The 144179-nt window shown below is 44.0% G+C and overlaps 1 protein-coding gene across 4 annotated transcripts; it reads right to left on the bottom strand.

The window, feature by feature from the left end:
• Nucleotides 1–28047: 28047 nt before the first annotated feature.
• fbxo38 (F-box protein 38) lies at nucleotides 28048–113596 on the bottom strand. 4 transcript variants are annotated; one of them, XM_085995297.1, is made up of 22 exons: nucleotides 113491–113596; nucleotides 108060–108228; nucleotides 105028–105161; nucleotides 101393–101556; nucleotides 98927–99092; nucleotides 98672–98809; nucleotides 98331–98468; nucleotides 97149–97242; nucleotides 91083–91213; nucleotides 89871–90041; nucleotides 86392–86534; nucleotides 84413–84599; nucleotides 83464–83574; nucleotides 69150–69332; nucleotides 67124–67879; nucleotides 50739–50839; nucleotides 49908–50010; nucleotides 45747–45913; nucleotides 43507–43652; nucleotides 38928–39031; nucleotides 31251–31364; nucleotides 28048–30140 (listed from the first exon to the last, which is right to left on the bottom strand). In XM_085995297.1, exons 2-22 carry the CDS (start codon nucleotides 108185–108187, stop codon nucleotides 29962–29964), a joined length of 3558 nt encoding a protein of 1185 aa, XP_085851423.1. In that variant the 5' UTR covers nucleotides 108188–108228; nucleotides 113491–113596; the 3' UTR covers nucleotides 28048–29961. The 4 variants fall into 4 exon arrangements, with proteins under 4 accessions (XP_085851423.1, XP_085851424.1, XP_085851422.1 ...); XM_085995298.1 differs by having other exon boundaries at nucleotides 31251–31358; nucleotides 112615–113578; XM_085995296.1 differs by having other exon boundaries at nucleotides 112615–113577.
• Between the last annotated feature and the right edge of the window lie 30583 nt (nucleotides 113597–144179).

Raw genomic sequence — 144179 nt, 5'->3', positions numbered from 1 at the left:
GTGATGAAAGTCAGATCAGTAAACCTTGCTGTTAACAGTGGCCAAAGTATCAAAATAACTTTTGGCTCCAATATTTTCCACTTTTTATCCCATTTTTTTCCTTGAGTATGGTTCCATGGGTGCCAGTAGTTTCCAGTAACTTCCATGGCTATTTTTGATGTTTAAGCCCAGTAAGCAAGATGGCTTCTCAAATTGTGGAAGGCCATCACAATTGTGCCTTACCTGAAGTCCACACAAGGGCACTTTAGAAACATAGAAGCATAGAAGATAGGAGCAGGAGTAGGCCATTCGGCCTCTTGAGCCTGTTCCCCATTTAATGAGATCATGGCTGATCATCCAAATTCAGTACCCTGTCCCTGCTTTCTCCCCATAACCCTTGATCCCTTTAGCCTTAAGAAATATATCCAACTCCTTCTTGAATATATTTAATAAGTTGGCCTCAACTGCCTTCTGTGGTAGAGAATTCCACAGGTTCACCACTCTCTGGGTGAAGAAATTCCTCCTCATCTCAGTCCTAAATGGCTTACCCCTTATCCTTAGACTATGACCCCTGGTTCTGGACTCCCCCGCCATCGGGAACATCCTTCCTGCATCTAGTCTGTCTAGTCCTGTTAGAATTTTCTAAGTTTCAATGAGATCCCCTCTCATTCTTCTAAACTCTAGTGAATATAAGCCTAATCGACCCAATCTCTCTTTATACGTCATTCCTGCCATCCCAGGTACGTCTGGTGAATCTTCGCTGCAGTCTCTCCATGGCAAGAACATCCTTCCTTAGATAAGGCAACCAAAACTGCACACAATACTCAAGGTGTGGTCTCACCAAGGCCCTGTACAACTGCAGCAAGCCATCCTTGCTCCTGTACTCGAATCCTCCCGCTATGAAGGCCAACATACCATTTGCCTTCTTAACCGCCTGCTGCACCTATATGCTTATGGAATTGGTAGCTGGAACCCTGGTCAGTTTTTCCCCTCCCTAACCTGGAGCTCCCCAAGCCAATTATAGCATTTGCACTGTTGAGATCAGTTGCTGTGACTCAGCACAGATTAGGAATTGAACTCAGGGTGGTTGTGACGTGTACAATTCAATATGACACATAGCATTTACTAACTGAGTCATCAGGGGAGTTCAGGATCAATTTTTGAAAGTAATAAAGTAGAAGATTTTTTAGAGGGTTTTTCTTCTTGAAAATAAACTTTTTCCTCAACTGCAATCTTATAAAGGCCCTCCGATTTTAATGAACCCATTCGGCGAGAACAGGTAGTTTTGGGTCAGATGCCTGATTTACACTCTGCCTGATTTTACACCCCATTGAGTTCAATGGAGGGTAAAATCAGGCAGGGTGTAAATAGGCTTCTGACCTGAAATCGCTCAGTTCTTGCTGGGTGGGTTAGGTTAAAATCAGGCCTATAATCGCTGGCGTGAATTAAAGCATATTAAAACTGGTACAAGTCTTGTAATGGATATAAAAATGTTGCCAGCAGCAAGTTATAAAATCTTTATCTGCAACTGAGAAGGTTAAGGCATGGCTTGATAGGTCTTTAAGATTATGATAAGGCAGATAGTGATAAATGGTTTCACTGGTCGGCAACACCAATGAGGAGGCATAAAATAAAGGGAAGATTAGAAAAAATGTTATTTAAACAGAGGCTGGTTAGAATGCAGAATTCTCTGCCACAAAGTTTTGTTGAAGAGGATTCCATAAATTATTTTAAAAGTTGCTTGATAAATAGGAATATTAAAGGATATGGGGAGTGAGCAGGACAGTGGAATTAGATTGATACATCAGACTGGATGGGCCTAATGGCTGGTTTCTGTGTTGCAACGTTTTATGTTATTTCTCCATAGCTTCAATGATATTTTGGATAATGCGATTGATTTTGAACTGACAAATGTTAAAAATGGCAGGCAGATATGGTTCATAAGTTTTGGTTCATATAGAATGCAGGTTATCCTTGGAAACTGGTCCTGTGTTTGATTGGGGTTACAAAGATATTTCTAGATTTTTGATTCTGAGCTCAGTAAGTTTTATTACGAGTTTAAAAACAAGTCCCGATGGTGGGAATAATTTGAATCGATCTATTCCTGCATCATTTGCAGATTGAGCAATTTAACATGCGTCAGCCTGAACACTGTGCAATACAGGGTTTCAGTTAATTTCTAAAATACATTTTTTAATGTCATTTGAGTTAGCCTGACTATGTGAAACATAGAGTTTTGTTTTAACATGATTTTGTGAAACATACTTTAATTTTTCCCCACCAAACTGGACTGCAGAAAATACAATCTAAGGGTATTTTTGTAAAGGATACACAAAGTGTGTTAACGTCAGCATGACTTTTGAATATTTTCTGCAAAATAAACGGTGCTGCCTTTAACTTGTGAACAGGCTGTTACTTATTTTACAGGAGGTGAGTTGTGAACTGACATCGAAAACCTTGATATTATAGTTGAGGATTTTGCAGACTTCAACAATACAACAGCACTGGTTTAGAGTCGACACATCACATGATTATCATTAACAGACCTTTCAAATTAAACAGTTAGAATTCTGTGACTACTAATGTTTGTCTGAAAACTATTGCATTATTTACATTAAAATAATGTTACCTGTTTCTTCTGAAAATGTTTAATTCCTAAAATCAATTATTACACCAGTTAAAAAGAAATTGTGAAAACTAGTCTACTGACTAACATACAGACTATATTTGGAATTAGAGATGTTCAGAGACGTGATCCAAACTTCAGTGCAATAAACTCGAGTATCACATTTCATTTTCCCCATCTCTCCCTTAGAACTGTGCAACTAAGTCAACCCAAATGGACAAATAAACATGGAACATTCCAGAAAAGTTTGTTAAAAATCAAAACCAAAAATAGAGATGTCTACCAGCAGTTAGACATAACTATCCAGGCATTGTTTATATAAATTGAACATTATATTGTTTATAGTGTAACTAATTAAGAATAGTATCTGCCCTTTTTCTTAAACGTCTACACCAATAACCATTTCATAAGTATTTCCAGTTTGCTTTTTGCTGCCATCTTGTGTTAGTCTTTTTCACTGGCACTGCAAGATCTGTGAGTTAAATGGGATATTCAAGAGAATTAGAGCAGAACATTTGTAATTTGTGCCAAATGTTTGTTGACAAAAATCATCAGTTTGGGATTATCTTATTTTATGTAAGACACAGCCCTATTTGAATAGTATTTAAATGTGATATAACAATGTTCCAAATTAATGTGTTCTATAGTAATTAATATTTTATTAAGAGCTGGCCACATTAACATGCATGCAAGTTTCATAATATCAGTTGCAGTTATACAATATATTTTGTACATATCATGACCTCTTGCACCCAGAGTGCATGCATGGTGTCATGCCTGAGAGGCATCACACATAATTTGTTCAAATAATAACAACCTGCTAAGTTAAACATGCTAATTGGCTCAGATATCCCAATTTAATGAATACAAACTCATAATATTAATATTATAATAAAAAGTAAAATCACCAGTCAAAAACCAACTATCACAAAACCATTCACAAAGCAGCAAAGACCAGAAAACAAACTAATCAACTCGCATAATGTTGTAAACCTTTCTGAGTGGCCATGACAATGAGAAATACCTAACCAACAAAATAACAAAACACATAAAAACTTAAATATTTCACAACTTACACATTGAATTTCATACGATAAATTTTGCCCTCAGGGAACTAGGTTCTCTCAAGGGCCAAAGGCTGGCATTTTGCTTCTTTCCTAGTGCTTGCTTTGTACGCCAGATCTTCCCACCTGATATTTTTTGAAGCAACTACCCTCCACCCACCCACCGCGTGCACCCTCCCCTGCCCCTGAGATGGTGTAACAACATTTTAATAATGCTCACATTCTAAAAACATCTTTCATCATAATTTTATCTCTTCACAGCCTCTTCAGTTGCACCTTGTGTGGTGCTTCTCATCCACTCCCTGTCAATGCGCTCTTTGCTTCCAGTCTCCTTCTAGCACCTCAGTACATAGAGGATCCATTTCTCATTTCTGCTCTTAGACCTTGTCCATCCCCTCAGTACTCCCACACCCTACCACTGCTTCACAACTCTAGCTCCCAACCCCCTCTCTGACTACCGACTGTCCCCAGGACCATCCAATTTTCCCAGATCTCCAATCTCTTGAGGCCCTCCACTTTTCAGATTCCCTTCATATTAAGTCCTCCCATATGACTTCACCCTCCTCCAGTACCTTCAGGTACCAGTTCCTAATACTTCAAGCTTCACACACTTAGCTCCTGTAAGATTCGCAAAGTTTCTGCATTTCCCCGAAGGTTATTATCGATAAAGGGGACCCTGCGTGGACATTTCTTTAGAAATTAAAAAGGGCACCCAAGATGGCATCCGTGCCTCGTGGCAGAAAGCCTGCGGGTCTCCAAAATGGATTCCGCAGCCCAGGCTGTTTGAGGTAAATCGAAACTAAGGCTGCAGGTTTCCTGTGAAAAGAACTTTGTGATTTGGGACCCAGACAGAATGTGAATTATGTATTAGGCCGAATTAGAGGCAGATCTGAATTCAATGAGGCCTACAGTTAAAGCCATCAAACAGTCTGCATACATAATCGGAAACAGATTAAACACATCCATCAAGGCTGGACAAGCCCATCAAGGACTTTCAGGATAGTACAAGCCAATTATCGGGCCGGTAGATGCAATTACCGGCCATCTAAAAACCCGTCAGTATAGATTGCTACCATTATTTTAACTAGCCCGCCAAAAATAAAACAAAGAACTAACCTGATTTGGTGGGCAGATAAGGTTTTTCGACGAAGGTATAATTGAAGGCCCCCAGGTAGCAATCGGGGTGGTGGGGGGAGTCGTTGGAAGAAGAAGAAGACTGCTGCTCGGCTGCTGTTGGTATTGCCGCTCCCCGGTTCTTCGGCCCCTTACCCTTGTGGCTGCTGCTCTTTCCCCCGCTTACCCCCTGGCCTTTGCCCGTGCCCTCTCCAACTCCATCTGGACTCGCCCCGACACTGGGTCGGGCGAACACGGGCAATTCAGGCCAGGCGAAGCGGGACGCGACGAGAGGAGGAAGATGACCAACCGGGGAAGGCCAACTGAGGGTAGGCTTCGAATTATCGGGCCTTCAGCCTCAGCCGACCTGCGACTACCTTCATGCAAACTCAAGCTGTCGGCGAAGAATCATCCCTGCAAGGTAAAGTACCCAAGCAGAGACTGTAACTTTGGGGTACTCGAACCTGGACAACACCCTTGCAGCACCCGGAGCCCACGTGACGACGGCAGGCTCCAGAGAGCACCAAGAGCGAACCCTGAACCCAACCGTTGTTTTGAGTCTAACAAACCCTTTTATTGGTGAGCATGAATTCTGACCCCTCATAGATTAACCTAGTTAGGTATAGGGGGTGGGTTAAGGACAAGGGGATTGTTAAGATAGTTGTTTTCCCTCGATGTGCCGTGTGTTCCCCATTCCCTGTATAAGTATAGTATTATTATGACTCTCTTGTAATTTTTGCCTGTAGAAGTGTATGCTAATAATTTTCCATAAGATTGTATCAAGTTTTCCCTCTTCAATAAAATCTTGGTTTTGTTTGCACGTCTACTCGAGTTTTCTCTGTATTGCTGCCTGTATCTAAGTCCAGTGTCCAGAACCCAGGGGGCGAGCGATTCGAACCGCTCAAGGAAGGTAGTCAGAGGCAAAGCTGACTGACCCGAACACGCCTGTACAAAAAAATCCTACAGAAATGGCGACTGCGGCAGGACACCGGCATCAAGGATGCGATATGGTAGCCAGTGGTTCAGATGAGCGAACCGTGATGGAGGAAAGGATTTCTGATGATGTTTTTAGCAAGGTGAATATCACTAAGAAGTGGATCACCACTCTGTTAAAGGCTGGGCATCTGGTAGATGCAGCAGCCAAGTGGACAGAGGGAAAGGAACACAAGAAGTCCTTAGAGAAAGCAGTTTGGCTGATGTGCTTTAAAAAGCAGATCCAGCTTCTGGACGGGCTCGTTGCCGCACAGGCAATCGAGTTAAGGGAGTCAGCCCTGGAGATCCAGGATAAGGCTCTCGTGGGGGAAAAGTTGTTAGCAGCTCTGCAGGCTTTGAACCAAGAAAAAGTACATCTAGTAAGGGAACACAAGGCCCAGATGGAATACCTAAGGTGTCAAGTCACCGAGGCCAAGGGAAATGAGTCAAGGTTGCGGGAGAAAAATGCCCGCATGGCAAGGCAGGTTAGGGAACAGGAAGAGAAAGTACAGGAGGTAAAAGCCGCTTACAAGCTAGCTAATGAACAGGGGTTTGAGGAGGCAGACCATGGCCCTGCCAAGAGAAGATAGAAAATCTGAGCCGGGCCCTCCGGAAGGCAAAAGGCATGGTTTGCCTCATAAGCCTAAAGGCAGGTCTGGCAGATTTTATGGGGAATGAGGGGAGAACAGTTCCAGTGTCACCGGTAGTGTCTAGGGATGACCCGGTTGAGAGAGAGGAGGCCTCACGACCACCACCCATAGCGCCAAGTTTCAGTGAGGTTTGGCAGCAAGGTGGGGTGGAGCCCAGGGTGGAGGCGGAGGTAGAGCAATCCCCACCCGAAAAGTCGGAACCGGAGCCAATGTGCCCAGCACGGCATCGGAGGTTCGGCCCACCTGCCAATGGCGAAGATGAGGGACCCCTCCAAAACCAGTTTGTATTGCCCTTTAACATCCAACAGCTTAGGGTTATGGTCAATCATATCGCAAAGCTTTCCGCCAAGGGAGACCCCTCGATCCACTTCAGGGAAATAGAGCAGGCCGCCAGCATCAACGACTGCGATGACGCTGAAAAGGCCAAGATGCTGCTATTCTCCCTGGAGAGTAATCTCCTCCAATCCCTCTCTGAAGAGTGTAAGAGGGGACAGAGCGGGTACGAGGAGCTTAGAGACGCGGTTCTGGAGGCCATGGGGATGGATGAGGGAAGTCCTTTCTCCCGTGTGGAGAAGACGGTACAGCTCTAAGGGGAGACCCCGCAGGCTTTTGCGGACCGGTTGTGGCTGGTATACCGGAAAGCCTGTCCGGGGACGCGGGACCGGGGATTCCTGAATGGGGATTCTCTGACGCAATGGCTCCGTTATCTAGTGGCGAACAGCTTGCCACAGATCCGGGCCAAGGCAGAAGCCTGGTTCGACCCCAAAGACCCCCAGACCACAGAGATCACGGTAATTAGACAGCTCACTCTGGCCTATAAAAACGGTAGGGGAGCCGATGCACACCCACCCAAGGGTAAGTTGCATGAGGTAAAACCCAGACCGGGTAGGAAAGAGTGGCACCAGGAAGGGAGTAACCCCCCCAACACAAAGACCAATTGTTATGGATGTGGGAAGGATGGTCACTGGCAGAAGGAGTGTAAGAACCCTTGGAAGGATAACACGGGAAAGCATCCCACAGCCCCAGCCCAAAGGGCGGGGGTAGGGGCCCCTTCCGCAGAGGTTGAGTCGCTTTTGGATGCCATGAGGTCCTTACTGACTGGCCAGGGGAGAGTAGCAGCCGCCACCGGTGCTATCACCCCATCAGCCCCATCCCACCCACAACAGTGACTAGAGCCGGCGCAGCCTGTGTATCTGTGCTCGCTCCGATATGATGAGTGGAGGAGACCCATGAAAAGGTAGCGGGGACCTATCTGTTGGACACGGGGGCATCACGCACCGTGATCTACGCAGCTAACCCCACCACCTCACCTCTCTCTAGCGGGGTCCCATACAATCTATCGGGGTTCACGGGCAAGGAACAGGCTGGCTCGGTTTCCATCCCGCTCGCCATTCGGATAGGACCGCTCCGCTCCACGTGGACGTGCGTCCTGATGAATTGGGAAGTGGAGGGTGGAAGAGGGGTCCTGGGGGCCAATTTTGTCGTCGGTCACAGGGTCCTGGTGGATTTAAGGAATCACTGCCTCTGGGGGGCAGGAAAGGTAAAGAACGGTGAGATCATAGTTATCCCGGGTAAGGAAGGGAAGGGGACCCTCTGCACCATGAAGCCCAAAGAGGATTATAACCTCGGGCTCATGGTCAGCAACACCCCACCAGGGTTCCAGGCATTTGTGCAGGCCCACCTAGCCGCATTTGCCACTCACAAACACGACTGCGGGAGGGTCACAGGGTTTGAGGTCAGAGTAGACGGGGACCCCATGGCCCGACCACAGAAACAGTATAACTTCCCCAGGGAAGCAGAGCCAGACATGGAAGCAGCCATGTCCTCGTTAGTACGGCAGGGAGTTCTGAGGCCAATAGCCACCCATGTGAACTCTCCGTTGTGGCCGGTTAGAAAACCGGACAATTCCTGGAGGGCCACAGTGGACTATCGGGTGCTCAATAGTAACATCCCAGCCTGTGCACCCACAGTGGCAGCTGTTGCCGACTTGATCGGGAGTATTCCAGCATCCGCGACCACTTTCACGGTGCTGGATATTTCCAATGGGTTTTGGTCCATCCCCGTAAGGAGGGAAGATCAGTACAAGTTTGCCTTTACGTTTAAAGGGCAACAGTACACGTGGAACTGTTTGCCTCAGGGCTTCCATAATAGCCCCAGCATCTTCCATCAGTGTATGGCAGACAGTTTGAAGGACTTTAGCCAGCCCGGACAGTTGTTACAATATGTGGATGACCTGCTCCTGTTCACTGATTCGAAAGAGGAGCATGGCCCACTATTGGCCGAACTGCTGGAGCTGTTAGAACAGAAGGGTTTCAAGGTGAATCCCAAGAAGGCGCAGAGCGGCCAGCAGGAGGTGAAATTCCTCGGTATGACCGCACGCGCTGGAGAAAGGGCCATAGATAGGGCTGGGGAAAGAGAATCCCGAGACCCCTATCGGGCAGGCCCAGAAGCCGCAGTCCGGGACAAGGGAGGTACACGGGGGGGGGTAGTTTTGGCCCTGGACCCGAAGCGGGTCCGGATCCGAGATCCCGTCTGCAAGACCGTCCCGGTGAGAAAAGAGAAAAGACAGCCCCTAGAATGTCCGCTCGGGGCAGTGAGCGAGCCCTCAACACAGGTTCTAAAACAGGCTGCTGGTTATATCAACCAGTGCAAACTGTTTCAGCCTGAAAGGGGAAAACAGCCAGTCGGGGTAAGGTCTGAGGATAAAGATCCTCAGCCTGCAGCACGAGCGAGTTCACAGACCACACAGGGAGGCACTGTGGCTTGCTTGAAGGGAGGGGCCATCCAGCCCATCGATTGGGACACGCCCCCACTCTTCTGGGATCCAGACGAGAGGAAGGGACTTGAGGGCGAAAACCCTGCCCCTAACCCAGGTGTAGAGAGGGAGGGACCTGAGGTCGAAAACCCCGCCCCGGACCCAGCCATGGGACCTGGGGGTGGAGACTCTCAGCTCGCAGCAGCAGGCTGCGAAAAGGTACCTACCCCCAGCCCAGGTTCAGGAGGGGTCAAGCCTGGGGGAGCAGCGGTTCGGGTAAAAGGCCCAGCAGCCAAGAAAGCCCCACCCGCCAAAGCCCCCAGAAAGTCCCTGCGGACGCCCCAGCCGAGAAAGCCATGGTCACCAGTCCTCCAGTTCCCAAGGGCCGCCCCTCGAGCCAGGGAGAGGTCCAAGGACAGAGGTCCTCAGCCAGCAGCCTCGGGCTGCAAGGGACCAACTGTGAAGGACGGTGCGGTCACGCTGGGCGTAGCGGCGAGCCGCAGTCCGACCAGGGATTAGCCTGGCCGCCTGGAGATGGGCGGCGGATGTATATAGTATAGTGTAAGTTTAAGTTTAAGTAGGTGTAATTATTGAACTTAAGTTGGGTGTTTAGCTTAGGTTAAATAAGGTGATGGGTTGTTTGAATAAGAAATCTGCCAAGAGTGTGTATATTTGGGTCGAGGTCGCGGGACCCGACCATGCCTCACCAAGCCAGAGAATCTCTTTGGGACCTGGCTGCATGTTTTTACATCTTTTTGCAGAAAGATGTTCGGGATGGACTGGAACGTGGTCCTATTCGCCCTGATCGGGATGAGCGAGGAGAGGAGGGGAGACGTCCAAGACTCCCACATCTATGGGTGTTCGGGAGACAAGGCGCCCCTGGCGATCGATGGGAGTGGTGAACGGGATGTGGAGGAGACCGCTGTCTACTTCCACGAGGGAAGGTGGCCAGGATGGTTGGGGCCCAATTTGTCTCAGTGCTGCAGCCAAACCGGATTCACGTACGGGGAAGCCTTCCTCCTGTGCCCCCGAGTGCGAGTCGTTTCCATGAGGGTCAGCATCACCGTTGGAAAGCGAATATGTTTAACATGCAAAGGACACATTCCACTGGACCGATGGTGGTGGCTCCGAAAGTTGAGCAAGGACATAAGGAACCCCGAAGTCGAATGGGAGCACCTGGGGAATAACACCCATCAGGCAATTACCGGGACTCATGGAGGACTGAGTGTGTGTTGGGACAACTGGTGGGGCCCGGACCAAGGGTTTTACATCTGTATGTGGGGGTCAGAGACGGTCTGCCCCGCAGGCATATCCATTATGTTCCACCGGCAGCGGCACGACACCAGGAAGGGGATAAGGTGCGATGCCAGCCTGAAGGTGTGTGCGGTCCCATACACCCAGATCCCAGTCACCGCCACTGAACTTGTGCCCCGCCCACGGCGCAGGCGGCGAGGTTATCCAGGGAAGATTGCCCCACCACCACCACCAAGGGACCAGGGAATGGATTGGTACTAGTCCCCACTGATCAGATGCTGTACCAGGGGGTACACTACGCGGTAGCCTCCGTGATTTTAATTCTCACCAAGGTACATTTGCCAGAGTGGTGCCCCAAAGAAACAGAGCAGTTATACCAGGCCCTATTAAAAGACATGTTCCAAAAGTTTTACAAGTTCGATTTGGCCCACGTGGACAAGGCTGAACTCTACACCACACGCTGGGAATTTTTGGGTAACCCAGGGAGACAAAGAAGGGGTGTATGGAATGATGTTTTTACTGCGTTCAACACTGGGTCCTCTGTCATCAACAGCTTGGATGACATAGAGCTGCAGACCCAGATAAACGGTTTAAAAACAGTTAAAAGGGATATTGCTGGATGAAAACAAGGTAGTGGACTCGGAGTTGCATGAGGACCAGGCCATGACGGTCCATTTAAAAGAGATTATAGCCGAGTTGGAAAAGCACGCAAAGACGGTAAATGCTCTCATAAGGGAGGACAGAAATGTTTCTGACCAAGCTGCGCAGAATGAGGTGTGTGTGTTATACGGGGCGTGGTTACTGGGTGAGGGCCACAGTAACCTGGAGGATTTAAAACAAGGTTTGGTCCCCTCCTGGATTAGCAACAAGCACCTAGCAGCCCTCCACCCTTTTGAGAACACATTGAGCCCGTGCCAACTCCGGCTAGCCTCTGAAGCCTATCCAGTCCCCGTAGATTGTGGGCGGTCCAACCACACAATCATGGGAGTAGTAGTTAGGATGCCGGTTATGGGTAGGACAACCCGACCTGCCCCGGTATACAGGGTAGAGAACATTGGAGTCATTCAGGGGGTGCACACATTCGGTTCACAGTGGTCCCACCTTACGTCATTAAGTGGGAGCACGCTATGACAGGTATTGACCTCTCAGGGTGCCGGAGCCGGGGAACACACATAATCCTGTGCCCCCAGCACTTGAATGCCTTCTCAAGACCGCAGTGTGGGTTCAGAGCTGCTGACTCGAAGCCTATAAATTGCACCATGGAGGCAATGGCACAAGGCCATGTTCCCCCGCAGGTAGCATATATAGGGGGTGGGACATATTGTGTCACCACCGGTGCATCCCACTACCAGCACAGACAGCACAGCTGGTGCCCGGTTAGTGACAGCAGTTTCTGTTTTAAACCCAAGGCAGAAGTTCGAGTGGCCCAGGAGCGAATTGTCCCCATCCCTGAACCCTCCACTGTTCACCTTACTGTGAAGGAGAATTTTACGAACTTGCAGAAGTATGTAGCACACTTTGGCTACGAAATTCCTCCTCTCCCTGAACATTTGACCAAAATTCTAAAAGCCGTTATAGTTTCACAGAAATATTTCTACACTCTCGAGCAGAAAACAGTAGAGATAGGGACTAAGATATTGGATATTGTGACTCCACCCTGGTGGAACCTTTTCAATAATATAGATGTCCCTTCGTGGGTCAGACTGGCTTCTCACATTCTCGTGGTTTGCCAGTTAGGTATAGTGCTGTATTTAGTTTGCATCCAGTGTAAGGGAAAAGGTCGGTGGTCAGAATTCCGAAACCAGAGCTTTTGGAAAGAACATTATGTAAAGGTGGAGGAAGATACGCTGGTTTAATTTTTCCCGTGTTTCAATTGAAGAATTGTTGTTTTCTTGTGTTTTTTCAATTAAAGGTTTTTCTTTTGTTGTTTTCTTTTGCGACGCGGTTTAATAAAGATATGTGTACCAAGTGGGGCAGGGGTGTAGGACCCCCTCCATGCTTGGACGTGTGTGTAAAGCCTGTAATTTTACTCTTTGTATGCTGATGTACACTACATTTTCATGGAATGGGAAGTGCATGTGTCGTGGATATATTAGATAGATAATTACAGGGGAATGCTGACTATGGAGGGTCACAAAAATTTTGCTCACCTTGGAAAAGTATGATACTTCAAGCAAGTTTTAGTATCACAGGGCGGAATGTAAGATTCACAAAATTTGTGCATTTCACCAAAGGTTATTATCGATAAAAGGGACCCTGCGTGGACATTTCTTTTGAAATTAAAAAGGGTACCCAAGATGGCGTCCGTGCCTCGTGGCAGAAAGGCTGCGGGTCTCCAAAATGGATTCCGCAGCCCAGGCTGTTTGAGGTAAATCAAAACTAAGGCTGCAGGTTTCCTGTGAAAAGAACTTTGTGATTTGGGACCCAGACAGAATGTGAATTATGTATTAGGCCGAATTAGAGGCAGATCTGAATTCAATGAGGCCTACAGTTAAAGCCATCAAATAGTCTGCATACATAATCGGAAACAGATTAAACACATCCATCTAGGCTGGACAAGCCCAGCAAGGACTTTCAGGACAGTACGAGCCAATTATTGGGCCGGTAGATGCAATTACCAGCCATTTAAAAACCCGTTAGTATAGATTGCTACCCTTATTTTAACTAGCCCGCCAAAAATAAAACAAAGGACTAACCTGATTTGGCGGGCAGATAAGGTTTTTCGACGAAGGTATAATTGAAGGCCCCCAGGTAGCAATCGGGGTGGTGGGGGGAGTCGTTGGAAGAAGAAGAAGACTGCTGCTCGGCTGCTGTCGGTATTGCCGCTCCCCGGTCCTTCGGCCCCTTGCCCTCGTGGCTGCCGCTCTTTCCCCCGCTTACCCCCTGGCCTTTGCCCGTGCCCTCTCCAACTCCATCTGGACTCACCCCGACACCGGGTCGGGCAAACACAGGCAATTCAGGCCAGGTGAAGCGGGACGTGACGAGGGGATGAGGAAGACCACCCGGGGAAGGCCAACTGAGGGTAGGCATCGAATTATCAGGCCTTCAGCCTCAGCCGACCTGCGAGTATCTTCATGCAAACTCAAGTGGTCAGCGAAGAATCATCCCTGCAAGGTAAAGTACCCAAGCAGAGACTGTAACTTTGGGGTACTCGAACCTGGACAACACCCTTGCAGCACCCGGAGCCCACATGACGACGGCAGGCTCCAGAGAGCACCAAGAACGAACCCCGAACCCAACCGCTGTTTTGAGTCTAACAAACCCTTTTATTGGTGAGCATGAATTCTGACCCCTCATAGATTAACCTAGTTAGGTATAGGGGGTAGGTTAAGGACAAGGGGATTGTTAAGATAGTTGTTTTCCCTCGATGTGTCGTGTGTTCCCCATTCCCTGTATAAGTATAGTATTATGACTCTCTTATAATTTTTGCCTGTAGAAGTGTACGCTAATAATTTTCCATAAGATTGTATCAAGTTTTTCCTCTTCAATAAAATTTTGGTTTTGTTTGCATCCAACACCTGTCTACTCGAGTTTTCTCTGTATCGCTGCCTGTACCTAAGTCCGGTGTCCAGAACCCAGGAGGCGAGCGATTCGAACCGCTCAAGGAAGGTAGTCAGAGGCAAAGCTGACTGACCCGAACACGCCTGTGCAAAAAACCCCTACACTCCTGCATAAGTGCTCCCACAACCCAGTTACTCTCAAAGACCTTCCAAGCCCAATATCACAACCACAGTCCCCAAGGTCCAACATTACTCCCAAGCAACACACCCCTTTACATGTTTCCTGCCAGTCCGCAGCCCGCTCTGCACACTCCATCATACCAATCATGACACCCTTTCTTCCTTATTGTGCAGACATCATCTACCATTACAGACCCTCCCCGTGTCCCCTGTCTTATACACACACCTTTCCAGTCCACATGGGCATTCAGATCACTGCTAAATTAGTTTTTATAGGTGGCCCTAGTGGTCTCATTTCAATATTGAAATGAGACTCCTAAGCCCATTTCTGACCTGGATGCCTAAATGTATTGATACTAGTTGGAACGTGTGCTTCGCAAGCTCCAACCAATATTTCCAGCTTTTGAGCTAACCAGTGGTGGTTAAAGAGGGCGCTCAAAAAACGGCCTTAAAATTTCCTGAAAAGTCATTTTTGTAGAGTCGGAAAGAGCAGGACAACTACATAATGGCAGGCTGCTGCCGGACTTCCCTCAACATCCTCCCATTCACCTCCCCCTCCCCAGACTTACCTGTGGGTTTCAGTGATGGCCGATTGATGCCTATAGCTCGTCTGAATTATGATGAGACCCGAGGACGAATTTAAGATGCTCCTCAGGTCTCCCCGTTATTCTGCTCGGTTTCAGGTGCTGTGCAATTTCTACCGAAGAGTGTTTTGATGATTAAAATTAGTGATGTTATATTAATGCTAAAGATACTGCACACAATCTGAAATACATGACCTGCTGGTAGTAATACCTGCTTCAAAATGTTTTTCTATAATATGGTTTCAGATCAATTTACTTGTTCACAAGGGTTGCAAAAGACTTAATATTTTTACAATAACTTGCATTTATATAGCGCCTTTAATGTGGTAAAATGTCCCAAGGCGCTTCACAGGAGTGTAATCGGACAAAGATTTACAATGTACGAAAGAATGGGACATTAGGACAGGTGACCAAGCTTACACAAAGAGCTAGGTTTTAAGGAGGGTCTTAAAGGAGGAGAGAGGGGAGGAGAGGCAGAAAGGTTTAGGGAGGAAATTGCAGCGCTTAAGGCCTAGATGGCTGAAGGCACAGCCACCAATGGTGGGATAAGTGAAGTGGGGGATGGAGGAGAGGCCAGAATTGGAGGAACGCAGAGCTCTCAGCGGGTTGTAGGGCTGGAGAAGGTTAGAGAGATAGGGAGGGGTGAGGCCATGGAGCGATTTGAGCATGAGAATTTTAAAATCAAGGCGTTCAATGTAGGTCAGCAAGCAGGTGTGATGGGTGAATGGGATGGTGTGAGTTAGGATACAGGCAGCAAAGTTTTGGATGAGTTTAAGTTTATGAAGGGTGGAAGATGCGAGGCTGGCTAGGAAAGCATTGGAATAGACAAATCTGGAGGTAACAAAAGCATGGATGAGGATTTTAGCAGTAAATGGGCTATGGCAGGGGTGGAGAAGGGCGATATTATGAAGGTGGAAGTAGGCGGTTTTGATGATGGAGTGGATATGAGGTTGGTAACTCAGCTCAGGTTGAAATAGGACATTGTGATATGAACAGTCTGGTTTTGCCTGAGACAGTGGCCAAGAAGGGGGATTGAATTAGTGGTTTGTGTGTTGGAGGAGGGGCCGGTGAAGACATTGGCCTTGGTTTTCCCAATGTTTAATTGGAGGAAATTTCAGCTCATCTAGGACTAGATATTGGACAAGCAGTCTAACAACATAGAGGCAGTGGAGCAGTTGAGAGATGTGGTGGTGAGGTAGAGCTGGGTGTCATCAGCGTACATGTGGAACCTGATGTCATGCTTTTGGATGATGTCATTGAGGGGCAACATGTAAATGAGAAATAGGAGGTGACCAAGAATAGATCTTAGGGGGACTCCAGAAGTAAGGTGCGGGGACTGGAAAATAAGCCATTGCAGGTGATTCTCTGGTTATGGCTGGACAGCTGAGAGTGGAACCAGGTAAGGGCAGTGGAAAACAGAGGAGAGATGATGGAAGATAGCGATAGAGATGATGGCGGAGGATGGTGTGGTCATCCATGTCAAAGGCTGCAGACAGGTCAAGAAGGATGAGGAGGCACAGTGCACCATGGTCCCAATCACGTAAGGTGTCATTTGTGACTTTGATTAGGGCCATTTTAGTGATGTGGCAGGGACAGAAACCTAATTGCAGATATTCAAACATGGAGTTGCGGGAAAGATGGGCATGGATTTTGGAGGAGACAACAGTACAAGGGAGGTTAGAATGGAGATGTCAAGGACAGAGGAGTCAAGGGTGTTTTTTTTTTTAAGGAGTGGGGTGATGACAGCAGATTTGAAAGGGAGGGGGAATAGAACCTGAGGAGAGGGAATATTATCTAGTATGGGGACCAGGAAGGTAAGTTATGCCGTCAGCAGTTCAGTGGGAATAGGGTTGAAAGAGTAGAAGGTTGGTCTCCTGGACAAGATGAGCTTGGAGAGAGTTCAGGGCTAGGACAGGTTTATTAATAAGTACAGGTATAATTAAACCCAATCAATTGAAATCTTGATAAATCAATGCCTAACATTGCCCATTCTGATAAGGGTGTACATTTTCCTTTTGTTATTTCTGTGGGTTTGTTATGGGTTGGCAATCTGTACTTCAGGTCAGACTGCTGTCGCAAACCAGAGGAAGTAGCAAATATTTTGGAGATTATTTTTTTTAAAAAGCATGGAAAATGCAGCTCATAAATGAAATAGCAGCACAATATTTTAATTAATAGAAAATTAATTTGTACTGTGTTGCTGATTTATTTCATCTTTAACTGAAAATACCTCATCAATGCAACAATACTCCCTTTAACTGAGCAGATAAACAATGAATGGTTCACCATTGAAAAGGGATTCAGCCAGCCTTAGAATTAAGCTAAAGCATTTGATACTAAGAAACTGTCAACTTAAACTTGAATGTTTTTCTCCACCCTAACCCTGCTGACTTTAAAGATGAAGTTTATCAAGCTAAATTGCCCAAATCAAAATTCTGTATCTGCAGTGATTTATAGCATGAATCTTCATTTTTGTTCCTATGTAAATTGATGCAAACTCCAATATTTTTGTCAAAATTAGATTAGTCAGTCCTGGAAAGTTTAGCTTATGTGGAATTGTTGTGTTCCAACCTAAAGTGCAGTTTCATTGTAACTGAAACTTAATTACACCCCTTCGACTACTTTATTCATTAAGAACTGATCAGCCTGATTGAGGAAAGTAACTATGACATTGATAGTCTTGATACTGGAATGTAGACTGCTAGTGCAAAGGAGGGAACTAAATAAAAGCACATTCATTAAAATTTAAATGTAAAAGTGTAACGTATGATTGAATACCAGCTGTGGGTCAGTTGGTAGCACACTCATCTCTGAGTCAGAAGGTTGTGGGTTCAAGTCCCACTCCAGGGACTTGAGCACATAAAGCTAGGCTGACACTCCAGTGTAGTGCTGAGGGAATGCTGCACTATCAGAAGTGCCGTCTTTCAGTTGAGATGATAAACCGAGGCCCCGTCTGCTCTCTCAGGTGGACGTAAAAGATCCCATGGCACTATTTCAAAGAAGAGCAGGGGAGTTATCCTTGCTGTCCTGCCAATATTTATCCTTCAACCAACATAACTTAAACAGATTATCTGGTCATTATCACATTGCTGTTTGTGGAACCTTGCTGTGTGCAAATTGACTGTCGTGTTTCCCACATCACAAATTGACTCCACTTCAAGAGTACTTCATTGGTTGTAAAGCGCTTTGAGACGTTCGGTGGTCATGAAAGACGCTATATAAATGCAAGTCTTTCTTTTACTACTAACTCTTGTTGAACTGAAGTCAGACTTCAGGCTCATTTATCATTCAGCTAGCTTATCTCTAATTAAACAAGAAACTTGCACATTGTTAGTCCTGTGCTTTCGAAATAAATAAATACATGCAAGTGCTTAATAATAGAACTGCAGTTAATATCCCCTCATGGTAATTGATGAATTTGCAGAAATGTCTCTGGCCATTCTGCTTTGAAGTATTTTTTGTAGTAAGTCTGCAGTGTACCACAAGAAGCAAGAACTGTAGATTAGTGGTAACTAGTCCACATAGAATATTTGACAGGAAACACTCTAGACACTACATAACTGTGATCCCACACTGACTAAAGAGTGAACAGAACAACAGAACACAGTGGCAGCAGTTTTTGCTGCAAAGAAGTCGGCTAAACTTTCATCTTTGGCCAGGGTGACATAACTTTCTATTCCTGTGAATGGACATCTGCAGAATGGAGCCTTGGAAACCAAACATAAAATTTAAATCAACAACAGAAAATGCTGGAAACACTCAGGTGGTCAGGCAGCATCCGAGGCGAGAGAAACCGAGTTAACGCTTCAGGTCGATGACCCTTCGTCAGAACTGATGAAGGGTCATCGACCTGAAACGTTAACTCTGTTCCTCTCTCTCTCCTCGATGCTGCCTGACCTGCTGAGTGTGTCCAGCATTTTCCGTTGTTTCAGATTTCCAGCATCCGCAGTATTTTGCTATTGTATAAAATTTAAATCAATGCTCTCATTAATTTGCACATATGTCAAGTTGCTGATAGTAATAGATTTTGGTATTCTGATTGTGGATTTATCCCCCAGTGAGGATCCCTTTCCTAGCCTGTAGACCCTTGGAATTTCAAACAGGGCAAACCAGCAGGTATGAAATACAACTGCATGACTGAGTTGCCTGGGCTTTGTGGACTGGATTCCCATGACCATAGTTTGGACATCCCTGATCAATGGATACCATGGGGTGGATTTTAACAGAGCAGAATTCCAGCAGGAAATCGTCCGGCAAATTAATTTCCCATCCGATAGAGGCAGCAAGAGGTCACGGTGATTTTAACTACTGGCCCACTTTCTGCCCAGAATGGGCGGGAAAAAGATGCAGAGTGGCTGCAGGCAGGGGAGGATCAGGTGGCCCTTGGCCCAAGCAAGTGAGATGGGGTTTCAGGAGGATTTTGAGGGGAAATCTTGCGCAGGAAAGGCCACAACTTTCCCTGTGGGGCCCAGAGGTGCACTCCTGCTCCGGCTGACCCCACAAAGGAAATGTTTTGACTTAGCTGGAGGGCCTCATTGTCCTGCTCACCAGATACTGACACGCTTCAGCCTGGCAGGAAAGCTCAAGCCACAGTTTAATGAATTAATGAGGCACCCGCCTGCAGGTTTTTATTGGAGATGGTCGGAAAGGAGTGAGTTCTGAGCAAGTAAGTAACCTGCTCAATTTTTTAATTGCCCACCCAGTTTTTGCTAATTGGGTAGGGTTGCATCTGCTATTGCAGTGTTACTGCTATGTTTCAAGATTGGTTGCATTTGTTAAATTGCTATTTTAAGTGATTGATTAATTACCAGTTCAGGTTTCCTTCATTTTTCAAATGATATTCATTTTTCTATACATAGGAGTAATGCTTAGTTTAATAGATTCTGGAAAACTGTCTGGTGAGCAGGCATATGAAAATGGGCAAGAACTTGCCAATTAGTAGTGTCACAACATTGCTAGAGTCATAAATGGTGGCCAAGCCTATAGGGAATTGTACAGGGTCCAAGGACCTGCACCATTGTACTAGTTCATTTTGACCTGAAGCTGAACTGAAGCCAGCCACTCGTTTAACATTAACTCATCCAAAACCATACTGCAGCAAGTGGGTAGGTGGGATTGTAGTGTGTGAGATAAATTTATATTATTTAAAGTCTTGTATATAGTGCATTATACATTAAAGGTGGAAAATTAAATATGCCCGCGACAGAAAAAAATGGTGTCACACTTCTCAGTTTGGTTTAATTAAGCAAAGTAACTGCTATTTGAACCAATCGTGTAGCTCAACTTCCCCCCCAAAAAAAAATGGTTCCAGCTGCCATGTTGATTATTGACCCAATTCAATATGTAGCCATGTAAATAAAACCATAAAAAAATTAAACAATTCACGTTAAATTGCTCACATTGCTAAAACCAAAAGCAAATAAGAGAAAACCAGAAAAAAAGTGACTTTGAAAATGGTTTTGAGCAGCTTCCCAAGGCTCTACTTTAATACAAGAAAATAATTTATGTTGCAGAAATTTGAGGGTGATTTGAAGTAATGAACAGTGGATTCAGCACTTTTACATTATAAATAGATTAATTAGATATACAAGCTGATCTCCTGAGGCATTGATCACAAGTTGCCTGGAGACTGCAGCACGGTTGTGATGTTTTACATGATCTTTTTCTGAGTTGGGGAGAGGCTAGGGACTGGCATCATTACAGGGAGAGAATACCTATGTGATCATTCTATAAGCCTAAGTCTATACTTTTTAAACATAGTCTTGAGCTAAACGATTAAGGGTTTCGATATCTTTGCAATCTGTTCTCCCGCAGGCCTTCACAAGTGAGTGCCAACAACAGCTTTGCCACGAAATCTTGTGGGGACTTGAAATAAAGCAGATCGTAGTTCTACTTTAAGATCGACCGTCAAAAGCATACAATTGAAGAAATCTAACACTCTGTATAATATCCACCAGAAAAAGTATGGTTGGCCCTCACGGGAACCTAGGATGTTCCGACAACAGGCTGAACATGCACGACCTGCATCTTATTCCTTATATTACATATGCACTTGAAGTACACACTCCTGCTACACAGTTAATCTCCTAAATTCCTTCCCATATTTTTAAACTTGTATCACTGAAGAATCCATGAGAGGGAAAGTAACAAGGGCTTTCTTTGTGCTCACTGGAAATCTGCCCACTTCGGCTGCTAAGCAAAACTGGTTCAAATTTTTCCAAACAAGTTTATAGCAGATTACAATGCTAGTCCTGAAAGGTTTAGAATTTAATCATGCCCTGTACTGAGGTTAGTAGCAATGCTACTTGGGCATGAAAACCCAGATTTACCTAGGAGAATTGAATAAAAAGCAGAATGCAATATTTCCTCTTCCCAAGTCATACCTTGACAGAGGAAGGTCGCAAATGGTTTTGTGCAAAGACCATGAACTCGGATTGTGCCTGTGGAAGCAGAAGGTGATAAAATGTGATTCAGAAGGGGAGGTTGAGGGACAGGCAGGAAGGAAAAAGGAAGGGGAGGTGGTGATGGGTGGAAGTCAGTGGCCATGAGGTGGGACATTGAAGGTGTAGGGAGGTTAGGTGGCAGGCAGGAAGGAAAGAACAAGGCAAGGGGTTGAATGGAAAAACAGTGAGAAAGGGAGGGGATATAATTAGTATTTTCCAGTGGGAGGGAACATTTAGGGAACAGTGATCACAGTATCATAAGGTTTAGACTAGCTATGGAAAAGGACAGGGAGCAATCTAGAGTAAAAATACTTAATTGGAAGAAAACTGATTTCAGAGGGTTAAGAATGGATCTGGCCCAGGTAAATTGGAATCAAAGTTTGGCAGGCAAAACTGTAATCGAACAATGGGCTGCCTTTGAAGAGGAGATGGTTCGGGTGCAGTTGAGGTACATTCCCACGAGGGGGAAAGATAGGGCAACCAAAGCCAGAGCTCCCTGGATGATGAAAGAGATAGAGAGTAAGATGAAGCAGGAAAAGGGGGTGCGTGGCAGATGTCAGGTTGAGAATACAAGTGAGAACCTAGCTGAATATAGAAAGTTCAGAGGGGAAATTAAAAAGGAAATGAGAGGCAAAGAGAAAGTATGAGAATAGATTGGCAGCTAACATAAAAGGGAATCCAAAAGTCAGGCATATAAATAGTAAGCAAGTAGTATGAGGAGGGGTGGGGCTAATTAGGGACCAAAATGGAGAACTATGCATGGAGGCAGAGGTACTAAATGAGTATTTTGCATGTCTTTCCCAAGGAAGATGATGATGCCAAAGTCAGTGAAAGAGGAGGTAGTTGAGATACTGGATGGGATAAAAATTGATGAGGAGGTACTAGAAAGAAAGGATGGCTGTAAAGTAGGTAAGTCACCAGGACCGGATGGGATGCATCCTAGGATGCTGAGGGAAATAAAAGGTGGAAATTGCAGAGGTACTGACCATAATTTTCCAATGCTGCTTGGATATGGGGCTGGTGCCAGAGGACTGGAGAATTGCAAATGTTACACCCTTGTTCAAAAAAGGATGCAAGGATAAACCCAGCAAATACAGGCCAGTTAGTTTAACCTCGGTAGTGGGGTCCAGAGAGAAACTGTTCCCATTGGCAGAAGGATCGAGAACCAGAGGACACAGATTTATGGTGTGATGGGCCTTCAATAACCACAAAACTAGAAATTATAGACTTGAACAAGTTGGCTTTTAATCACTAAGATCAGAGCTAACATCTCAACACGCCGACTGGTTCGCAGGAATGAGTCATACAGATCCTGGGATCTTTATGTAAGAGAAGTCAGGGGCGGAGCCAAGAGCCAAGACCTGGAACCTCCCAGGTTAGTCGGGAAAGAGGAAGTGAAACTATACACAGTGGGGGAGGGTAATATACATGAGTGCAAAACGAATACAGGATCAAGACAGATTTCATTACAAGGTGATTGGCAGAACAACCAAAGGCAACACGAGGAAAAACATTTTTATGCAGGGAGTGGTTAGGATCTGGAATGCACTGCCCGAAAGGGTGATGGAGGCAGATTCAATCGTGGCATTCAAAAGGGAATTGGATAAGTACCTGAAGGAAAAAAAATTGCAGAGCTACGGGGAAAGGGCAGAGGAGTGGGACTAGCTGAAGTGTGCGATGGGCCGAATGGCCTCCTTCTATGCTGTAACCATTCTATGATTCTATCTTGCGGTAGGAATAAGTGAAGCTATCAATACACACCGTTATGAAGGACTAAATTGAACAGCAACTTCTGCAGTTAAACACAGAAAATCAGGAGTTGCTGTCCGATTTGTCCTCTCCTCCAGAAGCTTCGCTACACCGGTAGACTCGGCCTTAAAACACATGAAAAGCGCAAGGATGCGATACTTACCCGCTAGATAACCAGTAAACACACCAGAAAAAGTTAGGGCTCGTCCATTCAAGTGTAAGTAAATTTTTAATGTCGTGATAAGTCTTAATTATTACTAAACAACCTCTCTGGCACTGAAAATGTACTTTTACAGGTATGGAGTCTCATTCCTTCAGATTTCAATTGTTGGAGAATTTTAAATTAAAAAATAAAATATTTTTTACTTTTTCTGTTTCATCTCTTAATCCTATCTTTCTTTTCCTCTTTATTTTGCTTTCTGCATATGATTTTACATTGAATTAAATATTCTAATACACTTCCTGGTTTAGACTCTGCATGCATCATTAAGGATTCTTCATTCGGATTGTTTGAAGACACTGTTGCTTGCCCTGCTCTCAGGTCCCAGATCCCCTGTAGAGGGCGCTACGCGGAAGTGGCTCTCTAATTACCACAAGTTGCCACGCAAAAGCCCACTAAAAGTCTGTGGACAGCTTTAGCATAATGAACGGCGAGTGCTGTTTGTTCACCGCTGATCGCAATATCCAAAGTGCTTAGGGTTCGAAAGCAATTATGCTAGAAGCACTTTCAAAAATAAATTGCCAGTTTAGTGCTAGGAAATTGGTAGAGGAAGGAAAGGCATCAGGCTGTTGAGGTATGCTAGCAAGTGGAAACATTCTATTAAATTAGAGTGGAGTGGGGATAGGGGATAAAGAGTGGGTGGATCAGCACAGGATGCAGGTAGCTAAGCAGCCGAGAGTGAGAGCAAGATAGCCAATGTGGGAGGACAGAGGTTCAGAGTAGCTCTGGACATTAAAAAAGAACCAAAATGACGGGTCTCTCCAGCAGATAAATTTAGCTATAAACTCAATAAATTACATAATGGCCCGTATTTTCCGATGCCCGTAGGGACATCGGAAATGCCGGTTTCAGGCATGCGAAGCGCATGCACTGAAAAACGGCATTTCCGATCCGTCAAGAATGCGCTTGACGGATCGGACGCCTGCCCTAGAGAAGGGCCTCTGTGGGTGGAGTTCCGCTTTCTGGAGAATCTCCGCCCGCTGAAATCACTTAATCTTACGCCTGGTAAAAGCAGCAGAAGGCCTGCTTTTACCAGGATAAGAGTTGAAAAAAAAGTTTAAAAAAAATGTTCACTCATTTAAAAAAGGATGAGTTTATTTTTAGTCCCGTGGAAAAACTTTTTTTCAAAGTTAAATTTTAAACAAATTTAATTTTATGTAATTTTAACTCATTTTAAAATCGGTGATTTTTAAAAAAAACGTATTTAATGTTAGTGCTTTTTTGGGGTGATCGCCATTCATATATTTGACAGGTCAATCTGTCAAAAGTGTGAAGGGAGATTCCCTTCTATTGGCTGGGCTGGCCTGGTCCACGTGATCCCAGGGATGCTTGCGAACCGCATGCGCCCCGAGGGTATGTGAGCCCTGCGCATTTCGACTGTGGAGAGGCCCAGGAGCAGAAGTGTCCGGACCTCGGGAGCCCTCGGGTAAGTTTGTGGATTTTTTTCCCCCGATAGGAGGCATCCACACGCAGGAAGCCTCCTATTGGAAATTACGGGCCATTGTTTTTTCATATTATACATATAGAGAAGCAAGGAACTATTTTATACAGAAAATACTCCTTATATTTCCTCCTTTAACTCTAATAGCTCCTAACAGATAAATATTGGAGCTCTGTGCTGTTTAAAGTCTTGATATTGAAGCTTTTAATGTATAAACTGAATAGCACTGAATTGCTGCAACCTTTTCACTCATGCTTTTGCTAGTGCTAGTTAAGCTAATACAAGTCTTCAAAAGAGAGCTGCAAAGATCCTAACAACTGTGTATGGCTACCTGTACTGTAACTGAGGAATTTTGAAGCTGGCATTGTTTCAATGCCTGCTAATACTGAAGTTTATCAGCAGCTTGAGATTCATAGGGAAGATGGAAGAGTTCTTTCTGGCTATACGGTAGATTACCTCGACTAGTCCCGTCCAATGAATTACTACAATTGGATAAATACCTGGTGTTTTTGTGCATCATTTGAGACTTCAGGTCTGATTATAAAGACATTCCATATGTGTGGTATGTCGAGCAAAGCCATCCTATCTTCAATGATAATTTTCCTGCACTTTAGTACCTTTTAAATGCATTTCAGATGAAAATTGTCTTTATACTCAAATTGTGGGTCAAAAGATGGTGACAAAAATGGTTTCTTGGAAACCTACCCATTTAACATAGAATTTGAAGTCTAGCGAGAGAATGCAGAGATGCTATATTTAGCACAAATCGAGTTTTCAATTAAAATCCCACAAATTTAACAATACTGTTGGTGAGGGCACAACACAGTGTTTTGGTAGGTTCTATTGATTCTTTGGAAAACTACTAAAAAACTTGGACCCGAGCATTTAATGAAAAATGTGGGATCGCTATACTACCTAAAGCAAGCTGGCATCTCTAGCACATGTATCACGCAAATTTGCACTTTGAAAGAAAAGCTGAGAATTTACACAATCTTCTTTAAGACATCATAAACTAAGCTGTGAAGCCATGAATATAGAACATATGAATCAGGAGCAGGCCACTCGAGCCCACTCCGCCATTCAATAAAATCATGGCTGATCCGATTACTCCACATTCCCGCCTACCCCTGATAACTTTCCACCCCTTGCTTACCAAGAATCTATCTACCTCTGCCTTCAAAACATTCAAAGACTCTGCTTCCACCGCCGTCTGAGGAAGAGAGTTCCAAAGACTCACGACCCTCCGAGAAAAAATTTCTCATGTCTTAAATGGGCGACCCCTTATTTTTTAAACAGTGACCCCTAGTTCTAGATTTTCCCACAAGAGGAAACATCCTCTCCACATCCACCCTATCCAGACCCCTCAGGATCTTGTTTCAATCAAGTCACCTCTCACTCTTCTAAACTCCAGCAGATACAAGCCCAGCCTGTCCAACCTTTCCTCATAAGACAACCCACCCATTCCAGGTATTAGTCTAGTAAACCTTCTCTGAACTGCTTCCAATGCATTTACATCCCTCCTTAAATAAGGAGACCAATACTGTACACAGTACTCAGATGTGGTCTCACCAATGCCCTATACAACTGAAGCATAACCTCCCTACTTTTGTATTCAATTCCCCTCGCAATAAACAATAATTCTATTAGCTTTCCTAATTACTTGCTGTACCTGCGTAGTAACCTTTTGCAATTCATTCACTAGGACACCCAGACCCTTCTGCATCTCAGAGCTCTGCAATCTCTCACCATTTAGATAATCTGCTTCTTTTTTATTCTTCCTGCCAAAATGGACTTCTTCACATTTTCCCACATTATACTCCATTTGCCAGATTTTTGCCCACTCACTTAACCTATCTATATCCCTTTGTAGCCTCCTGATGTCGTCTTCACAATTTACATTCCTATCTGTGTCATCAGCAAATTTAGCAACCATACCTTTGGCCCCTTCATTCAAGTCATTTATATAAATTGTAAAAAGTTGAGGCCCCAACACTGATCCCTGTGGCACACCACTCGTTACATCTTGCCAATCAGAAAATGACCCATTTATGCCTACTCTGTTTCCTGTTAGCTAGCCAATCTTCTATCCATGCCAATATGTTACCCCCTACTTTTATTTTCTGCAATAACCTTTGATGTGGCACTTTATCAAATGCCTTCTGGAAATCTAAGTACAAGTACATCCACCGGTTCCTCTTTATCCACAGCACGTTACTTCCTCACAGAACTCCAATTAATTGGTTAAACATGATTTCCCTTGCACAAAACCATGTTGACTCTGCCTGATTACGTTGAACTTTTCTAAATGTCCTGCTATAACGTCTTTAATAGCTTCTAACATCTTCCCTATGTCAGATGTTAAGCTAACTGGCCTGTAGTTTCCTGCTTTCTGTCTCCCTCCCTTTTTGAATAAAGGAGTTACTTTCGCTATTTTCCAATCTAATGGAACCTTCCCCGAATCTAGGGAATTTTGGAAAATTAAAACCAACGCATCAACTATCTCACTAGCCACTTCTTTTAAGACCCTAGGATGAAGTCCATCAGGACCTGGGAACTTGTCAGCCCGCAGCTCCAACAATTTGCTCAGTACTACTTCCCTGGTGATTATAATTTTCTTGAGTTCCTCCCTCCCATTTCCTGATTTACAGCTATTTCTGGGATGTTACTTGTATCCTCGATAGTGAAGACAGACGCAAAATACCTGTTTAGTTCAACTGCCATCTCATCTTCCATTACTAATTCCCCAGATTCACTTTTTATAGGACCAACGCTCACTTTGTTAACTTTTTTAAATATCTGAAACAATCCACAGGGTTAGAAGACCTTCTACTCAGGGAGCAGCAGTGAAATACAGTCAATGACAAGGGTAAAAGAACAGAGAGCCAGTATACAGTCACAGCTCTTGTATAGTAGCTTGCATTTATATAGCACTTTTAACGTAGTAACACATCCCAAGGCGCTTCACAGGAGTGTCATCAAATAAAATGACACCGAGCCACATAAGGGGATATTAGGACAGGTGTTAAAGAGGTAGGTTTTAAAGAGTGTCTTAAAGGAGGAAAGAGAGGTAAAGAGGCAGAGGGATTTAGGGAGTTCCAGAGTTTAGGGCCTAGGCAGCTGGAACGGTTGAAATCAGGGATGCTCAAGAGACTAGAATTGGGGGAGTGCAGAGATCTCGGGTGGGGGGGGGTGGGTGGCAGAGAGATAGGGAGGGGTGAGGCCATGGAGGGATCTGAAAACGAGGATGAAAATTTTAATTGTAAGAGATCATAAGATCTTTGAAGGAATATTTCTCCTCCTGCCAGCCCCATCCCCCAGCCTCCAATTATAGAATGGGCCCAAGCAAAATTTACATACAGAATAAAATTGATAACTTCTAAGCTCTGCAGCAGGACTACCTATAAATAAGCACAAGCCTGGAAGCTGTGTGGGGATGGGAAGAACACATGCAGGAGTAATTATTTTATATGCTAGTACTTACCATTCCTTGATCATGTCAAAAACGCAAACTTTCACATCAATTCTGACTTTTAATTTGCTAACATGTTGAAATAAATAAAAAACACATACAGACTGTGGCAAATATGGAAAGATCTACAGTTTGGGTACAGACAACTTAATTGGCATGAACTAAAATGGAGTTAACAGGAATGAATATAATGGTCATAGACAGAAAAAAGTTTGGGATTTCTAATTTGTATTCAAAATGGGTATCCACTGTCTTGGTCTGATTGCACAAGATTGCTGACAGCAATCCCCAAAGCCTTTCTACCATCTACAAGGCACAAGTCAGGAGTGTGATGGAATACTCTCCACTTGCCTGCATGAGTGCAGCTCCAACAACACTCAAGAAGCTCAACACCATCCAGGACAAAGCAGCCTGCTTGATTGGCACCCCCTCTACCACCTTAAACATCCACTCCCTCCACCACCGGCGTAGCATGGCTGCAGTGTGTGCCATCTACAAGATGCACTGCAGCAACTCACCACGGCTTCTTCGGCAGCACCTCCCAAACTCGCGACCTCTTCCTCTAGAAGGACAAGGGCAGCAGACGCATGGGAACACCACCACCTCCAAGTCACACACCATCCTGACTTGGAAGTATATCGCCGATCCTTCATCGCCACTGGGTCAAAATCCTGGAACTCCCTACCTAACAGCACCGTGGGAGTACCTTTACCACACGAACTGCAGCGGTTCAAGGCAGCGGCTCACCACCACCTTCTCAAGGGCAACTAGGGATGGGCAATAAATGCTGGCCTTGCCAGCAACGCCCACATCCCATAAAAATGAATAAAAAAAGTCAGCACTGGGGAACCCGACTCGCCTCAATCTCCCTGGCAACCACTATTACTCCAGGCTGAAACTATTGAGTTTGCAGCTCAAAGATTCATTCTAAACTGAATCTCTGGTAGTGAGTAGTGACAGGCTGGAGAAGGCAAGGATCAAAGGTTAAATTGAATTCAATCTGAATGCATTTCACTAAATATGAAAAGTTAGTCAAGGTATTTTAACAGGTATGGTCTAAAATAATTTAAAACAAGACTTTAATCTTTTAGGAGGCAGAAACTAATTCTTAGCTTCCCGTGTACTCTGCAGAAATTAGTGAGTGAAATTAAACCAGAGTTTGAACAATTTATTGGGAAAAGAATAAACCTAAAGAAATGTGTCTTCAGAAAATGCTTCTTATATTTAAATATTTTATTATAATACAATTTCCCTGCCACTTTGTTCCTTGGAAGCAGTGCACAACAAAATGCATGTCAATGTGTAATAAAACACTATTTTCTGTTACTGGTTTATTACTCCCATTCGGGGTTAACTGCCTTATAACAAGGCATCAATATAATGTTCAAATTAGATATATATGTATATATATATATATATATAAAAAAACACAAGACAAAGTTCCTGTTTTTCCTCAACTCTTCATCAACACACTCAAAAGTGTAATTTATGGGAAAAAGGCACATAGTACCAAAGAAAATTCATAGAGCTAAGTCACATCTTTACTGAGCTGTGAAGTATGCCAAAGAACATGGCCTTGATTTTTTTTTTTTTTTTTTTAAATTTTTTTTACATATTTTGTACCCAACAGTATTGTAACAAAATATCAGAAAATGCTCATCTTAGCAACTGTATAAGTTGGGGATATAAATAGCCTCTTTTTAAATCCTATTTATATTCCCTTTCAATAACATTTGAATGAATTCAATTGTATAAATATATGAAATGATACTGCTTCAGGAAGCTAATTCTTTTTAAGAGCATCTCTATACAGAAGTCATTTGTACACAAATATTTTATACACAATTATATAATTTGTTCCAAAAGTATTAGGGGCATAGTGCAGCTACACAGTGCTGATAATTCAAATCTTGCAGGCTGTAGTCTCTGGCCTTTGGACAGTCATAAGCAAGAAAGGCATAGTCAGATATAATCATCATGAACAGGCTCTCCACTGACGTCACAGTAATGTATGAAAATAGCTACAACTCGCTGAAATACACCACTCCTCATCTGCCGTCGCTCGGAGATCTCCTCACCAATTGTTTCCATACAAATGTCAGCTGACAACTGTCCTTTTCTCCGTGGAGCATAGATTGTAGCTGGAAAAGAAATCCCAAGACAATTACATATCAAAGGGTTCAAGACTATTTAGTTTGGTTACATTACCACAATTACATTTTTAGATCTTAAGTGTTCCTTTTCTAGGTTAATATACCATAATATTCACAACTAAACATGTGCACTTTCCACCAGCAATGCTTGGATAGTGAAAAGGAGCAGGAACCCTGGCTAATTTTCTCCTCACTGCAGAAGATGATTGAGGCAAATTTCTATAATATATTAAAGTCTTATGACTGCATGCATTTCCTGTGGCATGCTTTCTTATAATTATAGGAAGTTAAACTATTCATATTTGACATCATCATTTACCTTTTAGTTCTCCCCCAGACCTGGTGCCATTACTGTTCAAAATTAGTGCCACTCATGCCTATTCTTCCAGGCGATGCTGGAGGTTAAGATAAATTTTTGCTGCCTGTGCCATCCCTCCAACTCAAGTTTAAAAAAAACTTAATTTCTACAGAAGCCAGCTGGGGCTTAGATATAGTAAATCCTGAATATTACTTTAAAGTAAGGATAATAGGACTGCAGGTCATTAAGATAAACTGGTTAAAAAAAAATAGAAGATACCAAAAAAAAACTTTTGCATGCCAAGGGTGGCAAGTGTCTAGAATGTCTGCCAGGCAGTAAAGTAGAGATGCAGACTTTACAAGACACATTTTGGATGGTAGGCTGAGAGTTGAAGTACTAGACAGGTGAGCTTCAGTGGGCCACATGCCTTTTTCTGGACTCTCTTTACACAGACAAGGGAAGGCCCAAGTTTAATTCTCAGTCTGTTCTAAATTACCTGATCACAGCAGAGATGGCATTAGGGATGCCACAACGGGCTTCAGCATTTCCGGATTTTTTTTTGGGGGTGGGGGGAGAAGGGGGAAGAAAAGATACCTGCTAAGTTTCCTGCTGTTGATCAATCAATGCATCAGCATGAGTCACATCGCAATACTGGATGACAAAGAAAAGCACAGTGCTGCAATGAAGACATCGCGAGTCATTCCATAGACCCTCAAGGGGCTGCGGCTCCCTGGTTTAAAAACCATAACTTAAGCACTGACAAAAGTATAAAAACATTAGAATAGAGAGAGAATACTTACTTCTCTCATCATCTTCAAAGTCATATCTTGCATAGCTGTTCGGTTCTGCAGTACGCAGTGAACGAAGCCATGGGAAGTCAGTTATCATGAAGTAGGGAGCTCCATCTACTGTTCCTGTCAAAACAAAATCATGAGTAGAACATCTAACATAATTGAGAAAAAAAATTGCAATTTTCTCAAATGTAAATAACATTGTGAACAAACAAAATACTAAACCTCAATCTACATGTGGAATGACTAAATAATACCTTCACTGTATTTATAGTATAAATTTGAAAAATAACATGATGCACCCCGATGGGTTAGGGGCTAAAAACACTGCCTGGTGCAGCACCAGGCCATACAAACCAGAAGGTTCCGGGTGATTCTCAATCTGTGCTGAGTTAGCTGATCACAGCTGAGGTGCTATAATTGGGAAAAGTTAATTTACCCAAGGTTCCCGCTCTTGCTCACTATACAGTAACCCTTGCTGGGAAGTGTACCTGCACACATCAGGCGAGGACAACATTGGACTCAGGTGCAACGCACAACTGCATGTCCTACAACACTTACTGTCTGCACTCGCACATAGGAGAGATGCCAGAGTGTAGCACTTATGGAACCCTAACTTACAATGCCAACAAAGGAAGGGTGATCAATTGATAAATGAAGGGCTGCCAGTGCCTTCAACAGAGAGGGGCCATGTGGAGGGAGAGAGAGAGCACAAATTATATTAAATAAAAATAGCATGACTGTTAAGTCTGTGTGTTCCAGTTATATTGAAGGTCAATTACTGACACAGACTACAAGAATAACTTTTCAATAGGTCTTTACTATTCAGAGGTTAGGGCTGTACTACCCAGCAAAATACTACACAGCACTTGTGTGGTCACCACCGGTATTACCGTATACAGCAGCCAGAGAAAGTAGTACATCTCTTAAGGTGGAACAAGTTACATACACCACAATCCTCCCTTTTTAGCTTAACAGTTATATCCCCATTTAACATAACATAATAACATATATACATATACAACTTCATGTAGAAACAGTTCAAAGGATCAGTCTCTCAGGAGGCCTCCTGATTCGAGTTGGATAACGCCTTTCAGGGGTCTCTGATTCTTGTTGCTGAGGTGACTCCTCTAGTTGGTCTCTTATGTCTTGGACATCATCATCATCAGGTACATTCACTGCCGAGGTAGATGCTTCAGGTTCACTAACTTCTTCCACGGTTGTCTCTGTCGTAACCATGGGTTCGACCCTTGTTCTCGATTCTACCAGTTGGTCAGCATGACGCCGTATTACATTTTTACCAACATCTACCGTGTACATCAGGGGTCCTTGTCTGGCCCAAATTGTTCCGGATTGCCATTTCTCATTTCCATAGTCCCTGGCCAACACTGGTTGTCCTACCTCGAAACTCCGAGTGGTCTTGTTATTTATATGCTGGAACTGTTTGTTTTCAACTTCCCTCCGCACATTTGGTTTTAACAAGTCCAACCTGGACCGCAACCTCCTGTTATAAAACATCATGGCAGGACTTTGGTTTGTCACTGCATGAGCGGCGTTTCGATATGCCAGTAGAAACTTGTCCACCTTGTGTTGTAGTGGAATCTGATCTTCGCTCATGGCCTTTATTGCCTTTTTGAATGTTTGTACAAATCTCTCGGCCAACCCATTTGTAGCCGGATGATATGGGGCAGAGGTATAATGTTTCACCCCATTCTTCTTTAAGAATTTTTGGAATTCTTCCGACACGAACTGTGGTCCGTTGTCGGAACATTTTTGTTCTGGCAATCCGTTCCTTGCGAATATCGTTCTTAACACCACAATTCACAGAATCACAGAAACCCCACAGTGCAGATAGAGGCCACCTCGGCCCATCGAGCCTGCACCGACATACCCCACCCGATCCCCGCAACCCCTGCACCAACACATATCCCACCCTATCCCCGTAACCCCACGTATTTAATCCCCCTAACACTAAGGGTCAATTTATTATAGCCAATCAACCTAACCTGCACATCTTTGGACTGTGGGAGGAAACCGGAGCACCCGGAGGAAACCCACGCAAACACGGGGAGAATGTGCAAACTCCACACAGTCACCCGAGGCCAGATTCGAACCCGGGTCCCTGGCGCTGTGAGACAACAGTGCTAACCACTATGCCACCATGCAATTGTCTTTTCTGAAGTAGTGGTAGTCATCTTGATCACTTCTGGCCATTTAGAATGTGCGTCCACCGCAATTAGAAACATGGAGTCCATGAATGGACCAGCAAAGTCAATATGTACGCGTTGCCATGGGGCTGAAGGCCATTCCCATGGATGCAGCGGTGCAATCGGAGGTGCATTTTGCACTTTTTGGCACCCTGAGCAGCTTTTTGTCAGCTCCTCTATCTGTTGGTCATACCCGGCCACCACACATAAACCCTAGCAAGGCTTTTCATCTTGACTCCCCCCAGATGACCTTCATGCAGTTCCTTTAGAACTCTTTCCCTTAACTTAGGAGGAATAATCACTCTCGTTCCATACATCAATGTTCCTTGACAGACGGACAGCTGGTCTCGTCTTGCCGAAAATTCCGGTAACAGAGAATCACCATGTGCTGGCCATCCCTTCACCGTCACCTCGTAGACTCGGGACAGTGTCGGGTCGTTCCTGGTTTCTCTTTCAATACTTGCATTGGTGACTGGTAAACACTCGATGATGGCCGAGTGAAATAACTCAACAGGGTCAACCTTCGTTGTCTCCTCTTCTGCAGGTAGTGGCAGGCACGACAGCCCATCAGCATTACCATGCTGCTTTGTACCTTTGAATTCTATCTGATATTGATGTGCCCCTAGGAAAAGGGACCATCTCTGGAGTCTCTGTGCTGTCATCACCGACACACCCTTCTTAGGGTTAAAAATGGATACCAACGGCTGATGGTCTGTCAGAAGCGTAAACTTTTGGCCCTGCAGGTAATGATTAAACTTCTTTACTCCCCACACAAGGCTGAGAGCCTCCCGATCTATCTGAGCATAGTTGCGCTCAGCGGAGGTCAATGATCTGGATGCGAACGCGACTGGCCTCTCCGTGCCATTTGGCAACTTGTGTGAGAGTACTGCCCCAATACCATATGGAGAAGCATCACAAGCCAACCGAATAGGCAGTGTTGGGTTGAAGTGAGCCAACACTTCCTCTGAGGTTATCAATTCCTTGCTTTTGCGAAAGGCCTTCTTACAGTCCTCGCTCCACTCCCATGGTACTCCCTTCTGCAAAAGAGCGTTCAGCGGGTGCAGTACCGTGGATAAATTTGGCAGAAACTTATGGTAATAGTTAATCAATCCTAGGAACGACTTCAACTGAGATACATTAACCGGAGCGGGAGCCTTCACAACCGCTTCGATCTTGTCAGGAGACTTATGAAGTCCCTCCTGGTCAATGACATGGCCACAGTACGAGATCCGCTTCTGAAAGAACTCACATTTCTGCCGATTAACTCAAAGTCCATATTCTTTCAATCTGATGAGCACCAGTTCCAAATTTGCGAGGTGTTCCTCGTCACCATCTCCTGTAATCAGAATATCGTCCAGGTAACATTGTGTGCCTGGAATTCCCTGTAATACCTGCTCCATGGCCCTCTGCCAAATTGCTGGAGCCGATGCCACTCCAAAAACCAGTCTATTATACCGGTACAAGCCTCTATGCGTGTTGATCGTGAGGTACTGGCGTGACTCTTCCTCAACTTCCATCTGTAAGTACGCCTGCGCCAGGTCTATCTTGGTGAAGTGTTTCCCGCCCGACAATGAAGCGAAGATATCCTCAATCCGCGGAAGCGGATACTGCACCGTGTGAAGCACCGGATTAACAGTGATCTTGAAATCTCCACAGATGCGAACCTTCCCTGGTTCTCCCGGCTTGTTGCTCGAAGGACGTTTCATCACGGGAACAATGGGCGTAGCCCACTCACTCCAGTCTACCTTAGACAGTACTCCTGAACGTTCTAGCGCTTCCAGCTCCGCTTCCACAGCAGGTCGTATCGCATAGGGTACCGGTCTGGCTTTGAAAAATTTTGGTTGTGCATGTTCTTCAATCTTGATGTTTGCCGTAATTCCTCTCAGTGTTCCCAGTCCCTGCTGGAACACCTCTTTAGCATCGTCCAATATTCTGGACAATCGTTTAGGTTTGACATCTGTTTCCCTGGCATCTACCGTTAGTGCTTTTAAGGAATGCCAGTCCATATTCATTTTTCTAATCCACTCCCGTCCCAGTAGTGGTGGACCTCCTTCAGGTAGCACATAAGTCCATTCCTCGGCTTTCTTTGCCCTTGTGGACCACCTTTACCTCTATCTTTCCGATGGGGTATACTCTTTGCCCCGTGTATGTTTTCAATACAATCTCCGTATCCCGTAGGGGAATATGTTGGAATAACCTTTTGTAATCTTTCTTATTCATGACTGTCAATGCCGATCCAGTGTCCAATTCCATCTTCACTTGGACTCCTGCCATCTGAAGTGTGACCCAAATTGTCTGGAGGTCTGCTTCCTTACCAACGTTGTGTACTCTTAAGCTACCCAGTTCATTACTGCTGGCATCTGAATCTGACTTCTGTTCGTTCGAACTGTTCTCTGTCACCTTGTGTACCTTTCTGTACTTTCCCTGCGGTTACTTTTTGTTGCTGGTCTTCTCTCCTGACCGGCATACTTTAGCTATGTGACGAAGCCTGCCACATTTTCTGCATTCCTTATTTTTGAACCAGCACTGGTTCTGATCGTGCGTTGTCTTTCCACAACGAACATTTTACTGTACCCAAGACCATTTGATTTGTGTTGAGTTCCGGTGACCGTAGCTGCATTACCGCCGTGCCTCTCGCTGCGGCTTCGTGCGATGCTGCCATAGCGACAGCTTTATCAAGCGTCAGCTCATTCTCCTCAAGCAGTCGCTTTTGTGTCTCTTCTTTTAACAATCCACACACAAATTTATCTCTTAGCGCATCTGTTAGTCCTGTTCCAAATTGACAGTACTTTGCTAGCTTACGCAATTCAATTAAAAATTCAGCATTGCTTTCATCTTTCAGCTGCTTTCTGCTGTAAAATTTAAATCGTTCCGCTAGCATCAGCGGTGTGGGACTTAAATGATTTTTCAGGACGGTAACAATATCCGCGAAAGTCTTATCCGCCGGTTTCTCTGGTGATAGAAGGTGTTTCAATTGCCCGTATGTCTTCGCACCCATTAAGTTTAATAAGGTTAGTGCTTTCTCCCCATCTGGTATCTTATTTGCTCTACAATAAACTTCTATGCGTTCTACATACGTGGTCCAATCTTCGATGTCGCTATCAAAAGTATTAATGTTCCCATGTTTAGGCATCTTTGCATTTTTTTTTTCCAAAATGGCGGCTTCCCGCACTTGGCGGTCTTTCCCGCGCTCGTCTTCTTCACCCGCTGGCTGCAATGGCGATTGCTGTGCTGCTGCCGGTCTCGCCTCCCCAGTGGTTAACAACTCCCCCGACGCTGCTTCGACTCCACCGCGGTTCCCGTGGGCATTCGCGCTTCCCTGCCGTCGCGCCTCGCAGCCCTTCTTGCAGCCCGGTTATGTGCACCCGCTGCGTTCGAATTCACCGCGCCTTCAGCTGCCCCAGTCGCTGCGCCTTTCGGCCCGAATGCGGCCCGGCCCTTTTCACCGGCCGCGGTCGATTTCACTGCCCTCTTTCCTCCGTCTTCCCTCCCCTTCGCTACAGCCAACGCGGCCGACTTTCGCTGATTGGCTTACCCAGCACCGTGGTAGAAGGAAGATAGCTGTCTGCCGCTGATGGGGGCTTCGAGTTCAGAATTTCTCTTCTTCACTCCGGGTCCTCGATGCCTCCCGCGCGACGTGCTGTTCAGCAGGATGATGAGGGTGGATGCCTCTTCTCGACGCCCGTTCTGAGGACGAAGCTGCCGTGGATGTAAACTGCCGCAGGGTAAGATCGGACTCGTCGCCACTGTTAAGTCTGTGTGTTCCAGTTATATTTAAGGTCAATTACTGACACAGACTACAAGAATAACTTTTCAATAGGTCTTTACTATTCGGAGGTTAGGGCTGTACTACCCAGCAATTTACTACACAGCACTTATATACCGGTGTGGTCACCACCGGTATTACCATATACAGCAGCCAGAGAAAGTAGTACATCTCAAGGTGGAACAGGTTTAAGTTCTCTTAAGGTGGAACAAGTTACATACACCACAATGACCATAAACCACATGATCTCATTAACAGGTATTGTAATCATAATTCTTTGAATGAATATACACTCCACGTAACATTGCCAATCCCAAAGAGGAAGTTAAGAGTGAGGAAATAAATCAAAAATAGGCAACTTTAAAACAAAATTTAGAGGTGAAACAATAATTCCATAGAATTTTACAGCACAGAAACAGGCCATTCAGCCCAACAGGTCTACGCTAGTGTTTATGCTCCTCACAAGCCTCCTCTCACCTTACTTCATCTCACCCTATCAACATATCCTTCTATTCCTTTCTCCATATTGTACGTATCTAGCTTTCCCTCAAATGCATCTATGCTCTTCGGCTCAACTACTCCATATGGTAGCGAGTTCCACATTCTCAGAGTAAAGAAGTTTCTCATGAATTCTTTAGTATGTGTGTGTTATACATCAATCATGGTTTTGCTGAAAGGTTGAAACCCAAGGACAGATATCAGGGATCATGAGAAGAAACTACTGTGTCTAACATACTAAAGTCAGGGCAACACATTTAATGACCAACCCATAATAAGGAAAGCAAACAACTTTCCCTAAAGATTGAGAAAGAATTTAATAATGTAACCACTGAACATCTACAGAACAGGATGTCCTGGAACTACACTCGGTAGTTTAAAGGGATGAGCATCCACCCAATTTTCCCAATTGCATCTCTCATGTTAATCACCATACATGCAGCAAAAACAAAATGAATTCTTAGTAATGCCATGTGCCATTACCTGTGCTTATGAAATTACATCAGTAATTTTCAAACTTCATTGAGGACCCTCTGCAACTGTTGAGACACTATGGGCTCTCCTTGTTCTACCGTCAACAGAATGCTCAGGACACGAACAAATGATTAAACTTTGCACAGACCAGCTCCATACAAGCACTTCTAGAAAGATTTTTATGCACCCAATATGACAGAACACTTGTGCAAAATGCTGGGTTTCCTCTCATCTAGCAAGTCCACAGTCATGCCTTCCTCTGTAATTCTGCACTATATGAAACTGGGTTCTCCATCAGCAGGAGATTGAGGTATTCAGGCAGGGGGTCATGTTCTTTGGAGATATTTTTTCATAACACTGTAGTACATTGGAGAAAAGTATTAAAATACAATGAGGGACAGCAATAATAAACTAATGTAGGAGTGGACAGCAATGATTGGCAAATTGGAGACCATCAGAGCAAAAAGCACATCATGATAAAACTACCAGAGAATGTGCGCTGGGCCAAACATCATCGCACCCAGTCGCTGGACATTTGATGTTCTCCTTTGGAGATAATAACCTGCCTCTCACTACCATCCCATTGATTAAAGCTCAGAGTGGTCGTGAAGAATTAGGTAACTGGGTTTAGTGCATACATGCTATTTTTCAAAATACTAGTTGGTGCTGCTGACCTTGTAGCTCTCCAACAGTCTGCGAACCCCAGCTTGAAAACTACTACATTACAATACTTGCACCTACCTTCTAAAGTGTAAATATCCCTCCCCCATGGGTACTTCGGATACTTCTTTACATCTTCTTCAGTCCGAGTGGCTTCTGGGAAGAACTCGTACTTGATCAATTCCCTAAAAAATTTGCAACAAAGTTTAAAATCAGAAACCTTTGGTAAATATGTTCAAGTATCATTTACCCAACAAGTTCCAATTTACATGTCAAGTACTGTAAAATACAGAATACAATTCACCCCATTGTAGGTTTTCACAACATAGGAATAGGTCATTTAGCCCATGGAGCCTGTTCCATCATTCAATCAGATAGATTATGGTTGATCTGTACCTCAACTCTGTTTACCAGTTTTGAAGACTTCAATTAACTCAACATCCACAGCATTCTAGGGGTTCCAAAATTCCACTACCCTTTGGTAAAGTTTCCTGATTTCACTCCTAAATGGCCTAACTCTAATTTTAAGATCGTGCTACTTCTGGATTCATCCAGAAGAAATAGCTTCTCTATCGACCCTATTGAATCCATTTGTTATTTTAAACACCTCAACTAAATCACCCATGAACTGTTTAAACCCAAAGGAATACAAGCCAAGTTTATTCAAACTGTCCTCATAATTTAACCCTTTAAGCCACAATCTCAGTCTGGTGAATCTGCACAACCCCTCCAAGGCCAATATATCCTTTCCGAGATGTGGTGCTCAATATTAAACACGGTACTCCAGATGGCGTCTGACCAAGGCGCTGTACAACTTCCTCCCCTTTGTATTCCAGCTCCCGTGAAATAGCTTTGTGATTTGTGTACACATACCCAAATCCCTTTGCTCTTTCACAGTTCCTCATCTCTCACGATTAAGAAAATATTCTGATTTGTCTTTCCTGGAACCAAAGTGAATGATTTCACACTTCTCCACATTGAACTCCATCTGTCAGTGTTTTGCCCACTCAGTCAGTCTACATCCCTTTGCAACTTCCTGCTCCCATCTATGCAACTTACTGTGCCTCAATACTTGGTGTCATCTGCAAACTTGGAAAAATAACGCTAGTTCTGCTTCCAAGTCAGTAATATATATGGTGACAAGCCGAGGCCCCAGTGTGGATCCCCGGGGGACACCACTTGACACATCTCAACTAATAACTTTCCCTTTATCTCTACTATCTCCCACCTCCCAACCAATTACCAACCCATGTCACAAGGTTACTTCCAATTCTGTGTGCTCTATTGTTTGCTAATAATCTTGTTTGTGGAACCTGATCAAATGCCTTCTGGCGATCCATATAGAAAACACCCATTTTCACCATGTTAGTGCCCTCTTCAAAAAATTCAACTAGATTAGTCAGAATGATCTACTCATCACAAATCCATGACTCTCTTTGATCAGCTTATACTTGTCCAAGTGCTGAGTCATTATTTCCCCTGATGAGATTCCAGTAACTTCCTCACAATGGATGTTAAACTGACAGATCTGTAGTTTCTTAGTTTTTCTCTCCCTCTTTAAATAATGGAATGCAAATTTCCAATCCAAAGGCACAATTCCCAAATCTAGCAAGCTTCGGAAAATTATGACCAATGCATCTACAATATTCTCACCTATTTCTTTTAATACCAAGGTGGAAACCATCAGGTCCTAGAGATTTGACCATTTTAAAAATAAAAAACTCTAATTCAATAAGTTCCTCCCTACGACCTATTTTTGGTTCCCTTATACCACTGGTATTTTGTCCTCTTACTCTACTGTGAAAACAGATACAAAGTATTCATTTAACAAGTCTACCATTTCTTTATTATCCATTATAGTCTCACCTGCACCTATTTTTAATAAACCCACATTCCCCTCATCACTCATTTATCTTAATATATTTATAAAAAATGTTGCTGTTATCTTTGATATGCCTTGCAAGTTTTAAAAAATATTTCCTTTTTGCACTTTATTACTTTCTTTGTATCTCGTTTTTTTATAGCTCTCCCAGTCCGCTGGATTTCAATATTTCCTTGTGTTTGTGCAAGCCTTTTCTATTAGCTTGATACAGTCTCTTAGCTCATTTGTTGACCATGGTTGTTCAACAAGTGTAACTTTTGCCTTTTGGGGTATATACTGGTTTTGCATTGTACCAAATACTTCTTTGAAACGTCTCACTGTTTTTCTGTAGGTTTACCCATTGACAGTTTAGCCCAGTTTACTGTGGTCAATTTATTTCTCATCCTTTCAAAGTTTGCCACATTTATTTAAATACTTGGTTTGGCACTCTTGCTTCTCCCTCTCAAACCCAGTATCAAATTCAGTCATATTATGGTCGCTATTCGCAAAATGTTCACTTACCATCAGAATGTTAACTAATCCAGGTTCATTATTCATCACTAAACTGGGTCAGTTCTAAAATACACCGTTACAGAAAACTGTTACAAGTACATTCTAGAAGTTTGTTGCCTTTGCTACTTGATCTGTTCTGCTGCTCCCAGTCGATGCAAAAATTAAAATCTGCGATTATAATCACATTGTTTCTGCTACATGCTTCCCTGGTCTCTATTTATACATCCCCCCCACTACATCACTGCTGTCAGGAGGTCTGTAGATAACTCTCAAGAGTCTTACATTCTTTGCTATTCCTTAGCTGCACCCAGTGTTTCCACTGCCTGATTACCCTCACTGAAATCCTTTATTCTCTACTGCTGGAATTGTGCCTTTTACCAATATTGCTATTCCTCCTCCTTCCCCAATCCTTTCTAAAGATCCTACAGCCTGGAAAATGTAACCACACTCATACCCAGCTCTCTGCAATGGCTACATCATCAGATCCTTTAGGATGAATTTGTGCTTCTAACTCATGTGTTTTATTTCTAATGTATGTATATTTGTGTACTGAGCTCTTATTTGGTTAACTGCCCCCGCCCATATGTCCTGATTTTTCTCACTTTTTGACTGATCACAATTTTTGTTGCAGATGCTCTACGGGCTAGAGGCAATTAAAAAAATATATACTTCTCATTATTCTTGCTTTATTTTAACATGTATTTTATTATTACTTTCTATAACCTTTTCTGTTCTGAGTATGTTATTTTTATTACTTTTTGTACTCTGTTCTTTGCTCTTTTATTTGTGTTATTATTTCCACCCAGACCCTCCCCCACCATTACTGGCTCAAGCTCCTTTCTACAGTTATTCTTTACACTAGGGCCTTGGTCCCAGCCCAATTCAGATGCAACCTCTCCCAGTGCTACAGCTTTTTCCTGTGCCAGTGTCCCATGAAATTGAACTCCTTCCCACTCCACTTTCAATCATTTATTTTCTGGATCTGTTATCCCTATGCCAATTAGCACGCGGCTTTCGTAGCAATCCAGAGGTTAGCATCCCCAAGATTGTGCTTTTTAAATTTAGCTCCTAGCTCCGAACATTCCCTTAGCAGGACTTCCTCCATTCATTCCTATGTTGGTGGTTCTGACATGGATCGTAACAACTGGTTCTTCCTCCATGCCGGCCAGGTTCCTTTCCAGCCGCTTTGAGATATCCCTAACCCCAACACCAGGCAGCCAACACACCCTCATTCGCAACTGCAGAGGATACACTCTATCCCCGCTAATTATCGAATCCCCTGTAACTCTACAAGCCTCTCTATTCTGCTCTCCCTTCCCCCTCCCCCACGCCCCCCACCACCCCCAACTTACCCTCCAACTCAACGACTCGGAGCTGGAGTGACTTGATAGACATTTCCCAGAGGTATGATCCTCTGGGACGGTTTTACTGTCCACAGATTCCCACATTCTGCAGTACCGACATAGTGCCAGTGTTGTCATTATCTACTTTGTATATTTATTGATTGTACAGAAGTTATTTATTCATCAACTTCCAGTGCTAACAAATTCACCTTTAATACTAAATTATCAGTGGTTTCTTTTAGTTATTTGGATTGCTCAGTTTAGTTTATTTCATCTATTGTTTGTCTGTTTTTATTTAATTTTTGTTTACTTAAAGCTGCTAGTTAGGTTTTTGCCATCGCCTCTTATCTATTAATCCCTATCTAAGTTTAGTAGCTCCTTAATCAATCATGCAGTTAAGTATTAAAGTATGAATAAATAATTGAACACTTAGCATTTGTTCCTCGGTTAATTTATTTAGCACCTCCTTTCTCCTCTGCACTGATTTCCCAGCCTCACCAAATTCCCATTTTTGAAGTCTTCACTGTTACCAGCTCACTGCTGCATCAATGGCTCGAGCAGATGTACTCATGAGCATCACCTTTTATATACCTTTCAGACGCAAGCCAGTTTCAACTGGTCAATAAGCCTTCAACCACGCCGTTTCGAATTAACACCTGGCCAGTGACCTTACAGTTGACCGACAGTAAACTGCCAAATGATTTACAATTGTTTTAAATTAAAAAACCTTAAATTTCCACTGAAACACAATTTCTGTATTACTTACCCATTACCTACCCAGAGTTTCTCCCTCACCTCACCAAATTCCCGTTTAAGAAGTCCTCACTCTGTTCTCAGCTCAAGCAATGTGCAAACCAGTAATATACCAATGTTGTTTTTTAAAATTGTAAACACTATAATTTCATTCAAGTAATCTCAACTTTATATAACAGACCATACTTACTGATTAATATTTGCTATTGTGTCCATCCAACTACGAATGCGAACCTTGTTTCGCACATTTGGTGGGTTGCTAAACTCATGAATAATACAGATATGATAGGGGTATGGTCCACTAAATATCTTCCGTTCCAACTTTAAAGTATCAATCTGCAATGATAGATGAAAAGTAATTGAAATTTTATGTATTTTTAACACTTAATTTTCAATAACTTTAAAAAAGATCGATTTATAATCATCAGTATAGTCAACGTATGAAGTGGATTTAAAAAAGGAAATCTCCCTTTCTTGATATTTACACATATTTTCTACTAAGTTTATTACATCTTCGGATTTCTTGAGCACCTCCCATTAAAGGGACACTGAAAGGAAAGGGATGACACCTGATGTTGAAGCCAGGAGAAAGGGGAAAATTATTTTTTAAGCCCTCATTGTTAAAATTTACATGGCTTTCTTAATCTATAAAAATTAAAACATTTAATTTAAGCTGAAATATCTTCAATCCAACAAGAATTCAGCACTAAAAATTTAAATTTCTTGAAACACTCAGCAGCATCAAGCATATGCTACCTGATCTGCAGAATGCTTCCAGAATATTCTGTTTTTAGTTCCGATTTCCAACAGCTGCAGTATTTTGCTTTATCTTTTATTTATTTCATTGGATGTGGGTGTCCTTGGCAAGGCCAGCATTTATTGCCAATCCCTAATTGCCCTCGAGAAGGTGGTGGTGAGGAGTGCTGGAAGAAGCCTTAGCAAGTTGCTGCAGTGCATTTTGTAGATGGCACACACTGCAGCCACGTTGCACTGGTAGTGGGTGGTTTAAATGTTTAAGGTAGTGGATGGGGTGCTGATCAAGCGGGTTGCTTTGTCCTGGATAGTGTCAAGCTTCTTTAGTGTTGTTGGAGCTACACTCATCCAGGCAAGTGGAAAGTATTCCATCACACTCCTGACTTGTACCTTGTAGATGGTGGGAAGGCTTTGGGGAGTTAGGAGCAGAGTCAGTCGCCGCAGATTACCCAGTTTCTGACCTCTTGTAACCAGGGTATTTATGTGGCTGGTTTCTGGTCAACGGTGACCCCCAGGATTTTTTGCAATACAGCAGCTCTGTCTTTAAAAAGTTCAAATGCTTAAAAGATTTTATACAAAGGAATTAATTGATTCATAACCACTGCCTTGAAAAGTAAAAATGTGCAGGTCTATGGGGAAAGAGCAGGGCAGTGGAACTAATTGGTATAGCTCTTTTAAAGAGCTGGCACAGGCACAGTGGCCTCTTTCTGTGCTGTATGATTCTATGCTTGCAGCTTGTCTCAATATTGTAGCTCCAATGACAAAGCTTCTCAGCTGGAAGTGTGGCAACGAAACTAATGTAGCAAGTCCTCTTCAGTTCCCTGACTTCACCAATGTTGATATAGAGGACCCATCACGCCAGACAAGTTGCAAAGGGCATGTATGTACAGGCTCAAAATATCAGAGGGGGGGAGAGCTCTCATTCACAAACTTGCCATAGAGGGAGTGCAACGAAGGTTCACGAGATTGATTCCTAGGATGGCGGGACTGTCGTATGAGAAGAGATTGAGTAAACTAGGCCTGTATTCTCTTGAATTCAGAAGAATGAGAGGGGATCTCATTGAAGCATACAAAATTATTACAGGTCTTGATAGGGTGGGTGCTGGGAGAATGTTTCCCTTGGCTGGGGAGTCTAGAGCCAGGGGCCACAGCCTCAGGATAAAGGGCAGGCCATTCAGGACTGAGATGAGAAGACATTTCTTGAGGGTGGTGAATCTTTGGAATTCTCTACCCCAGAGGGCTGTGGAGGCTCAGTCATTGGGTATATTCAAAACAGAAGTCGATAAATTTCTGACTAGTAAGGGCGTCAAGGGATATGGCGATAGGGCCAGTGAATGGAGTTAAGGCAGAAGATCAGCCATGATCTCATTGAATGGCGGAGCAGGCTCGAAGGGCCGAACGGCCTACTCCTGCTCCTATTTCTTATGTTATGTTCTTAAATCTGTTTGAAACATTACCAGAAACAATGGTTTGCAATCTGTCCATATCGCCAAACAAAATCAAACACAATATACTCCAACATGAAAATCAGTGACACATTACCTTAGAGTGGGATAGACACAAGTTAATGCCACTATAAAATTAACTATTGATGTATTGAAATAGCATGGAAATTAAAGACAACTAGACTTTACACTGAAAGTTAACTGCATTTCAAAAGTAATTATGTTTATTCACCTGCTGCATTGGCCGGAGATAAATGATACGGTTCCTTTCGGGAGGCATTCGTAAAATCTGGTCAAGAACTTGTTCAATGTTGAGCTTCCGACACTGCACATAGTCAAATCGGTTCACAATTGGTGCATTCTCCACCTTTAGGTGTTTTAGTACCCTGCATCGAGTAGCTTAAAAAAACATACTAGCATTTACTTATCGAATCACGGCTGTCTAAAAGATATATGAAATAGATTGAAATAAATGAATTATTCAGACCAGCTTAATTCAGTGCACATTGCATTTTCAGTTCAGAGAACTTACCTGCAATGGAATGGGGCACTATTGATGTAACATTATTGCAAGAAACTTTGAGAGCAAGATACTTTTTCACTAGCAAAACAAAGTATACAGCTTGTTCACAAATCCAACTTTAGCAACAGCTATTTTTGAAACGTGTATTCTTTTAGCCATTTCAATCTACATTAACTTACATTTATACAGCACCTTTAAAAAAGACAAATATCCCCAAGGTGCTTCACTGAGGCCCAATGAGACAATAATGGGCACCAAGCTAAAGGAAGAGATATTAAGATATTAAGTGAGAGGTGGGTTTAATGATAGTCTTAAAGGAGAAAGGGAGTTGGAGAGACAGAGGGATCTAGGGAGGTAATACCCGAGTATGGGGCTACTTGGCCGAAGCCACAGCCACAGATTGTGGGCTGAAAATACACAAGAAGCCAGAATCGGGGAACGAAGAATTCAGGTGCCAGGTTGGCACCACTCCACACCAACACCATAAAGCATGCCTACAATGACCAAGCCATTCCTTTCACACTCATCTCCATTGCAGGGGGTATTGTTATGTCTTGCCATTCGCTGCAACTCACTAAGCCACTTCCAAAGGTGCACACAAATCTGTCAAGACCGGAAAGTGTTGAAAATAAAGATTTCAATGTTTGACAGCACATTAATAAACTTTACATAAACATTGGAAAGTACTCCCCAGTGGCTACCCTTGTGTGTTGTTAGTTGGTATGGTTGCACTAGGATGAAGGCGAGTGTGAGGGGTGGCTAGTGAGATGGGGAAGTGATAACTTAGATAGAGAGGGATGGGTGGAGGTGCAAGGTAAGTTGGTGTGAGTAAGGATGTGCAGGAGTAGGGTAGTGAAGGTAGAGTGATGGGGATGTGATGAGAGGCACAGCAGGATGAGGTTGAGTGTGGCTTTGTACTAACGTTTTGTTTACTGAGATCATGGAAAGCTTTGCGCCATTGCACCCAGGTCCTCCTGACCACTTCCCTGCTTGTGCCCTCCTCTGCAATGTGCAATCAGGCTGTTTAGGTCTCCTGGGGAGGTCTCTTCCGCCCATGGGAAGGGAAGAGGACCACCCTGAGTGCTGTGACTCCCTCAATAAGCATATGGAGGGAGTCATGGGAGAACCTGGGTGCTGTCCTGTGCCTTTGTGCAGTCAGTCAGTGTTTGCAGCACCTCAATGCTGTAGAACACTGACAGCACAAATGTCCCTTTAAGGAAACCGGCTGATGATGTGTCATGAATGAAGTCACCAGGCCCACTTCCTCTAATTGGCCCAGGAAACATACTGGGCGGGCTTAACAAGCCCCATCAACGGAAAGTCATTTCACAGCGCAGGATGGAGCCAGCAGTGGGGCCGTAACCCATCACCAAAATCACCTGCCATGGCAAGTAAAATTGCAACCTACATTTCAAAATAATTCATTGGCTGTAAAGCAAAGTCATGAAAGGTGCTAGATAATGTCAAGTTAGCCCCTTACTATTTCTTTTCTTCCAACGCATTATTGAAAAACACTAGCTTTCTGAGCAAGCACTTAGTGTTTTAGACCTCCACTGGCACTACTTGCACAGTGCAAGTTTACAATTCCTGTGGCTGTAAAAACTGCACTACTACAAGTTACGAGTTCTCTTTTCATATATGCAAAGATTGAGTTGCAATGTATTTTGAGGCAAATTCAGCAAATTGCTGGAAATAGCTGACTTGAGCTCCTTATGTGCAAGCACTACCCTTTGGAGCCAAAATCACTAACTGGTATACAGTGTTACCCCATCTGCCTTACCGATAATAAACACCTGATGTGTGAAATGGGCACATGATGCAAGTTGTAATGTACCATTAGGAAGCAAATAAGCTGTTTTGCCTGTTCTGACTTAAGTGCCACTTGCTGACCCTAGTGTTTCCTCTTTGGCTTGGATTGTAATAGTCACAGATGTAGGCTGGGGACAGAGAGAACCATGTCTTCCCAATATCTGTTTCTCCTTTACCGTTGGCTTGTGCTAACACTGCCAGTTTGTGTTAACTTCCATTTCTTAATCCTGCTTTATCAAGTCATTATACACAAGTTCCTTCCTCAACACCAGAGCAGGCATTCAGACACTAGGTAACAATGTCCATGTTTTAGAAGGAGCTCTGACTTTTGACCTCTGGTTACGAGTCCTGAAAAATGTCTCTCTCCGGATGTTAAAAGTCCAATCTGCTCACTGTCGAGGTGACCCTCCCTTCTGTTATAAAGTACACTTGTCTTGGAGCCAAAGGCTTCTACAACCATTTTCAAGCTGAGTCATAATCTGTAGCTCCCACTGTCAAAACCATTCCTGCATACCTAACCCAAGGAAGTTTAAATCAATTTCTGCACCATTTAAATATCTGACAGGTCAAGCTAATAAACGTAAGCATCGGCACAATGTGACCCAGGGAATAGAATATCGAAAGGGCACCATCACACACAACTGCAAAATGCAGTGCACATTAACATTTCAAGAGATAAGATCAAATCCTTAGTGAATGGTACAGGTATTTGCTTTACTGTACCAAAAAAACCTCATTTATATACTGTTGCACCATTCACCACCTCAGGACATCCCAAAGCGCTATCAATCAAGCACGTTTGAAGTGCAGTCACTTATGTACGCAAATACAGCAGACAATTTACACACAGAAATGGCCCACGATCATCAATGAGATAAATAACCAGATAATCTGTTTGTGTGGTGCTGGTTGAGGGGTAAATGTTGGCTAGGACACCAGGAAACTCCCCTGCTCTTTGAATAGTGCAATGAGATCGTTTACTTTCACCTGAGGGGGCAGACAGGACCTTGGTTTAACATCTCAGCCAAAAGACAGTGCAGCACTCTCAGTACTATACTGAAGTGTCAGCCTAGATTATGTGCTCAAGTCTCTAGAAGGGGACTTGACCAGACAGGTGACTCCATACATCGAGTTCTTGCAGCACAATATGTCAATGCACTTTCCCTGTCTAGTACATAATAGTTACATTTTTTACATTAAATTTAAATTTTCAAGATGAGAAGTGCAGTAGCACAACAAATTAGAACACCAACAATATTGTCTCATGGCTGTGGGTCTTATATGCTGCCTTAGTTCCCAAATTTGGTTGTGCTGTTGAGGACTACAGAGCAGAGACCAGGATCCTCCCCACGAGATTTTTTATCAAATCATTCTTGGGATGTGGACGTCGCTGGCGAGGCCAGATTGCCCATCAGTGTCTTTCCTCGAGAAGGTGCTGGTGGGTATTCTTGAACAGCTGCAATTCATGTGGTGCCATAAATATAAAATAGTCACTAATAAATCCAATAAGGAATTCAGGAGAAACTTCTTTACTCAGTGGTTAGAATGTGGAACTTGTCACATGGTACTCGAGGTGAATAGCATAGGTGCATTTAAGGAGAAGCTAGATAAGTACGAGGGAGAAAGGAATAGAAATATATGTTGATAGGGTGAGAGGAGGCTCGTGTGGAGCATAAACATTGGAATAGGTGTTTATAGGTTGAATGGCCTGTTTTTGTACTGTACATACTATAACACTATGAATGGTACCCCCACAATGCTGTTAGGTAGGAATTACCATCATATTGACCCAGTGATGATGATTTTACAGCCTTTATTTAATACTGTGCTCCACTTGTATGATGTTACCAGCCATTCTGAAGTTGCTTGCCAGTTTTTCTAAGTTATGTACATTGGCATGTATGTCAACTATGCCCTCAGTTGCTTTCTCATTTCTTGTTGGTGAACAATACCCTCATCAAGATGTTGGACTATATTAACCACTTTATATGTGCATGATATACAAACACTTTCCCAATGTGCTGATGTGGTGCACTTGCCAAAAATAATTCAAGTACTTACCATGGATGAACATCATTTTGGGACAATCTCTGAGTACCAAATCTGTAATTCCACAATTTGTAAGTGTAATCCCAACCAAATTTTTGGATTTCAGATTAAGAACCTGTAATACATAGTGCATGTTAATTATGTAGGAAGGCAGTAACAGAACAGAAATGTTGGTTTTTTTAAAATTTAAAAATGTAATTAAAAAAAAAAAGCAATTTAACATAGACTCTGGGAGGCTATGTGTACCATAGACTACAAAATAAAAAGATCAGTTTGGACAACATATAGCTTGTCCAACAGTTCAAGGAGTAGCTGAGCTATACAGCATAGGAAGATTCCAGGTCTGTGCTGAATCAGCTAATCTCATCCAAAGTGGCAGCATGAATGCTAAAATTGCTTTCATTGCCCCGGGTACAAGGAGAGAAAAGGGGAAAAAATTGGCTCTCATTCCTGATCATTATCCAGCATCTCCTTTTGGAAGTGTGCATGGAGACCGGTGAGGACTGTGATGCCCCATGTGATCACATAGCCTGCTGACACTCCGTTAAGGCTCACACATGAGAAATGGCCATGAAGCCAAGTTGCCAGAGGACACCCATAGAAACCCAGCAAGGAGATAATGCATGCAGATGAGCTGTGAAGAGGAAGAAAACAGGCATTAAAAAAAGTGAGCTCCTTTTGTAACTGCAGTTAAAAATGTTATGCCAATGAAAATTAATTTATTGAACTGAGCGTTTAATTTGGAAGAACTTGCAGTGAATGATTCCTCATATTTTAATCATTCCCACCACATTAATAGCAATGTTCAAAGAAAAATGTTGCTCTATTAATCTCATATTTCACCTGGACATGGTCATCCTCAATGACAGGATCACTAGTGCTTGTGGATTTATCTGCTGTCCGTTTCCGTTTGACAGATTGCCTGGGCTTGGGTTTAGAAATGTCTGGAAAAAAAATTAGTTCACAGGAGTAAGCAGGAATTGAAAACTGTTAAAACCAATCAAAAACATGTCGACAGGAATAATTTTAATGACACTGCATTTGGGAGAAACATCAAAAACAGGATCAGGGCTTGTGCTGTACAAATCAATATATCACTTCATCTGCATCCGGGTCAATCCAAATTTAAAATCATCACAAGAAGTGCTTTGAGATTAAGTCTCTATCAGGCCTTCTCCCTACAACCAAACAGGGAAGCATTCCTCCAACAAAACCCCAGGTTCCAATTCTTTGTACCATGCATCCACTTCTCTGCACAGATGAGTACACAAACTACAGGCAGCTGAGAAAGTGGGCTGTTCATCCATAGAACTAGTCAGAAGTACTGTTAATGATGCTACAAAATTGGCAATGAAGAAGCACCATTAGACATGGGTAGAATATTTTTCATCTCTTCTACCAAAGATGAAGCTGCTGTCTGAACATGAAGTAGCTTGACTGAAAATGGGTAAAACTCAACATAACCAAGACTGGCAATTTGAAGTGACAACCAGTCTAGGTTTGAACCTGCATAAATGGTGCTGTACAAATCAACCTACCACTTCATCTGCATAAATCTTATACTTCATGGGAATTTCTTTAAAGGCGGCAATTCCAGGTGTATGTCTATGAGTGACAAGAACTTCTCTCAACGCTCCAGTTATCTTTCAAGAAAAACACAAGACAGCACAGAACAAAACAGCCATCAAGATTTCCCTTGAAGATTCTGTTACGATAATGTGGAAAGACTTAATCATCAGAACTCTCTTTGGACTAATAAAAGATATAAAAAGCTTCAGAGATAAGACTGTACCTGGGAACATTTTTAAAAAATACTTTCATAGGAAACATTGGATAGGAAGAAACCACCTAACACTGCAGTTAGCATGTTCACTATTTTTACACCAATCACACATCATTTTTGTATACCAATGAAGCTTTTAAACTTCAAATGGCATTATTAGTGTTGAGCAATGGAGCACTTTTTACCATCATCAAATACTTCCAGGTTTGCACAAGTTGAAAAAAAATTAAAATCCTTCTTCACCCAAACTTTCCCAGCTATGCCAGTACAATGCACATATTCCTCACGTCAGCGGTTTGTGTATTCTTGAACATTCCTGCCAATGGGAAGTTTTATGCTGTGGATCTACTAGGAGCTGGATTAAGGGTGCATTTATACTGCAATTAGATGTGTCGTTACAGTCAGGAAGAACCATGTTTATGTTATATGGATCCTAGTTGGAACCTAACTGCTTTATTTTGGAGGGAACTCTGTATACAATCCCGAATACAACATGTGCAGAGCTCTCTCCCAATAGTTAGAAATTTACATTTTGAGATACCTGGGGAGGGGCGAATCTCTGTTCTCTAACCACTTAAATTCAAGTCAGACAGGTTCAAAAAATTACCGAGGGGATCCAACAGACAGTAGACTTGCAGTGTAATGCACCCTATGCCGCCCACTCAATTTTTAACTGCTATCCTGGGGGGGGGGGGGGGAGGGAAGAAGAGAAAGAGAAGCCCAAACTTAACATGATTTAGTATTCTTAAAAGCATATGCTAGTTAAACATTTAATTTTCAAATTATACTAACCCTTTTGCCTAATGCAAAAGGATTTTGGATGCATATGGACGTAACACTGCATAAATGTAACGTAGGAATTTGATGGGCGATCTGAGTGTAGACCACTGTAAATGTAACAGGAATAAGACTACCAGCAAGACGTAGAATCATTGGCAGTGTAAAAGGTTTTTGAATTGTTTTAATGCAGCAGAGCGCAGACACTCCTAATCACAACCCATTAAAATTTAACCTGCATTCAGAAGCCAGCGAGTGGAGCTCTGCACACATGTAGTATAACTACTTCCCAACATCTTACCCAAGAGCAGTGAAGAATCAATTTATAAATGTGATTTGGCTGTTTATTTATAGAAGCCCAAACTTAAACACACCATAAACCAAGGCTTATTTGAAACATTCATTAACTGGTTAGCCAATTTGCTTTGCCAAGTTCATATCTGACTATCTTTGATTCAAAGCTTACCAGAAGATTCATCGATCTAGCTACAGTTTCCAGGACAGCCAACATGGGTGAAATTAAAAACACGAAATATTGGAAATCTGAAATAAAAAACTAAAAATAATGCACAGAAAGCCAGCTTCTGAAACAGAAAGGTTAGTGTTTTAGATATGACTCTTCACTTCACCCAAACACTAACCTTGCTTTCTTTTTCAGATGTTGATCAACTCGCTCTACATTTCCAACATTCTGTTTTCATTTTAGTTCATGTAGGTTTTTAGTGTGATACCAGAGATAACCTTTGTTCGCATGTGACATTCTTTTGATACATCTATGCAAAATAATGGAATGCATCTTTATCCTCCCTGACAAGAGGCTGAGAAGCCCATCTCCTGTATGGCAATGAAGTGGGAGCCAAAAATACAGCTGGGGTAGGACACCATCGTTTGGGCCAGCACAAGTGCCTGCCCCACATCACGTCCACTGGCGTAAATGCCCAGCAGAAAGCTCAAAGCTAAAAGTCAAAGAAGTCAAACTAAATTTAACTGAAGAAATAACTTCATACTTGGGAGCTGTTGACTTATGGAATGGATTCCCACCGTCGGAAGTAAATGACTTAGTTGACTTATCGAGGTATCCGCTTTAGTCGGAAAAATGTACAGCACCAGCCCCTAATAAGTGGATGACAGACAGGGCTGAATGGTCTTATCTCTTTGAGGCTGTTACTTCTTTCAACCTCCCCCCCCCCCCCTCCCTTAGCTATATACTTCTAAATCAGTGACAAATGAATTCTGAATTCACAAGCATCAATGTCCATGCTACTCTTCACCCACCCCACAAGGTGTTGTAAGATACCTTTGTTGTGTATACATACTGTATATACTTAGGATTGGGATTTGGTTTAATCGATGATTTTTGGTTTCCTTTTACCAAATGAAATGGTTAAGTGGTTCATTCCAAAGCATTTGATATGTCGGGGTACAATTTAGATAACACTCTGCTTTAATTGTTTGCTGAAAGTGCAGAATGTAGGATTTGTGTCTCTTAACTTGTTTTCATGGCCACATTGGGAAACAGTTAGCCAAGGTAGTTTTGAGATAAGAAATGGAACAATGGAAGACAGGATAAAAACAAGTTGGCATGTTGCTTTGTAGGAAATACATCCTTTCTGGGGGTCTTGTGCACAATAACACTCGTCACGCCACAATCAATTAGCAATGACAGTATTCCATGAGAAACACACTATAAAGATCTCAAGCTTTTAAGAAGTTGTAGAGAAAAATCAGGATTGGAAAGGAACAAAGGTTACATCTTTACCAGGGGAAAGCAAACATTGTTTATTTCTCTGTATGTCTACTGCTTAGTGTGTGTGTGTGTATCTGGACTTTGTCGAACACAACAGATTTTTGTTGCATACATATTTGGTGTCAAAAATCAAACTTGTTGCTGTATGCATGAGCCAGCCACAGAAGACTGATCCAATTTTCCCTCATCAAAACAGCATGGCTGCAAGTGAGGACTCAGTGGAGCAAAGAATGAGTTTCCTTTCACTCAATGGTACTGTTTGATGCAGCTCTTCTGTACTATCAAGTTTTGGTCTTGCTTTCTCTCGTGATCACAGCTGTGGTGGCTTAATAAATAAATAAAGCACCTGCTAGGTTACCATAATCCTTCTGAGCCCTTTACTGATTAGTTGTATGCAAACACCGAGGTTATACACTAAGCATCGGCAAATTAATTCCCAGGTTCGCTCATTACATGGTACAATTCTGAAGGCAATGCTATCTTGTTGATCGAGTTTCATTAATGCACATTCAGTAAACAATGCCACATGGATAACCTTCCTTTAATTGTGTTCTTGGGTTGTGATAGAAAATTACTACAAAAGTATAATTTTAAAATGTTGCCTGAAATGCTTTTTGTGTGCTGTACAAGCGCAGGAGGTCAATAACCACACTAACAAGTAGCAAATGTGCAATGAAGTTGCTTTGCCCAAAAACCTGCTCCTTCCAAAAGGCTATGCATAATTTGCGCCATCGTAGATTCTCCTTAATTTACAGAATCTAAGTACTACTGTACTTCCAAAAAGCATTGAAAAGATTTTCTCTGAAAATCAATGGCAACTGGGCAAAAACTTCAGGAAGTGGATCTAACATTACAATCTACATGATTCAACCTATTCAGTTACATTCCAAAAATGTAATTTCCATAGTCCATGCAGCAAAAGAACCAGTGTTCCATAATGCATTTGATACTTTACATCTATGCTTATTTTTATGTAGGTTTGTGACCTATCAGAGTAGCTTACCACAGTAGTATCAGTCTAGTGACTTTTTATAATAAAAAGAAAAAATTATACAGCATATTAATTAGTGCTTATAACCATCATTTGTACTCAAACAAATAAATACTAATCCTGCTGCTACTGTACAATCTTGGAATGCAGTAATGATATTTTTCTAATCGCTCATCTTGCCTGAGCTTTATTAATTCTATAATATGTCCCTTGATTCTACAATCAGGTAAATAACTTACCAACACCGATAGTATCCTAGCCGTCAGCACCTGAAAGAGCGGTGTCATGTTCCATTTCAATCTTTTCTCCAGTGAAAATAAGTTGAATTCTGTGGGCCTCCCTTCAAAACCTAAAACTCCAATCCCAGAATGATCTTTGTATCTCTTCATTGTATTTTTCCAATATATAACGTACTTTTGAATGCAGGGTGCTCTAAACCACACTGTATTCTAAATGTCATCTAACAAAATGTTGCAAAGCTTTATAAATAACCTATTTTGACTTATAATCAAGTGTTAAAGTGCAAACATACTTGATTGGCCTCCCTGGTATCAGCTTTACATTTGTATTATTACTTTGTGAATTGTGACAAGTAAATCTTTTTCCATTTACACCTTTGGTAATGGACACCAATGCAGTGCATTCATGTTTGATGTACCAATGTGTATTAACTTACTTTTAGCCATATTAAAATCCATCTGCAGCTCCCAAATGGCTCAGTGGGTAAATGCACTGCGTGGTAGGGTCCCAGGTCCGGTCCCTTGTCTTTACTGAGTTAGCCGATCTCAACTTGGGCAGCCGTGGGGGTGCTACAATTGGTCTCAGTGCGCAAATGACCCTGGGATAGGGAGAAAAAAAATAATGTCGGCCAAAACTCCTGCTCCTGATGGTGCACGTATGGATGCCATATGGATGCTAGATGAGGACAAAGTTAGGCTTGGCTATGATGGTCCTACAGTTGAGTAGCCCACTAACACCCAATGTTCTGGCTCATATATAAATGACCATTTTGGCAAAGTAACATAGGGTAGCCACCACCACTATGGAACCATGAGCTGCCAACTTGATGGAAGGATAAGGCAAGGAAAAATAAAAAAATAAAATGCATCTGCAATTCTTTACTTTATCAATTTAATTGGTCCAGATCTCACTCAATGTTCTCCAGGCCAACGGAAAATGACAGTATTCTCTTCCATATAATTTCTGAATACTGTAAACTGTTGGTGAGCCAAAATTAGAGCCTCACAGAACTCCACTGGTCACTGTTTGCACTCTACACCCTCCCCCACAATGGCTGCAATCTTTTCCATTTTTGGTTTTATTCAGCTGAGCCAGTTTTAAATCCAGTTATTTAATATGCCTCTAATTTGGTACACCTTAATTTCTTTCAAAAAACTCACGTGCTGAACCTCGTCAAATGCCCACAAACCCTTCCTTTTTATTGTTAAACTACAAAATTCCTAACTTCACCAAATCTAACAGTATATCTTAAGAGCAAACTCCAGATTCAACATTCAAGGAATTAACATTGTTTAAATCAGTTCACAATGTTGCAAATATGGATCTCAAGAACACTCACACTAATACACTAGGATTGTGGGCAGAGGTTAAGTAAAAAAATACCAAAGCTTAGCTTTTCGTTATGCTGTGCACCAATATTTGACACGTCAGTCTTGGCTCAGTGGTAACACTCACCTGAGTCAGAAGATCATGGGTTCAAGTCCTACTTCAGAGACTTGAACATGTAATCTAGGCTGACATTTCAGTGCAGTACTGAGGGAGTGCTGCACTGTTGGATGCACCAGCTTTCGAATGAGATGTTAAACCAAGGCCACATCTGCCCTTTCACATAGACAAGATCCCATGGCACTTCTCAAAGAGCAGCAGTGGAGATTACCTAGTGTCATGGCCAACAATTATCCCTCAAACACCACCACTAAAAACAGATTCTCGGATCTCATTGCCGTTTGTGGAACCTTTTGGCTACATTATAACAGTGACTACACTTTCAAAGTACTTCACTGGCTGTGAAGCACTTAGGGATGAGCGGAGGTCACAAAAGGTGCAACATAAATGCCAGTTCTTTCTGCAGTACTGGCTTGATTTACTTCAATGGTTTTCCTCCTCACAAAAATAAACCTCCAAAGAAATTTTTCCATTTAGAATACTTCACCCACTCGCATCCAATTCAAAATGTATTAAATTAGGAAAACAGTAATGCAGAAGTAATTGGCAAATTATATTTAAAAAATAGGTTTTTATATCAAACAAGAATTAGTCCCACAATTTCTAGAATTTTAGCCTCCCATAATTAACCTTTAAAAAAATGTACAGCCTACTGAATTGTCTCAAATGCTGTAGGTTATTAGATGAAACATAAAAGGGAGACATCCCTACAGTTCCTGGTCTCACACTGCTTCCTTGTTGTATGCTTTGGAACTGCTGGATGAGATTGTGTGTAGAACTCTCCACAATATGACTGAGAGTAGAAAGAGTAGAATGGATACCAGTCGCCATTCATATCTTGACTGGATCTGAACTTCATATTAGAACAGCAAGCTCTACATAAAATATCTGCTTCCATGTTATTTCTAACCAACAGGTCTAAAGTATGCATAAAGATGCCAATGACAGACCCCAATAAGCGCACAGCTATCTTTCTTTGTAATGTAAAAGTTACGTTATAATTTAATACAATACACTTCACCGCAATTCAAAGTAATCTTTCTTACAATTGCAAAGCTTCGGTTGAACAGAAAGCATTGTGGCTGAATCAGTGTACTATTGCCAAGGAAATTATCCTACTCAAACACAAAACAGATGATTAGGAATGAGCTACATAATAAAGTGTCTAAGCTGGAGTCCACCACAAGGCAGTAACTATTCAAGTGGTTCAGATGACCGCTTAAATCATATCATCTGAATCTAAATGTACAAGACGGCAGATTCAGAGGAATGGAGTGTTTGGGGCGGGGTAGAGTTAGATAGGGAGGGATTTTAAATTTGATATACTGGGGGACATAGCGTCAATGCAGGTCACCAAGGAGATGGGCAAGCAGGACTTGGTGTGGGATAGGATACAGGCAGCAGAGTTTTGGTTTGCCTGAAGGTTATGAAGGTGGAAGGCAGGTCAAGAGCTCATTGGGTTAAACAAGTACGGAGGTGACAAAAGCATGGGTGAGAGTTTCAATTGCAGATGGTCTGAGATAGGGATTGAGACAGGTGATGTTAGAGGTGGTAGTAGGTGCTCTGTGATGGAAAAAATACGGGATTCAACAGGATACCGAGGATGCAAACAATTTAGTCCTGCCTATGACAACAGCCAGTAAGAGGGATGGACTTGGCAGCATGTGCATGGAATTTGTGCTGGAAGTTGAAGATGAAAGCTTTGGTCCTTCCCAGTGTTTAGCTGGAAGAAAATATGGCTCATCCAAGACTGAATGTCAGACATGCAGTCTAATAGCACAGTGGAGTGGTCGAGAAAAGGTAGAATTGATTGCCGTCAGCATACACGTGGAAGGTGTCTATTGATGATATCACCAAGGGCAGCAGGAAGTAGATAAGGGGGCCTAAAGGAGAGTGGATGGGTAAAGATGCTCTAGCTATTATCAGATAGATGAGAGCAGAACAAAATGAGGACAATCCCATTCAGCTGGACAAGAGAAGCATTGGAGGAGGAGGAGATATCAATCGTGTCGAAGGCTGCAGAGAAATGGAGGAGGAATTATCCACCACAATGACAGAGAATGTCCTTTGTGCCTTTGGTTAGTGTTATTTTGATAGAGAGGCGGAAACATGTTTGTAGGGATTCAAGCAAGGGGAACTACAAGAATGATGAACATGGATCGGGGAGACTACAACAATTTCAAGAACTTTGGGGAGAAAAGATAGGTTGGAGATGGGAACGCATGGCCATTAGTGAGGCCAGAGCAAGGAGAGTAAATTTTTTTTAGGACTGGGTGTCGACAGCTGTTTGAAAAGAAGGAAAACAGTGCCTTACATGAGGAAACCATTTACAATGTCAGCTAACATGGGGGGGAAAGAGTTTAGTGGGAGTGGGGTCAAGGGAGCAGCAGGTAGATCTCTCAGATGAGATGATGAGCTCAGAGATGGTACTAGGAAGAAACGAGAGAGATATGGTTGTTAAAGGCTAGGTAGGGGGAAGGAGTTTTGTTTAGGTAGATAAGGGGAAAGGGGAGCAGTAGAGGCAGCTGAACAGTTTTTATCATGGTGAAGAAATCTGAGCTCCTTGCACATATTGTTAGAGGTGAAGGTGGAGGGGGTGGAGAGAGGAGAGAGGGGTTTAAGGAGGGTGGTTGGTAGTATAGAAAAGGAGCCTGTTATTACCATTGCACTCCAGAATGACCCTAGAGTAGCAGGCGACTTTGGCGGAGGAAAGCTAGGCACAGTAGAGCTCGATATGGTCGAACCAGATCTGATGAATGGCCAAGCCTCTTGGACTTGAGAGATTGAAGATGGGGGAAGTGGGAGACATAGAAACATAGAGATAGGAACAGGAGTAGGCCATTCGGCCCTTCGAGCCTGCTCCGCCATTCAATGAGATCATGGCTGATCTTCGTCTGAGATCTTAGCTGATCTTACCAGTTCAGTACCCCGTCCCCGCCTTTTCTCCGTAACCCTTAATCCCCTTAGCCTTCAGAAATATATCCAATTCTCTCTTGAAAATATTTATTGAATTAGCCTTCACAGCCCTCTGTGGCAGGGAATTCCACAGGCTCACCACTCTTTGAGTGAAGAAATTCTTCCTCATCTCTGTTTTAAATGATTTGCCCGCTATTTTTAGACTGTGGCCCCTGGTTCTGTGCTCCCCTGCCATTGGAAACATTCTCTCTGAATTCAGCCTGTCCAGGCCTGCCATAATTTTATATGTTTCGATGAGATCCCCTCTCAATCTTCTAAACTCCAGTGAGTACAAGCCCAAACTATTCAATCTCTCCTCGTAGGTCATTCCCGCCATTCCAGGTATCAGCCTGGTGAATCGCCGCTGCACTCTTTCCATGGCAAGAACATCCTTCCGCAGATGGGGCGACCAAAACTGTACACAATACTCCAGATGCGGTCTCACCAGCACCTTGTACAGCTGTAGTAAGGTATCCCTATTCCTATACTCGAACCCCCTTGATATGAAGGCCAACATACCATTTGCCTTCTTAATCGCCTGTTGCACCTGCATGCTCTCCTTCAGTGACTGGTGCACAAGAACACCCAGGTCCCTCTGCACTTCCCCATCTCCCAATCTATTGCCATTTAGATAATAATCTACCCTCCTGTTTTTACCCCCAAAGTGGATAACCTCGCATTTATCCACATTATAGTGCATCTGCCACGTATCCGCCCATTCCCCCAACCTGTCCAAATCGCACTGTAGCCTCCTGACATCCTCATCAGAGCCCACCCCTCCTCCTAGTTTAGTGTCGTCAGCGAATTTGGAAATATTGCATCCAATTCCCTGATCCAGATCATTTATATATATTGTGAACAGCTGGGGTCCCAGGACAGATCCTTGCGGCACCCCGCTGGTCACTGCCTGCCACTCCGAAAACGAGCCGTTTATTCCAACTCTCTGTTTTCTATCCGCCAGCCAGTTCTCTATCCACGTTAATACTTTGCCCCCAATCCCATGAGCCTTAATTTTGCATGATAATCTTTTGTGTGGAACCTTATCGAAGGCTTTCTGGAAGTCAAGGTACACCACATCCACTGGCTCTCCCCCATCTATTTTACCAGTTACTTCCTCAAAAAATTCCAGCAGATTAGTCAAACACGATTTACCCTTTGTAAATCCATGTTGACTCTGTCCGATCCTTTCCCCATTTGTCAAGTGCTCCGCTATTTTATCCTTAATAATGGACTCTAGCATTTTGCCCACAACCGATGTAAGGCTTACTGGTCTATAATTCCCTGCTTTCTCTCTACCCCCCTTTTTAAATATTGGGGTAACATTAGCTACCCTCCAATCCACGGGTACTGTTCCCGAGTCAATGGAGTTCCGGAAGATGATCCTTAGAGCATCTGCTATCTCCAGGGCCACCTCCTTAAGTACCCTAGGATGTAGTTTATCAGGCCCCGGGGATTTGTCGGCCTTCAGTCCCCTCAACTTACCCAACACCATATCCCTAGAGATACTAATTTCTGTCAGCTCCTCCCTCTCATTAGTCCCTATGTTTGCCGATATTCCTGGGAGGTTATTTGTGTCCTCCTTTGTGAATACAGAACCAAAGTATGAGTTTAATTGGTCTGCCATTTCCTTATTCTCCATTATATATTCTCCCGAATCGGACTGCAAGGGACCGACTTGGGATTTTACCAGTCTTTTCCTCCTGATATACCGATAAAAGCTTTTGCAGTCTGTCTTTATGTTTGCTGCAAGTTTACTTTCGTATTCTATTTTCCCCTTCCTGATTAATCCCTTTGTCCTCTTTTGCTGTATCCTGTACTGCCCCCAATCTTCTGGTCTGGTGCTTTTTTTTGCCAGTTGATATGCCCTTTTTTTTGATTTTATGCTGTCCCTAATTTCCCTCGTTATCCACGGTTGAGCCACCTTTTTAGGTTTATTTTTATGCCAAACCGGTATAAACATGTTCTGGAATTCTTCCATTCTATCTTTGAATGCTTGCCATTGTTTATCCACTGTCAATCCCCCCAGAAACACCACCCAATCAATCTTACCCAATTCCCGTCTCATACCTTCGTAATTCCCTTTATTTAAGTTCTGGACCTTAGTCTCTGATTCAATTTCCTCACTCTCCATCTCGACTGAGAGCTCGATCATATTATGATCGCTCTGACCCAAGGGGCCTCGTACAAGAAGATTGTTGATAAGTCCCTTCTCATTGCACAATACCCAGTCTAAAATGGCCTGATCTCGAGTCGGCTCCTCGACATATTGGTCCAGATAACCGTCCCGAAAACATTCCAGGAATTCCTCCTCCTCAGAATTTTTACTAATTTGGGTAGTCCAATCAATATGTAAATTAAAGTCACCCATGATGACAGCTGTGCTCTTATCGCACGCTTCTCTAATTTCCCTTTTTATGCCTTCCCTCACCTCCATATTACTATTTGGAGGCCTATATATCACACCCACTAACGTTTTCCTCCCCTTGCTATTTCTCATTTCTACCCATACAGATTCCGTTTCATCCGAGTTAATATCCTTCCTTTCCATTGCATTAATCCCCTCCTTTACCAGCAATGCTACCCCACCTCCCCTACCTTTTTGCCGATCCTTCCTAAATATTGTATATCCCTGGATGTTAAGTTCCCAGCCTTGCCCAGACAGTGAAGGCTTTACTGGGGATAAGGGAATCAAAAGTTGGAAGAGGTGAGGAAGTGGTTGAGCAAATTAACAGAAGCAGAGTAATTGGGAGCTAGACAGCGCTGTTGTAAGCGACTTGCAGAACAATCTTTTTCCAGGGTCAGATGCAGAATAAATGGGGTTGAAAGCATGTAGGGGATGAGTGGGGTAACAGATGCAAGGAGTGGTCAGAATTGGCCCTGCCAATGATCAAGACCATGGGAATAGAGGCACCAAAAGGGTGGCCATGATTATATGGGTTACAGAATTTAGAGAGGGGTTTGAGGAGGACAGGACACCAGTGAATTCATAAGAGGGCAAGAAAAGTTGAGATGAAGATTGAGAAGTTGATCAGTGCAGAGGGAGAAAAGAAGTGAGGATATTTTGGGCAGAAATTAGTAATTTAAAGGAGGGGTGAAAGAGTTGTAACAAAGTGAGGAGCTCGCAAGAGAAGGTATCAGGAGTAGGTGGAGAGGCCAAGGCTTTAGTTATCTCTAGAACTGGCTCGACTGTAGGATCATTAGAAATTGTCATTTCTGTAACACACTCAGTAAAATATTTCTGATGCTACAACAGAAGTTTTTTCTGCAAGTAATTCTTGGGGATTGAGGATCTCAGTTAGCTATAAAATTAGTCTATTTAACTACACTGTTTTGTGATTCATTTGTCTCCAGCATCTACAGGGCTTGATAAAAAAAAAAAGGGAGAAAATTAATGCAAGACAGAAATGTGGTACAGGAAGGTCAAAAATGTGATTCAAGTTCTGAATTGTGTGCAGTAAATTAGCATAGTTTTCCAGAAAATAAACAAAAGCTGTGAAATATTTAGTCTTTTTACACACCTTGAAACTGTTGACAAGAGCCCAGGACAACACTTCAACATTATCAACTTTAGTTATTAGAGTCCAGGTGATGGGAAATCAAACAAGAACAGGTTGCAGTGTACATGGAGAAGGCTCTTCCCTTTGGTCTGAGCAGCAATGCATTACTTACAGAAAGCTGTAACTAAACTTTATTAGCTGCCTTCCAAGTTTAACTAAATTAGAAACAAATGTGTCACTTTTATTCAAAACAGCTCAGCCATTTTCAGCGTTCTTGATTATCTCAATGTTCACTGATAACGAAGGCCAGTGGAATTTAAGGTTTCTGGTCAGGAGACCATGACTTTGAGAGACTTGAGTAGCACAACATAAAAAAGCTGTTACTTGTGCCCTGGAGTTCAATTCTCTACAATGTTAGACTTGTTCAAAATGTCTTCACTTTATTTGGAGTAAAAGTATTAGCTACGCAGCCCGAGAACAACTGAGAATGCGAGTGCCGATTAAAGTCGCTAAAGCTCAAAGATAGCAATTCACAAGGTTGTCAGGTCTGCAGTTGCCCTGGTCAACAATGAGGTAATTTAAGCAAATTGATTTGGAGGGTGGGGGGGAATGGAAAAGGCTTATTTGACAACAATTCAGTGGAAATAAGTGGAACACCTTTACAAGCATATGCCAAGCATGCAGTAAAATACATACATAGAATTAGCAGGCATAGAATAAACAGGAATGAGCCTAACAGTATTAACAAATTAATCAGAAGTAAAATAAAGAGGAAAAACAAATGTTAGCTTAGTTCAGTTGGTAGCACCCTCACCTCCAGGTTGTAAACTCAAGTCCCACTTCAAGTTTGAGAATATAATTTAAGGCTGACTGTTCAGTCCAAGACTGCACTAGCAGACATGTTGGGGGAGAAATTCGGTATCGCCCCGTTTGGGGCGCAATTATCGGCCGGGCACAAAGTTTAGCGCCTGGCGCTAATAATCATCTCTGACTGCAAACTTGGCTTCTATTGCCCCTAGAGGTGATTGGAGCGCTAAATCAGGCGGTACACACCTCTCAAGGCGCTAACGCAGAGGATTGAGGCGCTACCTCAGAGCGCTGGCGAAGCTCATGTGATGTCAGTAAGCAATGGAACACAGACACACTGCCACTGGCCAGTTCTCAACGGGGAGGGTCGATCTTGCTCTCCATCCACAACCTGCTCATTGCAGCCTTGAATCTCAGCCTGGAGAGACCTGTACATCAAATCTGCTGGAAAGAACAATGGAGAGGCCCAGGGAAAGAGCCGAGTGCAGCCCCCATAGTCTCTTCTAAATCGATGCAAGATCAAATCAAAATGAACCTGCAAAGTGCTGCTCAGTACCCAAAACTCCTTTGCACAGCGTTGAATCTCTCCAGAAGTCTCTCTCTCTCTGGATACGTGCTGCAAAAATGTCGCCGACAAAACAAGACAGGGAGCGGTCGCCTTTAAATAGCGCTCCCCCAGTCCCTTCCCGACTGCAAAACGTTCCCCTCAACCTGTCATTGCTAGTGGCAGGCAGTAAGGCAGGGGGCGCCACTCAATAGCCGGTCCAGGGCGCTACACACTTGACTGACGTCATGATCTGCGGGCGCAGGAGATCGTGGCGGTAGTGTTTAGCGCCGCTGCAAAATGACTGGTCAATTTCGCGAGCGGCGCAAACATCGCCGCACCCGGGCGCTAGTTGCTTTGCGCCCCATTAACGCCCTCTTAAGGCGCTAACGGGAAGTGCAAATCAACCAAATCTTTCCCAATATGCTTGCTCAAGTGGATAAAAAAGATGCTATTAACTATTCAAAGCAGAGCAGGGAATTCTCCCACTGCCCTTAACCACTCCAGCAAAAACAGATTATCTGATAATTCAATTGTTTGCTGTTTGTGGGATCTTACTATGTGTAAAGTGGCTACCACATTTGCCTGCATAATAAGTGAGTGCACTTAAACTAATACATTAAATGTAAAGAACTTTGGGCTCTTCTGAGCACATGAAAGACCTCATTCAAATACAGGTCCTTTTGTCTATCTTTACCCTTGCAAGCGAACGAGGTGAGGTGGTTCATACAGAAATATGTCAAAAGGGTGGTTAGAGAGATTTGGGGAAAAAAAAGTTTCAATCACAAAGGAAGTTCTTTCTGTACTTTAACAGTAAGAGGGCAAAGACAAGATAAGAACCATAAATTATGTAAACGGCGCTGAGCACAGATGGTTAATATTTTGAACGATTACTTTATCCAAGTATTCACAAGGGAAGCCATGAGCAGCATGCCCTCATTAAGCGGCAATAAGCCAAGTAGAATTAAGGACTTCAATATAAAATGAGACAGAAGTCCTCGTCAACTAAATAGTCTAAAAAACAAATAAATCCCCAAAGATGTATGGCACTTATCCCAGAGTGCTAGGAGAAACATAATATGATTTGCTAGGTGTTGATAATTATGAGGAGTTATTGGAACACTGGGGAGGTACTACCAGATTGGAAGGCGGCTAAAGTGGTGTCAGTTTTCAAAAACGATGAAAGAGAGAGATATAGGCAACTACAGACTAATTAGTCTTACTTCAAGAGCATGTCAAATAATGGGGTTATCAGGAATAAACTTGACAATCATCTGTATTATAATAATAATTAGTAAATAGCAGTCAACTTGAATCCAGAACCTCTGCGACTTTTTTGAGGAAGCGACACCCAAGTGGTCTGTGGATAGATAGCCCGATAATGTGGTGCACATAAACCTCAGAAAATTTACAGTCAAAGTGGTGAGAATGCAGGGTAAAGCTTGGAAATGGATTAGAAATTGACTGAAGGATAGCAATTAGCAGCTACGAATTAGAGAAGTTATGTTGGAAGATGGAGGATGGGCAAATGTGCTGACTCGGGCGCCCCAGGGATCAATATTAGAACCACATGGTTTCTAATTTATATCAACTTGGGGTCAGAAACTCAATGTAAATTGGTCAAATTTGTAGATGATAAACTAAGAGGGCCATTTTATTTCTAAGGAAGGGAGTAGAACAAACTATGGCAAGTGAAAATTAATACAATCAAGTATTGGACACAAGGGACAAATGTGTAAAATACATACTCCATGAATAGTATTGAAATAACCAAGGTGATGTTGAAAGCGATCTTAAGGGTCTTAAGTAGATTTGAAGCTAAACATGTTCAATCACTGCAGATGACAATAAACAGATGACAGAATGCTGAACCGTACTGTCAACACAGTAGTAGGGAAGTCATGCTTACAGATTATTGTACTGATCAGACCACATCTCGAGTTCAGTTCCAGTCACCAAGACACAAAGGAGCATTCAGCACTGAAAGCAGTTCAGAGAAGAGCCACAAAGCTGGTTCCCAATGTCAGAAGTCTCAGGTATGAGGTAAAACTGGAGAAACTTAGGCTTTTTAGTCTTGAAAGAGCAACCCAGATTAAATCTTAAAAGGCTAGTAAAACAATATGGAAAGGTAGAGCCAAAAAATTTCAGAACTGAATTGAAAGAGCAGGACTGGGATCCACAGATTCAAACTAGTAAAAGTCAAATCTAAGATTGATAGCAGGAAGTTCTTCTTGACAGTGATCAACATCTAGAACAGAGATGTGGGTACAGTAGTGGTGAAAATCTTTGGATTACTTAGCAATTGGGTTAACTGTAGTGTCTGTATGGATGGACTAAATTGCCTTCATCCATATTTATCTTGTACTCATTACTATACACTACAGTAGGTATTGTTCAGTATTATGCATTGCAAAATATTTACAATCATATGTGCTGTTTACCTGGCTCTGTGACCAATGGAACCTGGCTATATTTGCTACTCGCTCTCGTCACAGGTCTGCGTGGGTAGCCTTCATAGCACATGGGATGATGATGATTAGTATTCTCTCCCTCTCTGGCACCATCACTGTTAGTCCTCCCATTATCATTTAGTTGTTCTTGTGCACAAGTGGAAGATTTCCTTTGTGAAAGTTCTGATACGGTTGAATCGGTGTTACAGTGTCCATTTAAATCACAGTTACCAGAAGATGCCCTGCTTGTGGAAGGCTCATCTGCTTCAGAACGTTCACCTGTCCTGCTTTCATTTACCTGAGATGTGTTGCATATGCAGCTAGTATGAAGTGAACTATTCCTTGAGTTTTCCTCATTGCTATCACAAGAATCTCCAATTCTAGGTGAAGTACACGAACAGGCATGAATTCCACTACCAGGCCGTGATGAATATACTGTATTGTAATGTCTGCACCCTCCATTCACAGTGGCTGTCCTATTAGATTCTATATTCTGAGAAGATTCAACAGTGTTTGAGTTGGTTGTTCCTGAAGGAGTGGAACAGGTTCCAGTTCCAGAAGAAACATCTTTGCTCCTGTTCCTCTCTGGGACATCACTGGCTGCTTTCATATCAGCCTTTATCTGTTCACTGGTCACCTGACAGCCTTTCTCACAACTGCTTTCCTCCACCTGCGATGGTCTTGGCAGACCCGACTGATTAACTGGGCTCTTTTTCCGTAGTGGGGCCTTGCCTTTACCACAAATGCCTATAAATAAAATAGCATTAATCTAGCATTATAAAACAAATGAATCACTTGAGCACTATTATATCAGAATTGTTTCAAACCATGTATATATTGGTTATTAATGTAAGAATAGTATCAACATTTACAGAGCAAAACAAGCTGATATCCATTACAATTGAGAGGAAAAATAGATGAAAAGTACATTAGAGAAAATCAGCTGAAAGACTTGCATCAAAAAAACTCAATCTAATACCTCCAATTAGGTTTTGGAAAAATGGGGAAAATAAATTTGGGATAAAATATTACAGAATGAAACAGGTCACCAGACATTAGGAAAAACTGGTAAATAAAACTAAAAATTTACACTTTTAAAACAGTGCTACTTAGATTCACGTCACAAAAAGATTTTTCTAATTTAATAAAATGCAGTTTTCTGCAAATGGCAGAATACTTGTGGAAATGCTATGTGAGCAACCATTATCAGATAATTAGACAAAAGGGAAAACTAGATTTTAAAGTGTCGAGAAAAACTTTGTGGGCAGGAGCATAAAATGAAAATGCTGAGTGGAAACATCAGTTTCTATTAATTTCTGAGATGCATTTTACTGTCCCATAGAGCAAACACTAAAAATTAGATGGTTTTCACTTCAAGCTAGTAGTCATTTTTATTAGAGACATGGCAAGTGAATTGATACATGGGCGTTTCTCACGAGATAGAATTTCACTCTGGTCAGGTTTACTAAATGGGTTCTACCGTATACAGGAAACTTTCTGGTATCCGGCACCGACGGGACCGAGTTGGTGCCGTTAGATCAAAACTGCCGTAGAAACCAGCACTAATGTTAAAACATACGGAGCTCAGAGCTCCGTGTGAAGCAACAAACCCTGTTGCTTAGCAACAGACCCTGTTGCTTAGCAACAGCTTCAAAACAGTCGGCGCAGCTTGCAAGCGTCTAGCTGAAGCTGTTGCTTAGCTACAGAGACGCTTGCAGAGCCATGACTGGAGAAAAGAAGCAACAAAAAGAAAAAAAATCTGAACCGACTCCTGAATTTTGCCGGTAGATAGAGCTTTCCGGACATTTAACCTCCGGATAAACGAAAGTTTCCTGTAGTACATTTTGTCAATCACCACAAAACATTTACAAAATGAAATAATTAGGGCTCTTCAGCAACTTTTGTAACTACAAATTTTCAATTGACATCTTGATAATGTTTAAATCAAATAATTTTGAAACAGTAGTTAATAAAAAGCAAAATTTAATACAAGCACATTGTGTTCTGCAGCACTCACCAGAACCTTCACAAAGTATAGGAGTCATTTTCTTCTTTTCCTCACCATCTGAATAATTATCCCCAGTATTATTCCGATTCAGATTCCCAGAAGTATCCATATTATATTCTTCCTCATCTTCACTATCTGAATCATGTACCATCACTGGGTTTACTTTCATAGCTGGCTGAAGTCCACTTGGTCCTAAACAAAGGACGTTACACGTTTTTCTCAACAGAGGTAATGCATGAAAACACAGATGCAAATGCAAAATATCTATAGATTCAAATCAGCAAAGCAAACATACCGGTACTCAGAACAAAAGACTTGCATTTATATAGCAGCTTAATCATATCTCTGTGCTTTACATACAATTATTTACTTTGAAATGCAACAAATTGCATTTATATGGTGCCTTTAACATAGTAAAATGTCCCAAGGTGCTTCACAGGAGCGTTATCAAACAAAATTTGACACCGTGCCATATAAGGAGTTATTAGGACAGGTGACCAAAAGCTTGGTCAAAGTAGCAGCTTTTAATGCATGTCTTAAAAGAGGAGAGAGGTGTAGAGAGACAGAGGTTTAGGGAGGGAATTCCAGAGTATAGGGTCTAGGCAGCTGAAAGCACAGCCGGCAATTAAAATCAGAGATGTACAAGAGGCCAGAATTGGAAGAACACAGATCAGAGGACTGTAATGCTGGAGGAGGTTAGAGAGATAGGGAGGGGGCGAGGCCATGGAGCGATTTGAAAACAAGGATCAGAATTTTAAAATTTAGGCATTGCCGGACCAGGAACCAATATAGGTTAGCTGACACAGGGGTTATGGGTGAACGGGACTTGGTGTAAGTTTCTGCTGCAAAAAAGTACAATGACTGCTGTTCGCAAACACAGCAGACAATTTCCTTATATTGCAGAACAGTTTGAAGAATTGTTTGTGCAATATTGACTTAGGGAAGTTGGGTGCCATGAAAACTGTGCAAGTTCTGACAAACAGCAATGAGGTCGATAACCCTTTGAATATATTTTGGGTTGAGGAAAGTAAGTTTGCTAGGGCATCGGGAAAAGTCCGTACTTTTCTTTGAATAGTGGCACAACACCTTTAATTCTGCCTGAAGCATAGGAATCTTGGTTTTTACATATCATCCGAAGGATGGCACCTCTGACAATGTAGCACGCCCGCAGTACCGCAAACTGAACTGTCAGCCTAGATTAAGTGCTCAAGTCCCAGAATTAAGCTATCCCAACTCCAAAATCCTCAGCCTATGTGTGGTCAGGTGACTTGGGATCAGGCTTCCACTATAATACAGGTCACCAGGAAATGTAACTCAAACTGACACTTCCTGTAGAAAATATCTAGTCTCCCCACAACAAAAGGGTTGCATGCTTATATTGCAGAACTGTTTCAAGAATTGCTTGTGTAATATTGATTTGGGGGCCTGGTGCCATGGAAACTGCCTTGTTTATATTGGTCAGTGAACTAAAGAGCACTAGAACAAAAAAATTGTGCAACAGAAAGTTGCACACATGTAATTGTTTTAAAGTCACAATTCAGTACCATGTTAGGGTGACTCCACCAATAATTAGGAAAGGATCAAAACAGTCAGCAAGTGTAAACTCACACTGCTAGCCTGTGCAGGTAAGCGGAGATGTTGGGCTGGATTTTACCAGCCCTGAGGAGGCGGGACTCCAACCATTCTTCCTGGGAGTCGGGTCCCCGATTTGCACAGGGACCCGATTCCTAGTGTCGTGAAGAGGATTATAGCCACTTAACTGCCTGTTAACAGATAGTTAAGAGGCTTTTTCCAATTTTTCTACTGCTGCTGCGGGCCTCCCGACATCAGGGAACTCCGCCAGGGTAAGTGAGGCGTGTTGTGGGTCGTGTTGCGGGTCTGTTGTTATGTTGGTGTTTGGATGACAGCTGCAGAAGTGGTGTGAAGGATGCAATTGGACACTGGTTAGTATCAGAGGTAAGGACATGTTGTGAAAGTCATTTTTAATGTGGTTAGATACTTCTGCAGGTGACAAGCTGTGAAGTGTTTGTGTAGCCTCATCTCATCGGGAGAAGTGATAGATGACTTCTGCAATCTCAGCTGCAGCTGCCATCTGTTTTATCCTGAGGAGAGTAATTGGAGAGCCTGGGTGCAAGGGCTCACCTTTGGGCAGTGATTGTTAGTGTTTGACAGCACCTCAATGCTGTCAAACACTGTCAAATTATCTGTCAAACAAGTGTGGTACATCTGCCTTTAAGAAAACGTCATCAACTGACTTCATTCGACACCGGCTTTTCCGTAATTGGCCGGCAAGCCCGCAGGGCGGGCTTAACAAGGCCAAAATAGCATTTGTTCGTCAGACGTCGCTGGGGGCAGGACTAGAACCCGGAAGGCAGCAGTCCCGCCCCCAACTCGTCTCGGTAAGTAAAGTCCAGCCCATTAAGTCTGCCTATGGTCAGAAAATATGGTGTTTCTGCCTCAGGCAGTAATGCTTATAACAGCTAGTGGGGGCACTGCTGCCTCTGGAGGTGCTGGGGAATAATCACCTCTTTAGGTGGGTCTCAGAACTTGGCAGATGCAGCTGTGCCACCTTGTTTACCTTACAGAAGCACCAAGATAAATACAGAAAATTGTTTATTCACCATGTAGGGAATTCAACACACAATCCCACATCCTACCACACTGTGGCATAGAGTGAGGAACTATTGAAGCTTAAAATCGTTCTTTATCATTGAAACAAGAAAAGATAAAAGACAGGATACATATAATTGCTATTCAATATGCCACAGTATATTGTACATTGTTCCCCAAGAAGTAGTTTGGCATTTACAATTTTAAATACATTTCCCTCAACTGAAAAAAGAGGTAATCTGCAACTAATGAGTTGTGGAAGGTACTTCAGTATAATTGAACTGTTAGTACTTCAGTTCAATAATTTTCTAAATTATCTAAAGCAGTGCTTGTCAAAATGCAGAAGGACAGGGTGCACCTACCAAGACTCAGAAATGGCATGGAGTGCTGTTCTCACTATCGTTACTGTGATGCTAAAACAACCGAAGAGCAGCAACCCAGATGCACCAAGATTTTATTTCTAAATTCTCAATCCTCGTTTAAAAGACTTCACCATAGATTCAATAAATTCTTGCAATCTCAATTTGGCTCCTAGCAAATAAAGGGACATTTAGTAACCATTTAGATGGAAAAAAACAACTACTGTCACTTTTCACTGAACTGATCGCTGAATCAAAAGAATCATGGAAATTGAAGGGCACATCGATCATAAAGTGTATGCATTCAGCAACAAACAGCTACAAACAGCTCTAACTAATGATTGCTTAGAAAATCAATTTTTAGCTGAATCTATTAATATGGAGATTGCTTGCTAAATATATACAACAGGCTTTTAGATGGTTTTTGAAGACTGTTGGGGTCACAAAAAACAATTCTGTTTATTAGGTAAGAAGTTTGATTCAATATGATGGATTGTGTTAGAATTAGCAGGTTCGTCCCCTTCTCCCAATTAATACATTATACACCCAGTTGCCTATCATCCAAACAGCCCATGTTCTTCAGTGTGCACCATTACTCAAAGTCTTGCATGCACGATACACTTGTAGGGCATCACAATCAAAGAGTGAATGCCACACCCCAAAATGTAATAATTGGTTGGTCTATTAACATTTGAGCCAATCCTAAATCACTTAACTATTTATGAAGTGATTATGCTGATCAGATGAAATTGACAATTCAGGCAGAAAAAGCCATCAACGACAACTGAAAGACAAACCTGAAAACGAACAAATCTTTACTTCCATTTAATGATTAGGAAACAGCTGATAATAAAGCATCAGAAAACCAATCACAATTGCTCAATTAAAAAAAAAACGGATTTCAGCCACCACCTTCATCTCCCAAGTCATTCCAGTTTATACTCAAACAGCATTTATGGAACATACAAAATTAAATAATCAATACCAAAATGATTGTGTGTCTACTACATTGCAAATTCCAGTAACTTTCCTTCACATGCTTACCCATCTTTCAGGGATATGTTGGACGAGTCCCCATTTTCTCCTGGATTTTAATTTTCTATTTCTGCCTTCTTGAATTGTGACAATTGCTTCTGATCCTTTTTTACTGATCAATATGCCTAATGTGTATTTTTTAGCATTTCCTTCTCCAAACAAGGAGGTAATTGCAATTGTGCAATGGGGTTGTATTTTTCTCCATTTTATCTCAATATTTTTTGCCTGGCACTATATTAAGATATACACTCATCATTGAAAAGTGTATCCTCTGACTCACCACAGGAAATTAGCTAGCATTGGGTTTGCTCAACATCATTTCAGCATTGACACTTATTTAGGATATTGTCGCTTTATTCGAAGTGTTATTTTAGCACCTAAAATTATTAGTCCTGGGACTGTGCTAAACCAATGCATAACCAAACCACTTGGCCGTAATACAAGATAACTTTAAGGTAGGTCACAATTTTAAAGAAAAAATGCAAGCAAATAATTAAATTACTAAATCTACATAACGAAGGCACAATGGAGGTCAGATAAGCCTGTGTTTCAAAAGCTAGGTTACAGCAGTGTTTTCTACATGAGAGTTATAAAGGTTTATAAACATAAAAAGGGAGTGGGAGAATGCAAAACAATTAGATCACAGTCCACCAAGGAGAATCATAGAATATTACAGCATTTGGCTCAGCATACACGGGTGCACTTTCTGGCCACTGTCGTGAGCAGTAAGAGCGGAGGTTCAGTGAGTATTTAAACTCACTTTCGCGGGCTTTTTTCCCCCCACAGGCCAGTGTCGGGAGCGGTGAGAGGGGAGGTTCAGTGAGTATTTAAACTCACTTTCGCGGACTTTAAAAAAAATTTTTATACAGAGGCTTACCAATCTCGCAGACCGGCGGCGGCGTTCCAGAGGCACGTCATGATTGAAAACGTGATGCGGACAGGAGGAAGCAGCTGATTGGGTGAGTACTTATACTACTCTATAGTTTGACAGTTAAGGTTAATAGTTTATAAAGTTTAGACGGTCTTAATTTTGTGGTTATAGTTTCTAAGGTCTCTTGAGTTATCGGGGAGTGCTAGTAACCAAGGGCCCTCGAGTATATCATTTAATTGTAGTATAATTGGTGGTATTGATTTAATTTAAATTAATTAAAGGGTAAGTCATGGCAGCACAGCAAAGCTCGGCCCCGTGGCATGCTTCTCCTGCGCTATGTGGGAAATCAGGGACACTTCCTGTGTCCCCGATGACCATGTGTGCGGGAAGTGTATCCAGCTGCAGCTACTGGCAGACCACATTGCGGCGCTGGAGCTGCAAATGGATACATACTGGAGCATTCGCGATGCTGAGGACGTTGTGGATATCACGTTTAATCAGTTGGTCACACTGCAGGTAAAGACTGCACAGACAGGAAGGGAATGGGTGACCAGGCAGAGAAGTAGGCGCAGGCAGGTCGTGCAGGGGTCCCCTGTGGCCATCCCCCTCTCAAACACATATACCACTTTGGATACTGTTGGGGAGGATGGCTTATCGGGGGAAGGCAGCAGCAACCAACTTCCTGGCACCATGGGTGGTTCTGCTGCACAGGACGGGAGGAAAAAGAGCGGGAGAGCTATAGTGATAGGGGATTCTATTGTAAGGGGAATAGATAGGCATTTCTGCGGCAGCAAACGAGACTCCAGGATGGTATGTTGCCTCCCTGGTGCAAGGGTCAAGGATGTCTCGGAGCGGCTGCAGGGCATTCTGGAGGGGGAGGGTGAACAGCCAGTTGTCGTGGTGCATATAGGTACCAACGATACAGGTAAAAACGGGATGAGGTCCTAAAAGCTGAATATAGGGAGTTAGGAGGTAACTTAAAAAATAGGACCTCAAAAAGGTAGTAATCTCAGGATTGCTACCAGTGCCACATGCTAGTCAGAGTAGAAATAGAAGGATATATTTCAGATGAATACGTGGCTAGAAGAATGGTGCAAGGGGGAGGGATTCAAATTCCTGGGACATTGGAACTGGTTCTGGGGGAGGTGGGACCAATATAAACTGGATAGTTTGCACCTGGGCAGGACCGGGACTGATGTCCTAGGGGGAGTGTTTGCTAGTGCTGTTGGGGAGGGTTTAAACTAAAATGGCAGGGGGTTGGGAACCTGTGCAGGGAAACACAGGAAAGGGAAGCAAGGATAGAAGCAAAAGACAGGAAGGAGAAAAGCAAAAGTGGAAGTCAGAGAAATCAAGGGTGTAAATCAAACATGGCCGCAGTAAACAATAATTCTAAAAGGTCTAAAGTGTTAAAAAAACAAGCCTGAAGACTTTGTGTCTTAATGCGAGCAGCATTCATAATAAGGTGGATGAATTAGCTGCGCAAATAGATGTAAACGGATATGGTATAATTGGGATTACGGAGACATGACTCCAGGGTGACCAAGGCTGGGAATTCAACATCGAGGGGTATTCAATATTCAGGAAGGACAGGCAAAAAGGAAAAGGCGGTGGGGTAGCATTGCTGGTTAAAGAGGAGGTTAATAGTAAGGAAGGATATTAGCTCTGATGATGTGGAATCTGTATGGGTAGTGCTGAGAAATACCAAGGGGCAGAAAACATTATTGGGAGTTGTATACAGACCCCCAAACAGTAATGCTGAGGTTGGGGATGGCATTAAACGGGAAATTAGAGATGTGTGCAATAAGGGCACAGCAGTTATCATGGGTGACTTTAATCTACATATAGATTGGTCTAACCAAATTAGTAACAATACTGTGGAAAAGGAATTCCTAGAGTGTATACGGGATGGTTTCCTGGACTAATATGTCGAGAAACCAACTAGAGATCAGGCCATCTTAGAGTGGTTATTATGTAATGAGAAAGGATTAATTAGCAATCTTGTTGTGCGAGGCCCCTTGGGAAGGAGCGATCATAATAATATGATAGAATTCTTCATTAAGATGGAGAGTGAAGTCGTTGATTGAGACTTGGGTCATGAATTTAAATAAAGGAAACTACGATGGTATGAGGCGCGAGTTGGCTAGGATGGATTGGGGAATGTTACTTAAAGGGTTGACGGTGAATAGGCAATGGCAAACATTTAAAGATCACATGGATGAACTACAGAATTTGTTCATCCCTGTTTAGTATAAAAATAAAACAAAAAAGGTGACTCAACATTGGCTAACATGGCAATTAGGGATAGCATAAGATCCAAGGAGAGGACATATAAACTGGCCAGAAAAGGCAGCAAATCTGAGGATTGGGAGCAGTTTAGGATTCAGCAAAGGAGAACAAAGGGATTAATTAAGAGGGGAAAAAGAGTGTATGCGAGTAAGCTTGCAGGGAACATAAAAACTGACTGTAAAAGCTTCTATAGATATGTGAAGAGAAAAAGATTGATAAAGTCAAGCGTAGGTCCCTTGCAGTCAGAATCAGGGGAATTTATAATGGGGAACAAAGACATGGCAGACCAATTAAATACATACTTTGGTTCTGTCTTCACAAAGGAGGACACAAATAAACTCCCAGAGATGTCAGGAACATAGGGTCTAATGAGAGGGAGGAACTGAATGAAATCAGTATTTGTAGGGAAATTGACATGATTGAAGGCCGATAAATCCCCAGGGCCTGATCATCTACATCCTAGGGTACTTAAATGGCCCTAGAAATAGTAGATGCATTGCTGGTCATCTTCCAAAATTCTATGGACTCTGGAACAGTTCCCATGGATTGGAAGGTAGGTAATGTAATCCCACTATTTAAAAAAAGCGGTAGTGAAAAAACAGGAAATTATACACCGGTAAGCCCGACATCGGTAGTGGGGAAAATGCTAGAGTCCATTATAAAAGATGTAATAGCAGAGCACTTGGAAAACAGTGACAGGATCGGACAAAGTCAACAAAAGGTAAATCGTGCTTGACTAATCTACTGGAATTTTTTTGAGGGTGCAACTGGTAAAATAGATAAGGGAGAACCAGTGGATGTGGTGTATTTGGACTTTCAGAAGGCTTTCGATAAGGTCCCGCATAAGAGATTAGCGTGTAAAGTTAAGGCACATGGGATTGGGGGCAAGGTATTGACTTGGATAGAGAACTGGTTGGCAGACAGAAAGCAAAGAGTTGGAATAAACGGGTCTTTTTCCCGAGCGGCAGGCAGTTACTAGTGGGGTACGGCAGGGATCGGTCCTAGGACCCCAGCTATTCACAATATATATTGATGATCTAGACGAGGGAACTAGATGTAATATCTCCAAGTTTGCAGACAACACAAAGCTGGGTGGGCGCGTGTGCTGCGAGGAGGATGCCGAGAAACTCCAGGATGATTTGGACAGGTTGGGTGATTGGGCAGAAGCAATATAACGTGGATAAATGCGAGGTTATCCACTTTGGTGTCAAAAACAGGAGGGCAGATTATTATCTGAATGGCAATAGATTGGGAGAAGGGGAAGTGCAACGAGACCTGGGTGTTCTTGTGCACCAGTCGCTGAAGGTAAGCATGCAGGTGCAGCAGGCGGTTAAGAAGGCAAATGGTATGCTGGCCTTCATAGCAAGAGGATTCGAGTACAGGAGCAAGGATGTCTTGCTGCAGGTTGTACAGGGCCTTGGTGAGACCACACCTTGAGTATCGTGCGCAGTTTTGGTCATCTTATCTGAGGATGTTCTTGCCATGGAGGGAGTGCAGCAAAGTTTCACCAGACTGATACCTGGGATGACAGGAATGACTTATGGAGAGAGATTGGGTAATTAGGCTTATATTCACTAGAGTTTAGAAGAATGAGAGGGGATCTGATTGAAACTTATAAAATTCTAACAGGACTAGACAGACTAGATGCAGGAAGGCTGTTCCCGATGGCGGGGGAGTCCAGAACTAGGGGTCACAGTCTAAGGATAAGGGGTAAGCCATTTAGGACTGAGATGAGGAGGAATTTCTTCACCCACAGAGTGGTGAACCTGTGGAATTCTCTACCACAGAAGACAGTTGAGGCCAATTCATTAAATATATTCAAGAAGGAGTTAGATATATTTCTTAAGGTTAAGGGGATCAAAGGATATGGGGAGAAAGCAGGGACAGGGTACTGAATTTGGATGATCAGCCATGATTGCATTGAATGGCGGAGCAGGCTCGAGGGGCCGAATGGCCTACTCCTGCTCCTATCTTCTATGTTTCTATGGATGCACCGCAGCAGTGCGAGTGGGGCCGTGGGAGTGGATTGCCCGCCAGTGTATTGTGTTGTTTTGCATGTGGCTCAGGAAGATCAGAATAGTGGTCTAGGGTATGAATCCTGAAACACAAACAGTTGAGTGGTGCAGTGCATTGGAGCACCATGGTTGGGTTCAATTTAACCTACTCCATCTTGGCTCAATAGTAGCAATCTTACCCGAGTCAGAAGGATGTGGATTCAAGCCCCACTCCAGACGCTTCAGTGCAGTACTGAGGGAATTCAGAGGTTGTCATTTGTTTGAGATAAGGTGCCAGAATTTTCTGTAGTAGGACATCTACTATTAGACAGACTTGCCCCTGCACTCTCCAGCTCAAAGAACAGCTACCCATGAAGTTGCTGAAAATGCGAGCTGATAACAGCACAGAGAAAAAAAACAGGGCATCTGGAACCAGAGTGAAAAGGGCATCTCCTTAACCAATGAGATTGAAGGATTGGGAAATAAACACGGAAGGAGTGAGGGGGAGGGTAAATTTAATGTCAAATCAGGTCTAGAAGGAGAAATAAAGAGAGGGAAAGAAAGATTGGATTAAGAGAACAAAGAAAAAGCAAAAAAATATTTTTTTTACATTTTTAAAATCGCCCTGAAAAATCCAAAACCTGAAGGAATGAGACTTGTAATAGTTCATTTTTGGTGCCAAAGAGATTGATTAGCAGTCATCAACGCATATCACGCCATTAAAAGGGTGCTTACACTTGTAATTACAAGCCCTAAATATCGGCGGCGGACTTAGTTTGTATCTATCGTGCAAATACAGCAACTTCATGATATTCAATGCATGCCAACAGTGAGGCAGACAGTAAAATGCTGTTTTTGCTAAGCTAATGGCAGAGCAGCGCAACTCGGATAGCAACTTTTGGGTATTCACATTTAATCGCACATTTGCCCTCACCTGAAGTTGTTGTACCATTTACGCATAAATAACAGCGAGTGCCATTAGCCTCACTTATTTTGACAGCAAAATTTGGCCCATTAAACTGAGGCAGTCTCTACCATTTCTGATAGATGCAAATGATGCCTTGGAACTTTTCGAAGAGCAGAGAAATTATCCCAGTATCCTGGTGAACATTTATCCTTCTTTGCTCTAATGAAGATGCCGCAGTTTCTATAGTCTCTCCTCATACCTAAGTTATCATCCTTGTGAACCTCTTCTGTATCTTTCCCATGGCTTCGATAGCCTTTTTAAAGTAGGAAGCTAAAAGTGTATACAATAATCCAAGTGCTACTTAACTAATGATTTGTACAGGCTTGGTATTACCTCGTTTTGCACTTCACACTCATTTATAAAATCCACATTCCAAGTTTAAAAAAAATCAACTTGTTCTCTCACTGTTAAAGTAGAATATGGTATTTTTGTGGGCACCATTTGACAGGGAATTAAAATGACAAAAATCATTTCAATTTGGGCTTTTAAATCTCCATTTTCTTAAAAAGGATCGACAACATTTCCAAACTAAGTCAGAAGTACAGGAGGTGGGCATTCGGCCCATCGAGTGCACACCGGCTCTCTGTGGAGCAGTCTAGTCAGTCCCATTCCCCCGCTCTATCCCCGTAGCCCTGCAAGTTTATTTCCCTCAAGTGCCTATCCAGTCTCCCCTTGAAAACATTGAGTGTCTCCGCTTCCTCCACTTCAGTCGGCAACAAGTTCCAGGTCCTCACCACTCGCTGTGTAAAAAAGGTTTCCCTCACATCCCCCCTGTATCTCTTGCCCAAAACCTTAAATCTGTGTCCCCTAGTCCTTCCTTTCCCCATCAACTGGTGGGAACAGCCTTTCCCCATCTAGCCTATCCAAACCCATCATAATCTTGTACACCTCTATCAAATCACCCCTCAACCTCCTTTACTCCAATGAAAACAAATCCAGCTTCTCCAACCTGTCCTTGTAGCTAAGATTCCCCCATCCCCGGAACAATTCTGGTAAATCTCCTCTGCACCCTCTCAAGGGCCTTCACATCCTTCCTACAGTATGATGACCAGAACTGGACACAATGCTCCAGTTGTGGCCTAACCAGCGCTTTATCAAGGTTCAGCATAACTTCTCTACTTTTGTACTCAATACCTCTATGAAGCCCAAGATCCCATATGCTTTGCTAACCACTCTCTCAATATGTCTTGCCACCTTCAGTGATCTATGCACATCAATTCCCAGGTCCCTCTGTCCCTGCACACACTCTAAAACCGTGCCATTAAGTGTATATTGCCTCTCTGGTACCTTCTGCCAAAATACATCACCTCACACTTCTCTATTAAATTCCATCTGCCACTTGTCTGCCCATTCCGCTAGCCTTTATGTCCTGTTGCAGTCGATTGGTATCATCCTCACTGTTTGCCACACCCCAAGTTTGGTGCCATCAGGAAATTTAGAAATTCTACTCTATTCCAATATCCAGGCCAGCACTGACCCTTGGGGAACACCACTGTTGTCCATTCTCCATTTGAAAAACAGCTATTTACCACAACTTGCTGTTTTCTGTCCTTAAGCCAATTCCTTATCCAAGTTGCCACTGACCCACCTATTCCATGAGCCTCAATTTTGTTAACCAGCCTTCTATGTGGTACTTTGTCAAACGCCTTCCTAAAATTAATGTAGACAACATCCATTGCATTCCCTTCATCAATCCTCCCTGTTACTTCATCAAAAAATTCAATTAGTCAAACATGATCTGCCTTTTACAAATCCATGTTGGCTCGCCTTAATTAGCTTAAACCTCTCCAAGTGCCCGTTAATTTTTTCCTTGATTATTGTTTCTAAAACTTTATCCACCACTGATGTTAAACTGACCAGCCTGTAGTTACTAGGATTGTCCTTACACCCTTTCTTGAACAATGGTGTCACCTTTGCCACTTTCCAATCCTCAGGCACCTCCCCTGCATCTAGGGAAGATTGGAAAATTATGGCAAGCCCTTCCGCTATCTCCTCCCCCAATTCCCTTAGCAACCTGGGATGCAAGCCACCTGGACCAGGCAACTTATCCACTCTAAGCATGCCCAGCCTTTCTAGTACATCCTGTCTATCAATTTTCACCCCTTCCATTGCTTCTACCTTTTCCACTTCTACCAATATTTTGTCAGCATCCACCTCCTTATTAAACACCGATACAAAGTACTTTGAGTATTCTAGCCTTGCCCTGTGCCTCTAAGCATATATCACCTTCTTTGTCCCCAATAGTTCCCACCCTGCCTCTTACTACCCGCTTACTGTTTACATGCCGGTAGAAGATTTTTGGGTTCCCTTTTATGTTAACTGCCATTCTACTCTCATACTCTCTCTTTGACAATTTTATTTTCATCTTCACTTCCCCTCTCAACTTATTGTTGACCATGTTGTTTTGTCCGCCGTAGATACCTCCTTGGATTCAGTGACATCAATCGTTCTGTAAGTAGCAGAGCATATTATTTCTATCGAAGTTAATTCATGTATATCTATTTGCAGGATAGTATTATGCAGGTACGCAATAGTATCCTCTAATATGAACTACATATTCATATCTTTTGCACAAATGGTTCTTCAATCTCTCCGAAGGCAATCCCCTAGTAAAATGAGGCCCATTCCAATTTGATGTCACCGTATTTCACAGCAAGGTGAACATACAGGATATCAGTTGTAATCAAAATGAATTTACTCCACTCAGCTTCACTTCCCCTCTCGTACATAAACAAACTGATTATGCTATTCCACATTGGTGTATTGACTTACTTGTATTTTCAGAATGATCTTACTTTCTATATAACTACTGGCCATAAGAAACTGAACTCTTGCATTTTTACCTTCAGCCCAGGGCCAAACTTCTGCTCCCTGCAGTCTTCTGTTGTTTTTCTGCAGTCAGCCTGACATCAATGTCAGCTTTCAAGCAAACTGACTTCCCCCCACTCAAGCGCAGAATCCACCAGCCAAACTTGGCAATGACCTCTGCCGAGTTCAAATGAATAGAGCTGTCGCAGCAGCAATAACAGTGAACAGGAATAAGTACGATTAATCACTGAAACATTAAATTGCCTTTCACTGTCTGCATCACGTTGATTCAGGCACACCATCTAAACTCTAATCCATATCTTTCAGCCGTTCTGACTTGTGAATTTAATTGTGTCAACTAAGCTTAGCTCAGCAGTTGTATTTTTAACGCATGTTACACCATGGACCCTCTGCGGTGGCAATCAGAAATCCCAAAACTTGACACCCTCACCATCTGAAAATGTGCAACTTTCACTTTTTGCCCTTGCAAAGACAGTGTAGCACATGTCTAATAATTAGCCCTGATTATAGTACAGTAAATTGCATATTGAAATTTATGTACAATTGTATACATCTTCAGTTTTCAGATTGCAGAAAATATAACTGGGTGCAGCTCCAACACCACCAGAAGCTCAACACGATTCAGGTCAAAGCAGTCTGCTTGAGCAATACTCCGTCCACTGGCTTAAACATTCACTCCCTCCACCATCGGTATATATCGAGGCTGCAGTATGTACTATCTACAGGATGTACTGCAGCAACTCACCAAGGCTTCTTCAGCAGCACCTCCTATACCACAACCTCCACCTAGAAGGACAAGGGCAGCAGGTGCAAGGGAACACCATCACCTACAAGTCATACACCATCCCAACTTGGATATAGATCACCATTCCTTCATTGGCTCTGGGTCAAAATCTTGGAACTCCCTGCCTAGCACCATTTTGGGAGCGCCTTCACCACACAACTGCAACGGTTCAAGAGGGAGGCCCACCACTACCTTCTCAAGGGAAACTAGTAATGGGCAATAAATATCAGCCTTGTTAGCGACACCCACATCCCAAGAACGAGCAAAACAAAATCACACCAAAACAAAGTAACTAATCCACCGATTTGTCATTTGTTCCTCCCAACTGCAGCCCCACCCCCCCCCCCACCCCAACACTAGTTTAAAAAAGCCTTCAAGTAAACACAAAGAATACTCAATTATTTTATCACTGCTTCCTCAAAAACACAGATCTTTCCTGACCAACAGCATTGTCCAAGGTTGTACAGCTTAAGATTCAGCATCACAATGGGACAGACAATGCAGTGACATAGTGGTACAACTCACTACAGTGATAGGACAGGCTTCTATCCACAAATCCAACCGCTGCGTTCACAAGGCACACTTTACCTGCTTGTTCTTCATCTATGTCCATAGATGTCACAGAATGACCACTGTTCCGGTCAGAATTACATTCAGCACCTGGTCTACTATCTTGGACTGCCTCCTGAAGTCCTTGTTCTGAAACAGCAAAAGGCCCACAAATTAGTTACATATCTAAAAATAAGATAATATTTAACACTACACATTACTGGTCCACAAGCATCTTGAACAAAATTTCACTGCAATACTTGAAAATGTCAGTGAAAATAAAATGCAGTTTGTTTAAAGGATATTTAGCATCAACACCTGGTCTGATGGTGCCAACATGCCATCCCCTGAAATAATACGACAAGTGCTCATTCCCACAATATTTCAAGAAATAATTCTGCAACGCATCTGGGCTATCTAAATTGATCAAAAAGCAGAGGGAAAGTAAGACTGCACTATTTGCATGCAGCTTTTACAGGCCAGGTGAAAAGAAACACTGGCAGAAGCCTGAAAGAAGGGCTCACTTCCTTACTCGCTTTCAGTATTTGGCAAGGGGGAAGGAAGACAAGAGGAGAAAAACCGTACAAAATTTTAACTCAATGAATTATTAGCCTGACACATAGTAGAGTTTCATAGTATCTGGGAAACTAAGCTTTTCAATAGTTTTGTTTCTTGCTAACTTCTGGAATATTGTCAAATGTTACCATAGTGTGTTCAATTGTCTAAAACTCCCATAGCTCTTCATTTAGTTTCTCCTAATCAGCTAGGATTGACCAATTATTTTTAGTGGGGAATCTCCATTTAGAGACAGATAAAGTCTCCAGCTGTTTGGGCATTGTATAGAAATAAGACATTGCTGTTTCAGATGCTAAATAACCATATTGTTTTACAAAAGTAAACTGCACAATGCCAATCTAACATGCAACAGGACTGTAGATTTTTTTAACACTAAAAGCTCCAGATGCCTTTAAAGCCGTTAAAATCTTACCATTCACTGGGTTTGGTAGGTCAGCTGCTCTCTCTTGTCGGGCATCATTCTCCTCATTATTGTTATTATTGATATTAGCGTGATTATTTTGGTGGTTTTCATTATCATTGTTGGAATTCTGATTACTAACTAGAGCAGAAGAAACACCGATTCCTGTACCAGCACTCAGCCCTACACGAGCACAGCCCTGAAGTAACAGATAAGCAAAAGTGATTTATTTTTATTTTTATCAGTATCGTTCTACTAAGGTTTCTTTGTTGCACTAGAAATGTAAGGCAGTTTGCATAAGCATCAGCTAAATTTACATCAGCCAGAAATTGCAGCACACGCCACTGATAACGCATTGTAAACCAACTATTCTTCTCTTAACACATGCTGTAGCTATAACAGCACAACATGCAACACAAAAGGTTGGACAGCAGTCCAGTAACCACACAACAAAGTGAATGGAATTTTAGTGAAGTTCAAATTATTCAATCCATATGCAAATTAACAGCCCTCAATTCACAGTCGGTATACCATCTTTGAAATTGACTGAAGTTTGGGATTAAGCGGATGTGCTAAAACCCGAACTTGCGATCTGTCAAGTTCCAACTGCACATTGGCTTCGCTGCATCTTTCACCTACCCATTCAAATCAACGTGGTGAAAAGTTGGGCTAATTGCCCACATACTACACATTAATTACCCTGAAATTTTTTATGTCTGGTGCAAATAGGCGCAGAAGCCTGTTGCACAGTGTAAGAGGAGGGAGGATGAGAAAACTATTAGATGACAACTGCTGACTGACAAAGTTTTTCCAGCATTTTGATTAAAAATTTACTGGCCAGACACAAAGCTCTTTTCATGTATCAAAATCTTTCCCAATGAGATTTTGAGCCCAAAAACTAAGCACAGTAAACACCAGCAATAAGCACTCTATAGATTGGATATGTTCGTTTAAGGGTAAAGTTTTTGTATGATTATTTCTCAACATATTACAATAAAAAAACTACAGATTTATAGAAACATTTTGTACTCGGTTTTGCTACTTTATGGGCACAATTTAAATAATGGAGCATCTAATCCAATACTGAGTAGGTAAGAACCGTATATCTAACAATGCAGCATTATTATTTAGTCATGAAAGATGTTTGATCAAATGTATATCTGCCAGAACTAAATCTATACCTTTCTAAATCACTTCAACCAACATTTCCAATTAAGAGTGGCAATTAAATGCTATGTAGATTGTAAATATATGCCAGTAGAAGACTTCTGTCTTCCATTGACATATTTACAATCCTGTTTTAGCAATCGCGTTTCCTGATTGGCTAAGAGCCAGGAAATGAAAGGAGCACCGTCCCACATGATCCCAGGTTCACAGACGCACTACACTGCGCACAACTCTGCAGCATTTAAGAGCAACTTCACAAGGGAGGGCTCACATGAGCCAAGTGCGGTTTTTGTTTAGATGTCATTGGCGTAATCCTCAATTACTCCGCCGACCACAAATTCGGGGCCAATATTTTTTTTTCTTTCTCTACCGTTTCTCCTGACGAAACAAAATGCCTATCAGCTCAGATATCCCGACCAAAGATATAACCATTGATGCTCTAGTGACCTTGGAGCTGGATGCGATTATTTCTCCCCCCTCTCTCCAACCTCTCATTTCCGCCCCCCCCCCCCGGCCCCTCCACCCCCTAAAAAAGACACTTGGGTGAACCACTTTCACAAGGTATTCCACCAAGAGGTATGGCTAAGGACTCATGATGACATTGGTTGTCTAGTAGATAAAATTATGACAGATCTAGTTCCCAAATCTACAATATGCCTAGCTTGGAAATCAGTTCCGTAAATGCCAAGATATCCAAGCACAGTATGTGAGTGGACATTCATTAAAAAATATATTGATGCACATTAAAGCTGCAAACAAGTTATTCCAGCAATTTGTAAATAGTATCAATTAATTTCCCTGTTTTTCCAAGATCCAAGTCACACCTTTGGAGGTTCCCGGAACATCTGATCCAACGAAATGAACTCCAAGCTTGGCAGCATTTCTACAAACTGACTGAATGATTCCAGTTTGATTGCATGGCAACGAACAAGTGTAAGGTCCACCAAGCGACTCCATCGTGAATGGTCTATAAAGTATCGAAATAAGACCATATAATTATATTTAGAATAAATTTCTATTCAACATCATAATTTAAAGAACACAAAAACTTGATAATTGCCATCATGCTCATGCGTAACAACCTTCAGCACTTGGTCCATATTAATGCACCATTTTTAGTGTCATTGGTACTATAGCTTGAATTTTGATCTGTGTATGAGATTATGCAATTAGAAAAATATAACTAATCAATTTCTGTAAATGAACAGTGCTGAGGAAGGTCATATTTCTTCACCTACGATCATAAAATGTTTGCCAATGTAAGTACTGCAGTTCAAAATAATTCAGTGCACGTGAAATATTTTGAATGTGGCATTCGAGACACTTAATAGGGTACTCTAGGAATGCAAATCTTCCTTTCTTACCATTATAAAACTTATCAACTTCCAGTCTGAAAACCGTAACTTTGCAAATACAGTTTCAAATGAAGTATCCATATTATTAGGGAGATATTATACATGAATTAGAAACGTAGAAACATAGAAAAATAGGAGCAGGAGTAGGCCATTCGGCCCTTCGAGCCTGCTCCGCCATTCAATATTATGGCTGATCCTCTATCTCAATACCATATTCCTGCTCTCTCCCCATACCCCTTGATGCCTTGTGTCTAGAAATCTATCTACAGGAAACTTCACGATATCCGGCACCGACGTGATGCCGATCTATGAAAACTTCCGGACAGACCAGCGCTAATGTTGAAGGATACGGAGGTTTTCATCTCCGTATCTGACAACAAACACCGTTGCTTAGCAACAGCTTGTAAACAGTCGGCCCGTACCTTGGAAGCGTCTCTGTAGCTTAGCAACAGCTTCAGAGAAGCTTTCCAGAGACTGACTGTTTAAAAAAATGCTAGAAGAAAAAAAACGAAAAGAAAACTAACGGCTGCTGATTTCTGCCGTTAGATCGAGGTTTCCGGCCATGCAACCTCCGGATAAACCAAAGTTTCCTGTATCATCTCCTTAAATATATTCAGTGACTTGGCCTCCACAGCCGTCTGTGGTAGAGAATTCCACAGGTTCACCACCCTCAGCGAAAAAATTTCTCATCTCAGTCCTAAATGTCCTATCCCGTATCCTGAGACTGTGACCCCTCATTCTAGACCCTCCCAGCCAGGGGAAACATGCTCCCTGCATCCAGTCTGTCTAACCCTGTCAGAATTTTATGTTTCAATGAGATCCCCTCTCATTCTTCTAAACTCTAGTGAATACAGGCCTAGTCGACCCAATCTCTCCTCATGCAACAGTCCTGCCATCCCAGGAATCAGTCTGGTGAAACTTCTCTGCACTCCCTCTATGGCAAATATATCCTCTCTTAGGTAAGGAGACCAAAACTGCACACAGTACTCCAGGTGTGGTCTCACCAAGGCCCTGTATAACTGTAGTAAGACATCCTTGCTCCTGTACTCAAATCCTCCTGCAATGAAGGCTAACATACCATTTGCCTTCCTAACTGTTTGCTGCACCTACATGTTTGCTTTAAGTGACTGGTGTACAAGGACACCCAGGTCCCACTGTACATCAACATTTCCCAATCTATCGCCATTTAAATACTCTGCCTTTCTGTTTTTCCTACCGAAGTGGATAACTTCACATTTATCCACGTTATACTGCATCTGCCATGTATTTGCCCACTCACTCAACTTGTCTTAATCGCCTTGAAGCCTCTTTGCATTCTCCTCACAACCCCACCTAGTTTTGTGTCATCAGCAAACTTGGAAATATTACATTTGGTTCCCTCATCCAAATCATTGATATATATTGTGAATAGCTGGGGCCCAAGCACTGATCCCTGCGGTAGCCCACTAGTCACCGCCTGCCACCCCGAAAAAGACCCATTTATTCCTACTCTGTTTCCTGTCTGTTAACCAATTTTCAATCCATGCCAGTATATTACCCCCAATCCCATGCGCTTTAATTTTGCACACTAACCTCTTATGTGGGACTTTATCAAAGGCCTTCTGAAAATCCAAATACACCACATCCACTGGTTCTCCCTTATCTATTCTACCAGTTACATCCTCAAAAAACTCCAGTAGGTTTGTCAAACACGATTTCCCTTTCATAAATTCATGTTGACTTTGTCTAATCCCGTTAATATTTTCTAAGTATCCTGTTATCACATCCTTTATAATAGACTAGCATTTTCCCTACTACTGATGTTAGGCTAACCGGTCTGTAGTTCCCTGTTTTCTCTCTCCCTCCTTTTTTAAATAGTGGGGTTACATTTGTCACCCTCCAATCTGCAGGAACTGTTCCATAATCTATAGAATTTTGGAAGACGACAACCAATGCATCCACCATTTCCATGGCTACCTCCTTTAGCACTCTGGGATGTAGATTATCAGGCCCTGGGGATTTATCGGCTTTCAGTCCCATTAATTTCTCCAGCACTATTTTTTTTTTTTACTAATACTAATTTCCTTTAATTCCTCTCAGTACACAATTAAAATTTAGCTTTATATGCTTTAAAAAATGACAACTCATTAACACCAGCTCTATTACATAACAATGATTACCCGACCGCTTGGAAGTTGTATTACACATTCTACAATGATGACATTAACTTACTGAATAAAGTTGACCAAAAATGGAGGTGTAGATCGAAATATAGTTATTGGATTAAAAATGACTTTAAAAACTGAAGAAGATTTGCCCATTGTATTGTATTATTGAAAAATTAACTACTACAGGAAACTGTGTGTTATCCGGAGGCTAAATGTCCGGCAAGCTCGAGTCACCGGCAAAAATCAGGAGCCGTTTTGTTAGGTTTTTTTTCTTCTCGTGGCTTTTTTTTCCCTTCTCGTGGCTTTTTTTTCCTTCTCGTGGCTTTTTTTTCCCCCAACAGTCAGGCTCTGCAAAGTCTCTCTGAAGCTGTTGCTAAGCGAGACGCTTCCAAGGTACAGCCGACTGTTTAGAAGCTGTTGCTAAGCAACAGTGTTTGTTGCCAGATACGGAGCTGAAAAGCTCCGTATGCTTCAATATTAACGCTGGTTTGTCCGGCAGTTTTGAGGGAACGGCAACAGCTCGATCCCGTCGGTGCCAGATAGCACAAAGTTTCCTGTACGATCAGATAATTACAGTCGACCATTAAAATCGACAGCTTCATCTTTTTCTGCCAAAATTATTTTTACTATTACACTTTGGAATATAAAATAGAATGTAATTGTTAAAAAGTTACTTCAAACAGCTGCAGTACTGTCAGTTAAATTTAAGTTCAGACTATTGTAGTCTAAGTCACATGTCCAAAAACAAACATTTATACACGATACATAACTGCAGACCTTTTAAAATTTCACTGTGTGTACCTGTTATCCAGTTGTGTGCATTATGTAGATGTGGACAGTTATAAATAACTAGGTATTTGATGCAAGGAAATACTTCATTTACTGCTTTCATCCCAATGTCTGTAATGATACCAGGATTTTCTACCACATCTGCCAAACCATGCTTCACTAATTCAGCATTGGTCATTTTACCTGGAAAAGGGAAAAATAAGGTAAAGTAAATCATGCATCAGCATAGTTTGAACATAGAGAAATAATTCAATTTTTAATTCCACCAAGTTATGACATATCTTATCTCTATAGGCCCAGAAATTCGGGTCCCCACGGGTGAGCACGCACGGGGTACTCAATGGAAGTGCCGGTTTCCTGCATGCACTGCGCTTGCGCGGGAAACCGGCACTTCCGTTCCCCTGAACGAAGAGGTTCAGAGGTCGAACGCGTGCACAGGAGAGGCTGCGCGTGCGCATCGAACTTCGTTTTTTTTATATACAGGTTTCCCCGGGAAGTCTCCAGAAGTTAAGACATGTAAAAAGCAGGCGTAAGGCCTGCTTTTTACAAGGTAAGTGGTGAATTAATTAAAATTAAAACATTTTTTTCCACAGGTTTATTATTTTTAAATACTTTAAAGCAAGGTAAGTTTATTTTTAGCCCCGTTAAAAAATAAAATTATTTTTCAAAAATTTAAATTATTGTTTAAAATAGTTATTGCATGTAATTTGTAGTTTATTTAAAAAATGTGATTAAAAAAAAAATGTATTTGAAGATTAATGCTGTTTTGGGGCCGTAGTATTTATAACTTTTGACAGGTCTTCCTGTCAATCTTATGAATGGAGCATTCCCTGCTCCGATTGGCTCCCCATGGCCCACGTGATCCCAGGGGACGCATCGAACTAACTGCGCCCCTGGGATATGCAAGCACAGCGCGCCGGCAGCTGGACCAGGCCCCGGATCGGAATTCCACAGGGTCCCACAGCTCAACGGCCGGCGTGCAAGGTAAGTGCAGGTCAGGGGCTTACACCCACGGGAAGCCCCCGACCTCTGAATTTCTGGGCCATTATCTATACAAACAAAACATGCACTGAAAAAAAACACCGACGTTTGCTAGTCAACTAAAACGTAACTGAATTATCATGAACTGAATTATTCATCATTAGTGGAAACAAAAAGTCATGTCCTGAATCACACCAATGAAGCACTAGTTTTAAACAAACAAAAGAAATGTTCGATCCTTACACTGTAATAGAAATTCATCAACATATCCAAGGTGTAGGGTTTCAAACTGGGGAAATTCCAGCTCTGCCATTTTTAGTGCCGAAAAAACACCATCTTTGGTTAGCGAAGGTTGAATACGAACTTCGTGTAACCTAAAGCAAGTACAACAAACAGAACAATTCAAAATTCATACAATATGTAATGACTGGTTAAAGAAATATACTTACACATTCCTATTTTCCACTAGCCTGATGATCCACCAGAATTTTTATAGGACAAAGACATATGCGAGACATTGCCTTGTTGTGTAACTTCTTTTGTTATTTGCATTTCATCTTTTCCTGGGGAATAAAACTATGGGCCAGAAATTCCGATCCTTACGGGTGAGTACACGCATGCACTGCACATGCGCTGGAAACCAGCATTTCCAATCTGTCAAGAAAGCTCGACAGATTGGACGCCTGTGCTGGAGCAGGGCCTCGGAGGGTGGAGAGTTCCGTTTTTTGGAGACCCTCCGCCCGCAGAAAACACTTACAATTCTTGCGCCTGTAAAAGCAGGCGCAAGGTCTGCTTTTACTAGGCTAAGAGCTGAAGTAAAAAAAAAAATTTTTTCACTGATTTATCATTTAAAAATACTTTAAAGGTAAGTTTATTTTTAGCCCCATTAAAACCATTTTTTGGCCCAAAATTTAAATTTTTGTTTAAAATAGTTAATGTAATTTATAGTCATTTTAAAAATGTGATTTAAAAAAAAATTATTTGAAGTTTTACTTATGTTTTGGGGGTTGATCTCTATTTATAGATTTGACAGGTCTTCCTGTCAAATCTATGAATGGAGATTCCCTGCTCGGATTGGCTCCATGGCCCACGTGATCCCAGGGACGCTGCGAACCGCCTGCGCCTCTGGGATACGCATGTCCTGCACACCGGCAGTTTAAAGAGGCCTAGCAATGGAACTCTGCGACTCCCGGGAGCCCTCTGGTCCAAGCGGAGATTTTTCCAAATCGCAGCCCTCCGCCCGCGGGAGGCCTGCGAACGGAATTCCTGGGCCGATATATTTCTTTTATTTCTATTGCACTTGTCTTCATTTATTGCTGCACTACATATCCAAGACCTGTATTTGGGGACTCTTTATAATTTGCCAGTTTCCATCTGCAATTCCCTTAATTATGCAATCCTGTATATAAAAAAACTCAAGTTTGCTACTAAGTTTTATTTACGTAAAAAGCTATGGACCAGTGAGCACTAAAGCTCTTTCAGCAGTTTCATAAATATGCTCTTCCCAAAATCTGGGCATCAAACTTGAGAATACAATTTTGGGCACAACAGTTAAGTATACACTTAAATAGTAAACTTTACACAAATACATTGTCACACTTTGACAAGTATGTATATACCAAATAAAATGTCAAAAAAAGTGAGGTAGTATTTTTGGGGAATAAAATTATACTCAAAATGGTACAATTCACAATGGAGTAGAGAACAGAGAACACAGATTCTGGAAGTGCAGATACTCAAATCTTTAAAAAGTAGGACTGCAGGAGGAATTAGCCATAAAAAAGGACAAGTTAAAAATCTGTTTAATGAAACAGAACATTGAATACAAAAACAAGGATGTGATAATCTGCTTAAGACACCTGTTTGACACAGGTTAGAGCACTGTGTGCAGTTTTAGGCACCCCACCCCATTGCAGAAAGAATATTCAAGCCATGGAAACGGTGCAATGTAGATTCACTAGAATGATACCAGAGATGAATGGATAGTTATAACAGGATTAAAAACTAGGACAGCATTCACTGCAGCAGAGGTTAAGGGGAGCACTAACAAGTGTTCAAAATTATGAAAGGTTTTAGAGATTTAAGTCGTGTATATGGATTTTCAAAAGGAATTCAATGAAGTTCCACATAATAGACTTAGTAGCAAATTGAACCCCATGGGATTAATGGGGCAATGGCTGTGTGGATACAAAATTAGCTAAGGGACAAAAAGCAGACAGTGTTGGTGAATGGTTGTTTTTCAGACTAGAGGGAAGTGTACAGTGGTGTCTCCCAGGGGTCAGTGTTGGGACCACTGCTCTTTTTGATATATAAAATATATATATGTATATATATTAATGACCTGGACTTGGTTATACAGGGCATAATTTCAAAGTTTGCAGCCGACACAAAACTCGGAAATGTAGTAAACAGTAAGGAGGATAGTAACAGACTTTAGGAGGACATAGCCAAACTGAGGAAATGGACAGACACATGGCAGATGAAATTTAACACAAAGAAGTGTGAAGTGATTCATTTTGGTAGGAAGAATGAGGAAAGGCAATATAAACTAAATGGTACAATTTTAAAGGGGTGCATGAACAGAGACACCTGGGAGTGTATGTACACAAGTCTCTGAAGGTGGCAGGACAAGTTGAAAAGGCTTTTAAAAAGGCATACAAGATCCTTGGCTTTATAAATACAGGCATAAAGTACAAAAGCAAGGAAGTTATGCTAAACCTATATAAAACACTGGTTAGGCCCCAGCTGGAGCATTGTGCCCAATTCTGGGCGCCACACTTTAGGAAGGCCTGAGAGGGTGCAGAGGAGGCTTACTAGAATGGTGCCAAGGATGAAAAACTTCAGTTACATGGAAAGACTAGAGAAATTGGGTTATTTTCCTTAGAGCAGGGAAGGTTAAGGGACGATTTGATAGGTGTGTTCAAAATCATGAAGGGTTTTGATAAGAGTAAATAATGAGAAATTGTTTCCAGTGGCAGAAGGGTTGGTTACCAGAGGACACAGATTTAAGGTAATTGGCAAAAGAACCAGAGGCGGCATGAGGGAAAAAAAATTACGCAGTGAGTTATGATCTGGAATCAAATCAAATCAACTTTTATTGTCATTGTTAGTGCACAAGTGCAGTACAACGAAATGTAGGCTTGCGGCTCCCGAGAGTGTACAATTTGGATTAGGACACTTAAACATTTCAACATACATTTGTACATATATATTAGCATAAATATGACCATAATAAAGTGAATAAAGTGCATCGGCAGATGTGCAGGCTTTAGTGTTTATTTGTGGAGTTCAGTAGGATGACAGCCCTGGGAAAGAAGCTGTTCCTAAATCTGGTCGTACGGGTGCAAATGCATCTGTAGCGTCTTCCAGATGGTAGGAGGGCGAACAGACTGTGGCTGGTAGGGTCTTTGATGATGGTCCGTGCCCTCCGTAGGCAGCGTTTCTGATATATATGTTCTATGGTCGGTAGCCGGGTGCCGGTAATGCGTTGGGCAGTTTTGACTACCCGCTGCAGGGCTTTCCGGTCATGGGAGCTACAGCCGCCGTACCATACCGTGATACAGTTTGTCAGGATGCTCTCTCTAGTGCAGCGGTAGAAGTTAGAGGGGATCGGGGGTGACAGATTACATCCCTTCAGCCTCCTCAAGAAATATAGGCACTGCTGGGCCTTCTTCACCAGAGAGGAGGTGTTGAGGGACCAGGAGAGGTCTTCCGTGATGTGGACTCCGAGGAACTTAAAGCTGGCCACCCTTTCCACCTCCGCCCCATTGATGTGGATGGGGGTGTGACTTCCGCCTTTGGACTTCCTGAAGTCCACGATTATTTCCAGATTCAATAGTAACATTCATAAGGGAATTGGATATATACTTGGAAGAGGCAAACTTGCAGGGCTATGGAGAAAGATCAGGGGAGTGGGACTAATTGGATAGCTCTTTCAAAGAGCACGATGGGTCGAATGGCCTTCTGCTGTGCTGTATCATTCTATGGTTCTACGAGGACAACTTGCATTTATATAGCGTCTTTAACATAGTAAAATGTCCAAGGCACTCCATGAGTGTTTTCAGACAAAATTTGACACCAAGCCACATAGGGATATTAAGTTAGATGATCAAAAACTTGGTCGGAGAGGTAGATTTTAAGGAGCAACTTAAAAGGAGAGAGAGGCAGAGAAGTGGAGGGGTTTAGGGAGGTAAGTCAAGTGCTTAGGGCCTAGGCAGCTGAAGGCACAGCCGCCAATGGTGAGGAGATGGAACTCAGTGATGTACAAGAATTGGAGGAAGAGAGAGATCTCAGAGGGCTGTACGGCAGAGGAGGTTAAAGATATAGGGAGGAGTGAGGCCATGGAGGGATTGGAGCACAAATTAGAATTTTAAATGAGGCGCATTTCTGGACTGGGAGTCAATGGGTGAACGGGACTTGGTGTGAGCAAAGTTCTGAATGAGCTGAAGTTTATGGAGAGTGGAAGGTGGGAGACCGGCCAGGTGAGCATTGGAATAGCTGAGTCTGGAGGCAACAAAAGCACGGATGAGCATTTCAGCAGCAGATTGAGAGAGGTGGAGACGGGTGATATTACAGAGGTAGAGTAGGAGGTTCTGGTGATAGAGAGGATATTGGGGTCGGAAACTCAGCTCAGGATCAAATAGGACGTCGAGGTGGCAAACAGTCTGGTTCAACCTCATACAGAGGCTAGGGAGAGGGATATTGTCGATGGCTAGGGAACGGAGTTTGTGGCGGGGACGAAAGGCAACAACTTTGGTCTTCCAAATATTTAACTGGAGGAAATTTCTGCTCATCCAATATTGGGCAACACAAACAGCGTGACAAGTGAAAGATTTTTCCACTGACTGATCAATCAGTAATATGGGCCAATAAATTTAGGATCAGTGCTCGAACTATAAGGTGAGGAGAAAAGGTTTCAATTAATTTTTTCATGCAAAGGATTAAGAGATGAATGCATTACTTTAAGTGGCAATGGTAACAGTGAGGTACATATAAAAGTGAACTAGATAAACAATTGAAGATAGTATTAAAAGGGTACAGGAAAGAAAAGGAAACATTAAAATAGGAAGCTCCAGTGGGGTAGCTAGCACCAGCATGAATGGCCAAATAGCTTCCTTCTGTAACCAACATTTCTATGATTCTATGTTGAGTTAGCATTGCCTGATTCTAAGGTTTATGAAGTTATACTGAAAATCAACTTGCCAACAAAGGAGGCTAAATCTAAACTTTGCTTCCTGAGTGTTACTAGTACATACATTGAGTTTACAGGAACTTCTTAGCCCCTCTCTTACTAAGTCTACAAGTCTTTTCAATCTGTTTGTCCTTCCAATCTACCACTTGACACAGGCTTCCAGCTTTCATTTTCCGATATCAGATCATAACCTCGGCCCCTATCACATATATTTTTTATCCACTTTTTGTTTGTGCTTTTTTTTTCTTCCCTCCCGCATGGCAGCTGTCTTTCATTCTGCCAGCGCAACTCACACTCCATCTCGAGCCATCCTTTGTCTCTTAACCTGTCCCATTACCATCTCCTCTTGCCTTGAATATCTCTTAATGCCTCTTTACTTCTCCTGCCTTCCACCCTATCAGACCTTCCCTTTTGTTCTTTCATCCCCTCCCCCATTTCCCAGCCCCTAAACTTGCTTTAAAATCTGTTCCTTTTCCTGCTTGTTTCCAGTTCTGACGAAGGGTCTTCGACCTGAAACGTTAATTCTGTTTCTCTCTCCACGGATGCTGCCTGGCCTGCTGAGTTTTTCCAGCATTTTCTGTTATTTCATTTTTCTTTGCCTGTTAACTACCCAAGGACGTACTGTCACAATGTAAATGTATTTTTAAAGTTCCTTACTTTAAAAGCTTATTTTTATAATATTGTACAGGAAATTAACTTATGAAACTTCAAACTGATTCCAGCAAAAAAATTATGCAGCTCATCACAAGGCAATGCTGTAAATCTTCCAACTTGGTGGAATAATGTGCTAATTAAATCATTATTTTGTATACTGATAAAAACATTGATTATAAATCATCACATGCAGAACATACATCAGAATAGCACTGAAATAAAAATAAATTATTGGGAATGTGGCTCACACACATATCTACCACAACCAACCACTTTTAATTTTTTTCTTTCTCTTCACATCTAACATGCATCGGCTACATCTTTAAATTCTGTTTAGGAAATCGGATTTGAGATGACTGCAATAGCATACAAGATCATAACAAAATGTAACTGTCCTCCACAAGCACATCTTGTTCCCAGTCATCCAATACACGGTGTTCATGGCATATGTTGCATAAACCTACCTACGTGCAGCAGTGATGATGAGGTAGCCAAGGTCCACTTCAAGTGCATTTTTGCATGCTCCAAATACAATAGTATGTAGATTTCTGAAACCACCTATATCAAGAAAAGTAATTGTTTTTAAAGGCCCATTTCTGTAGTAGCATAAGCATTGACTCAGTTATTTATGATTACTCTTTTTTAGGTCTTTTCTAACCTTTTTACCCCAGATCATTTCAGCTCTTAGATCACTCATGGGCAAACCTCATCTGCTCGTACCTTTGAGATTGCCTAACCTTAACCTGAGATCTACGCAAGTTTTTGGTAATGCACCTAGGTAAATGGACAGCAACTCCTGCTGAGTAATTGCTTTTAGGTACTGGACTATCTTATGCCTCCATAAAATCTCATTTCAATCTTCAAGAGCTGCAGAGTATCACATCAGACCTCATTTAAAGTTTAATACACAGTGATTTTATTACTTAAATAGTGAACAAAAAGATCTAACATTGATATAATAGTTGTAGAAAGTCTCATCTAATTCCTTGGGTAGACAAAAATACAAGATCGCAACTCTAAAGAACAAAAAATCTTTTGCAAATGATTTTTTTTACAATTTTTTTAAACAAAGTGAAATTCAACTTCGGTAAAGATGCAAAAAGGGTGGGATAACAGATTGGTCGCTTGTTATACACTCACATCTACTCAAATGGAAAGGAAAATTGGGCGGGGTGTATAACAGGCGGCCAATCCAGTTCCACCCATTTTGCATTGCTGCTGAAGTTGAATTTCACTCCTACAGCGTTTCTTCTATCTCAGGAATATCAACCCATTTCTTCTCAAATTGCAAAACCATCAATCTCATGAGATTTTCCAACTATTCACAAACAGAACAGCAACTTTTAGATCTCCAAAATGTTTCCATGACTTCCTGGATTTTAGATTGCTGATCTCAAATACAAACTGATCCAACCATGAATCCTGCATACATTTGAAAATTAGGTGTGGTGTTAGACTCTCTCACAAATCTGTTACCAGAGAAACTATAACAAACTTTTAACCTGGTTTAAGAATAGGCTTAGTGCAAAACTTTGGTTTTAAATGGCTGATAAACAACCAAAGCACAATGACTGTTTTAAAGAAACAGCCACTAAATCAAAACTTTTGTCACATTAACTTATTCTTAGGCATAATGAGTCACATACCTGATCTTGAGCTGTCCTCAACTACATGTTGAATCAGTCCTCCAAGAAAAGGTACTCGAACTAGTTCCAAATGTTCTAAGTTCCTGGCTGAAGCTAACCCAGTCACTAGTGGAACATACTTTAAGGAATTGGTGGGACCTACAATATGCAACACAGCAAATGTATTTATTTTTAAATTTCAGAAATATTTTCTTTATATTGTAAGCACAAATCATGCTTTATAACTAATATACGTAAACTATGGCTTGCAATGCAGTTTGTAATACAGTGTTAGAGAAAGTAAGAAATAACCATTTTCTGTATGGTACAACATCTATGTTCAAATTACTCTTCCTTTGTACCTGCACAATTCCGCATTACAAAAGTGCGTAAACTGACACAGAGAAAGTCTTTAAAAGGCTGAGGTTTGGTTAGTCGGACCCACTGCAAATACAGGTGTCTCAACATTGGGACACAAGGAATTTCTGGAACATTTACTCCTATAAAAGAAAGAAAAATAAATTCATTCAAGTTTACAGGAATGTTTCAACCAACTGATTTTGAAATAAAAATCCCCTTTCCCCCACTGCAAACCACATGCATAAAAAACTGCTTACCAACTAAATGAAGTGTTTGTATCTTGACTCCTACTGGAATAGTTAGTTTATTTTCTGGAGGGATTGGGAAAGCCCCATTACGATTTCGAAACTTTCCCAAGATGTGGACCTGTGGCATGTAATTCCAGATGGCTTCTACTAATTCTAAATGGGAAGTTTCTATACCCTACCAAGTAAAAAAACAAGATAATAGCACTGAGGAAACACAAAAATATCACAATATAATTACAGGAAACTTTGGTTTATTCGGAGGTTAACTGTCCGGAATGCTTGATCCACCGGCAAAAATCAGGAGCCGTTTCGTTAGTTTTTTTTTCTTTTCGTTGCTTTTTTTTCCCCCACCAGTCAGGCTCTGCAAGGTCTCGCTGAAGCTGTTGCTAAGCTACAGAGACGCTTGCAAGGTACGGCCGACTGTTTAGAAGCTGTTGCTAAGCAACAGGGTTTGTTGCCAGGCTCCGTATGTTTCAACATTAGCGCTGGTTTGTCCGGCAGTTTTGATGGGACGGCAACAGCTCTGTCCCATCGGTGCCGGATATCACAAAGTTTCCTGTAACAGCCAAAGCACTTGCTATAATAGATTTGTATAGTCACTAACTATAACAAATCTAAAATACTTGATGGTAAATTATACAGTTCAGCCAAAGTAAATCTACACAATTTTCAGCAAATTTCTGGGAAGTTCATTCAGGACTTTCTGCAGTGGGGAAACAGTTTCTGCTTTTATTTTTTATTTCCACTATTCTAGTAGGAATTATTTTGAACATAAATAAATTGCTCCTCCCTCACCCACTTACTACTGAAATCTCAAACAAACGTGCAGCACCAATTATTGAGATTTATCTTGAGTAACAGAGTTTATTCACAAAATATTTGCTGCTACAACAGCAGCAAGCATAAACTAACACAGTGAAGCCTCATCATAAGCTGTTTTTAGGTTGCCATTCTTTTAATTTGAATTCTGGCAGTTTTATTTAGGTCTGCTACTATGTAAAAATGACTAAGCAGCATAATGTTGGGAGCTGGCTCCTAGAATCCAAATCAAAATATAAACCCAGCTAGAATGCATCTCTGAATAATGAAATCCTGCAAACAATATAATATTCTTGGCTCAGAGTTTGCCATATTGATTTCAATGCCAGAGTGACTGCTATGGTAATTTAGACTGGAAATGCGTTGTTTTCTCAAAGCTGAAACTTTGATGAAGTGTTAAGCACCATTAACTAGCATGGAAAGGGCATCGCAATGCATTGAGAAAGATGCTAGTTTCATGGAATCTGGCTACAATATTATTGGTGTAATGTTTTGATTTTTCCACTGCATTAAGAATTCACACTCTATTACATAGAAACATAGAAGATAGGAGCAGGAGTAGGCCATTCGGCCCTTCGAGCCTGCTCCGCCATTCAACGAGATCATGGCTGATCATCCAAACCCTAGCACCCGGTCCCTACACCGACAGCCATCCCACACAAGCCCTATCCCCGTAACCCCACGTATTTAATCCCCCCTAACACTAAAGGCCATTTTTTTATCATGGCCAATCAACCTAACCCGCACATCTTTGGACTGTGGGAGGAAACCGGAGCACCCGGAGAAAACCCACGCAAACACGGGGAGAATGTGCAAACTCCACACAGACAGTCACCCGGGGCCGGATTTGAACCCGGGTCTCTGGCGCTGTGAGGCAACAGTGCTAACCACTATGCCACCGTGCTGCCCGATCTTTAGTTGGCAATCCCATTGACACAGATTAATCACATGCTCTATTTTCATTTTTTGTCAGAAAACACAAGTATCCAACATGTCATTTATATCAGTCCAGAGGACTATTAACTCAGCCAATCACTTCGCAACTGCGATGGCAACTTGTTTACAGTTTCTCACCAACTGTTAGTAAAGCTGAGGTAACCTATGTATACCGGTCACTTTAGGTATATTTGATTTTTAATTGTGTAATACACTGGATAAGAGTTATTTGATTATATTACTTTAAAAAAGTGTCTCTAATTTCTTTTGCGCGTTTAATACAGTATAGGGTTGCATAGCTATTATAATGTCCAGTGCATTTTGCCGATTGATTTCCAGAGACGAGGCATACCATACACCTTATTACATTGCATATTCGAGTTGGAAGCAATATTATAACAAGGCTCGACTGTGCTCGAGAAAAGTGACTCTTATTTTAGGAGAATGGAATTCAATGCAGCATTCAAGGAAACGTCCAATAATCAAAATTAAAATGACACTAGCCACAAAACCTATACATTTAGCAACTGTAAACATCAATAATCTGTGCCATCTGCCTCTATTCCATGCAAGTTATAAACTATCTATTTATCACTAAACACAATTTTGGCCCTTTGTGCCATACTAGTTTTAAAAATAATCATGTTTTTGCTCATGCGACACACAATTAATCTTTAACTTGCTAAATTATACTGCTTACTGAAAGTTTGTTTTACTTGCCAATAGATTTGGGCAGGCCTGCAAAGCTTCAAGTACACCAGGAATGCTGAATGCATCATGCCCTCTTACTCGCCGTCGTTCTAAGTGTCGAGGATGCAACCCATACAGCTGTTCCAAATCAGGCATTTTCTTTAATAATGTTAAAAAACTGGCATCGATGAAACCTGGTAAAAACACACAGAAGCAGTTTATATTTTACTGGTATAGAATTAGACACTATACACATTAAATAAACCAGTTTAATTACAACACAATTTTAGTTAGTAAACATTTCTCAAGGACAATTGCAATCTAGAATATACATCTGATTAACAGAAATCTGACAGATAGGGTTATGATGATACGTCGCACTGGTTAGTGTGGTGTCAGATGTAGGATATAGGTTAATTCCCATAACTTGTAAATTATAGTAAGCCTATTGGAAGTAACACTCCTCCGTAGGTGGGAATGAGAAGGAAAGACAGAGAGTAAGTCACACTGGAATGCAATTGAATACCTCCAGGATACAGAACACAATTGGGAGCAGTCTAGGAGTAGGTCAGCCTGCCTTTCCAGTCATGGAACAGTGTGTGACAAGCTATGTGGTTTTCTTGCCAAGTCATCAAACAAACCATGAAGACAGCAACTGCAAACTATCAGTCTTTGCTTAAAGTACTAAATGGTACAATTTTAAAGGGGGTGTAGGAACAGAGAGACCTGGGGGGTGTATGTACACAAATCTTTGAAGGTGGCAGGGCAAGTTGAGAAGGCTATTAATAAAGCATTTGGGATCCTTGGCTTTATTAATAGAGGCATAGAATACAAAAGTTAGGAAGTTATGCTAAGCCTTTATAAAACACTGGAGTATTGTGTTCAATTCTGGGCACCACACTTTAGGAAGGATGTCAAGGTCTTAGCGAGGGTGCTGAGGAGATTTACTAGAAGGGTATCAGGGATGAGGGACTTGTGTTATGTGGAGACTGGAAAGCAATGTTCCCTTTAAGCTGCACGGCCATGCAGCGCTCCAAGGGTCCCATGCAGCCGGTGAGCCGGCTTTTAAATTGAAAAAAACTGCAAATGCACAGAATTTTGAATGGGCCGTGCAGCCCATTAAAGGGGCAGTGTGGCCCCCCCCAAAAAATTACAGGGAATATTGCTGGAGAGCATCACTCTTTTCGGGTGTAGGAAGCAGCATTATAAAGTTTGCAGATGATACGAAACTTGGCAACGTAGTAGTGATGAGGATAGTTGTAGACTTCAGGATGACAGATGGGATGGTTAAATGGGCAGAAGTATGGCAGATGGAGTTCAATGTAGAGAAGTGTGAAGTGATGCACTTTGGGAGGACAAATACAGAAAGAAAAAGTGTACTATAAATGATTTTGAAAAATATAGATGAGCAGAGAGACATTGGTGTCCATATACACAAATCCTTAAAAGGTGGCAGGACAAGTTGATAAGGTGGTTAAAAAAGCATATAGTTTACTTGGGTTTTATCAATAGAGGCATTGAATATAAAAGCAAAGAGATTATGCTAGAATGTCAGCTATGGCTGTTAGTTGCACCCTCGCCTCTGAGTCAGAAGGTTGTGGGTTCAAGTCCCACTCCAGAGACTAGAGCACAAAAATCTAGGCCGACAATCCAGTGCAGTACTGAGGGAGTGCTGCACTGACTGAGGTGCCATCTTTCAGGTGAGACGTTAAACCGAGGCCCCATCTGCTCTCTCAGGTGGAAGTAAAATATCCCATGGCACTATTTTGAAAAAGAGCTGGGGCATTATCCCGGGTGTCCTGGCCAATATTTATCTCTCAATCAACATCACTGAAACAGATTACAGGAAACTTTGTGATATCCGGCACCGACGGGACCGAGCTGTTGCCGTCCCATCAAAACTGCCGGACAAACCAGCGCTAATGTTGAAACATACGGAGCTTTTGAGCTCCATATCTGACAACAAACCCGGTAACAGCTTCTAAACAGTTGGCCGAACCTTGCAAGCATCTCTGTAGCTTAGCAACAGCTTCAGCGAGACCTTGCAGAGCCTGACTGGTGAAAAAAAAGCAACGAAAAGAAAAAAAAACTAATGAAACGGCTCCTGATTTTTGCCGGTGGATCAAGCATTCCGGACAGTTAACCTCCGGATAAACCAAAGATTCCTGTATCTAGTCATTATCACATTGCTATTTGTGGGAGCTTGCTGTGCGCAAATTGGCTGCCGCTTTCCTACATTACAACAGTGACTACACATCAAAAGTATTTCATTGGATGTAAAGCACTTTGGGACGTCCGGTGGTCGTGTATGTCTTTCTTTTATATAAATCATTGGTTAGGCCTCAGCTGGGGTATTGTGGAAAATTCTGGGCACACTTCAGGAAAGATGTAAAGGCCTTTAAAGGGTACAGAGGGGGTTTACCAGGATGTTACCATGGAAGAGGGACTTCAGTTATGAGGAGTGATTGGAGAAATTAGGACCGTTCTCCCTGGATCAGGGAACATTAAGAGGTGACCTAATAGGGGTTTTCAAGAGGTTTTGATAAGAGTGGAGAAAAATTATTCCTTCTGCTGAGTGGGTCAATAACCAAACAACATAGATTTAAAATCATTGGCAAATGATCTTGAGGGGGAGATGGTGAGATTTTTTCACTCAAAGAGTTGTCATGATCTGGAACGCTCTAACTGAAAAGGTGGTGGCAGCTGATTCCATAAATAATTTTAAAAGGGAGTTAGACAGATACTTGAGGATGAGGATCTTAGAGTTACGGTCAAAAAGCCGGGGTGTGGGACTAAGCATGACTGCTCTTTTACGAGCCAGTCCAGGCACAATGGTCTGAATGGCCTCCTTCTGTGCTGTATGTTTCTATGATTCTAAGCTGGGGTTGTTCTCCTTAGAGCAGAGTTGACAGAGGTGTTCAAAATCATGAAGGGTTTTGATAGAGTAAATAAGGAGAAACCACTTCCAGTGGCAGAAGGGTCAGTAACCAGAGAGCACAGATTTAAGGTGATTGGCAAAAGAACCAGAAGCTACATGAGGATTTTTTTTTATGCAGCGAGTTATGATGATCTGGAATGCACTGCCTGAAAGGGTGGAAAAAGCAGATTCAATAGTAACTTTCAAAAGGGAATTGGATAAATACTTGAGGGGGAAAACTTTACAGGGCTATGGGGAAAGAGCTGGGGAGTGGGACTAATGGGATAGCTCTTTCAAAGAGCCGGGACAGGTACGATGGGCCGAATGGCCTTCTTCTGTACTATATCCTAGAAACTATTAAAATGTATTTGGAAATTTTCCTTGAAATTGAAACTTCATTCTATTCCCAGCATTGATTCACTGAACTGGTAGCATCGGTACAAGATTTTGAGCTATAAAGCCTGAAATTATGTAAGACAATGTAGTTTTAAGTCAACTACTATAGCAGCCAAGATTTAACCTGCACATGTAGATTATACATGATGCACTAAAAGTTGAAAACTGAACTTTAAATTTTAAACTATTTAAAAAGGAACTATCTTCCAACAAATATCGAGTCTAAAAGCCCAGAACATATATTTTCTTTTAGTTGGTTACAAAAATACACTAGCACTTTATGGAATATTCAAATCAGAAATAGTAACTACGCTATTACTGAACCAATTTTTTATTTTCATGTTTTACCCACCTGATGGCATGTACTCCCACCAGCAGCCAGCACACAGGTCAACAACCTTCACTACTCGCATATATACAGTAACTGCCTCCTTCAACTTCCGGGACAAGCATTCCATACACATGATGTCCTGTAGGGGAAGATACCTGCAAACAAGATATTGGGACATTGAACTAATGCTTGTGTGGTCAATAACAGTTTCTTCCTAGAAAACAAGACAATGGTTTTCATTACATGTTAATAGTTAGTATTACTGCTACTACTAGTTGAGAGTTAGAGAGGGTGTTGATGAACGACCTGGAATATTGGAGGGGAAGGGGATTCTAAAATTAGGTGAGGGTAGCAGGGTTGAAGGCAGACAAGCAGTATAGCTGGTGAGGGAAATAAGTCAGTGATCAACTTTCCATAGCACTAATTACATATAAAGAGGTCTCAGAATGCTTTACAGTATGTGGGCCAGCGAGTGGATACAAAGCCTGGGAGAGAGTAAAGGAAGAGGATTTTGGAACGAAAGCACAGTTGAAAAGTAAGGTCTTGGAGATTTTTGAAGGCAAGGAGGGATGTGGCTAAAGGAGGGAGAAAGAGAAGAAGAAATCGGTTAGAGTTGGACGATGTAGGATGTGCGCAAGTATATAGAACTGCAGGCAAGAAGGAGCGAGGGTGTGGAGTCATTTCAAGGGGAGGACAAGAATCTTAAAAGTTGATTCTCTGGGACACAGGAGGTCAGTGGAGCTGGTCAAGGACATGGGCAAGGGGATGCAGATGAGGACTTTCAGTTTATAAATGAATGAAATGGGAAAAGCCAGCAAGGAGAGGAAGTCTTCAGTTTTAGTGATATTACGCTATGAAATTATGGAAATTTATAGCATACGAGGAAGTCATTCAGTCCATCACGTCTATGCTGGTTCTTTGCTAGAGCGATCTAAAATTAATCCCACTGCCCTGCTCTCTTCTCATATTCCTGTATGCTCCTCTGCCTCAAATATTTGTCCAGCTGGAGGAAGTTTTCTCATATCCAGGTCTTAATGTCAGATAGGTAGTTGGTAACTGTGGCAACAGCCATGTGGTCAAGAGGTGACAGCGAGGTTGAGCTGCTAGACTTTAACATAAGAACAAAAAGAAATAGGAGGAGTAGGCCATTCGGCCCTTCAAGCCTGCTCCGCCATTCAATGAGATCATGGCTGATCTTCTGCCTCAATTCCATTCATCGGCCCTATCGCCATATCCCTTGATGCCCTTACTAGTCAGAAATCTATCGACTTCTGTTTTGAATATACCCAATGACTGAGCCTCCACAGCCCTCTGGGGTAGAGAATTCCAAAGATTCACCACCCTCTGTGTGAAGAAATTTCTTTTCCTCTCAGTCCTGAATGGCCTACCCTTTATCCTGAGGCTGTGGCCCCTGGTTCTAGACTCCCCAGCCAAGGGAAACATTCTCCCAGCATCCACCCTATCAAGCCCTGTAATAATTTTGTATTCTTCAATGAGATCACCTCTCATTCTTCTGAATTCAAGAGAATACAGGCCTAGTTTACTCAATCTCTTCTCATACGACAGTCCCGCCTACCCAGGAATCAACCTTGTGAACCTTCATTGCACTCCCTCTATGGCAAGTATATCCTTCCTTAGGTAAGGAGACCAAAACTGTACACAATACTCCAGGTGTGGTCTCACCAAGGCCCTATATAATTGGAGCAAGACTTCTTTACTCCTGTACTCAAATCCTCTTGTAATGAAGGCCAGCATACCATTTGCCTTCCTAATGGCTTGCTGTACCTGCACATTCACTTTCAGTGACTCATGTATAAGGATACCCAGGTCCCTTTGAGCATCTGCATTCCCCAATCTTTCACCATTTAGGAAATACTCTGCCTTTGTTTTTTCTACCAAATTGGATAATTTCACATTTATCCACATTATATCCCATCTGCCATGTTCTCACCCACTCACTGAGCCTGTCGCGATCCCCTTGAAACCTCTTCACATCTTCACAACTGACACTGCCACCTAGCTTTGTGTCATCAGGAAATTTGGAAATGTTACATGTAGTCCCCTCATTCAAATCATTGATATAGATTGTGAATAGCTGGAGCCCAAGCACTGATCCTTGCGGTACCCCACTAGTCACAGCCTGCCATCATGAAAAAGACCCGTTTATCCCTACTCTTTGTATTCTCTCTGTTAACCAATTCTGAATCCATGCTAGTATATTGCCCCCAATTCCATGAGTCCTAATTTTGTTCACCAACCTCTTGTGTGGGACCTTATCAAAGGCCTTCTGAAAATCCAGATACACCACATCTACCAGTTCCCCTTTGTCTACTCCACTAGTTACATCCTCAAAGAACTCCAATAGGTTTATCAAACAGGATTTCCCCTTCATAAATCCATGTTGACTCTGCCCAATCTTACTATTAGTTCCTAAGTGCCCAGTTATTGCATCCTTTATAATAGATTCCAGCATTGTGTATCATTGGCATATGTGAGAAAGCTACAGTAATTTAGTTTTTCTGGATTATCAAAGACTGGTATATAAATGATAAAGAGGAGGGGTGCTAATGATGGAACCAATGACAACTCTGGATCTGCTGGGTACTTTATTAAACTAAACAGATTTTAAAGCAGACACTCATGCCTGCACTCACATTAAAAAAATACTAGACGGGGGCAGAGTGCAATTCACATGCTCTAGCACAACTTGGAGGGTGCTGTAGAATTGGTGTCAATATTATGTAAGGACAGGTCAACAGGAAGTGAATTTGAGTGGACAATGCCGATTCTGCTTTCTTCCCCTCCCCTTCCCCTTGACCCTTCAGTGCTCAGCTTAGGAAAGGATATTTACTAAAGTTAGGGAACTTTTAGTGGCAGTTGAAAGATTTCCTCTCAGCCTTCCAGTCAAACATCAGCTCTATAATAAACCATCTCCACTGGTATTGTGTGCGTCAAATAAAACACAGGGAAAAGAGAGACCAAGTCAAACACATATGAATAAGGTTTCCCCCACCATACTGAAATAGTAAAAACCACTTAATATATGCACACACCTGAATATATGACACAGTACTTCATGTGAAAACTGATTCATATAGTCCCTCGGCTCATCTTGCTTTGCAGTTTCTCCTCCTCCATTCACATTCGAGCATGTTTTGATACTTTTTCGTCGAGGTCCCATCTTCAACAAGTGCCTCCCAAGTGTGCTCCTTTTTAAAGTCACTGACAATCCAAACATATCAAAGTGTATTTTCAGTAAACAAATCAGCTAGTTTCAACCAGAATATTAAAATCTATATTTTGTAATTGTCACTAGATAATTAGGTAGTGCAGCAGGATGGTCATTGGTCTGTTACTTCTGGGATGTGGACTCAAATCCCATCCAGCCTGATAAAAAATATTCTCTGTCTGCTAGCTGCAAGTATCCTGCATGAAATAAACTCGGACAGACTCAGTTTCTAATGGCAGCACAGAACTATTAGCAATTCAGCACCAATTGGCAATCTCATTCAGGAGGCCATAGCGTAGCATTTGATGAAATTGAAACATTTCACAATGATGCAGTCGGTTTTAGGGTTCAGGTAGTTGGGCAGAGTGGATGGAGCTTTATTCTGTATCCAAGGGCATATAGTTGACCCGAGAGTGCTTGCTGCTGACATCAACAAAGTGTTCCAATCCCCAGTGGAGAAAAAAATTAGAACAAAAAAATGTAATGGAAAAATAAATGAAACAGCTTACAATAACAACTTGTATTTACATAGCATCTTTAACATAGTAAGACGTCCCAAGGAGCTTCACAAGAGCGTTATAAAACAGAATTTGACACCAAGCCAGATAAGGAGATACAAGGGCCTTAGAGTTCGGTCAAAGAGGTAGGTTTTAAGGAGTGTCTTAAAGTAGGAAAGAGAGGAAGAGAGGCGGAGAGGTTTAGGGAGGGTATTCCAGAGCTTAGGGCCTTGGTAGCTGAAGGCATGGCTGTCAATTGTGGAGCTATTAAAATTGGGGATGCTCAAGAGGCCAGAATTGGAAGCGTGCAGATATCTCGGAAGTTTGTAGGGCTGGAGGAGATCACAGAGATAGGATGGGGCTAGGCCATGAAGGGATTTGAAAACAAGGATGAGAATTATAAAAAATCGAGGTGTTGCTTAACCAGGAGCCAATGTAAGTCAGCGAGCACAGGGGAGATGGGCGAACAGGACTTGGCGCGAGTTAGGACACGGGCAGCCAAGTTTTGGATGACCTCAAATTTACGTAGGGTGGAATGTGGGAGGTCAGTCAGGAGTGCATTGGAATAGTCAAGTCTAGAGGTAACAAAGGCATGAATGAGAGTTTCAGCAGCGAGTGAGGCGAGGCAAGGGCGGAGACGGGCGATGTTACGGAGGTGGCAGTAGGCGGTCTTTGTTATGCTGTGGATATGTGGTCGGAAGCTCATTTCAGGATCAAATAGAACACCAAAGTTGCGAACAGTGTGGTTCAGCCTCAATGTTAGGGAGAGGGATGGAGTCAGTGGTTAGGCAATGGAGTTTGTGGCAGGGACTGAAAACAATGGCTTGTTTTCAAATCCCTCCATGGCCTCGCCCCTTCCCATCTCTGTAATCTCCTCCCCCCACCCCCAAAGATATCTGCGCTTATCTAATTCTGTCCTCTTGGAGCATCCCTGATTATATTCGTTCAACCTTTGGTGGCCGTGCCTTCTGTTGCCTTGGTCCTAAGCCCTGGAATTCTCTCCCTAAACCTCTCCGCCTCGCTACCTCTCTTTCCTCCTTTAAGACGCTCCTTAAAACCTACCCCTTTGACCAAGCTTTTGGTCACCTGCCCTAATTTATCCTTATGTGGCTCGGTGTTAAATTTTTTGTCTTAAAATACTCCTGTGCAGCGCCTTGGGAAGTTTTATTACGTTAAAGGCACTATATAAATACAAGTTGTTATGGGTGAACGAGACTTGCTGCGAGTTAGGACACGGGTAGCAGGGTTTTGCATGACCTCAAATTTACAGAGGGTAGAAAGTGGGATGCTGGCCAGGAGTGCATTGAGTAGTCAAATCTAGAGGTAACAAAGGCAGCAGATGAGTTGAGGCAGAGGCGGAGTTGGGCAATGTTACAGGAGGTGGAAATAGGCGGTCTTAGTGATGGTGCAAATATGTGGTCGGAAGCTCATCTCGGGGTCAAATATGATACCAAGGTTGCGAAAAATCTGGTTCAGCCTCAGACAGTTGCCAGGGAGAACGATGGAGTCGATGGCTAGGGAACGGAGTTTGTGACGGGGACCGAAGACAATGGCTTCGGTCTTTCCAATATTTAGTTGGAGGAAATTTCTGCTCATCCAGTACTGGATGTCAGACAAGCAGTGTGACAATTTTAGAGACAGTGGAGGGGTCGAGGGAGGTGGTGGTGAGGTAGAGCTGGGTGTCAACAGCATACATGTGGAAACTAATGCTGTGTTTTCAGATGATGTCACCGAGGAGCAGCATGTAGATGAAAAAGAGGAGGGGGGCCAAAGATAGATCCTTGGGGGACACCAGAGGTAATGGTGTAGGAGTGGGAAGAGAAGCCATTGCAGGTGATTCTCTGGCTATGACTGGATAGATAAGAATGGAACCAGGCAAGTGCAGTCCCACTCAGCTGGATGACGGTGGAGAGGCGTTGGAGAAGGATGGAGTAGTCAACCGTGTCAAAGGCTGCAGACAAGTCAAGAAGGACGAGGAGGGATAGTTTACCTTTGTCGTAGTCACAAAGGATGTCATTTGTGACTTTGATAAGAGCCGCTTTGGCACTGTGGCAGGGGCGGAAACCTGACGGAGGGATTCAAACATGGAGTTCCGGGAAAGATGGGCATGGATTTGGGAGGCGACAGCACGTTCAAGAACTCTGGAGAGGAAAGGGAGGTTGATGATGGAGTGGCAGTTTGCAAGGATGGAGGGGTCAAGGGTTGGCTTTTTGAAGAGAGGGGTGACGACAGCAGATTTGAAGGAGACAGTACCTGAGAGAGAACAAACTGTTAACAGTATCAGCTAACATGGGAGCCAGGAAGGGAAGTTGAGTGATCAGCAGTTTAATGCAAATAGGGTCAAGGAAGCAGGGCCTCACAGACAAGATGAGCTCAGAGAGCGCATGAGGGGAGATAGAAGAGAAACTAGAGAAAGGTGAGAGTTCAGGGCTAGGGCGGGGGGAACATTTGAGGAAATTTGGCCCTGCGGGCTAGGGGGAAGGGAGGAAAGCAGCAGAAGCAGCTGGTCGGATGGTCTCAATCTTACACTATGGTTGTGAGTGAATTGCAATATTTATATCAACAATCAAGAACCCAAAAGTAATTCAAAGGCTATGTGGTCAGCTTCATTCATCATATAAATATTGTGTTTGCCTATATAAACAGCAACTGTGAAGTGCTTTGGGACATCTCAGAAGTGATAAATGCACACTCTCTTTTCTTGAATATCCTCTATACATCCTGCATCTAGAATACATATTACATAGTATATATAAAAGATGCATACACAATATGCAAACATTATGGAAATGTTTCCTTCCCAGCACTAAAATCCCTCATCTAGCACAAATGTCATAGTGTCACGAAAGATGCTACCTGAGCTATCCTAAAGGCGATTGTTTTTATTCAAAAACAAAGCATTTTTCTCCTTCCCCAAAATAAAATACTATTTAAAAAAAAATGGAGAATTTACACTCCCTAGGTCTCTCGCTCTCTACTTTTGAAAGTAAGGACAATTAAAGGCCTCTTAAAATTACATTTCATTTAAACAGCCACATCAATTACAATGGTAGAATTTCTAAAATAGTAAGTATAACCATGAAAATACAAGTGGGGATTCAGTCTCTCATTTAGTTAAAAATATTCATGAACGTTTCAATATTCTGAAAAGCTCAACTGTTGCTGAATCCAAAAGTAGCATCAGGAAATGAACACAAGTCCTGCCCCGTAACTCCAGTATGTCCCTGCAATGTATTTCACTCAACAAGGTTAAGCTTTGATCTGTTTTCTCAGCTTTATCCTGTCCCTTGCAGATCACCATCATCCTTATGTTTCTTACTGTGACTCTTGTACTTGTCCTGTTTCCACATTTAGTTCTCAAAATGTTGTGGTTTCTCAAATATAACTATCCACATCATTCTTGTACTACAGTTTTTCATTACCCACCCTAATGTTTGTTGTTACCAGGTACTCAGGTTGGTTTTGCAACTCAAACTATAGCTGCCTTTATATTGGGTTGAGGTGGGGGTGGGGAGAAAGAGGGGGAATTTTCAGGTGTGGACCTCAGAATAAATGTGCCAGATTTACTAAAGCTGGTGGCTAGGAAGACCTGTCTTCAGGAGGTCGACCTGGCCACTAGCATTAGCACCCGTAAACCCAATAAGAGTGGCTCATTAGACAATGTCAATCAACAGAACAGCAAGCAAGGGACTTCAGGGCAACAGCAAGTAAATCACTGTTACTAGGAAATCCCTTGGAAATAATGGGCGATAGTGTACCAGCCCAATCCATTTGGGAACTCGCAGTAAGAAATTACAGATGAAGAAAGCTGAGCAATCAAGTTAACTAAATTTTAAAAATTGCTAGAACACGGATCTAACATTGTACTAAAAGGTTGCCTACCTTGCAGGATATATCAAATTTACTACTGAATCTCATCCCCATGGAGACCCATCACTTCAGGTCTCCTCTCAGAACAGGGAACCACTCCAACAACATTGGCTAGGGGTCGGTCTAGGAGCTAAATCACCCAGAAATCTGCACTTTGAACCAAATTAAATGCTGACTCTGCAAGTAAGTCAAGAACCGAGTACTTCCCATCTCTAGTTACACCCAGGACAGTTCAAAATGCCGACTTCCAGATTACTCGCCCACAATCTACATTAGCAGAATAGCTCCACATAAAACTGCAAGTACAGACCAGAAATGGGAGAAATCCAGTTTTTTTTAATATAAATTACAGGAAGTGTTTGTTGGAAATCGTTCGGGGAGGTGGGGAGGAGAGATAATATTTTAAATTTAAAAGTAGACTCCCGTCTACACTATATTTTCTGTTGCTACCACTTCTAAATTCGACATCAAGAGAGCTGTTCAGAAACAAAACCCGCAAAAATGGCCTGGGCGTTCGCCTTCTCCGGGCTGCCAGCCTCCGACACTTGCCCGTGAGGTTGGGGGGGGGGGTATTTTGTTCCAAACCCCAGCAAGTTTCAGCGGTAGTTTGAAGGCGGCTCCTCCTGGGGTCCGGGAAAGGGAGGGGGGCAGGGGTCGGCGTCTCCTTTTTGATTTTCCCAGGGAAAGCTGCTAATTCCGCGGCAGTTAATCGGCAGCAGCAGCCGCTGCAGGCCCGCCGCCCCTCCTTCACTACCAGGGGCAGGAAGAGAGGGAGAGCAACCCGGGCAAGAACCCGGCCCCGCAGCACCAACCACTGACTGACTGCCCGCCTTGCCCTGTCCTGTCCTGTCCTGTCCTGCCCCGGGCCGGGCAGTTGGGCCGCCTCACCTGGACGGGCAGAGCGAGTCCGAGGAGCGGCCACGGCTGGACTGGGAGCTCGCGCCCGGCGACATCAACATCCGGCACCTTACCCACAACCCCCTACACCCCGTCCCGTCCCCACTGCGCCTGCGCACCGGGCGGTGGAGGGCCGTCCGTGCCAAAAAGAATCGCCGTACTGTTGTTATTGTTGTTGTCGTTTGTTGCGATTCTGCCCCTGTTTCGATTTCGATTTATCAACAGCCTCACCTGTCAAAAAGGTCAGCAGTGAATGGGACATACAGACATGGCCGACCAGGCTAGGGTGTTCCAATGGCAGCAGGTCCTTGCTGTGGAATCGCACCACCAACATTAAAAGCTGCATATTGTCTTTGTCTAACTGACTTTCTTTTAAACCTTTATATCCAGGATTCATCTTTAAAAAAGCAATTAAAACTTTGTAGGAAAAAAATGAACTGGCGTATTACCAGTGTGTTTAACAAAATCAGAGAATCATACAGCATTCGGCCTATTGCGCCTGTGCTGGCTCTTTGAAAGAGCTATCCAATTAGTGCAACTCCCCTGCTCTTTTCCTGTAGCCCTGAAAGTTTTGCCTCTTCAAGTATATATCCAATTCCCTTATAAATATTATTACTATTGAATCTACTTCCACCACCTTTTGAGGCAATGCATTCCAGATAATAAAAACAAGCTGGGTAATAAAAATTCTCATCTTCCCTCTGGTTCTTTTGCCAATTATCTTAAAACTGTGTTGTCTGGTTACCAACCCTCCTGCCAGTGGAAACAGCCCCTCCTTATTTACTGTACTACGATAATACAAAGCTAAGTGGGAAAGTTAGCTATGAGGAGGACGCAAAGAGGCTGCAATGGGATATAGACAGGTTATGCGAGTGTGCAAGAAGGTGGCAGATGGAATATAATGTGGGGTAATGTGACACCCATTTTGGTAGGAAGAATAGAAAAGCAGAATATTTTTTAAAAAGTGAGAGACGAGTAAATGTTGGTATTCAGAGTGATTTGGGAGGCCTTGTACACAAATCACAGAAAGTTAACATGCAGGTACAGCAAGCAACTAGGAAAGTAAATGGTATGTGTAATGTATATACCTTTAAGGGGGGAACTACTTTTTACAGCTCATGTATGCTGTAGTACCGGCAGTGACCACACCTGTATATAATGCTGAGTAGTAATCTGTATAGATCAGTTGCAGTCTGAGCCACGTTGAGTAAACACCTATTGTACCGTTCTCCGCAGTCTGTGCCTTCTTATACACGGACGTAACATTGGCGACGAGGCAGGTTCGAACCTACCTGCAACTCTGCATCACCTCCCGGGGATTCGTTCCTGGAGATCAGTGAATTGGAGGACAAGGCCAGAGACTCGGGCGTCGACCACGGGCAACCGCCCAGTCATCCAGCAGAGACTCGAGAATTGCGGGGGAGGCTGTCGAGAGCCAGGCTTGGCTTTCCAGTCAAGGTGGTCCAGCGAAACGGGCTGGCAACAGGTAGTGCGCAGACCCTTCCCGGACAGTGGCGGGCTAGAGCCCGACCGAGCGGCACAGCAAAGGGCTGAGCAGCGTCGACGGGGGAGAGAGAGAGAGAGAGGGCAGAGCGCACAGGGTGCAGCCGGTCTTCAGGGGCCGAGCAGCGTCGGAGAGAGGGAGAGAGAAACACGCAGAAACCCGCGAGGCGCCGCCATTGCCACGAGAACCGCCGGGAGCGGCGTCGGCAGCAGCGGGGGAGGAAGGAAAGCGCGGGAGACGCCATTTTAAGCCAGTCGGAGACGCCATTTTAAACCACACCCAAAATGCTGAAGAGTGGCAGTATCACCGCATTTGACAATGAAGCACGGTGGCATAGTGGTTAGAACTGTTGCCTCACAGCGCCAGGGACCCGGGTTCGAATCCGGCCTCGGGCGACTGTCTGTGTGGAGTTTGCACATTCTCCCCGTGTTTGCGTGGGTTTCCTCCGGGTGCTCCGGTTTCCTCCCACAGTCCAAAGATGTGCGGGTTAGGTTGATTGGCTATGATAAATTGACCCTTAGTGTTAGGGGGATTAAATACGTGGGGTTACGGGGATAGGGTGGGATATGTGTTGGTGTAGGGGTTACGGGGATCGGGTGGGATATGTGTCGGTGCAGGCTCGATGGGCCGAAATGGCCTCTATCTGCACTGTGGGGTTTCTGTGATTCTGTGATTTCTGTGATATGTCGAACGAATAGAGGTGTACTGTGAGGCAAATGAGGTGTCAGATGCCAAGAAAGCGTAGGTATTGTTAAATTTAATGGGTGCAAATTACGAAATCTAGTAACCCCAACGAAGCCAATGGAAAAGAGTTTTGAAGACATAGTAACGATACTAAAGGAAAAGTTAAACCCCACACCGCTGCTGATAGCAGAAAGATTCAAGTTTCACAAACAGAACCAGCATAAGGATGAAAGCAATGCTGATTATTTAACAGAACTGCACAAACTATCGAAACACTGCCAGTTTGGAGTGGGACTGACAGATGCCTTAAGGGACAAGTTTGTGTGTGGGCTTCAAAGTGAAGGAACCCAGAAACGTCTTTTATCTGAAAAGGACCTTACGCTAGAAAAGGCTTTCAACATTGCAGCATCATATGAAGCAGCAGCACGGGGTGCTGCAGAGATACAACAGAGACCGCAAGAATATGGCACAAACGAAATGTCATATGGAACAGAGAAGTGCTATCACTGCGGCAGAACAACACACGACCAGAATGATTGCTGGTTCAAAGGCACAGTGTGCAGACAGTGTGGAAAAGTAGGACACATAGCACGAGTCTGCAGGTCGGGAAAGAAAACCAGCAATAAGAAACCTACCAAAGGAAAGTACCAGAAGGTACATAAGATGACGGAGAATAGTTCAGATGAACAAAAGAGTGATAACGACTCCGAAAGCAGGGAACTGAGTTGTCTGAAACTACATAATGTGATCACAACGGAGGATCACCGAACCATTTGGGTCACGCTCAAGATAGCAGGAGTCCAGGTAAAGATGGAATTGGACACAGGATCAGCCCTAACAGTCATAAACCGATGGGACTACGAGCGGCTATTCTCACACATACCCTTGAGAGACACAAAAATTATTTTGAAGACATACACGGGGCAAAAAGTCTACCCCAAAGGAAAAATAAGGGTGACCATTATATATAACGGTAAGGAAACACCAAAACTAGACCTGTATGTATTGCAAGATGGAGGACCACCATTACTGGGACGTGAATGGATCCAGAAAATACAACTGGATTGGCATTCCATACAGGCACTGACTGTGGCTGACAAAAAGGATGACGACGTCACACTTGGGCGACTGTCAAAGATCCTAACTGACGCGAAAGACGTGTTCCAGCAAGGACTCAGAACACTAAAAGGCATGACAGCGATGATTAAAATTGAAGAAAACGCGAGCCCAAAATTATTTAAGGCCAGACCGGTACCTTATGCGATCCGCCCAGCCGTCGAAGCAGAGCTCGAGAGTCTGGAACGTCCAGGTGTACTGTCCAAGGTAGACTGGAGCGAGTGGGCTACACCCATCGTCCCTGTGATGAAAAAGTCGTTGAACAGCACGCCTGAGGAACCAAAGAAGGTTCATATCTGTGGGGACTTTAAGGTAACAGTGAACCCAGTCCTTCACGCCGTACAATATCCACTTCCGCGGATTGAAGATATTTTCGCCTCGCTACCTGGAGGGAAACGCTTCACTAAGATTGATCTGGCCCAGGCGTATCTGCAAATGGAGGTAGAAGAAGCATCAAAAAAAATACCTCACAATCAACACCCATAAAGTTCTCTTACCAATACAACCGGCTGGTATTCGGGGTAGCATCAGCTCCGGCTATTTGGCAGAGGGCAATGGAACAAGTCCTGCAAGGGATCCCAGGGACCCAGTGTTATTTGGATGACATCCTGGTCACGGGCGAAAATGACAGTGATCACCTTGCCAACCTGGAGCAGGTGCTCACTAGATTGCAGGAATATAGGCTCCGAGCTAACTGCCCCAAATGTGAGTTTCTTAGAAAACAAATCTCGTATTGTGGCCACGTTATCGATAAAGAGGGGTTACATAAGTCCCCAGAGAAGATTGAGGCAGTAGTCAAGGCTCCAGCACCGGAAAACGTGTCACAACTGAGGTCGTTCCTCGGGCTGGTAAACTACTACCATAAGTTCTTGCCAAATTTGTCTACAATACTACACCCACTGAACACCCTACTGCAAACTGGGGTGCCATGGAAGTGGAGTGACGAAAGTAGATGAGCTTTCCAGAAGAGCAAAACACTAATCACATCGAAAGAGGTATTGGCCCATTACAACCCAGCATTACCAATTCGGTTGGCATGTGATGCGTCACCCTACGGCATTGGAGCGGTGCTGTCGCACAAATTCTCGGACGGCTCAGAGAGGCCAATAGCCTTTGCGTCACGATCACTAACCTCAGCCGAGCGTAACTACGCCCAGATTGACAGGGAGTCCCTCAGCCTAGTGTGGGGAGTGAAAAAGTTCAATCACTATCTGCACGGGCAGAAATTCACCTTGCTGACTGATCACCAGCCTCTTGTCTCCATTTTTAATCCGAAGAAGGGCGTTCCGGTGACGACTGCGCAACAACTACAAAGATGGTCACTTTTTCTAGGGGCGCACCACTATGAGATTGAATATAAGGGCACGAAACAGCATGGAAATGCTGATGGGCTATCACGCCTGCCACTGGCTACTGCGGAGAAAGCACCAGCAGTGGATCCTGTCGAAATATTCCATTCGACTATAGTTGAATACCTACCGGTAACTAACGCTTGTATCGAAAAGGAAACCCGAAATGACCCGACACTGTCTCGGGTATATGATTTGACGGTGAAGGGATGGCCAGCACATGGCGACTCACTGTTGCCAGCATTCTCGACAAGGAGAGAACAGCTGTCAGTGTGCCGGGGGACCTTGATGTGTGGATCCCGAGTGGTAATTCCACCCAAGTTAAGGGATAGAGTGCTCAATGAGCTTCATGAGGGTCATCTGGGAGGGGTAAAAATGAAAAGCCTAGCCAGGGCTTATGTGTGGTGGCCGTGAATCGATAAACAAATCGAGGACCTGACCAAGAGCTGTTCAGGATGCCAGAAAGTCCAAAATGCACCACCACAGGTCCCTCTACACCCATGGGAGTGTCCCTCAGCTCCATGGCAACGGGTGCATATTGATTTTGCTGGTCCATTCATGGACTCATTGTTTTTAATAGCCGTGGATGTGCACTCGAAATGGCCTGAGGTCATCGAAATGTCCTCCGCCACCACGGAGAAAACTATTGCAGTCCTACGGACCATTTTCGCCAGGAATGGCTTGCCAGAACAGATTTGCTCCGACAACGGACCACAGTTTGTGTCCGAAGAGTTCCGGAGGTTCTTGAAAAAGAATGGGGTAAGGCATTACACATCCACTCCGTATCATCCAGCCACAAATGGATTGGCTGAGAGGTTCGTACAAACCTTTAAGAAGGCAATAAAGGCTATGTACAATGACAACATTCCGCTGCAGCACAAGATGGACAATTTCCTGTTCGCCTACCGGAATGCGACACATGAAGTCACCAACCAGGCCCCAGCCATGATGTTCTTTAACCGAAGGTTAAGATCTCGCCTGGATTTGCTCAGACCAAACGTACGAAGAGATGTTGAGAGTAAGCAATTCCAGCACATCCATGCGAAGCCAACAAGGAGCTTCAATGTAGGGCAACCAGTCTTGGCCCGCGACTACCGAACAGAAAAATGGCAGCCAGGAACGATATGCACATGGCAGGGCCCACTAATGTACACAGTGGACGTTGGGGAGAGCATCGTGAGACGCCATGCTGACCAGATCCTAGAGTCACAGGAACAAGTCAACCCCATGCCTCGCCCATTCATACCTGGTGATGAACCCGACGTACAGGTAGCATCTACCCCAGAAACAGTAGCATCGGAAGCTGATGAACCAACCGACGACAGGGGGCCAGAATCGCCTCCGCACCAAGAGCAAGACACTCGGGAAAGGTGCTATCCAGAAAGGTTCAGGAAGCCTCCCCAAAGACTGAATTTATAAATAGACTATTTTCAGCAAATGTTGCATGTTAAAAGTGTTAATTGTAATTAGTTTGATATTTAATTGTTAAATGAGTGTTATGTTACTGTTAACCTAAAAGGGGAGGAATTGTAATGTATGCACCTTTCAGAGAGAGAACTACTTTTTACAGCTCCTGTATACTGTAGTACCAGCAGTGACCACACCTGTATATAATGCTGAGTAGTAATCTGTATAGATCAGTTGCAGTCTGAGCCACATTGAGTAAACACCTATTGTACCGTTCTCCGCAGTCTGTGTCTTCTTATACACAGACATAACAGTATGTTAGCCTTTATTGCAAGGGGATTGGAATATAAGAGTAAGGAAGTCTTGCTGCAATTATATATGGCTTTGGTGAGACCACACCTCAAGTACTGTGTACAGTTTTGGTCTCCTAAGGATATACTTGCCTTAGAGGGAGTACAATAAAAGTTCACTAGATTGATTCCTGGAATGAGCAGGCTGTCATATAAGGAGAGATTGAGTAAAATGGGCCTATATTCTCTGGAGTTTAGAAGAATGAGGGGTGATCTCAATGAAACATATAAAATTCTTAGAGGGCTTGACAGGGTAGATGCTGAGAGGCGGTTTCTCCTGGCTGGAGAGTCTAGAACTAGATGTCATAGTCTCAGGATAAGGGGTCAGCCATTTAGGACTGAGATGAGGAGAAATTTCTGCACTCAGAAGGTTGTGAATCTTTGGAATTCTCTACCCGAGAGGGCCGTACACGCTCAGTTGTTAAGTATATTCAAGACTGAGAGCGATAGATTTTTGTCACTAAGAGAATCAAGGGGATATGGGGATAGGGCGGGAAAGTGGAGTTGAGGTAGAGGATTGTCGTGTATTGATTGCAAGTTTGACACCAGTCAATACGGTAATGTAATGTGCATTGCATTATGGGAATTACCCGGGAAAACGGCAGTCGGCCATTTTACGCAATAAAGTGAACATCGCAGTTATAAGCCTGTCGGCCTGACTCTGATTTAATTCGACATATCCACATGCTTGATTGAATGCATTAAATCATAGATACAACATTGGCGACGAGGATAACGAACGGAATCATTTTAGATAGGTAGTTGCCCAAGTTTTAGTTAGCTAGGATGGAGAAGACCGGCATTCAAAATTTTGTATGCTTCGCCGAGCCAGCCACGTTGGGTCCAAGATGGACGAGGTGTTTAACGTCTTTTGAGCTTTATGCCGACGGCAAAGGACTCATTATCGACGATACCTCTACAGGTGCCACAAAGCAGAGGAGAAGAGCTCTACTTCTACACCTAGCAGGACCAGATGTCCAGGATATCTTTTCGACTCTACCGGACACAGGAGAGCCAGCAGACTACACGGCGGCGGTTAGTGCTTTGAATCACTACTTCGTGCCCCAGGTCAACGCAGCATTTGCTAGACAGACTTTTCATAAGTTGTCCCAGAAGACAGGTGAGACTGCAACAATTTGCTACTCGCTTGCAGCAGGCTGCTAAAGACTGTGCTTTTGGGGGATGCGGATAATCAAATAAGAGACGCTATCCTGAGTAGGTGCACTTCAGCCTATGTGCAGAGGAAATTGCTAGAGGACGGGCAAGGTCTAACACTCGCCCGCACGTTACAATTGGCCTCACAATGTGAAAACGTCGAGGAGCAGATGTCAGCCATGTCATGTACAGTGAAGGCAGAGACAGATACTGTTCGTCGTGTTACACAGAAAAGAGGGTATTATGCGAAAAGCTCGACAGAGAAACCAAAGGGAAATGGCGATAGGAACGAAAGGAAATGTTACAGATGTGGACACACAGACCACATGGGCAGAGATCCGAAATGCCCAGCACGCGGACAAACGTGTCATAAGTGCAAGGGAAAGGATCATTTCTCCAAAGTATGCCACACAAAGGGTACAAAGAAACACAGTGTGAACAATGTAGAGGAACAAAATGACTTTGCATTTGCTGTTATTGGAAATAACATGACAGAGAGACTTACCTTTTGTGTGGGGGGAGTAAACCTGAGAATTTTAATTGATTCGGGTGCAACTAGTAATGTGATAGATGAGAATACATGGGAAGGATTAAAGTCAGAACACATTAAGTGTCAGTCACATGTCCCTAAGACAGAGAGAAAGTTATTGTCTTATGCTTCTAGCCGACCACTCTCAGTTAAAGGTGTATTCACATGTGGGATTACAATAGGTAAGAGAACTGAGCAGGCGGAGTTCATTGTGGTTAAAGGCCATGGAGAGCTGTTGCTAGGAAAGGAGACAGCCATGAAACTGGGAGTTTTAAAAATAGGCACAGATGTCTCAGCTGTGGTAGGTGTAAGACAGCTACTAGAACATCGGTATCGAAAGGTGTTCCAGGGAGTAGGAAGGCTGAACACAAAACAGATCAGTTTGTATATCGACCCACAAGTGAAGCCTGTGGCCCAGCCACTCAGGCGTATACCATTCAACTTAAGGGGGGCAGTAGAGGCCAAAATAAAACAATTGAGGGACATGGACATTATCGAACCTTTAACTGGTCCCACCCTATGGGTAATTCCTGTGGTTATTGTACCAAAAGCAGATAAGGATTTAAGGTTATGCCTGGACATGAGACGAGCAAACCAGGCAATAGCGAGGGAACGATATCCAATCCCCACCGTTGATGAGATACTCCAAGGTATGAACGGCTTGACGGTGTTTAGTAAGCTAGACCTGAAATGGGGTTATCACCAGCTAGAACTGACCCCTGAGTCATGAGAAATCACAACGTTTGCAGTACATAACGGAGTATACAGGTACAAGAGGCTGATATTCGGTGTATCTTCAGCTAGTGAGCAATATCAGCACGAGATAGCTAATGCCTTAGCTGGAATAGAGGGTGTTGAAAACATCTCAGACGACATTATCGTGCATGCACACGACCAGGAAACACACGACAGATGCCTGCACGCTGTCATGACCAGACTAATGGAAAGTGGACTGACACTTATTATGTCCGTGTGTAATTGAGACACGGACTGCAGGAGCTGGTTACAACAGGTGTTTACTGAGTGGAGACAAAACTGGAACTACTATGCAAAGTTACTACACAGGCTTATATACAGGGGTGGTCACTACTGGTACTGCAGTATACAGGGGCTGCAGAATATAGTTCCTTCTGCAAAGTACATACACTACAATTCCTCCCCTTTTAGCTAAACAGTACATAACATTCGATTAATAATTAAATAACATATTTACAATTACAGTTGCTAGATACATTAGCTGAAGTTAAGCAATTATAAGTTCAGTCTTTGAGGAGGCTTCCTGATTCTGTCTGGATAACGCCTCTTTGGGGTATCTGGTTCTTCTGGCAAAGTTGATTTGGGATCAACGTCGTTGTTTGGTTCGTCTGCTTCCAATATCACCGATTCTGAGGTAGATGCAATTGGTACTTCGGTTTCATCACCAGGTGTATCGGATCGTGGTGTGGAATTGACGTTTTCCAGTGACTCTAGAATCTGGTCAGCATGGCGTCTTACAATGCTCTCTCCATGGTCCACGGTATACATTAGAGGTCCTTGCCGTGTGCAGATCGTTCCTGGCTGCCATTTCTCTGTGCGGTAGTCCCGGGCCAAAACTGGTTGACCTATCTTGAAACTCCTGGTCGGCCTTTCATTCATATTCTGAAACTGCCTGTTCTCCACATCTCTTCTGATGTTTGGCTTAACCAAATCCAAGCGGCATCTTAGTCTTCGATTGAAGAACATCATGGCTGGAGTTTGGTTGGTAACCGCATGTGTCGCATTCCGGTAGGCAAACAAGAAGTTATCCACCTTGTGTTGTAGGGGTATGTCTTCATTACTCATTGCCTTGATAGCCTTCTTGAATGTTTGAACGAACCTCTCAGCCAATCCATTGGTGGCTGGATGATATGGGGCGGATGTGTAATGCTTAACACCATTGTTCTTTAAGTACCTCCGGAACTCTTCAGACACAAACTGTGGTCCATTGTCGGAGCAAATCTGTTCAGGCAGCCCATTTCTGGCGAATATGGTTCGTAAGACTGTGATAGTTTTTTCTGTGGTGGTTGAGGACATTTTTATTACCTCTGGCCACTTTGAATGTGCATCCACCGCAATTAAAAACATCGAGTCCATAAATGGACCAGCAAAATCAATGTGCACCCTTTGCCATGGAGATGAGGGCCACTCCCATGGATGTAGAGGGCTTGTGGTGGGGCGTTTTGGACCTTCTGGCATCCTGTACAGCTCTTGGTCATCTCTTCGATTTCTCTATCGATTCCCGGCCACCACACAAATGCTCTGGCTAAGTTCTTCATTTTTACCCCTCCCAGATGACCCTCATGAAGCTCATTGAGCGCTCTATCCTTCAATTTGGTTGGAATTACTACTCTGGATCCACACATCAAGGTTCCTCTGCACACTGACAGCTGTTCTCTTCTCGGTGAGAATGCTGGCAGCAGTGGTTCGCCATGTGCTGGCCATCCCTTCACCGTTAAATCATAGACCCTGGAGAGTGTCGGGTCATTTTGTGTTTCCTTTTCTATGTTTGCATTCGTCACAGGTAGACAATCGACTATGGTCGAGTGGAATATCTCCACAGGATCCACTGCAGGTGCTTCTTCCACCGTCGGCAACGGTAGGCACGACAATCCATCAGCATTCCCATGCTGTTTAGTTCCTTTGTACTCGATGTCATATTGGTGTGCCCCTAGGAAAAGGGACCACCTCTGTAGCCGTTGTGCTGTCATTATCGGGACGCCCTTCTGAGGGTTGAAAATGGAGACAAGAGGTTGGTGATCAGTTAGTAGAGTAAATTTCTGACCGTGCAGGTAGTGATTGAACTTCTTCACCCCCCACACCAGGCTGAGGGCCTCTCTGTCAATCTGGGCATAGTTACGCTCGGCTGAAGTTAACGAGCGTGACGCAAAAGCTATCGGCCTCTCTGAACCATCAAGGAGTTTATTTGACAGTACCGCCCCAATGCCGTAGGGAGACGCATCACACGCCAGTCTTATCGGTAGTGATGGGTTGTAGTGAGCCAATACTTCTCTTGAAGTGATTAGGTCTTTACTCTTCTGAAATGCCCGCTTACATTCATCGCTCCATTTCCAAGCTACTCCAGTTTGTAGTAGGGCGTTCAGCGGGTGCAGAATTGTGGACAAATTCGGCAAAAACTTATGGTAGTAATTCACCAATCCTAGGAATGACCTCAGTTGCGACACATTTTCAGGCGCTGGAGCCTTAACTACCACTTCAATTTTGTCAGGGGACTTATGTAACCCCTCTTCATCAATCACGTGGCCACAATACGATATCTGTTTCTTAAAAAACTCGCACTTGGGGCGATTGGCTCGTAGCCCGTGTTCTCTTAGTCTAGTGAGCACCTGCTCTAGGTTGGCAAGGTGTTCACTGTCATTTTCACCTGTCACTAGGATGTCGTCCAAGTAACACTGAGTCCCCGGAATCCCTTGCAGGACTTGTTCCATCGCTCTTTGCCATATCGCCGGATCTGATGCTACTCCAAGTACCAGTCGATTATACTGGTAAAGACCTTTGTGAGTGTTTATCGTGAGATACTTCCTAGAGGATTCTTCAACCTCCATCTGCAAATATGCTTGTGCTAGGTCAATTTTTGTAAAACGCTTCCCTCCGGATAGTGAGGCGAAAATATCTTCTATCCTCGGAAGAGGATACTGTACTGTGTGAAGGACTGGGTTCACCGTCACCTTGAAGTCCCCACAGATGCGAACCTTCCTTGGCTCCTCAGACTTATTGTTTAACGTTTTCTTCATGACAGGAACGATGGGTGTCGCCCACTTGCTCCAGTCTACCTTAGATAACACGCCTGCATTCTCCAGATTCTCCAGCTCTGCCTCGACAGCTGGGCGAATTGCATACGGTACCGGTCTTGCTTTGAAAAACTTGGGGATTGCATTCTCTTCTATTTTTATTGAGGCGGTTACGCCTTTAAGAGTTCCCAGTTCTTGATGAAATACCTCTTTAGCGTTAGCTAAGATTTCTGACAATCGTCCAGGTGTGACGTCATCATCCTTTTTACCAGCCACAGTCAGTGCCTGAATGGAGTGCCAGTCTAAACTTATCTTTCTGATCCATTCACGTCCCAATAACGGTGGTCCACCATCTTGCAGTATGTACAGATACAATTTCTGTATTTCTTTGCCGTTGTATTCGACAGGCACCCTTATTTTACCTCTGGGGTATACTTTCTGCCCCGTATACATCTTCAAGACAATGGATGTCTCTTTCAAGGGTATGTGTGAGAATAGCCACTCGTAGTCTCGTCGATTCATGACGGTCAGGGCTGATCCTGTATCCAATTCCATTTTGACTTGGGACCCTGCTATCGTGAGGGTGACCCACATGGTTCGGTGATCCTCTTTCGCGATAACGTTGTGAAGTTTGAGACAGCTGAGTCTCTTGTTCTCGGATTCACTATCGCTCTTCTGGTCTTCGGAACTACTGTCCGTCATCTTTTGTACTTCCCTGTACTGTTCCTTAGTAGCCTTTTTGTGTAAGGAATGACCCAGACTTTGCCTCGCCTCACCACCAGAGGGCTCCATGAACTCTCTTAATTGTGTCCTTCTTTATTCATTATTGTATTCACCTGTGCATTGTTAGATGCCTACTATTTAAGTGGTGATCACTTTATGTTCTTTGCTCAGTCTTGAGTTGCACTGCCTGGAGATACCTTGTGCTGGTCTGCTTGCCTGTATTCTGTACTGTTGTTATTTTGTTTATGTCAAGTAAAGTCTACCTTTATTTTGCAACCTTACCTCTGCCTCAGTTTGCCTTACTGCAGTTGGGTCCACCGAGTTCCGGTCCTTACATTTTGTTGTCGTTAGTCTTCTTTCCAGACCTGCAAACTCATGCAATGTGTCCCATCTTTCCGCATTGCCTGCATATTTTGTCCTTGGACCAGCAGTCCTTCTGGTCATGGGTTGTTCTGCCGCAGCGATAACATTTTTCAAATCCCCGTGTCATTTCATGGGTGCCGTATTCCTGTGGCTTTTGCTGTATTTCCACAGCTCCCCTTGCTGCTGCTTCGTACGATACTGCCAAGCTGAAGCCTTATCCAGCGTCAGCTCTTTCTCTGAGAGTAACTTCTTCTGGGTTCCTTCACTCAGGAGTCCACAGACAAATTTGTCCCGTAGAGTGTCTGTCAGTCCTGCTCCGAACTGGCAGTGCTTTGATAGCTTGCGTAGTCCTGTAAGGTAATCAGCATTGCTCTCATCTTTATGCTGATTTCTCCTGTGGAATTTAAATCTTTCTGCTATCAGCAGCGGTGTAGGATTTAGGTGTTCCTGTAGGATATCAACAATTTCGTTAAAACTCTTCGCCATCGGTTTGGCTGGAGTGATCAGGTTCCGCAATAGGCCATACGTTCTTGCGCCCATTAAGTTTAGTAGTACCGATGCCTTTTTCTCATCGGCTACTTCATTTGCCTTGCAATATACTTCCACATACGTGGTCCAGTCTTCTATTGCATTATCGAAGGCAGTGATATTGCCAGTCTTCGGCATCTTGGAAATCTAAGATGGCGCCTCCCACGCTTTGCCTTCTTCCCCGCTGGATTAAGATGGCGCCTCCCGCGCTTTCTGTCTTCCCCGCTGCTGCTAACGCTGTTGCTGGCGTTTTTATGCCTTGATGGCGACGCCCTATGGTCTTCGCGCACTTCCCCCTGCGCTGCTGTTAACGCCGCTCTCTGCGGTCCCCGTGGCAAACTGCAGCTCCTTGCGGCTTTCTGCGCTTCTAATTTCTTTTATTTTCCCATCGTTAGAGCAAACCCTACGGGACACTTTCCTCCCTCTTCTCGGGTCTGTACGCTGCCCGGCTTCGTAGCACCGGCCGCGCCCTGTGTGCTCCACCCTCTCTCTCTCTCTCCTCTTCCCGACAACGCTGCTCGGCCCCGTTGAAAAGCCACCCGATCGAGCTCTAGCCCGCCGCAGCCCAGGAAGGATCAGTGTACTACCTGCCACCAGCCCGATTAGCTGGAACACCATAGACTGGATAACCAAGCCCCGCTCTCGACAGCCTCATAGAGTCATAGAGTCATAGTCATAGAGTAATACAGCACAGATAGAGGCCCTTCGGCCCATCGTGTCCATGCCGGCCATCAAGCCCTGTCTAATCTAATCCCATATTCCAGCATTTGGCCCGTAGCCTTGTATGCTATGGCATTTCAAATGCTCATCCAAATGCTTCTTAAATGTTGTGAGGGTTTCTGCCTCCACAACCCTTTCAGGCAGTGAGTTCCAGACTCCAACCACCCTCTGGGTGAAAAAGTTCTTTCTCAAATCCCCTCTAAACCTCCCTCCCTTTACCTTGAATCTATGCCCCCTAGTTATTGACCCCTCTACTAAGGGGAAAAGCTCCTCAGCATCCATCCTATCTATGCCCCTCACAATTTTGTACACCTCAATCATGTCCCCCCTCAGCCTCCTCTGCTCCAAGGAAAACAAACCCAATCTGCCCAGTCTCTCTTCATAGCTGAAGCGCTCCAGCCCTGGTAACATCCTGGTGAACCTCCTCTGCACCCTCTCTAACGCGATCACATCTTTCCTGTAGTGTGGCGACCAGAACTGCACACAGTATTCCAGCTGTGGCCTAACCAGTGTTTTATACAGCTCCATCATAACCTCCTTGCTCTTATATTCTATGCCTCGGCTAATGAAGGCAAGTATCCCATATGCCTTTTTTACCACCTTATCCACCTGTTCCGCCGCCTTCAGGGATCTGTGTACCTGCACACCCAGATCCCTCTGACCCTCCGTCTTGCCTAGGGTCTTACCATTCATTGTGTATTCCCTTGCCTTGTTAGACCCCCCAAAGTGCATCACCTCGCACTTTTCCGGGTTAAATTCCATTTGCCACTGTTCCGCCCATCTGACCAACCCATCTATATCGTTCTGCAGACTGAGGCTACCCTCCTCGCTATTTACCACCCTACCAATTTTAGTATCATCCGCGAATTTACTGATCATACCCTTTACATTCATATCCAAGTCATTAATGTAGACCACAAACAGCAAGGGACCCAGCACCGATCCCTGTGGTACCCCACTGGCCACAGGTTTCCAGTCACAAAAACAACCTTCGACCATCACCCTCTGCCTTCTGCCACTAAGCCAGTTTTGTATCCAATGTGCCAAGGCACCCTGGATTCCATGGGCTCTTACCTTCTTGACCAGTCTCCTGTGCGGGACTTTATCGAAGGCCTTACTGAAATCCATGTATACCACATCCACTGCGTTACCCTCATCCACACACCTAGTCACCCCCTCAAAAAATTCAATCAAATTAGTCAGACATGATCTTCCCTTGACAAAGCCATGTTGACTATCCCTGATTAATCCTTGCCTCTCCAAGTGGAGACAAATTTTGTCCCTCAGGATTTTTTCCAGTAATTTTCCTACCACTGATGTTAGGCTCACTGGCCTGTAGTTCCCCGGTTTTTCCCTACTACCCTTCTTGAATAATGGTACTACATTAGCGGTTCTCCAGTCCTCTGGCACATCCCCTGTGGCCAGAGAGGTCCTGAATATATGTGTTAGAGCCCCCGCAATCTCCTCCTTTGCCTCACACAGCAGCCTGGGGTACATTTCATCGGGGCCTGGGGATTTATCCATTTTTAGGCCAGCTAAAACCGCCAATACCTCCTCCCTCTCGATGTTAATATGTTCGAGCATATCACAGTCCCCCCGCCCTATTTCTATGTCTACATCGTCCTTCTCCATAGTGAAAACAGATGCAAAAAATTCATTTAGAACCCCTCCTACATCTTCCGGCTCCACACACAGATTGCCACTTTTGTCCCTAATGGGCCCTATTTTTTCCCTAGTTATCCTTTTACCCTTAATATACTTATAAAACATCTTCGGATTTTCCTTTATTTTGCTCGCCAGTGTTATTTCATGGCCCCTCCTTGATCTCCTAATTTCTTTTTTAAGTATCCCCCTGCACTTTTTGTACTCCTCTAGGGCTTCCTCCGTCTTTAGCCTTTTGTATCTACCAAAAGCCCTCCTTTTTTTCCTAATCCATTCCCGTATATCCCCTGACATCCACGGTTCCCTGTGGTTTTTGGAACCACTCTTGACCTTTATGGGAACATGTTGCCCTTGTATGATCTCAATCTCCCTTCTGAAAGCCTCCCATTGCTCCGATGCGGATTTTCCTACAAGTAGCTGATCCCAGTCCATTTTGGCCAGATCCTGCCTTATCCTATTAAAATCGGCCTTCCCCCAATTTAGAACCTTTATTTCCGGCCCATCCCTGTCCTTTTCCATGACCACCTTAAATCTTACCATATTATGGTCACTATCACCAAAGTGCTCACCTACTAGCACTTTTTCCACTTGGCCGGCCACATTCCCTAGAATTAGGTCCAGTACCGCCCCCTCTCTTGTAGGACTTTCTACATGCTGGCTCAAAAAGCTCTCCTGGATGCACTTTAAGAATTCTACACCCTCTGAGCCTTTCACACTTTGACTATCCCAGTTAATATTGGGGAAGTTGAAATCCCCCATTATTATTACCCTATTATTTGCACATTTCTCTGAGATTTGCCTACATATCTGTTCCTCTATCTCCCCCTGACTGTTTGGAGGCCTATAGTACACTCCCAGCAAAGTGCTTGCCCCCTTTTTGTTTTTAAGCTCCACCCATATGGCCTCATTAGAGGACCCAGCTAATATATCATCCCTCCTTACCGCAGTAATTGACTCCTTAATTAATATTGCGACACCCCCTCCTCTTATACCTCCCCCTCTGTCTCGCCTGAAGATTCTGTACCCCGGAATACTGAGCTGCCAGTCTTGCCCCTCCCTCAACCATGTCTCAGTGATAGCAACAATATCATACTCCCATGTGTTTATCAACACCTTCAGTTCATCCACCTTATTTGCAAGGCTCCTTGCATTAAAATAGATGCCATCCAGCCTTGCCCTTATATATTTGCCCTGCCTACCAAGCTGACTTGTTTTTTCCTCCATAATTGGCAGCACATCCCCCCCTACTTCAGCTCCCCCCTGTATCCCATCCCCCTGCCAAGTTAGTTTAAACCCCCCCCGACAGTGCTAGCAAACCTCCCCGCAAGGATATTTGTCCCGCTCTGGTTCAGGTGCAACCCGTCCGACTTGTACAAGTCCCACCTTTCCCAGAAGCAGGCCCAGTGATCCAGGAAAGTAAAACCCTCCCCCCTACACCAACTCTTTAGCCACGCATTCATCTGCTCTATCCTCCCATTCCTATACTTACTAGCACGTGGCACTGGGAGTAATCCAGAGATTACACCCTTTGAGGTCCTGCCCTTTAATCTGTTACCTAGCTCCCTAAATTCTTGATGCAGGACCTCATCCCTCTTTTTACCTATGTCGTTGGTACCAATGTGGACCACGACCACTGGCTGTTCACCCTCCCCCTCCAGAATGCCCTGCAGCCGCTCAGTGACATCCTTGACCCTGGCACCAGGGAGGCAACAAACCATCCTGGAGTCACGTTTGCGGCCACAGAACCGCCTATCTGTTCCCCTTACTATAGAATCCCCGACCACTATTGCTCTCCCACTCTTTCTCCCCCCCCTCCTGGGCAGCAGGAGCACCCCCAGTGCCAGGAAGTTGGCTGCTGCTGCCTTCCCCTGGTGAGTCATCCCCCTCAACAGTATCCAAAGCGGTATACCTGTTTGAAAGGGGGATGTCCGCAGGGGTTCCCTGCACTACCTGCCTGCCTTTGTTGCTCCGCCTGATGGTCACTCCCTGTGCTGCCCTACCCTGAGGCGTGCACAACTCGCTAAACGTGGTATCCACGAGCCTCTCAGCATCGCGCATGCTCCACAACCCATCCACCCGCAGCTCGAGCGCCGCAATGCGGTCTACAAGTAGCTGCAGCTGGATGCATTTCCCGCACACATGGTCGTCAGGGACACTGGCAGCGTCCCTGATTTCCCACATGGAGCAAGAGGAGCAGAACACGGGTCTGAGCTCTCCTGCCATGACTTACTCCTTTAATTAATTTAAAAATTAATTCAATACCCCAGTTACAGGTATACTCTAGGGCGCTTTATTTACCAACTGTCCCCACTACACCTTAATCCCGAGAAATTTAACACCACAGAATTCAAGCTTGTACTGAAAAGAGAGAAATACTCACCAACCAATCACTTACGTGCTCCCTGGTGACGTCACACTCTGATTATTTTTTACCTCTCTCCTCTGATGTTGATTTGGTACGCTTCTGCTTTGGCGCCGGTTTTTAAGCCGGGCCTCTGCTCCTCCTCCGCTGCTGCTCTCCCCCGAACTGGTCGGGCTTCTGCTTTGGCGCCGGTTTTTAAGCCGGGCCTCTGCTCCTCCTCCGCTGCTGCTCTCCCCCGAACTGGTCGGGCTTCTGCTTTGGCGCCGGTTTTTAAGCCGGGCCTCTGCTCCTCCTCCGCTGCTGCTCTCCCCCGAACTGGTCGGGCTTCTGCTTTGGCGCCGGTTTTTAAGCCGGGCCTCTGCTCCTCCTCCGCTGCTGCTCTCCCCCGAACTGGTCGGGCTTCTGCTTTGGCGCCGGTTTTTAAGCCGGGCCTCTGCTCCTCCTCCGCTGCTGCTCTCCCCCGAACTGGTCGGGCTTCTGCTTTGGCGCCGGTTTTTAAGCCGGGCCTCTGCTCCTCCTCCGCTGCTGCTCTCCCCCGAACTGGTCGGGCTTCTGCCTTGGCGCCGGTTTTTAAGCCGGGCCTCTGCTCCTCCTCCGCTGCTGCTCTCCCCCGAACTGGTCGGGCTTCTGCCTTGGCGCCGGTTTTTAAGCCGGGCCTCTGCTCCTCCTCCGCTGCTGCTCTCCCCCGAACTGGTCGGGCTTCTGCTTTGGCGCCGGTTTTTAAGCCGGGCCTCTGCTCCTCCTCCGCTGCTGCTCTCCCTCTCCTGCAATCTTCAAATCCGATGAATCAGAGGCGGTTTCCCACGTTCGACGCTCGTTTCTGCTGTTTTTTTTTTTTCCCGTTCCTTCTTCCTTCTGGCCTCGACCTCTGACAACTTCGCTTCAGGGATGGATCCCCATGAGGTGGTGCAGACTGTAGGTAAGTTCGGATCTGCTCGTTGCCAGTATTATGTCCGTGTGTAATTGAGACACAGACTGCAGGAGCTGGTTACAACAGGCGTTTACTGAGTGGAGACAAAACTGGAATTACTATGCAAAGTTACTGCACAGGCTTATATACAGGGGTGGTCACTACTGGTACTGCAGTATACAGGGGCTGCAGAATATAGTTCCTTCTGCAAAGTACATACCCTACAACACTAAACTCAGAGAAGTGCCAATTCAACATGGACCGATTGATTTTCATGGGGATCCTGTTGTCTGAAAAGGGCATCGGACCAACAGTAGAGAGAGTGCGAGCGGTGGCAGAAGCTCAGGAACCAGAGAATGCTACAGAGGTGAGGAGTTTCTTGGGACTCGTTGGGTACAGTAGCAGATTCATCCCGCAGTTTGCAACGCTATCAGAGCCACTGCGACGCCTGACGAGAAAAGACACACCATTTAAATTTGGATCACAACAGAGACAGTCATTCAGTGCACTCAAGGAAGAGTTGGCCAGAGCCGGCACTTTAGCATATTTTGATAAGGACGCACCAACCAAGGTGATAGCAGATGCCAGTCCTGTAGGTTTAGGCGCAGTACTAGTTCAGGACCAACAGGGACAAGAGGTGCCAATATGCTATGTAAGTCGTAGTTTAACAGACTGTGAGAGGAAATACTCTCAAACACAGAGAGATGATTTAGCTCTTGTATGGGCTTGTGAGAGGCTGCATCCATATGTGTATGGCCGAAAATTTAACTTGGTAACTGACCATAAGCCATTACAAGTGATATACGGCCCACACTCTAAACCCTGTGCCCGTATAGAGAGATGGGTACTTAGATTACAGCCGTATGATTTTAAGGTGATACACATTCCAGGCAAACAAAACATTGCAGACCCACTGTCACGATTGCTGGGGGAGACAGCAAAACAGGAGAGACATTCTCATGGCTCAGATGAATACGTGAGATTTGTAGCTGTGAGTGCAACACCAAAAGCACTCACTACTAGAGAGGTGGAGGAAGCCTCTGCTACTGACTCAGAGCTGATTGAGGTACGGAAGGCAATCACAAACGGACATTTTGAGAACTGTAAAGCTTATGCAGCAATTGCAAATGAGCTGTGCGTAGTGGGGTACCTAGCTCTTCGGGGAACACGCATCGTGCTACCCACAGTGTTACACACACGAGCCCTGGTGTTAGCACATGAAGGACACTTGGGAATAGTTGGAACAAAGCAACATCTCAGAACCAAGGTTTGGTGGCCTGGCATGGACAAGGCAGCTGAAAAACACTGTAAAGCGTGCCACGGCTGTCAGATAGTAGCCAGACCCGACTCACCTGAACCGTTGAGACCAACACCATTACCGGAGGGCCCCTGGCAGGATGTGGCTATAGACTTACTGGGACCCTTGCCATCCAACCACTCCATTCTTGTGGTAGTTGATTATTATAGTCGCTACTATGAATATGATATCATGACCTCCACAACAACAGAGAAGGTTATTGATAGTTTAGAGTCAATCTTCAGCCATCATGGTTTGCCAATCACCTGCAAATCTGATAATGGTCCCCAATTCAGATCTGAATTATTCAAAGAATACTGTGAAAACAACGGGATAAAACACCTGAAAACAACAGCAAAATGGGCTCAGGCTAACGGAGAAGTCGAGCGCCAGAATGCATTGCTGATGAAGAGAATCAGAATTGCTCAGTCAGAAGGACTAGATTGGAAACGTGAACTTAGAAAATATGTGACTGTGTACAGGAGCATTGACCATGCCACGACAGGAAAGAGCCCGGCAGAGCTGCTCTTTAAACGGAAAATGAGAGGAAAGCTGCCAGACATCACAGAGTCGCGCGCAGACATGGAAGTACGTGACCGGGACGCAGAACAAAAAGGCAAGTCCAAACTGTACGCAGGTGAACAGCGGAGAACACAATACTCAGAGGTGGAAGTTGGCGACACGGTGCTGGTACGGCAGGACAAAGTGGACACGTTCACCACTCCTTTTAATGCCACACCCCACAAAGTTTTGAGTAAAACAGGGAGTCAAGTAGTAGTAGAATCTCCAGACAGAGCACGCTACTCGAGAAACACTACGTTTGTGAAGAAATACAGAACCAATGGACCAAAGGAGACACTTCATGAGCAGGAGGAAGCACAAGGGACTGAGGACAGTATAGTAGACCCTGACACACATACCACTGTGACACAGGCAATACCCACTGACACCAACATCTCAGACATACCCAATACAGCCAGACCTCAAAGGGTTAAAAGAAAACCCCAAAGACTGTCTGATTATGTCACAACATAAACTGTGCGAGAACTGCATGGGTGATGTTAAATGTTTAAACCTGGGAATTATTTAGTTGAGCGGTAAGACACAAGTTTGTAAAAAGTTTATAAACCAAATAAGTTATGCAGTGTTATTGTAAGCAACTGTTTGTAAACTGCAAGTTTGTTTCCAAGGAAAAGGGGGATGTCGTGTATTGATTGCAAGTTTGACACCAGTCAATACGGTAATGTAATGTGCATTGCATTATGGGAATTACCCGGGAATACGGCAGTCGGTCATTTTACGCAATAAAGTGAACATCGCAGTTATAAGCCTGTCTGCCTGACTCTGATTTAATTCGACATATCCACATGCTTGATTGAACGCATTAAAGCATAGATATAACACGACCCATAAAAATATCAGGACATACCCCAACCAGAAACCCTGGATGAACGGGGAGGTCCGCTCGGTGTTGAAAGCACGCGACGTAGCATTTAAATCTGGTGACGCGGCGGCTTACAGTGCAGCTAGGACCAACCTAAAAAAGGGTATCAGGACTGCCAAAAGAAAACAGACACTGCGGATTGAGGATCATTTCCACAACAACTCGGACCCCCGGCGCATGTGGCAAGGCATCCAGCCTATCACTGACTATAAGAGTAAAAACACCAGCCCCCCAGTTAGCGATGACTCCCTTCCGGAGGAGCTTAACAACTTCTACGCTCGCTTTGACAGGGACAACAGGGAGCCGGCTACCAAAGCCTTGCCACCCCCGGAAGACCAGGTGCTCACTCTGTCGACCTCCGACGTAAGGGGTGTTCTACGCAGAGTGAACACACATAAGGCTGCTGGACCTGATAGCATCCCTGGACGGGTACTCAAAGAATGTGCTGATCAGCTGGCTGATGTCTTCACCACCATCTTCAATCTGTCAGTGGCCCAGGCAGTAGTCCCTACATGCTTCAAGACCGCCACCATTATTCCTGTGCCAAAGCAAACGGCTGTGATGTGTCTGAACGACTATCGACCTGTCGCACTCACACCCATCATAATGAAGTGTTTCGAGAGACTGGTCCTGGCTCACATCAAAGCCAGTGCTCCCGCCTCTCTTGACCAACACCAGTTTGCCTATCGTGCAAACAGATCAACGGAGGATGCAATCACAACTGCTCTACATTCTGCATTGAAACACTTAGACGGTAAAGAGACCTACATCAGAATGCTGTTCATAGACTACAGCTCAGCATTCAACACTATCGTCCCCAGCAAGCTGGCCACCAAACTCCACACTCTTGGCCTGAACACTTCCCTTTGCAACTGGACCCTGGACTTCCTAACTAACAGACCCCAGTCTGTCAAATTAGGTAACCACACCTGCCCCCCCCCGACCCTGAACACAGGGGCCCCACAAGTTTGTGTGCTGAGCCCCCTCCTCTACTCCCTCTTCACCCACGACTGTGTGGCTGTTCATGGTTCCAACACCATCAAGAAGTTTGCGGATGATACCACGGTGGTAGGCCAGATCACCAACAATGATGAGTCAGCCTACAGGGAGGAGGTCCAGCACCTCGTGAAGTGGTGCGCCGATAACAACCTGGCCCTTAACATCAAGAAAACCAAGGAAATCATTGTGGACTTCAGGAAGTCTAAAGGCGGAAGACACACCCCCATCCACATCCATGGGGCTGTGGTGGAAAGGGTGGACAGCTTTAAGTTCCTCGGAGTCCACATCACGGAAGACCTCTCCTGGTCCCTCAATACCTCCTCTTTGGTGAAGAAGGCCCAGCAGCGCCTATATTTCCTAAGGAGGCTGAAGGGATGTAACCTGTCACCCCTGATCCTCTCTAACTTTTACTGCTGCACAATAGAGAGCATCCTGACGAACTGTATCACAGTGTGGTATGGCAGCTGTAGCTCCTATGACCGGAAAGCCCTGCAGCATTACCGGCACCCGGCTACCGACCATTGAGAACATCTACCAGAAACGCTGTTTATGGAGGTCACTGACCATCATCAAAGACCCTACCCACCCCAGCCACAGTTTGTTCACCCCCCTGCCATCTGGGAGACGCTACAGATGCATGATGTGCCTCAATAATTCCGAGACTCGAAGGTAGCAGAACAAAACAAGGCTTTTATTAACTTAGAACGAAACACGTAAGCGAGAGAGATGTCATCCTTCTGGAGATTGGGGCTAGACTGAAGCTAGCTTACAAACGGGGCCAGGTATGGGCGGAGCCCTACACACAGCACATTCCAGCACATTCCAGTATACAATACAGCACATTCCAGTACACAATACAATGAGGTCTGGGGGAAGGGAAATGACACTGAAACCGATCTCAGTCACAGGCAGTGATGAATGGAAATATTTCATCACATTCACCCCTTCTATAGATTTAGTCTGTTCAGGGGTTTGATAGTCCTCTGCGACCGACGTGGCTGTTGCTGTGCCGCGGGTGTCGGCTGGGTGTCCCCGGTAGCCTCCTGGGTCTCTGCCGGGGGTGCCGCCAGGGTTGTTGAAGGGGTAGTTGGTGGGGGTGCCGTTGGTCGGTGTTCTTCCGGGGGTGATGAAAGAGTAGTGGGTGGGTAAGAGTTGCTGTGATCGTCGTTGCCGCTAATGCCGTGGTTGTTGTCGATGCCGGCTGGGGCGACGTCTTTTATGGACACGGTGTCCTCCCTTCCGTTGGCGTGCCGGACATATGCGTATTGGGGGTTGGCGTGGAGTAGGTGTACTGGCTCCACGAGAGGGTCCATCTTGTGGCCCCTCACATGCCTTCGCACGAGTACCGGACCTGGGGTGGAGAGCCATGACGGCATGGATACGCCTGAGGTGGATTTCCGGGGAAAGACAAACATTCGTTCATGAGGCGTGGTATTAGTGGCTGTACACAATAGCGACCGTATCGAATGGAGCACATCCGAGAGGACTTCCTGCCAGCGGGAGATAGGGAGGCCCTTGGTCCTAAGAGCTAGAGCGACTGCTTTCCATACTGTCCCGTTCTCTCGCTCCACTTGGCCGTTACCCCGGGGGTTGTAGCTGGTGGTACGGCTCGTGGCGATCCCCCTGGACAGCATGTACTGGCGTAGCTCTTCACTCATGAAGGGCGCCCCCCTATCCGTATGGATGTAGCTCGGCATACCGAACAGGCAGAACAGGCTGTTGAGGCATTTAATGACCGTGGCGCTGGTCATGTCTGGGCAGGGGAAGGCGAATGGGAACCGGGAGTATTCGTCCACAATGTTCAGGAAGTAAACATTGCGGTCGACGGACGGGAGGGGGCCCTTGAAATCTAAGCTGAGCTGCTCAAAGGGCCGTGTAGCTTTGATTAAGTGGGCTCTATCTGGGCGGTAGAACCGAGGCTTGCACTCAGCGCAAGTGCGGCAGTTCCTGGTCAGAGACCGAACTTCCTCAATCGAGTAGGGTAAGTTACGGGACTTTATGAAGTGGAACAGCCGCGTGACCCCTGGGTGGCAGAGGTCGTTGTGGAGGGTCTGTAGCCGATCCCCGGTGGCGCTGGCACACATCCCTCGTGAGAGGGCGTCAGGGGATTCGTTAAGGGCCCCTGGCCGGTAAATGATGTCGTACTCGAAGGTGGAGAGCTTGATCCGCCACCTAAGAATCTTATCATTTTTAATCTTCCCCCTCTGTTTATTATTGAACATAAACGCTACCGACCGCTGGTCGGTAAGTAGGGTGAAGCGTTTGCCGGCTAGGTAGTGGCGCCAGTGGCGCACTGCCTCCACGATGGCTTGGGCCTCCTTTTCCACGGAGGAGTGTCTGATCTCGGGCCCTTGGAGGGTCCTCGAGAAGAAAGCTACGGGCCGCCCCGCCTGGTTGAGGGTGGCCGCCAAGGCAAAGTCAGACGCATCACTTTCCACTTGAAATGGAGTGTTCTCGTCCACTGCCTGTAGCGTGGCCCGCTCAATATCCTGCTTAATGCTTTTGAAGGTGGCGTGGGCCTCAGCAGAGAGCGGGAAAGAGGATGCTTTCAAGAGGGGGCGGGCTTTGTCGGAGTAGTTGGGGACCCATTGGGAATAATAAGAAAATAACCCCAGGCATCTTTTCAGGGCTTTGGGAGTGTTGGGCAGGGGCAGCTCCCGTAGGGGGCGCAATCGGTCGGGGTCTGGTCTGATTTCCCCATTCTCCACCACGCTGCCTAGTATGCAGAGGCGCGTGGTGTTGTAAACGCACTTGTCCTCGTTGTAGGTGAGGTTGAGTTTTTGTGCGGTTTTCAGGAACCTCTCGAGGTTCGAGTCGTGATCCTGCTGGTTGTGACCGCAGATGGTGACGTTGTCGAGGTAGGGGAAGGTTGCCTGCAAGTGGTGGTCATCGACCATGCGGTCCATCTCCCTCTGGAAGACCGAGACCCCATTCGTCACCCCAAAGGGGACTCTGAGGAATTGGTAGAGGCGTCCGTTCGCCTCGAAGGCGGTGTACGGGCGGTCCTCTGGTCTGATAGGGAGCTGGTGGTACGCTGACTTGAGGTCGATGGTGGAGAACACCCGGTATTGGGCGATTTGGTTCACCATTTCTGATATGCGGGGTAGCGGGTAGGCGTCTAGTAGGGTGTACCTGTTGATCGTTTGACTATAGTCGATCACCATCCGTTTCTTCTCGCTACCCCTTACCACTACCACTTGGGCGCGCCACGGGCTGTTGCTGCGTTCAATAATGTGCTCTTTCAGGAGCCTGTCTACCTCGGTTGCGATAAACCGCCTGTCCTCCCAGCTGTACCTCCTGCTTTTGGTCGCTATTGGCCGGCAGTTAGGGGTAAGGTTCGCGAATAGCGAAGGCGGCTTTACCTTCAGGGTAGCCAGACTGCACACTGTGAGGGGCGGCTGGGACCCACCGTACTTGAGCGTGATGCTTTGGTGGTTGCACTGGAAATCCAGGCCCAAGATCACGCTCGCACATAGGTTCTTCATGATTAATACTTTAAAATTATCATATACAGTTCCGTTAACGCACAATTGTACCGTGCAGTAACCCAGAATGGTCGATGTCTGGGTTTTGTCAGCCATAGAGATGGTACCCTGAGTAGGAACCACCTTTAGGGAGAGTTGTTGTGCCAGTTCTGGGTGGATAAAGCTCTCCGTGCTTCCACTGTCAATTAAGCATTTAACCCGGCACCCGTTTACCTCGATGTCCACCATTGATCTGGATAGCGGGTGCGGCCTGGTCTGGTCCACTGTGACCGATGCCACTGTAGGGCCCTGATCGATACAAGATGGCGTCCACGCTGTCTGCTCACAAGATGGCGGACCCCACGAGGTCGGGCAAGATGGCGTCCAAGATGGCCGCTCCCACGGCGCACACGCGGCGGTGGCGGGTTTTCCGGCGGGGTTCCCTCTGCACACCTTCCCGAAGTGCCCCTTCTTACCGCACTTAAAGCAGGTGGTGCCTTTCGCCGGGCACAGGTTTCTGGTGTGCTTTGGCTGCCCGCAGAAGTAGCAGTTGGGTCCCTGACGCGTCGCGGCTGTCGTAGGGCTTCTGGGGGGAGAGCGGGGCCCAGCCGGTGTCGGGCTGTCGGGCGGGGAAGATGCCTTCCAAGATGGCGGCGCCCTCGGTGCACACGTGGCGGCGTGGACGGCGCGTGCTGAAGAGTAGGCGTCCGAGTTTCTCTGGGCCACATCCAGGGATCGCGCGGTGTCCGCAGCCTGTTTCAGGTCCAACCCCGTTTTTTCCAGCAGTCTTTGCCGGATGTAAGTGGAGCTGAGGCCTGTGATGAAGGCATCGCGAACAAGCTCGTCAGTGTACACCGCGGCTTTTACATCTCGGCACTTGCAGTCTTTGCCAAGCATTTTCAGGGTGCTTAGGAACTCCTCCACCGATTCCCCAGGTCGCTGTGCGCGGGTGGCGAGCAGGTGCCTAGCATACACCTCATTCGTAGGCTGCTGGTAATGCACCTTTAAGATGTCGCAGGCGGCCAGGTACGTCTCGGCATCTTGGATGAGGGGGTAAACCCGGTGGCTTACCCAATTCCGCAGAATTCCGAGTCTCATCCTTGCAGCGTCCGTAGCGTCTTTGACGGCTGCGGAATTGTCCAGGAAGAATTCCATACACTCAAACCAGTGTCCGAAGCGTGCTGATGCGTCCGGAGCATGTTGATCCAAATCCAAACGTTCGGGTTTCAGGAGTTGATCCATAGTGTTGAAAAATTAAGTTAATAAAATTGATGTGCCTCAATAATTCCGAGACTCGAAGGTAGCAGAACAAAACAAGGCTTTTATTAACTTAGAACGAAACACGTAAGCGAGAGAGATGTCGTCCTTCTGGAGATTGGGGCTAGACTGAAGCTAGCTTACAAACGGGGCCAGGTATGGGCGGAGCCCTACATACAGCACATTCCAGCACATTCCAGTATACAATACAACACATTCCAGTACACAATACAATGAGGTCTGGGGGAAGGGAAATGACACTGAAACCGATCTCAGTCACAGGCAGTGATGAATGGAAATATTTCATCACAATGCATTCGCACCCGAACGACCAGATTTAGGAACAGCTTCTTTCCCAGGGCTGTCATCCTATTGAACTCTGCAAATAAACTCTAAAGCCTGCACATCTGCCAATGCACTTTATTATGTTTATGTTTATGTTACAAGTCAAATGAATGTTAAATGTCTTAATCAAAATGTACACTTTCGGGAGCCGCAAGCTTACATTTCGTTGTACTGCACTTGTGCACTAACAATGACAATAAAGTTGATTATGATTATTATTATGATTATGAAGGATCAGCCATGATCTTATTGAATGGCAGAGCAGGCCTGAGGGGCCATATGGCCTACTGTTGCTCCTATTTCTTATGTTCTTATGTACTCTATCAAAACCCTTCATAAATGTTGCTGCTCAGGGTTGTCTAAAGCACAGTGACCAATAAACCCATCCTGGGAATGTTCCAACGGGACATCCTCCCTCACATTGCCTTTTAGTCAGGAAAAGAAAATCAAGTGGGCCTCCAGGGTTTGATTTATTACGGGACCTGGAACATTCCAGCGGGACATCCTCTTTCATATTGAAAGGCTTGAAAAGAAAACATTGCAAGCCTTGAAAAAAATATCAGGAGGGCCAGCAGTTTAAAATGGACAGCCAATCCTCTACCACCTGGTAGATAAAACTGAATTTAATAGAGGGGTCAGGAACTTTCCAGCAGGACGTCCTCTATCACATTGCCACAGTACGTCAGGAAAAGAAAATCAGATGGTTGACCTATATTTAAATACCGAAACTCTCCGACAGAAAATCTACGCAGGATTCCAAGTGAGGTAGTGTCTCACTTGCCTCACCTGATAAACTGTCTCTGGTTGCCAACCATCCATTTTTCATGCAAATACTCAGCTTTTCTGCTTTATGCATGGGGATAAGGAAAACAACTGATTTGGGAACTGCTGAGATCACAGATCTTGGGTACAGAGCTTGGAGACAGAGCTGAGTGAACCGTAGTCGCAATGGATCGCAAACAGGTCTTTACAGTTCGAAGGCTCCACGAGGACTGACCGGGCGGTCCCGTGGATGGCGTCATGACGTCATCACGTTTTTCCCGCCATTGGAGGATCACGTGATTAACGGTATGACGTCATCGCGTTTGCCCGCGCTCTTAAAGGGACCACGCTTTGTACATGCAAACAGTATATACAAAGATACAGGTTCAGGCTGTAGCTAACAGATTGTTAAAGGGAATTATGTACAGTTGTTCAGAGTCCCTTAGTGGCTCTGCCACATGCGCCCCCCCAGAATTGTCTTTAATGGAAAAAGTCAAACGGCGAGGAGGCCTGACAAGCCTGTCAGAGCGACTTCTGTACTCCTGAAGTGGAAGCTGCTGGACGGCGAGCGGGCTGTCAGGTGGTTGCGCTTGTCCTGGCATGGCAACTGTGGGCGGTCGACCACGTCTTGGCGGTCTCGACAGGACGGTCAAGGTCCAAGTGTGCCGGTTTCAAACGGTCCACCGAAATGTGGTCCGGTTTACCCCCGATATCCACCGAAAAGCTTTTGTTTCCTGCCTCTAGCACGCAGAAAGGACCAGTGTAAGGGGCCTTGAGCGGATCCCGATGAGTGTTGTGGCGGCTGAACACATATTCGGTGTTCTTCAGCTCTGCTGGGACGTGGGAGCTCTGAAAGCCGTGCTGCGATGTTGGTACAGGTGCGAAACACCTGGCTGCCTCCTGGTGGCTGATGAGTTGGTCGGATGCAGACCATGGCTCTGTTGGAGTCGGAAGGAAATCCCCTGGTACGTGTAGCGGCTGGCCATAGACGAGCTCTGCTGAGGACGAGCGAAGATCTTCCTTGGGTGCCGTGCGAAGACCCAACAGGACCCATGGTAGCCTGTACGCCCATCCAGCGCCTTGGAGGCTGGCCCGCAGTGCGGCTTTGAGTGACCTGTGAAATCGTTCGCACAGGCCGTTCGCCTGTGGATGGTAGGCTGTGGTGTGATGTAGCTTGATGCCGAGCCCCTGAGCCACTGTGTTCCAGAGCTCAGAGGAAAACTGCGGTCCACGATCAGAAGAGATGTCCGCAGGTACCCCGAAACGGGCGACCCAAGAGGAGGTGAACGCCCTGGCTACGTCTGCTGAAGTGGTGGATGACAAGGGAACTGCCTCTGGCCATCTAGTGGTGCGGTCTACCATCGTTAGGATATGTGTAAACCCATGGGAAGGTGGAAGTGGCCCCACAAGGTCCACATTCACGTGATCGAACTGTCGCTCCGGAACAGCGAAGGTGGCCAATGGAGCTTTGATGTGACGCTGCACCTTGGCCTTTTGGCAGACCACGCAGGTGTTGGCCCAGTCGTGGACATCCATATGCATGCCCCGCCAAACGAACTTGGACGACATCAGCCTTTGCGAGGCCTTCATTCCAGGGTGTGACAACCCGTGTATGGCGTCAAACACTTTGCGGTGCCAGGTGACCGGCACGATAGGGCGAGGATCTCCTACGGAGACATCACAAAGTAGCGTGGTGCCTGCAGCATGGAATTTGACGTCGGCCACTTGGAGGCTAGAGGAGCTGGTTCAGTAAGCCTGCACCTCCGGATCCGAGGCTTGATCTGCGGCCATGAGGGCATAGTCGATGCCAAGCTGGACCGCATGAACGGTCGCGCAGGAGAGGCAATCTGCCACCAGGTTGTCTTTACCGGCCACGTACTGAATATCTGTAGTGAATTCAGATATAAACGTTAGCTGACGTTGTTGTCGGGCTGACCACGGTTCGGCGGTCTTGGCCATGGCGAAAGTTAGTGGCTTATGGTC

This window comes from Somniosus microcephalus, chromosome 8, assembly GCF_052327205.1.
Source record: "Somniosus microcephalus isolate GS21.2 chromosome 8, FLI_Smic_1.0, whole genome shotgun sequence".
NCBI lineage: Eukaryota > Metazoa > Chordata > Chondrichthyes > Squaliformes > Somniosidae > Somniosus > Somniosus microcephalus.
The sequence above is the reverse complement of the archived record's forward strand: the minus strand, read 5'-3'. Positions and strand labels throughout refer to the sequence as shown.

Excerpts from the sequence above, each read along its gene's own strand:
- fbxo38 (XM_085995297.1), bottom strand. The coding sequence starts at position 108,187 with ATGGGACCTCGACGAAAAAGTATCAAAACATGCTCGAATGTGAATGGA. Across the intron at positions 105,162-108,059 it reads GTACTGTGTCATATATTCAG|GTATCTTCCCCTACAGGACA; the intron begins GTGTGTGCATAT and ends TCTTGTTTGCAG. Across the intron at positions 69,333-83,463 it reads CATAGATGAAGAACAAGCAG|GACCAAGTGGACTTCAGCCA; the intron begins GTAAAGTGTGCC and ends TCCTTTGTTTAG.